At 42.1% G+C, this 135,010-nt stretch overlaps 1 protein-coding gene and 1 pseudogene across 1 annotated transcript; one reads left to right on the top strand and one right to left on the bottom strand.

Moving 5' to 3' along the window:
* CLIC4 (chloride intracellular channel 4) lies at window positions 19,385-101,382 on the top strand. Its single transcript, XM_021095589.1, has 6 exons — window positions 19,385-19,763; window positions 60,438-60,547; window positions 72,144-72,269; window positions 81,069-81,175; window positions 96,745-96,926; window positions 97,857-101,382. Exons 1-6 carry the CDS (start codon window positions 19,692-19,694, stop codon window positions 98,019-98,021), a joined length of 762 nt encoding a protein of 253 aa, XP_020951248.1. The 5' UTR covers window positions 19,385-19,691; the 3' UTR covers window positions 98,022-101,382.
* Window positions 43,018-43,784, bottom strand: LOC102162829 (annotated as a pseudogene).

Below are 135,010 nucleotides of genomic sequence, written 5' to 3' on the forward strand. Positions count from 1 at the left end.
GGAGGAGGACTCTGTTGGGAAGGTGTAAGGTGGATTCAGTTTTAAATAGTTAGTGACTCTTGTTAGCTGGAGTTCCTAGGGGACCCCCAAGTTACACAAAGAATTTTAATACAGCGTACTCATCCAGTGGCTGGTGGTGCCAGATCCAGAGGAGGAAGAGGTTTATTTGGACTGAGGGTGGAGGTGTGTTTCTAGGAGGCTTCGCCTCTGAATCCTGAAATATGAGAAAGATTTCCTTAGCCAGGAAAGCCTGGGAAGAGGGTCAAAGGGTATGGCATACGAACAAAAATCTTTGGGCTTTGGAAAAGCTGGGGCTCGTGGCCAGAGCAGCCTGAAGGGAGGGAGGGGGAATGTGAGATAGAGCCCACAGGGCACAAAACTCACTCCTCACCTCACCTCTGGGCTGAGAGGACCAGAATAACAGCTGACGTTATCCAGCTTGCCGTGTGTGCGTCCTTCCTGTGCATTTAATCCTCAGGACAGCTCTAGTAGGACGTACTGTTTACTACCCCACTTCACAGATGGGGAAAGTGAGACACAGAGTAAGTAATTTACCTAAGATCACACAGCTGGCCAGGGCAGACCTGGGCTACAGATCGAGGCCGTAGATCCCCAAGCCTGTGCTTTGAACGTGCCCTATACCTCCCCGACCAGGTCCCCGTCCCGGCAGGAGGAGAGCAGCAGCGAGAGACATTCCATCAGGCCAGTGCGTCATGCCATGAGTCACTGCGGCTGGCGGTGGCCCAAACAGGGGGACCCACATGTGGGAGACAAAGGCTTGGGGAGGTTTTGTCTCTGGCAGGCAAGGAGCTGGCCCCCCTCCTGAGTCCTGAAAGACAGAGAGAAGATGGGGGAACTGATGTGAAAGGGGCTGAGAGCCAGGAGATCTTCCTTCCTAGGACCTGAGTTCTCCAAGTCTCCGTTCTCGCTTTTGAAATAATAAGAATAGTCATGATTTCAAATATCATGCCATTAGGAGGAGGCAGATGGAACCCGGTAAAGAATACAAAGCTGCTTTTTACCACGTCATTCAAAGGTTATTTGTGTTTCTTGTTAAAGCAGAGATCCTGGATTGGAAATGTTAGCAGGGATCGCCTTTGCAGCTTCGCTCTTTGTTCTGCGTTTCTACTCCCCACGCCCAACCTTCTCTACACTGAACGTATTTTACTTTATAATGGACTCCTCCCCCTGCCCCAAGAACATTAAAATTCATTATTAAAATTCCCCTATGGCATGTATCTATGCAAACCCATGCACATGTGCCTAGAATGTCTTTGGAAAGCAACCCGGGAAAATGATTGTGTGCAGCCTGGGGGAGGGGAAATGAGCGATGGAGGAGGGGGACGGGCTGCCTTTGTGCTCTAGCCTCCTCGGGACTGCTTGTATTATTATTTATTTATCTTACCAAACGCTTGCATAACCTCTCAAAAAAGTTTTGTGGATTTTTTTTTTTTTTTTTTTTTTTTTTGAGGCCAGAGAAACAACCAGACACAAGCCCCATATCCCCATAGGGTCCTATGGTATCATATGTGGGATCCTTCTCTGGGTTCCTCGCTCCCCTATTCTGTTCTGGCTCCTTTAAGAGACACCCCTTTGGGAGATACTCTGGGTCCCACTGGAAGGCTGACTTGCCTTGTCTCCCAGCCAAGTGGCTGCATCTACGGATGCGGGTGCCAGGCAGCTCGGGGAGCAGAACCACGGGGATGGCCCCCTGCCTGCCCCACTTTGCACTCCTTCCCCAGGGTTGGTATTAATGAGCTGTCTTCCCCCACTCAACCCAGACACCCCGGCCCAGCTGCTGCCTTCACTGTCTCCTCACTGGACGTCCACACCAAGGAGAAGACCTCGTTCTTAGGGCAGTACAAGGTCCTCCCCGATGGGCCCTACCCTCCTGTCCAGTTTCAGCCTCTTCATTCCCTGATCACAGACTGACGGCTGTGTATCCGAAGGGCCTCCCTTCTCTCACCCCAGGCCATGGATTGGCTGTTCCCTCCACCTCCCCAGTCCTTCTCCCTCATCGGCCCAGCTAGTTTCTATTGATCATGCAAACCTCATCTTAGATGAGACCTCCTCCAAGAAGCCCTCCTTGAACTGTTCCGTCAGGGCCCTCCTCTGGGCTCCCATAAAACACTGGGATTCTATCCTGCAGAATTCTAGCTGTGTCACTTTTACACTGACTGTGTTGGCCTTCCCATTGTGGCTCAGCGGGTTAAGAATCTGACTAGTGTCCATGAGGATGTGGGTTCGATCCCTGGCCTTGCTCAATGGGTCAAGGATCAGGTGTTGCCACAAGCTCTAGATGCCACTCAAATCCGGCGTGGCTGTGGCTGTGGCTGTGGCCGGCAGCTGCAACTCCAATTCAACTCCTAACTCAGGAACTTCCATATGCCAAGGGTGCAGCCCTAAAAAGAAAAATAAAATATGCGGACTGTGTCATTCTGGGCTAAAGACCTAACCTCTCTGTGCCTCAGTTTCTTCATTTGTGAAACAGTGCTTAGCTCAGAGTTCTCGTAAAGATTACATGACTTCATATAGATAAACTACCCAGAATAGCGCCTGGTACATAGTGAACGCTGGATAACTTGTGGTTTTTATCACTTGATATTTGGAATGGCCTGTTTAACTGTCTCCCCCACTGGACTGCTATAAGCTTCTTGAACTCTGTGGGTGGCTCACATTATCCTGATGTTCACCCAGGGCTTGGTACATGCATCCTCAAAAAATTCTTGTGAAATAAATAATCCACTCAGATCCATAAACATTTCTTGAGCATTTGCACAGCATGTGCAGTAGCTAACACTCCTTATCAGACACAGAGCAACTAAGTACCTTCTATGCAATATTTCATTCAATCCTGGTCACGAGGGTTTGAGTTAGGTGCTTGTAGGATTCCCACTTCACTGATGGGTAAACTTTTTGTCTTCTTAACCTGTTTCATTTGTTCATCACGTCACCTCCTGACATATTATGCATCTGCCTGTTTGTGAGAGAGCCTGCCTCCCCCTAGAACGGACGTTCTGTGAGAGCACACGCTACTTTCTGTTCCAGGTTGCGACGTTCACAGAGCCTAAAAGAATGTCTGGCTCAGAGCTGGTGCTCAGTTTCTGTCTGCGTAGACATCATTGCCTCCTGAAAAACCTTCCTTGACTGTCTTCCTCTCCAGGCAAAGACAGATGCCCCTCTTCTGTGCTTTCACAGCACATGGAAAGCCCGAGTACCTCCCCTCAACTAGCAGTAATCAGGCTTTGCTGCTATTGCTTCTTTTAAAAAATTATTTTTTCTTTTTTGCTTTTAAGGGTTGCACCTGCAGTCCACGGAAGTTCCCAGGCTAGGGTGGCATCCGAGCTGCGGCTGCCGGCCTACACCACAGTCACAGCATCCTGGGGTCTGAGCTGCATCTGTGACCTACACCACAGCTCACGGCAACGCTGGATCCTTAATCCATGAGTGAGGCTAGGGATGGAACCCACGTCCTCGTGGATACTAATCATGTTCGTTACCACTGAGCCACGACGGGAACTCCCACTTCTTCAATTTGTATTATTTCCTGGCCAGCCGGCAAACTCTGGGAGGGCAGAACCTGTGGTTAATGATAATAATAACAGACATTTGTTGAGTACTTCGCATGGGCCAGCTCTTGACTTGGTGAAATCAATTCATTCCATTGTTTCAAGGAGCCGACTACGTAGCATGTGGCTCCCATTTTATGGAGGAGGAAAACTGAGGCTCATGGAGTAGAAGAGGTTTGCTTCGGGGGAGGTGACTCATGAGTCACTTGCTAGCTGTGCCTAGCCCAGGCAGTGCAAATGTAGCGTTGGGATTCTCAACAATTGTACACATTGCCTCTTCAGAAAAGACAACCGTCATTTATGCCACAAACTGAGCGGGGAACACTTGGCAAATATCTTCCGCATGCCTGTGACAAGCAGGAAGCAGAAAGGTGGTTCCCAGGTCTTGTGCTGCTTCCTGGCCCACTGGGACAACGGGGAGTGGGGTGCTGGGCCATTCTTGGCGGAGGGAGGAATCATACCAGGCTTTTTGGAAAGGGCATCACAGTGCTTCTTCCTCCTCACTCTCCGACACGGTCTGAGGCTCAGAATCCCTGCAAAGACCCGTGTGTGAGCTGGTGCAACCGTGTTTCCTGCCTGGCCCAGCCCCGACAGCCAGACTGGGGCGTTGATCTAAGAGGGCTGGTGTATTTTCCTGGCTATTAGCAAAAGGGAAACCAACCAACCCACAAAAAGTCCTTCAAAAGAGAGAAGTCATCGAGCGAGTTTTGCCATCTCAGTCACTCCCAGAGGAGGTGAAAGAAATTCCCTAGATTTCACTCAGGGATCCAGCTTTTCCTCTCTCTGGACCCCCATGATGTTTATTTTATTTATTTATTTTTTGGCTGTGCCCACGGCATAATGAAGTTCCTGGGCCAAGGACAGAAGCCGCCCCACAGCAATAACAATGCCGCGTCCTTAACCCACTGAGCCACCAGGGAACTCTGATGTTTATCTTAATTTAAAATAATTTCAACCTAACAGAAAAGTTGTAAGAATACAAAAGCGGAGTTCTTGTTGTGACTCAGCTGGTTAAGAACCCGACATAGTGTCCGTGAGGATTCAAGTTTGATCTCTGGCCTCAATCAGTGGGTTAAGGATCTGGAGTTGCTGTGGCTGTGGCGTAGGCTGGCAGCTGTAGCTTTGATTCAATCCCTAGCTGGGGAACATATGCTGCAAGTGAAACCCTAAAAAGACAAAAAGATATGTATATGCATATACAAAACTATTAAATACCTTTCGCCTAGAATCACAATTTTTTTTTTGCATTTTACCACATTATTTTCTCTCACCAGAGATAAATTGATATTAGATATAGATAGATACATAGGTACATAGATACATAGAAAGATATGGATACATATATGTACTTTTAGGATCACACTACAGTATCTGAACCATCTGAGGATAGATTGCAAACATCACAGCCCTGTACCCCTTAACACTTCAGTATGTATTTCCTAAGAACAGGGATTTTTTTTGTTTGTTTTTGTTTTTTGTCTTTTTAGGGACACACCCGTGGCATATGGAGGTTCCCAGGCTAGGGGTCCAATCGGAGTTGTAGCCAACCGGCCTACACCACAGCCACAGCAACACCAGATCCGAGCTGCATCTGCGAACTACACCACAGCTCACGGCAACGCCGGATCCTTAACCCACTGAGCAAGGCCAGGGATCGAACCTGCAACCTCATGTTTCCCAGTAGGATTTGTTTCTGCTGCACCAGGATGGGAACTCCAGAACGAGGATATTTTACACAACCACAGTACAGCAATGAAATTCAGGAAATTTAACATTGATACAATAACACCGTAATTACTACCCGTATTGCAATTTTGTCAGTTGACGCAGTAATGCATATTACGGTATTCTTTTCGCTTTAGTACCAGCTCCAGGCAGAGGCTGTGTGCTGTGTTTGGCTGTCACATCCTTTTACTATCCTGTAATCTGGAACCGCACCCTACCTTCCTTTCCTTTCCCGACACTAGAACCTTGAAGAATACTGAGCAGTTACTTTACAGAATGTTGCTCAGTTTGGGAGTGTCTGATGTCTCCTTCTGATTAGCTTTGGGTCGTGCATTCTCAGCTGGAATATTATAAAAGTGGCACCGCGTGCTTCTCAGGGTGTCACTTCCAGAAGCCCCTGATGTCTGTCTGCCTGGAGAGTGATCATTTTGCTCACCCGGTTAAGAAGTGGTCTGGTTTCTCTACTGTATAACGATTTTCCCCCTTGCCAGGAAGAAGCAATCTGTTGAGGACACTTTAAGGTCATGTAAATATCCTGTTCCTGCTGATTCTTGTAATGTTTATTTCTGATCAGCAGGAAGAGGTGCCCTGTCCCCTTTCACCTTCTTTGTCCCTGTCATCCTCCCCCACTGTGGAGCTGAGATGCAACCTCTCCCAGCACACGATTATGCAAATCTTGGACATGTTTATGCCACATGGGAGCCCTGCTGGTTGCACCCAGGGACTCCGGTCCCTGCCTTGACAGGGTGGATACAGCAGCCGAAGGGTATGGGCAGGTTCAGGAAAAGAAAAGTCTATATTATTTTATTTTATTTTTATTTTTTGCTTTTTAGGGCCGCACCCATGGCATGTGGAAGTTCCCAGGCTAGGGGTGGAATCAGAGCTACTGCTGCTGGCCACAGCCACGGCCACAGCCACGCCAGATCCGAGCCAAGTCTGCAAACTACACCACAGCGCATGGCAAGGCAGGATCCTTAACCCACTGATCAAGGCCAGGGATCAAAGCCGCGTCCTCATGGATATGGGTTGGGTTCTTCACCTGCTGAGCCACAATGGGAACTCCCTGAAAAGTCTCCTTTTAGAGCCTCACCTGAAAATGAAGAAGCAAACCAGGCAGGAAAGTGTGGGGCTCAAACTTCGGGACTCTGGGGCGCATCTGTGATCAGCTCAGAAAAGGTTATTGTCTCGTTAGGGACTGTCCCCTGTGTATACACAAATTCTGGCAGTCCTGGTCCAAATACGGACATCGCCACAAGAAAGGTAGCACTATGTGAGGAGATTAGCAACTGTTTCATATGGGATGCCAACCGACCAACCACGCCTGGGCCTCCAAGTACCACCAAGCCAGTAACGAGTGAGGGAGGTGGACCTCGGGGCGTGGGATGCAGCTGGGAAAATGGACCTGCTGTTTTTCTGTTTCCCTGGCTTGTGGGTCTCCTCTGGCTGCTGAGACTCGGCACAGCTCGGAGCTGGGGGACTTGTTTGTTCTTTGGAAGCATGAAGGACACTTCTCAGCTTTGAAAAAATACAGTTGCCTGCTTGAATTTCAGATAGTTTAACGCCCCCTCCGCTATCTAGCTGTGATCTAAAGAACTGATTGTTCAGGTCTGCGAGTACCTAATAAATGAGCTGGGATCGCGCAAGGATGGAGAAGAAATGTCTCTATTTAACTCAAACTTTAAGGCTGGAAGGAATTGTTGATTTTTTGGTCCCTGATGTTGCAGGGAAGCACTGGGTGGTGGAGACCCCCCCTCTTCTGGCATTCTCCTGGGGCAACAGCTGACTGTCGCTGCACCCTCAGGCGGTAGGAAATGGGCACCTCATCTGCGTCAAGGCCACAGCCTCCAATGGTAAGAGCTATTTCTCTCTGTTGAAGGACATACTCATGGTCTTGGGTCAAGGAGCAAGGGGCAGAGCAGGCCTCTGGGGGTAGTCTGCTGAAGGCAGGGCACTGCCCACAGGGTGGCTATAGGTGATGGGAGGGGGCAGTTGTAAAGTGCACTGTCCCAAGAATAGACTTGGGTTCAAATCCCAGCTCCACCTCTTACTTACCAGCTCTTCGACTTGGACAAGTGATTGAATTTCCCTAAGCCTCAGTTTCCTCCTCTGCAAAATGGGTGCAGTAATAATAGTGGACGTGGGCTGTAGGTGTTAAATGAGATTGCAGATGCAGAGCACTCCATCAGGCACAGATTAAGTGCTCGATGCACCTCTAACCATAGTGTAAGCACCAATAATAATAATAGTGGTGATGATAATCATCATTATTATTATTATTTCTGAGCTGTCGGGCTCTGTTAGGCTTAGCTAGGAGGTTGAAACTGGGGCAGAGGTGGGAGTGAGATGTGGGCCAAGGGAGGAGCGAGTGGCCCTGAAGTGAGGTCACCGGGTACAGAATGCTATCATCTTGGTGGCCAGCTCCACTAGTTCCTACTCCCATCAGCAGCTCCATTCTCAGCAGCCTTGAACATGACTGTGTATTATTCCATATTCTATATTATTATTATCTTCCATTATTCTATATTATCCATTTATATAGATGAACTATATTTTATTCGAGTAATTCTGGGGGGGGACATGCCTGTGGCATGTGGAAGTTCCTGGGTCAGGGATTGAACCTATACCACAGCAGCGACCTGAGCTGCAGCAGTGACAACCCCAGATTCTTAACCCACGGCACCATAAGACAATTCCTAATTGAGTAATTTTTAACAGCTGCAGAATATTCCAGTGATTGGATGGATCATATTTTGATAGAGGAGCAAAGTGGTGTCTTAGAATCAGAATAGGCTTTATTTGTAGCGACACAGGTGGACCTAGAGTTTATCACACTAAGTATGTCAGAAAGAGAAAGACAAAACCATATAATATCACTTATATGTGGAATCTAAAATATGCCAAGGGGAGGAGTGGGGGGGGGGAAGGATTAGAAGTTTGGGATTAGCTAGTGTAATCTCTTATGAACAGGAAGGATAAACATCAAGGTTCTACTGTAGAGCACAGGGAACCATATTAAAAATCCTGTGATTAAACCATAACGGAAAAGAATCTGAAAAAGAATATGGAAAGTTCTTCAACCCATTTGGCACAGTGGGTCAAGGATCCAGCATTGGTGCAGCTGTGGCATAGGTCACGGTTGTAGGGCAGGTTTGATCCCTGGCCTGGGAACTTCCACATGCCACTGGTCTTGCCGAAAAAAAAATAATAATAATTAAAAAAATAATTTAAAAAAGAATATATATGTGCGTATAACTGAGTCACTTTATAGTACAGCAGGAATTAACCCAATATTGTAAATCAACTATACTTCAATACAATTTGAAAAAAAAAGAATCAGAACAGGATTTGAAGATAGAGGTCTTCGATCGTTTGTTTAGTCGATATTTTTTGAGCATCACATTTGGGCCAGGTCTTGTGCTATGTGCCGGTCATAAAGGGTAGAGAAGATAGACTTGGACCTGCCCTTACAATGCTTATTATAGAGGGGTGACAAGCATACCACTGGACCTAGGTAGAAACCTTGGCTGTGTCATCCTTTTTTTTGGTCTTTTTAGGGGTGCACTTGCGGCATATGGAGATTCCCAGGCTAGGGGTCAAATCGGACCTATAGGTGCTGACCTACATCAGAGCCACAGCAACTCAGAATCTGTGTCAGGTCTTCGACTGGCACCACAGCTCACCGCAATGCCAGATCCTTAACCCAATGAGAAAGGCCAGGGATCTAACCCACACCCTCACGGTTCCTAGTCGGATTGGTTTCCACTGCACCATAACGGGAACTCCTTGGCTGTGTCATATTAAAAAAGTCACATGCCTTTCTGGAGCTATAGTTTCCATGTATGGAAAGGCTAAATGTCTAGTGTTACAAGCACGATATTCAGCCAAGAAACGTTAGTTCTCTCTTTTAATGATTAGTGTTTTATATATAAAGAATATAAAAATATATGATTATATATTATAATTAATATATAAAATTCTTTTGCCTTTATGGGTAATATAGCTATAGATAGCTTCCAAAAATGTCACCTTTTTTGGGGAGGGGGGATGTGTTATTCATCACATGGGATGATTCCCGTTATCCAGTTAAAGAAATTTTTCTAGACCCTCTGCTACTCTTCAGTGTTCACGAGACAAAGTGGACAAGAGTCATTGAATTGGCGGGAGTTCTCAGCAAACATGTCACTAAACTAGCCAGACCTTTTGTTTTTTTCTGCCTATTTAGCATTCCTCCAACACACCGTGGAAATTCTCGCCTCAGTGCCTTTGCACTTGCTGTTTTCTCTGCTCAGAGCACTGTTGACCCAGGCATTGCCTTCACTGCTTTCAGGTCCTTACTTAAATATCATCTTATCAGAGAGGCTCTTCCTAGTCCATCCTTTTCCTCTGCTTTATTCTTCCTCGTAACTCTTATTACCTCCTGACAGAGGCACCTGGGCCTGGGTATTGGTTTATTAGCTGTCTTCCTAACCAGAATATCATCTTTATAAAAGCCAACGTGTTGTCTGTCCCGGACCTGAAACAGTGCCTGGCACGTAGGGAGGCCCTCAATAAAAATGTGTGGCAGGCATAAATAAAGAGATCAAGTGGGACTACTCACAATACTTGTGGTATATGCTAGTGTCTGCAAACAGTAAAAAGCCCTTCGAATGGGAGGAAGAGTAATAATTGGAAACTCGATACAGTACCTTATTTGGGTGTAAGCCATTGCAGATCTTGGCTGGGGTGTATGTGAATGGGGGTTGGGGTCGGGGAGGCAGTATTTCCTCGCTGCCAAGCTGCAGCAAGAGGCTAATGGCCTCATGGGGATCCAATCCAATTAAGGTCCTGGCTCCAAGTCAACTCGGGTTCCCTTCCTAGCTGCAGTAGCTTCCAAGTGACAAAATGAAACCTGTAACTTTCCCAAGATGAGACAGTCTCCAGGCGAGCCGGGCAGAAAGGGGCTGAGGGTAGGGTTTCTGCTCCCAGGGGAACAGATGTGCATTGCACCCAGATGGTTCTAATACCGTGTGTGTGTGTGTGTGTGTGTGTGTGTAAATCAGGCACAGAGGCTGGTCTCCACTCTAAAGACCAGTGCACACAGAGAGGCAGCTGGATGCAGTGGAAAAGAGTCTGAGGCAAAGTGATGGGTTCTGCTCCCACCCAGTTGTGTGACAGGGCAGGAAACCAAGAAGACAGGGAGGGTGAACCCTGCCCCAGGTCACATAGCTCCTACTGCAGAACTGGAAAGGCAGGAGTTCCCATTGTGCCTCAGTGGTAATGGACCCTACTAGCATCCATGAGGACTAGGGTTCCATCCCTGGCCTCACTCTGTGGGTAAAGGGTCTGGCGTTGCCATGAACTGTGGTGTGGGTCACAGATGAAGCTTGGATCTGGTGTTGCTGTGGCTGTGGAATATGCCAGCAACTGCAGTTCCGATTCAACCCCTAGCCTGGAAGTTCCATGTGTCACGGGTGTGGTCCTAAAAACACACACACACGAAAGAACTGGAAAGACAACTGTCCATAAATTTAGGCTTAATTGCACTCAGAATACTCTTTAAACTGTTTTTTAAAGCCAATTTTTGGAGAGGTAATACATACACAAAAGATAGAAATTTAAATTAATGTAAAAAACAGTATATAGTAAACAAAAGTACATCTCTGTTCCCGTTGACCTAGTTTTCCTCTCTGGGGTAAACACTTATGTCCAATGTCTTGTGCTTCCTTCCAGAGAGAAATTCACATGTGATACACAGTTATGAAAAGATGATTATGGCATGTGTCTGTGAAATACAGACATGCGAAGATGATATGTGAGTATTACATTAAATTTTAGACTAAGATAGAAAGACCTAATATCACAATGATTTTGAATCTTTCTATCCAAGAAGAGGTTACGCTTCTCCATTTATGCAGGCATTTTCAAGATTTTCTTGTGAATAGGAGTTCCCATCATGGCTCAACGGTAACAAACCCAACCAGTATCCGTGAAGACATGGGTTGAATCCCCGGCCTCACTCAGTGGGTTAAGGATCCGGCATTGCCATAAGCTGTGGTGTAGGTCACAGACGCCACTTGAATCCTGCATTGCTGTGACTGTGATGTAGACTGGTAGCTATAGCTCTGATTCGACCCCTAGCCTGGGAACTTCCGTACGCCATGGGTGTGGCCCTAAAAAGACCAAAAAAAAAAAAAAAAAGATTTTTTTTTTGTGACTATGTATATTAAGTCACATGTATGTGTTCTCAAAAGCTTTGTCATTTTTAAAAATAGAACTCCATGTTATTATTGAGATACTTTCCTGTTTACCAGATATGTTTATGTTTTTGGTTGCTTTAATAATTGAGACATTTTCTTCCATTATAATGTCTAACTGGTGGAGCTTTGAATATAGGAAGGCATTACTTTTTTTTTTTTAAATGAACTTTATATCTTATGACTTTCATGAGGTTGCTTATTATTGGTAAGTGATTTCCAGTTGTTTTTCTTCAGAACTGACATTGAAGACAGCCCAGGAGATGCTGTGCTCTGGTGCTTTGTTAATAAACTCTTTTTGATGCAGATCTTACATCTGTGTACACTTCCCCTTCTCTCTCTGACTCAACATTAGTTTCTGTTATAGGCATTATTTTCACACTTGACAGAAGAAAATGAGGTTTGGTAAAGTGAAATGATTTGCCTAAGCTAGTGAGTGGCGGAGTTGGAAATTGAACTGAGGCCCTTTATGCAAAGTCTTTTGATCTTAGAACGCTGAAACAAAGGAGAGAAGGAGTTGGAGAGGGGTTTGGGCAGAAGAAGCAGAAGGCAACTTTTGTTGTTGTTGCTGTTGTTCTCTTTATGGCCGCACCTGTGGCATATGGATGTTCCCAGGCCAGGGATTGAATCAGAGCTGCAGCTGCCGGCCTACACCACAGCCACAGCAACACCAGCTCCTAGCCGCATCTGTGCCCTACACTGCAGCTGGTGGCCATGCTGGATCCTTAACTCACTGAGCAAGGCCAGGGATTGAACCTGCATCCTCATGGACACCATGTCAGGTTCTTAACCTGCTGAGCTGCAATGGGAACTCCATGGTGACATTTTTTGAAGGACCACACCGTGCCAAAAATTTATGTACTATCTTTTTGAATGCTCATGAGAACCCTTTGAGGCTAGCATTATAAACAGATGGTTGGCCAGGACCTGAGTGACAAGGGCAAAGAGATCTGGGTTTGATTATTGGCTCTGCCACTTTCCAGCTCTATGACCCTAGGCACACTACTTGACTTTGAGCCTCAGTTTCTTCACTGCATCCTTGTTACGGATAGTACCTGAATGCACCTCCTCTCAATGAGGGTCCATGTGCTGGAGTGTGTGGCCAGGAAGAACCCCTCAGTCTGTGCACTCACACACTGGAACGCTGTTTCTAGACATTAGAAAAGCTGAACTGGAGTTCCCGTCGTGGCGCAATGGTTAACGAATCCGACTAGGAACCATGAGGTTTCGGGTTCGGTCCCTGCCCTTGCTCAGTGGGTTAAGGATCCGGCATTGCCGTGAGCTGTGGTGTAGGTTGCAGATGCGGCTCGGATCCCGCGTTGCTGTGGCTCTGGCGTAGGCCAGTGGCTACAGCTCTGATTTGACCCCTAGCCTGGGAACCTCCGTATGCTGCGGGAGCGGCCCAAGAAATAGCAAAAAGAAAAAAAAAAAAAAGAAAGAAAAGCTGAACTGAAATCTGTCTCCAACTCCTTTTTTTTTTCTCTCCTGTCTTATTGCCTTTTCTAGGGCTGCTCCCACAGCATATGGAGGTTCCCAGGCTAGGGGTCTAATTGGAGCTGTAGCCGCCGGCCTACACCAGAGCCGCAGCAACGTGGGATCCGAGCCTCGTCTGCAACCTGCACCACAGCTCACGGCAACGCTGGATCCTTAACCCACTGAGCGAGGCCAGGGATTGAACCCACAACCTCATGGTTCCTAGTCGGATTTCTTTCTGCGGTACGATGAGGGGAACTCCAGATATTGCATTTTTTACAAATTGAAGGTTTTTAGCAACCCTGTGTTGAACAAGTCTATTGGCACTATTTCCCCAACAGCATTATTTTTATTTTTAATTAATTAATTATTATTATTTCTTTTTAGGGCATATGGAAGTTACCAGGCTAGGGGTCGAATCGGAGCCTCAGCTGCCGGCCTACACCACAGCCACAGCCACTTTAGATCCCAGCTGCATGTGCGACCCATGCTGAAGCTCACAGCAATGCCAAATTGTTAACCCACTGAGTGGGGCCAGGGATCGAACCTTCATCCTCATGGATACTAGTCAGGTTCATTACCACTGAGCCACAATGGGAATGCCTAATTTATGTATTTTTAAAATGTACACATCTATAATGTGCCAAGCACTCTAAGTCCTTTACATGCATCATCTCAGTTAATCCTTACAATTATCCTGTAAAATTGTATTATTATTATCCTTATCTTAGAATCGAAGGCTTAGAGACTAATTTACTATTTGACTCATTGTCACTTAGCTAGCTGAGAACCCGTATTTGCAAACAGGTCTAGTGCACCAATAGAATTATCTTAAAATTAAGGTATGGAATAACTTGCCCAAAATCACACAGCTGAGAAACATTTTGCTCAAATAAAGATGGCTAGAGGTGTTCCCTTGTGGTGCGGCAGATTAAGGATCCAGCATTGTCACTGCAGTGGCTTGAGTTGCTGCTGTGCTGTGGGTTCAATCCCTAGCCGGGGAACTTCCACATGCGGTGAGTGAGAGTGCTCCACCCCCCAAAAAGAGAGACAATGGATATAAAGTTCCTTTCACTCCAAGAATCTCACAGTATACCAAGGAAGAAGACACTGGTATGATTAGCAATGATAGCTTTTATCAAATGTTTTATCAAACATTTTATCAAATGTTTATTTTTAAACGCTTTACATTGATTATTTCATTTAATCCTCACAGTGACTTTATTAGTAAGTCTATCAGTTATAATAAAGTTTATTATAGTCTGTCGTAGTGAGGAGGAAACTCGCTCGAGCTATGTAACTCATCTATCTGAGATTCAAAATCAGGCAGTTTGCTAAGAAATCTGCACCACCACCTCCTTGATGGTGATATAGAATCCAGACCAGTGCACTGGTGCAAGGAAACTCCTTGGAGCAGGGGGATGTTTGAGTTGGGCCTTGAAGAATGGGTAGAAGCTTACCTTTCCCCACATCCACTTAGCATACAGTGTGGTGAAGAGACCGTTGTGGGTTCAAATCTCGTGTCTGTCATCTTCCCAGCTGAATGACTTTGTGTTTATGTCCTCCATTCCCCAGTCTCCTTAGTTGTTAAATGGGGACAATGAAAACTATTCATCTGAAACATCATGAGGGGTAACTGTCATTGGATGTAGAAGCCAATCACCGCTAGGTGTTGGGCATGCAGCATGGGAGCTCAGTGGCTGAGATGATGGACAGATGAGTGTGAGACCAACAGCTAATCCCTATGGAGAGCTTACCATGTGCCAGGCATTGCACATGAATTTATTTATCAATGATCCTATTTACTTATTGACAGTCATAACTATTATTAGGTACTATTTTTAGGCCCTTTCTTTTTTTCTGTTTAGGGCCACACTTGAGGCATATGGCAGTTCCCAGGCTAGGGATTCAATCAGAGCTGCAGCTGCTGGCCTACACCACAGCCACAGCAACACAGGATCGGAGCTGCTTCTGCGACCTACACCACAGCTCATGACAACGCTGAATCATTAACCCACGAGCAAGGCAAGGGATCGAACCCACATCCTCATGGATAGTAGTTGAGTTAGTAACCCACTGAGCCACAACGGGAACTCCTTTAGACCCATTTTACAGAGAAGAAAAGTTACCACAATGAGGTTAAATAAGTTATCCTGAGCTAAAAATGAGAGTGGCATGACTGGAACCCAGGGAGTCTGGCCCAGAGTCCACACATAGCACTTGACTGCCTAAACTGTAGATAGTGGGGTTGAGACAATTGGCCGGCAGCACCACAGCATCAGGAGTGGAAAAAAGGGGGACGTGTGTCACCAGGGGAGGCTTTTTGGACGTGCCACCCTGTCCTTTGGAAAACCTGACTTCTTGTTTAGCGGCAATCATAAACAAACACAAACCATCTGGCTTTTCAGGTGGGGCAAACAAGACCTGCCAAAGGGCTTGTTAGGGGTACAGGAAACCACAGCTTAAACATGGCAATTCACCCATTCTGTAAGTTTTTATTGTGTACCATGAGCTGGGACTATTAGCTTTAATCAAACAAAAATCCCTGCCTCTCATGGAGTTTGTGTTTGGGGCAGGAGATAGATGATATGCAAATAAATAAGTAAAATATATGTCAGAGAATGATAAGTGTTTTGGAGAGGCAAAGTGGAGGATAGAGTGAGATGGAGCCGCTTACAGTACTCAGTAGGATGGTATTTGGGGAGATTTCTCTGGGTAGGTGGTATTTGTGCAAAGACCTGAAGGAAGCAGGGAATGAGATTTGCAGATATCCGGGGTGTGTGTGGGGGAGGAAAATGTTCCACAGAGGGAAGAGAGCAAGTGCAAAGGCCCTGAGGCATGAGTGTGTTTGGCACATTCAAGAATAATAGCAAGAGGCAGGTGTGGCTGGGGTGGAGCGCAAAGGGGAGAGAAGAGACAAGGTCAGAAGGTGGTGGGGGTGGAGGAGGGAGGAGAACCCATCCCCTATCTTCAAGATTTGTGTGCGTGTTATGAAAACAAAGGAGTATAGAATGGAAAACATGCATGCATTTCAAAATTGGAATATGAGACCTGAATGCAGTGTGTTTGCCGACCCTCCTCCACATAAGCATCCTGTTTCTCTCCCTTTCTCCCTTTCCCCAGACTGGCTCCGCTCAACCATGTGAACCACATGGGGGTGGAAGTTGGGAAATGTAGGTAGGAGGGACTGTGATCAGGTTTCTAAGCACGGGCTCTGGGGCTGAGCCTCAGAGAGCATCACGACCTCAGGGCTCTGTGGAGGAGAGTGTCCCTGGCTTCCTCTCAGTTAAGATCTGAGTCAATAAGGCCCCCAAACCCTGGTCTGCTCATCCTTCCAGGCCTTGGTCATCTCCATTTGGTGGTGCTATGAGGCCAGCATGGGGCCGTCAACACACATTCACTACAGGTAATATTCGTTGATTTGAACTCAGTTTGATAAATCCCCGAAAACAGGACTGCCCTGAAATACTCCTTTGCCTCAGGGCCCGTCTGGGGCCTTTTTTGAGGTTCCACTTAATCGTTTTACACTTGGATCTGCTTTGAACTGGTTCACCATTTTGGTTTCTTTTCGGTCAGGGAGAGGCTGGAAGGGAACTTTGGTCTAATTTCCTGATTCAGTGAAAAACTAATACTGGCTTCAGTTCAGAGTCCAGCCAGACACTTCAGTCTTCCTTCCTTTCTTTCCTTTTTTTTTTTTTTTTTTTTTTTTTTTCCTTTTTAGAGCTACACCTGTGGCATATGAAGGTTCCCAGGCTAGGGGTTGAATCAGAGCTGCAGCTGCCGGCCTACACCACAGCCATAGCAACTTGGGATCAGAGCCACATGTAGAACCTACACTGCAGCTTGTGGCAACGCCAGGATCCTTAACCCAGTGATCGAAGCCAGGGATCAAATCAACATCCTCACAGATACCAGTGGGTTTCTTAACCTGCTGATTCACAACGGGGACACCCCCTTCAGTTTGTTTTTGGTTTCAGTTTCCACCTAGGGGACAGCCTCCTGGCATTTACTTTTCAACCAACAAGCTGGTCTCAGAGAAAGTTGAACATGATGCCATTCTAGCCTGCAGGGGTCGACAGGGACAGTAGAAGGCCTGATGCAGTGAAAAAAGCCATCACTGACTGAGCAGGACGTGTGGTAAGAAGGACCAGTAACAGCTCCACCCCGGTTTAGAGAATAAAACTGAGGCTTAGGAGCTTCATGAACTTGTCCTTTCAGACTTAGTCTGACTCTAAAGCATCTGCTCCTAACCTCTGGGGTTATGTTTCTCTCTCTCTCTCTTTTTTTTTTCCTTTTTAGAGCCGCCGGAATACGGACGTTCCCAGGCTAGGGGTCGAATTGGAGCTCTGGCTGCTGGCCTATGCCACAGTCACAGCAACGTGGGATCCTTAAACTACTTTTTTTTTTTTTTTTTTTTTTTTGTCTTTTTGCTATTTCTTGGGCTGCTCCCACGGCATATGGAGGTTCCCACGCTAGGGGTCGAATTGGAGCTGTAGCCACTGGCCTATGCCAGAGCCACAGCAACGCGGGATCCGAGCCGCATCTGCAACCTACACCACAGCTCACGGCAACGCTGTTGCTGTGCCCTTGCTCAGTGGGTTAACGCTGGATCGTTAACCCACTGAGCAAGGGCAGGGACTGAACCCGCAACCTCATGGTTCTTCGTTGGATTCGTTAACCACTGCGCCACGACGGGAACTCCTTTTTTTTTTTTTTTTGGTCTTTTGTCTTTTTTTTTGTTGTTGTTGTTGTTGTTGTTGTTGCTATTTCTTGGGCCGCTCCCGCGGCAGGGAACTCCTTAAACTACTTTTTAAACTTCGAACCCACAACCTCACGGTTGTTTGTTGAATTCGTTTCCGCTGTGCCACAATGGGAACTCCAGGGGGTTAGGTTTCTTTAACAGAGTGTCCCTGCAAGAATATTTGAGCACCTGGTTATGGACTGGGGGGGGAAGAAGCTGCAGGTTTCACTGTATTTTCACACACATGTTGTTTGTTCAAACATTCTGACAAGTGCTATGCCTCGAGGATGTGGGAGATAAACCTAATGTCTGGCCATCTCAGGACTCGGCATTCAACTTAAACCTGGGAAGTGGGCGTGGGGGGGTGAGGGTGGGGTGGGGTAGTAGCTGGGTCATGTTTGAGGGAAATTCAGAAGAGGGAACAAACAAATAACTTTTCAGAGGGGGTGACATTTGCCTCAGGCATTCAAGGGTAGCAAACCCAGAGCCAGCGCCTACCTCCTACCTGGCTCAAGGTATCACAGCCCTTGCCCTCGGGGGCTTCAAACCCTAGTATGGTTTTTCCAGTTTGAGGACGACCTACATCAAAATGTCCCAGGGCTTTCTTTCTTTTTTTTTTTCCTTGTCTTTTTGAGGGCGGCCCCCATCGCATATGGAGGTTCCGGGGCTAGTGGTCTAATTGCAACTGTGGCTGCCGACCCACACCACATCCACAGCAACACCAGATCTCAACTGCGTCTGCAATCTGCATCGCAGCTCACGGCAATGCCGGATCCTTAACGTGCTGAGCAAGGCCAGGGATTGAACCCTCAACCTCATGGTTCCTGGTTTTCCTGGTCAGATTCATTTCCGCTGCCCCACAACGGCAACTCCTCCCAGGGCTTGTTAAAATGTGAATTCCTCTCTTCCCCATAGGAGGAGACTCAGAGAACTGGGTAAAGCAGGGTTGGATGTAGCACCAGGTGATCCTGATGCACATTCAAGTTTGCCACGTGAATACGGAAAGAAATTACGCCAGGAAAGGAGAACCTCATGGACCATGGCTTGGGAATCCTTCGAAACATTCAGCCACTGGAGGATGCAGTTCCAGACTGTAGGCTTTCGGAAGAAGAGGGGGATCCCCGCCGCGCTTATAACCGGGGGCCTGGAACACTGTAAGGCCTCATATATATTTGCTCGTACGCTGGCTCCCAAGACAGAAGTGACAGGAGAGTCAAAGGGAAAAAACAAGTAAGAAGAGAGAGAGAGAAAAAAAAGGTGTTTCTAAGGGGATGACAACTTTCCGAAAAGGGAAAAGGGAGCTCCGCCTAACGGAGTTGAGGAGGCGACCGCTGCGGTCAAGGGCGATGAGTCCTGGGGGCTGCTGCAGGGGGAGGGCGGGAGGCGCCTTCTCGCTTCCCCAGGCCGGCCGAAGGCTGAGGTCACCTGGCAAAGCGCCAGCAGCAGCTGCAAGGACTCGCCAGCGCTTCGGCGGGAGGCGGTGTCAGGCGCTGGTCCCCAGGGGACTTTCCCTCCCGCCCCCTCGGGAGGCGTGGCTCGGAGTCCTGCCCGCCACCCGCCTGAGACTTGGCAATTTTAGGAGCCCTCCAAGGCCACGCCCTCCAGCCTAGGTCCAGCCCCCTAAAGCTGTCGGTCTGCCTCCCCAGCCTAAAGCCAAGCACTCGAGCCCCGGCAGCCCCCTTTCCTCCGAAGAGTCCGGAGAGGCTGGGCTTTTGGCCCCGCCCCAACCGAAGCCCCTCCCCGGGCCACGCCCCACGACTTGAAGAGGCTTGGGCTGCCGCCGCCTCAGAGTCGCGCGCGGGGCGTGGGGCGGTGCGGAGGAGCCGATCCTAAGGCAAGGTTGACGCCGGGACTGTCCAGGGAGGCGCAGCGTGGCGGGAGCCCGAGCCAGAGCAGCCCCAGAGCTGAAGCAGCCGTCGTCGCCGTCCGCGGAGCCCAGCCGAACCGGCCATGGCGTTGTCGATGCCGCTGAACGGATTGAAGGAGGAGGACAAAGAGCCCATCATCGAGCTCTTCGTCAAGGTGAGCGCTCGCCGCCGTCCCGCCCCGCCGAGTGCTCGGCGCCCGCCTGGCCGCGGGGGGCGGCGTCCCCTGCCGCTCCTCAGCCCCGGCGCCCCCGCAGCGCCCCCGCGCGGCGCTCCTCACCGGGAGGGAGGGAATCTCTGCCCCCGCGCCCCCGGCCCATTGTCTTGGGCCCACCCGCCCCTTCCCGCCACGGAGGCCGTCGAGGGAGCCGGGGTGGGACGGGGACCCCAGAAAGCCAGCGCTCCCGGCCGCCGGCAGCGCCTCCAGCGGCGCGGGCCCCGGCGGACGCAGCACCGTCGTCCCGCGTCCGGGTGGGACTAGCTGCCCCCCTCGGCCCCTGGGACCCTGGCGGGGTTGGGCCCTGTCACCACCACCCTCCCTCCGCCACCGCCCGGGCCCGACCCCACCCCACCCCTGAGCTCTCCAAGTTCACCCCCGGCCAGGGGGGCGAAGCCTGGAGCCCGTGGTGAGCTGATGAACTGAACTTTGAACGCTTTCTAGAAGAGCGTTTCACTCTCGGCTGGTAGGAAACCGTAACTTTAATTTTCGGTTCCATCTGAAAAATTTTTTTCTAAAAAGAGCAGGCAGTCCTGCGCCTACGGAAAAGACCGAGATTCCCAACTGAGGTTTTCCTGCCTTAGGTATTTTACCACCATCTGGTTTTCTTGTTTCTCAAGCGCGAAGTGTTTTGTATGATGCAATATTTTGGCTGCTCCCCTCGGTGTTGTTGCCTCGGGAAAGATCGTGTGTGCCCTTTTGTTTTGAAAGAAAAGCTGGTGAGGGAAAGAATTCCGAACTTGCTTGGACTTTAAAGGGTTGATTTTTTTTTTCCCCCTTTGTCTCTTCAGTTTTTATATCCTGGAACTACCATATTTGCTGATAATTACCACCCTTAGCCCTTTCCTATTTTTCTTCAACATTTTTCATTTTACCAAAGGAGAGAGAAGTTATGAACATCTGGATCCAACTGGCTCCCTCAAAACTTCTTTAAAATCCTCGAGATTTTTCTTTCTTGGTCCCTTACTTAAGCAGACTCATGCAGAACTAGGCTCTGAATTGGAGAGTTAAGAGAAATCCAGAACAATTTTTTTTTTCCTTGAATTTTTAAAGGAAAAAAACAAAACATTGAAGGGTGTGTTTGAGACATGGAAAGAAGAAATGGGCTGCAAGTGATGAAAACAGTTTGTTGTAGGATTTTTTTTTTTTTTTCCTTTTCAGTTATCAGTTTTAGAAACACTTTAGTTCAGGGAACTGAAACAGCAGACAGGTTTAGAACCCCCAGAATATCTTTGAAGAGTCTCAGTTACTTGGAGTGGCAGAGTCCTTTGACATGCAGAGAATGTAGGAAGGAACCTGAAATAAGAGAAAGGAATAGGAGTGGGAGGCTGCTAGGAGAAGGATGAAGGGTGGGTCAGGGATTAATGTTCAAAAATTTTCACTGAGCCAGTAGTAGGAAGAAGTTTCCATAAATTCAAAACCAGTGTATCTACTAAAACCCTAAAAAACATGATACTTAAAGATGAAACTTTAGAAATATCATTAAATTTGTGGTCATATAAGGGTACTGTCAGTAATGGCTTCTTTTCAGCATTGTGCTGGAGGTCTGGCCAATATAATAAGACAAGAAAAAAAAAATGAAGTATGTGAATTAGAGAGGAAGAGGTCAGTGCTTAATGCCCTGCTTGCTATTAGTTTAACTTTTCCCTTGTGGAACAGTTGGTTAAGGATCTCACATTGTCACTGCAGTGGCTCTGGTCTCTGCTGTGGTGCAGGATCAGTCCCTGACTCAGGAACTTCCGCATGCTGGGGGCATGGCCACAAAAAAAAAAAAAAATTTACTTTTCAATTAGAAGGAGATGGGTGTGGTGCATTGTTTCGAAAAATTGAGTTACTTGCATACCCATTCTCAGTTTTCCATGTGCTGCAGATACTGCTCTAAAAAGAAAAAAGAAAAAACATAAATACATTGCCCTAAGCAATAATACCTTGAGACTATGGATTATATATCTTATCTGCATAAGTATTAAAATAAGAAATGTTTGTGAGCCACTTAAAAGTGTCCTGTTTATCACTTGTAAGCATTTGTCACTGGGCTTGGTGGCAGAGAACCAGGGTCACAGTTCTGTACTCACTGGCTGGCTTAACCTGGGCAAGTGGTTTTCCTTCTCTGAGACTTGTTTTCTTCATTTATAAAATGTTTTCTGCTGCCCTTTGGTTCAGCATAAGCAAAACTTTGTACTGATACAAATCCGGATAGCTGTTTCAGAGGGGTAAAGGGGCCAGGTAAATTGTGGTAAAGAGTATTATTGATTTCCAGAATCTGTGTGGGGAATGCAAATGGGGAAAAATACCCTTGTAAATATAATTATTTTGAAAGCAATGAAGGGGCAAAGACTGCGGTTGTCCAGTGTGGTGTCTTAAACAGTGTTAATTATTCTGCCAAGAGGTATCTGATCTGTAGCAGAAAACTATTATCTACACTTAAAGGGAGTGTGTGTAAGGTGCTGCCTGTTAAGACAGCATTAAATTTCAGAGAGATGAGCTTAGACCTTCCCAGCTAGTGTGATTCGACTCACAGCTACATTTCTTTTCTTGTGAGTATTGTTTTTGGAGTTGTCTGCCCATGAGCCTAGTAACTGCTCATCACCTGTGTAGCAGTAGATCTCCATTTTTGTTTGTTTTCGTACCTATGGGGATAGGGCACCCTCCCAATGGTAAAAGAAGCTTACAAAGGTAGTCATACTCAAGAGTGAGGATGCCCTCTTCCCCCACCCTGAGGGGCCTGGTAGATGTACATTTTGATAGACCAGCCCCACTTGGGGACCACTGATTAATAGGGTGAAGTTTAAAACTGCTAGCAGGGTCATAAGGTCTCTTATCTGCTGCCTGAGTTTCTAATCCAATTTGTTCATTTACTAATTGTGCCACACAATAAATCTCTCTGTACCTCATCTGCATAGGTGGGATATTAATAGACCAGTCTCATGGGATTAAATTAGTTAATATATGTGGTGTGTGATAAGTTAGAACAGTATCTAGTACACGTAAGTAAATAAAGGCTAGTTGTGTGTTATTTTGCATGTACATATTTGTATGCACATCTCCCCTACCAGATAAACAGTAAGTTCCTTTTGGTAAGAACTATATTGTTCTGAGTGTCTGGAATATAAGAAAGTACCAAAAGTTGAAATGAGATTGTTTCCCTTCTGAGCATTCTGGTGTCAATGTATGTGTCTGTCATGCTTCGAAATGGAGAATTACTTGCTAGATCCTGATGGTCTGAGTCTCAAGCCTTGGTCCTTCTTTCATTCAACTGCGCCTAGCCTCCAGCCTCCAAAATACCATGTGGTTTTATCTTTCCCCCCACCTCCATTATTTGGTGCTTCTAGTCTTTGCATGAATCTGCCGTATTTTCCACCAATATTTTTTCTTGGTTATGTTCAGAATTTGCAAACCAAGATTTCCGTATTGGTTAAAAGTAAGTGTTGAACAACAAAATGAGAGAAGTTGAAAAAGACACTGGATTTTGGATTTTTCTTTTGCTTGTATATGTCTGACTACTATTGATGGTGCTGCCATTCCACCCACACTAGAATCTTTGGTATAGTTAGTATTTCTGATCTTGGTTTAGAAGGAGTAACTTTTCAGAGTTTAGTTTTATTGGCTGGAATTTCAACATATTGATGTGCCATTTTGAATTGGGGCACTCGCTGTTGGTAGTTGTCACTAAACTTGCTGGAATTGGGGGGGCATAAAAAGTTAATCTGGTGCCGAGTGGCTCAACACATAAGAGTAACTGTTTCTTTGAGATATTTGGCGGGGGTTCTGATGTTTGTGGATACTGGAGCCAGACTGCTTGGCTTGATTCTGGCTTCTAGTAGTGTGTCAGGCAAATTTCTTAAATTCTCAGTACCTTAGTTTCTTAGTCTCTAATATCAAGAAAATGATAAAAACAATTTTATAGGGTTGCTGGGGGATTAACTGGTGATCTATGTTTATTAATTAGTGTAGCGTAAGCTTCTGTAATAAATAATCTGCCCCAGAGAGTGGTTCAAACAAGATGGAAGTTTAGGAGTTCCCGTTGTGGTGCAGTGGTTAACGAATCTGACTAGGAGCCATGAGGTTGCAGGTTCGATCCCTGGCCTCGCTCAGTGGGTTAAAGATCCGGGGTTGCTGTGAGCTGTGGCGTAGGTCACAGACTCGGCTCGGATCCCGCATTGTTGTGGCTGTGGCATAGGCGGCGGCTACAGCTCTGATTAGACCCCTAGCCTGAACCTCCACATGCTGCGGGAGCTTGTTGTGGCTGTGGCATAGGCCGGCGGCTACAGCTCTGATTAGACCCCTAGCCTGAACCTCCACATGCTGCGGGAGCTGCCCTAGAAAAAGCAAAAAAAAAAAAAAGATGGAAGTTTATTTTCTTTCTCACCAAGCAATCCAGGGAGAGTGTTCTAAATATTGGTGGCTTTCCTCCTTAGAGTCATTTAGGGACTAAGGCTCTTTCCAGCTTGTTTTTACACCATCCTCCATAACATTGTCCCCCTCTAAGTTGGCAAAGCTGGTAGCTAAGAAATCCTGGTTGCAGCTGTGGTAGCTGAAGAGTATGAGGGAGGCTCATTGCTCTTAAGGGCCCCAGCCTGGAAGTTTTATCTGTCACTTCCTTTCATAGTCTGCTGGGGAGAACTTAATCATGTGACTTCATCTAATTGGCAGGAATGCTGGGAGATGCGATCTGGCTATATACTACCCTATGTAAAGCCTTAGGAGTAGTGCTTGGCACATAGTAGAGGTTTTTTTTTTTTTTTTTCTTTTTTTCATTTTAGGGTTGCACCTGCGGCATATGGAAGTTCCCAGGCTAGGGGTTGAATTGGATCTACAGCTGCCAGCCACAGCTGCCAGCCACAGCCACAGCAACAGCAACATGGGATCTGAGCTGTGTCTGTGATCTACATCACAACTCTCAGAAACACCGGATCCTCAACCCACTGGAGCGAGGCCAGGGGTTGAACCTGCATCTGCATGGATACTAGTTGTATTCATTTCTGCTGTGCTGCAACTGAAACTCCTGACATCTATTTTTGTTGTTGATGATAGTATATTATTCTTAAATGTGGACTTCATTAACAGAAATGATAATAATTCTGTAAATCCTTGAAATTACATTAAAAATTCTGTATGAGTCTTTTTTTTTGTGATTCTTAAGAAACCATTGTAATAAAATAGTAAATGGTGGTATTCTGATTGTCAAGCATAATTCATATAAGCAAGGTTTAGAAGAAGGGTTTGGGCTAGATGATCATAAAGTCACTTGCATCTAATTATCTATGACTTAAAGCATGCATCGGGATGAACTCAGTGTCTAATACTGAGTTTAGGTACTATGGGAGATAAAAGAAATTATTCAACATTTTCTGTCTTTAGGTTTATAAGTTTTATTGGAAAGACAGTAAGGAAACAACAATACAGAATGGTACATGCTTGAGGAGTCAAGTGTGGTTCACATTAAGTTGGGTCAGGAGGTATGGGGAAAGATGGAAGTAAGTTTTAACTTGACCTTGAAAAGGTGGGTGGACTAAGATTGGAATAGCCTTCAAATGGGAATGTTAAGTTTTGGCATCAATTGTAAACTCATGCACAAAACAGTAGATTGTTACTTTTGAAAGAAGAAGGGACCAGGAATCATTCAAACTCATAGTGCCAAGGAGGCAAGTTGTTTAAAAGATGAGAATGAGACTTTTAAAACCTCACTTTGTTTTCCTTATTTTTTGAATTGTTGTCTATCCAAGAGCTTCCCATTGGCATTTGGAAAGGTGCATATGGATTATACAGAATGGGAAAACTCTCAGCTCTTTGGTCATTATAAAGTGGGAGTTCTTGGAGTTCCCTTGTGGTGGGGCGGGTTAAGGATCCAGAATTGTTACTGCAACGGCTCAGATTGTGGCATGGGTTTGATCCCTTGCCTGGAAACTTCTGCATGCTGTGGGTGCAGCCAAAAAAAAAAAAAAAAAAAAAAGTGGGAGTTCTTTATTTTATTTTATTTTTTTGGTTGAGCTTCTGGCCTGCAGAAGTTCCAGGGTCATGGATCGAAAATGGACCACAGCAGTGACAACACCAGATCCCTAACTGCTAGGCCACCAGAGAACTCCTTTTTTTTTTGTCTTTTCTAGGGCTGCACCCGTGGCATATGGAGGTTCCCAGGCTAGGGGTCGAATCGGAGCTGTAGCCGCTGGTCTATGCCAGAGCCACAGCAATGCCAGATCCGAGCAGTGTCTGCAGCCTACACCACAGCTCACAGCAACACCAGATCCTTAACCCACTGAGCAGGGACAGGGATCGAACCTGCAACCTCATGGTTCCTAGTTGGATTCATTAACCACTGTGCCATGACAGGAACTCCTATGTTGTTTTGAGGGCAGGAGTCAGCCTTCTTTTTAAAAATTTTTATTTTAATTATTTTTTTTCTTCTTTGGACTCCCTGAGGCATATGGAGATCATATCTGAGCTGAACTTGTGATCTATGCCAAAACTGTGGCAACCCCAGATCCTTAACCCACTGTGCTGGGTTGGGGATCAAACTTGCATCCCCACACTCCAGAGATGCCACAGCAGGAACTCCTTTTTAAAAATTGTTTTTATTTTTTATTTTTTTAATTATTTTTATTTTTTTGCTCTTTAGGAATACATCTGTGGCATATGGAAGTTTCCAGGCTAGGGGTTGAATTGGAGCTGCAGCTGCTGGTCTACGCCACAGCCACAGCAACTCGGGATCCAAGCCACGTCTGTGACCTACACCACAGCTCATGGCAATGCCAGATCCTTAACCTTAACCCACTGAGCGAGGCCAGGAATTGAACCTGCCTCCTCATGGATCCTAGTCAGGTTTGTTAACTGCTGAGCCACGAAGGGAACTCTTTTTTTTTTAAACAGACATAGGAAATAAACTTTCTATAGGAAATGATGCTGAGAACTTTGTTCTAATAATTGAGCAAAAACTAACTCAACATTGAGACAGTTACATTGGATGTAATTGGTTTGATGTTTCCAGAGGGGAAATTTCAGGAATTAGAAATGAATGTAAAAATGTGAAGTTAATGGAAAGTCTGTTCTTGATGTGTTTCGTCTAAGCTGATCCTGAATACCTAACAGTGCTACTCTTGGCAAAGGCCAACGTGATAATTTTGGTTAAATGTAAAATTCTGGGAGAAAGAGACCCCAAATGGGAAAGAGACAGGAGGAGGTTTCTGAGACAAGGGAACTGAACACATGAAAAGCCTAACAGTACGGACAATAATAGGAAAGAGGCAATGCGGTGGACCTGGCTATCATTAAAAGTCACAATTGGCTTGGAAGGATGCTTACAGAGATGCCTAGAGGCCAGTAAAAGGATGGTGAGCAAGACTTTCCCACATCCTGTTTCATTGGCTCTGTGGAGTTCTAATGTCTCAGTGTTCTAATGTCTCCTGAATAGGGAATTAGTGAGTCCATAAAAGGGAAATTTGTTAGCCAGGATGGGAAGTGTGATTAAGGCATGGATTAAAACTTTGATCAAGTAGGGGAGTGAGTTAGGATGGGTTTGCCCATTGTAGAGGTTCTTATAGAGAATGGAAAGGGAGTTTCTGAAGGAAAATAACATTAAGGTCATGATTATAAAATGTCCAAGTATGATTTAACAGAACTCTAAATTTAATTCAGGGCATCAGTTTGTGAATTCTCTTGGAAGTTTTAATCCTTTTGTCTTTTTGGAGACTTGACTTTTATCCCTCAGTGCTCAGTACCAAGGAATGGTATAAGGAATATCAAATAGCCTTATTTGGTTTCTTTTGTTTTCCTTTATTTAAAGTATAAATCCGGGAAGCTCTATTAGTCTAACTTTATGAAAGTAACAACTTAATGCAGCTAAATAAGACTGTATTTGAAAGTTGTGCCAAAGATGGACTAGGAATGTTTTATATTTTAACATCAATATTTTGAAGAAGTATAAAATGCTCAACATCACTAATTATTAGAGAAATGCAAATCAGAACTACGATGAGGTACCACCTCACACCAGTCAGAACAGCTGTTATTAATACATCTACAAATAAAAAATGCTGCAGAGGGTGTGGAGAAAAGGCAATCCTCCTACACTGTTGGTGGGAATGTAAATGGTACAACTGCTATGGAAAATAGCATGGAGGCACCTCAGAAAACTAAATAAAGAAGTACCATATGATTTAGCAGTCCAACTCCTGGGCATATATCTGGAGAAAACTTTCATTTAAAAAGATACATGCACCCCTATGTTCATTGCAGCACTGTTCACAGTAGCCAGGACGTGGAAACAACCTAAAGCCCGTTGACAGATGAATGGATTAAGAAGATGTGGTACATATACACAATAGAATACTACTCAGCCATAAAAAAGAACAAAATAATGCCATTTGCAGCAACATGGATGGAACTAGATATTCTCAAACTAAGTGAAGTAAGTTAGACAAATACCATATGATGTCACTTATATGTGGAATCTAATATATGGCACAAGTGAACTTATGCACAGAAAAGAAACTCATGAACATGGAGGACAGACTTGTGCTTGCTAAGATGGAGGAGTAGGGAATGGGATGGACTGGGAGTTTGGGGTTAGTAGATGCAAACTGCATGTGCAAACTGCATATTGCATTTGGGGTGGATAAGCAGTGAGGTCCTGCTATATATATAGCACAGGGAACTATATCTGATCACTTGTGATGGAACATGATGGAAGATAATATGAGAAAAAGAATGTATATATGTGTATAACTGGATCACTTTGCTGTACAGCAGAAATTGACAGAACATTGTAAATCAACTATAATAAAAATTAAAAAATATTTTGAAGAAGTAGCAGTATTAGAACTAGGGCCAGGTATTGATCTCAGAGCATATATTTTGCTTTAAAGATTTTTTGCTTTGCCTAAAACTGAAATAGTGTGGTGACTCTAAGAAATAAGTTTTTTTTTCCTTATTTAATATATAAAACTATTATTCCAACTTGTGAAATAATTCATTTTTATGAAAAGGATTAAATTTTCATTATGGAGTTCCCCTCGTGGCGCAGTGGTTAACGAATCCGACTGGGAACCATGAGGTTGCGGGTTCGGTCCCTGCCCTTGCTTAGTGGGTTAACGATCTGGCGTTGTCATGAACTGTGGTGTAGGTTGCAGACGCGGCTCGGATACCGCATTGCTGTGGTTCTGGCAAAGGCCCGTGGCTACAGCTCCGATTCGACCCCTAGCCTGGGAACCTCCATATGCCTCAAGAGCGGCCCAAGAAATGGCAAAAAGACAAAAAAAAAAAAAAAAAAAAAATTCATTATGATAGCATTGTAAAAATGTCAATCATCTATAATAATTTGTGTTGAATTTTACCACCCCAAAGCATAGCTGTTTATTTGTACCTGTGAGAGAAGATAAAAGGTGAATCTGAACAAACATTGGAGAATACAAAAACAATTAGGTAAAAGATGAGGTAATTAGGAACTTTTAAGAATATGTGAGTTCTATGCATGTTTTCCTCAGTTAACAACCAGTTAGTTGCTTTATTATGGAGGTGGGGACCAGCTGGTAGATCGCTGGAGGGAAACTTCATTAAAAGCTGAAGACAGCCAAATTAGGCTGTTGTGCTAAGCAGGAAAATGGAAGAGTGGTAGCTATGACACTGGACCACGTAGACTAATTGAGAGAAGAAGAAGGTGGTTAGACATAAGAAATGAAATTTTGACCTTGAATGTATTATGCCCAAGACTTAACTGAAAAATTTGCAGATATAAATGTCTGAAGAGTGTGAAATTTTATGTTTGATCTTAGAGGTTACAAAATATTTTAGTTAACACAGGAATTGAAAATTTTAGTTTAAAAATGTTGAAGGCTGGAAGTTCCCATTGTAGCTCAGCGGGAATGAACCTGATTAGTATCCATGAGGGTGTGGGTTCAACCCCTGGCCTCATTCAGTGGGGTAAGGATCCGCCGTTGCCGTGAGCTGTGGTGTAGGTCGCAGACGTGGCTCGGATCTGGCGCTGCTGTGGCTATGACATAGGCAGGCAGCTGTAGCTCTGATTAGACCCCTAGCCTGGGAACCTCCATATTCCACAGGTGTGGCCCTAAAAAGACAGACAAAAAAAGAAACAAAGAAAAAAGAAATGAGTGAAATGTTTATGTTCTATTCTAACAGATGAAAGGTGGTTAGTGTTACCTAATCTGCCATATATGGTATATTATCAATGTGAAGAAACTTATGTCCTCTCCCTCAATAATTAGTTGTGAGTTATATTCTATCATTTTGTTTAAAATAAAACTGATACATCTTAACATGAATCTTAAACGGATCCTACTTTCTCTAGTTGTTTATTGAATTAAATTAATTATGAATCCCTTGATCTAGCATTCATAGTCTCTCAGATCATGATCACAACTTGAATTTTTATTTTATTTATTAATTAAATGAATTGGCTGCACCTGCAGCATGTAGCCGTTCCCTGGCCAGGTATTGAACCTGTGCTACAGAAATAATCCCAGCCACTGCAGTGACCATGCCAGATCCTTAACCTGCTGTGCTACAAGGGAACTCCCTGTCTTGTATTTTTAATCTTATCCACTACGTAAGCTGCAAATATACCTCATGTTCTACTAGATTGGTCCTCAATATACCATGTTCTTCTGTGCCTTCACGGAAGAATTTTGCTTTTGTTTCTTTCATTTGAAATATCTTTGGTTTTCCAAGCCTCTCCCCCAGTTCCAGTTTCTGCTTGACAGAATAATATTTGTGCTTTTTTCATTCAATCTAACAAATATTGAGGCACTATTCTAGGAACTTGGATACATCGAAGAACATTGTGGCATTCGAATTCAGTTGGGGCAGGCAAACGATAAACATATGTCTAGTCGTGATAAGTGTTATGAAGATAAATGAAGAGAATGATAGGAAGTGCTATTTTCTTTTCCTTTTTCTTTTTGGTTGCTCCTGTGCCTGCGGAAGTTTTTCAGCCAGGGATTGAACCGATGCCATGGCAGCAACCCAAGCCACAGTAGCGACAATGCTGGATCCTTAACTCTGTGAGCCATCAGGGAACTCCAGAGGTGCTATTTTCAATTTAACATCACATTCTGTTAAATCTGTAGCCTTGCAGAAAGTGGCATATAGGGAGGCCAGGGCAGAAGTAGGGAGACTAAATAGTAGGCTGTTCATTCATGTAAGAAATGATGGTGGCTTGGACTAAGGTGAGAAGTAGTCTAATTCTGGATATATTTTTAAGGTGGAGATTGTAAAATTTCCTGATGGGTTGGCTGTGGAATGTGAGAGAAAGAAAAATCAAAGATGATTCTGAGATTTTTGTTCTGAACAACTAGAATGATCCATTAACTGAGATCCATTAACTAGTCCTTGTAAGGGCTAGCTCCGATGGTGAGATCAGGAATTTAGTTCTTGACATGTTAAATTGGAATATTTTAAGACCCACATGCAACCTATTGTTTAGTGAGAGAGGCTTATGTTAAAGAAATACACAAATACAGTATATAATTACATTAAGGACAAGAACAGGGTGTCTTGAGAAAGAATGACAGGAAGCCCATTAGATGGAAGCTTAATAGGATATTTTCTGAGAAAATGACTAGTAATTAGAAGAATGAGAGGAAGAGCATTCCAGGCTGGAGGAATTGGCACATATAAAGGCTAGAAGTCTTTAACAAATCTAGAGTGTGTGGCTGGAACCGAGGGAATAAGAATGAGGTGTAGAGTGAGGAGTAGACAGGCCGCATCATGGAGGTTTTTGTCATGTGAGTTTTATCCTTAGTAAAAGGCAGTTTTCAAAGGGAGTGCCAGGAGTTGATTCGCATTTTAGGATGAGTTGTGAAGAGTGGAAACAAGGAACGCCACTTGTAGGGTGTTGTGATGGGATGATGGTGGTGGCTTGGATTAGGATGACGGTGAAGAGAAGAGAATGGGTTTAAGATAAATTTTGGAAGTGGAGTCCACAGGAAGATATGGAGAGAGTTCGGTGTGAGAGAGAAGTGTGAGAAATGATTTGGGTATCTTATTAGAATCATTTGTTGATAGAAGTTATCTTTTATGGAGATGGAGGAAGAGCAGACAGTGTTTAGTTTTTGACTTGTTAAGTTTGGGATGACTGAGCTATCAAGTGGAGAAGTCTAGTAGAAAGTTGGATGTACAGAGCTGATACTTAGAAGTCTAGGCGGGGTAGGGAAATTGGAGATGTGTGTGTGTGTACATTGTTTATGTAGTATTTGAAGTATGTGAGATCATTCTGTGGATGAGTGAGGGGTAGGAAAAATGCTCAGGACCAAGTTCTGAGGAACTCACAACACTAAGAGGTTGAGTAGAAAAGGAGAACAAGGAGGAGTTGCCGTCGAGCAGTAGCGGGAAGAGGAAAACTATGCGAGTGAGGTACTGAGGAAGCTCGGAGAAGTTTTTAAGGGGAGAGGGACCAGTTGTGTCAAGTTAGATGCGTGTTTACTTTATCAGGCTAGAAGTCATTGGTCACCCTCACGGTAACAGCTTTGGTGGAGTGGCGGTGTGGGGAAGCCGTAATAGAGTAAGTGGAAGAGCGAATAGGAAGTAAGAGAGTAGAGTCAATGTGTAGAGCCAACTGTGACAGGAAGCTTGGCTACGCAGAAGAGACAGGTTGGTAGCTAGAAGGGGTTATGTGTCAAGAGAAGGCTTAAAAAAATTACCAGCTATCAGAGCTAAAATATAGGAAGGAATTCTTATACCATCATCTTAGAGGGGAAAATATTTCCCATAGAATCATCATAATTCGTAACACAACATTGTAAATCAACTACAATAAAATTAAAAAAAAAACCCAAAGAATCATCATAATTTGCCGACTGGAAGACCTTTTTTACTGCAAGGAAAATCTAGTTTATATATGTTTAGAATAGATGCTTAATCTCACTGACTTATTTTTCCGTTGTATTTTCCAAATGCAAGAGAGAGAAATATAAGAGTATTTCATCCTTAATTAAACTAATATTTATGGGTGCTTTCTGTGTGCCAGGCATTGTATTAACTGTATTACATGCATTGACTCATTTGATTTTTCTTCAAGAAAATATTTGCTGAAGGAATATAGAGAACCTTATTTTTTTCCTTCCCTTGAACAGGGTTGATGCCAGAGGAGACTTGCGGGGTGGGGGGCAGGGACGGGGAGGAAAAATAAAAGATCATATGATTGGGGAAAAGCAGACGCCTATTAAACTTGCAGAAATCTTTGTATGGAGAAGCCAGAGAAATAGGCGTATGGAGAAGCCAGAGAAATAGGCTGAGAGTGTGATGCAAATCACTGGTCTCAGTTCATATTTGTGGTTTAGATTTTTTAGTGCCTCAAAATTATTATTATTATTATTTTGTCTTTTTGCCTTTTCTAGGGCTGCTCCTGAAGCATATGGAGGTTCCCAGGCTAGGGGTCAAATCAGAGCTGTAGCCCTGGCCTACCACAGCCACAGCAACGCCGGATCCTTTAACCCACTGAGCAAGGCCAGGGATCGAACCCGCAACCTCATGGTTCCTAGTCGGATTCGTTAACCACTGCGCCACGATGGGAACTCTTCAAAATTATTTTTACTTTAGATTGAAATGAACAGATTTGCTTTTTTTATTTCTTTGCAAAATAAAAAGAGTTGAAGGGAGAGTCCACAACTGTGTTCTGGCCCCAAGTATGTGGTTTGACAGCTGCTGGGATGAAGAGTTGCAGTCATGATCCCGAGGACTCAGCAGGGACCCCTGTGCTAGGTTATAGTACTGGCTCACTGTTGCTGGTAAAGGTTCTTTCTATCCTTCGTAATATTTGAGATTTGAGATCCCAAACTCAGAGCCAGAGGATGATTATTGACTTGCGGTATCATTTGTAGTCTTTATGTAGGCACTGAAAGAGTCTATTTCAGAGTTGAAGAGCATTAGGATTAATATTTCAAGTAGGCAGTTGAGGTGTCATTTGGAAGACTGTTATCTTTGTGTTATGTTGTTTTGTAGTGTAGTGTTTAAAAGCATAGGCTCTGGAGCCATGTAGACTGTTTTTTGTTTTTTGGCCACAGTGTGTATGTGGTATCACAGCTCCAAAGCAGGAATTGAACCTGGGCCGAAGCTGTAAAAGCACCGAATCTAACCGCTAGACCACCAGGAAACTCCCCATGTAGCCTGTTTTAACCCTAGTTCTACCTTTCTACCTTAGTATCTCCACTGCAGTAATAGTATCAGCCTTTTCGGGTTCTTGTGAAGATTTTTAAAAGAGTTAATATAAGAAAAGCACTTAGTGTCTGATGCAATAATCTTAATTGCTTATTATTCCATGAGCCTTTGGGGAGTCTGAGTTAAGACTGCATTGACCCATGGTTAGTTTATATGTTCCATATATATAATTTCAACCTTTAGGATGTTACTAAGAGAAGCATTGCCAGGCTGCCATTTCAAATAGGTGGGGAAACTTTCCATTCTTTATCAGAAGGGCAGGTTTATTACCAAAAAAGTCCAAATTAGACCTGAATTTATTCCTGAATTAACTTCAGTGACTCATGATCTTGTTGACACTTATTAGGTAACTAAAGGACAGTCAGATTGGACTCTGCCATCTTAGAACATCTGCCTCAGCAGCTCTTTCTGGACTTGTAGCTAAAGCTGCAAGAGTTATTAATCAGAGAGTCCGTTATTCATAAGGGTGCTTTTCTTGTTTTTTCTTTTTCTTTTTCCTCTTCTTTTCCTCCTTCCCTCCATCTCTTTTTCTTCTTCCTTCCTTCCTTTCTTTTTCTTTCTTTTCTTTCTTCTCTCTCTCCCTCCCTCCGGCTTTCTTTTCTTTCAGACCACAAAAGCAGTAAAAGGGGATGATCTGCAACACATAGGGTCTAGTGGTTCTTCAGAAGTACTTTTGAATTATGGATCTTGGCATATATATGTATTTCACTTAGTTCCCTTTGCTACTATATGTCACTTGATTTTTATGGTAAACTTTGGCATGGTTGTAATTAATAGATGTTGGGAGGATCATAAAGTGACTTTAAACTCCTTCATTTTATAGTGTTATAAGAGTCTCAGAACTACTTATTCATATGCAAAATAGAGTACACTGATAAATGAAAATGAATGGTAAGTTTTTGTCAGAATAATAGTCGTAAGGTAATAGGTAGCATTGAGTGCTTACTATGGTTCAGGCACAGTGTGCCAAGCCCTTTACATATGTGAGGTAATTTAATTCTCATATAAACTCTGAAATAGGTATTATCAATACTGTTTTACACATGCGTTTAGGTCATTTCTTGTAGGTAAGTAGTAATACTGGGATTTGTACCAAAGTCTTCAGAGACTCTTAACCACCAAGAGTGGTTTGTTTTGTTTTTGTTTTGTTTATATTCTTTTTCTCTACTTGAAACTTAAATTTTTACTAGCAGAATTTGTTTTCACTCTTTGCTGTTTTCAGTCACAGTAAAAAAGAGAAAAGAAAACATTCAGAGAATGTTTAAGGATTTTTCTAAAACACTAACAACCAGTGATCCTAGCTGGTTGTTATATGAATTTGGTGCTTCCAGCTCTCTTGGTAAATGTGAAAGGAAACTAAATTTTCCATTACCTCACCTCTTTGCATTTTGGGGGGCCTGGTTAATTAGTATTTTTAAAAGTACTTTGAGGGTTTATTTATAAACTTGCTAAGGAACTTGAACATCACATATTTAGGGTTGTTTTCCACTTTAGAAGTGTCAGAGCAGTCCCAAGTTTAACAAAAATCACATACTAAATTGTTAATGTTTTTCTCTGTTCCTTTTTTTTTTTTAAACCTCTCCCTTCAGAGGAGTCTACACTAATCTTTGCATTGTTGATAGAAAAAAAAAAAAAAAAAGGCAAGGAAGTTTCTTTTTGTGGAGAGAGGAAATGGCTGTTAGTTCAGGACTTTATCCATATTAGGTATAAACTAAATATAGCTGTGTAATCCAGGAGTGAAGTCACATCTATAAAGTTTCTTAAGCAGAGCTAATGAGATCAACCAGTGCTTTTGGATCTGGGGTCTTCTTTCTTTTTTTAACTTATGGCTCACTTAAAAAGTTACTAAACTGATTAGGCCCATGGTCTGCCTTCTATTGTCCCTTAAAAATGGTCTTAATAAGGAATCTTTTTTTTAAACAAACACAAATTAAAAAAAAATTCGCCTTTGTGTAAAAAGAATAGTTTCTTATTTCTCTTTTTGAGGGGAGGTAATAAACATGTTAGTTTCCTTAGTTTCTTGACCCCATTGTTATTTTCCTATTACTGTTTTTTTTTTTTTTAAGTTAATTTTACCCTGAAGTATTTTTCACACATGTCTTTACTGTGAGGCTAGACTCTTATTGTCTTATGTAAGAAATATGTTTTAGTTAGCATTTTCTTGGTTTATTTGATATTTAACCATTATGTCAAATCTCAGTGTGGACAAATGGTAATAGGAGTCCTCTGATTGGTTGGTTATTGTAGATATTTTAGGAGAACAGAATGAAGGAATAAATCTCCTGTTTCTGGCCAAAGCAGAGGTTGTTCTCAAATGAGGATTTAAAAAAAAAACAAAACCCAAGGAGTTCTTACTCACAATAAACATTTTCAGCTCTTGTGCTCCTTCTCAGAGCTCTTTGCAAGCATGCCAGAACATGTAGACACTTAGCAATGTACTATGCTGCTGAAGAGAAGAATGATACACCTTTATGGCATATCTTTATTAGAAATATTTTAAAATACAACTAACTCTGTAAAAAAATTTATCTTTTTTCAAAATGATTTTTACTTTTTTCCATTATAGCTGGTTTACAGTGTTCTGTCAGTTTTTTACTGTACAGCAGAGTGACCCAGTCACACATATTCTTCTTTCTCACATTATCATGCTTCACCATAGGTGCCTAGATGTAGTTCCCAGTGCTAAAGAGCAGGATTTTAAAATTTATCTTAACATATTTCAGGGTTTTGGTTCATGAAACAAGTGCCCTCCAAAGTTCAGTTCAATATCTTCTGAATCCTTTAACTTTATTGCTCCCTCAGCAGAGCTAATCCTTCCTACTATCTGGGTAGAGCACTCTGCATATTCTGCTACTCTTCTGAACCATTTCTCATCATATCTTTGTTCCAGGCTAGAATGTGAATTCCAAGAGATTAAGGATCAGGGACTATTTTCTTCATCTTTTATATCTCACTTGTAACTCATTAATTCAGTAACTATTAATGTTTTGGGGCAAATTGGTATGTATAGTCTGGGGATAGAAGCATGTAAGAGGGTCAAGTCCATTTCTGGTGTTGTATTCTGTATTACCTCACAGCAAAAAACCAGAAATAAAAAATAGCATTCAATTATTGAACTGGAGACTTGTAATTTGGGTTTTATGACTAAGCTGCTCACTAGATAGATAGTCATTGATCTAAACTTAATAATAGATTGGCTTGGAGGTCTAGAATCTTCAAATTATATAACTGGAAGATCGGGTTTAAGTTGTTCTCATCTGTAAAGCAGGCGTGTTTCTTAGAAGTGATGTCCACGCTAGTTGCAATTCATGTTGTGCACTCACAGTAGCCTTAGTCTTGGGTGTTTAGGCCCATACAGAAAGTTGAGACCTGAGATTTCAAAGCTGGATAAATAAATTTTCATAATTAAGAATTCCTGGCATTCCCATTGTGGCACAGTGGTTAACAAATCCGACTAGGAACCATGAAGTTGCGTGTTTGATCCCTGGCCTTGCTCAGTGGGTTAAGGATCCGGCGTTGCTATGAGCTGTGGTATAGGTCACAGACGCGGCTCGGATCCCACGTTGCTGTGGCTGTGGTGTAGGCCGGCGGCTACAGCTCTGATTAGACCCCTAGCCTGGGAAACTCCATATGCCGCGGGAGTGGCCCTAGAAATGGCAAAAAGAAAAAAAAAAAGAATTCCTGCTGTGGCATGGTAGGTTAAGCATCTGGTGTTGTCATTGCTGAGGCGTGGGTTTGATCCCTGACCTGGGAACTTCCATAGGCTGTGAATGTGGCCAAATTTTTTTTTTCTATAATTAGAAGCAGTTTATTAGAAAACAAATATAAATAGAGCCAATAAAGTTCTCAGTGATAATGAGGGCAGTTTGCTGGAGAAATGAAAAATATTTCAAGAGTAAATTCTTTGACTGGAAAGAATATGTTGTATTTTCCAGATGAACTACCCGAAAGATAAAGGGGAGATTTCGTTGTGTCTAAAATAAAACAGGGAGTTTCCATTGTGGCTTAGTGGAAACGAATCTGACTAGCAATCATGAGGACTCAGGTTCGATCCCTGGCCTTGCTCAGTGTGTTAAGTAGCCTAAGTAGCCGGCATCTCTATGAGCTGTGGTATAGGTCACAGATGCAGCTCAGATCTGGCATTGCTGTGGCTCTGGTGTAGGCTGGCAGCTACAGCTCTGATTTGACCCCTAGACTGGGAACCTCTATGTAACGCAAGTACGGCCCCAAAAAGACAAAAAAAAAAAAAAAAAAAAAAAAAATCAAGAAATATTGGGCTTTTCTAGAATGTTCTCTAGCCTCCACAGGAGCGATTGAATATATTTCGTGTGTGTGTGTGTGTAAAATGAAAGTTGAATAAAAATTATATGTTTAAAAAATAAAATAAAACAGATACAGAACTGTTCTAAGTTATAATTGTATTGAAGGTAACTGTGCATCAAAATGGTAAGTAAATGATTTCAATAATAAACTTTCGGAGTTCCCCTAGTGGCTCAGGAGAAACAAATCCGATGAGGAACCATGAGGTTGCAGGTTCGATCCCTGGCCTCACTCGGTGGGTTAAGGATCCGGCGTTGCTGTGAGCTGTGGTGTAGGTTGCAGACATGGCTCGAATCTGGCATTGCTGTGGCTCTGGTATAGGCCGGCAGCAGCAGCTCTAATTAGACCCTTAGCTTGGGAACCTCCATATGCTGGGGTTGTGGCCCTCAAAAGACAAAAACAATACAAACAAAAAAACCTTGCTATTTTGTACTATTCAGATATTTGAAATTTATATTTGGCCAGATAAGAATTCTGAATGTTAATTTTTCACAGCTGCAATAGTTGTTGAGTATATAATTTTAAAAGAAACTTATTTTATAATATATTTTAATGAAAAATTTTAAGAGATAATTCAAAATAAAATACCAGAAAAATATTCATTCATTCATATTTGTTCTGTGTTAATATTTGATATTAAAATATTCTGTAGCATTTTTATGACTAGTGTTTTACATTGTTTGTTGTCATTATTAATCCTCTGTTCTTAGTCATTTAGAAGTCCAAAATTTAGCAATTAAACAATACTACAGTGTAGTGATGCATGAAAAGTTGCTCAACATCACTAATTTTAGAGAAATGCAAATCAAAACCACAAGGAGGTATCAATCACCTCATGCTGGTCATAATGGTGATCATCAAAAAGTCTGCTAATAATAACTCTGGAGGGGGTGTAGAGAAAAAGGGACCCTCCTACACTGTTGGCGGGAGTGTAAATTGGTGGCAGCCACTGTGGAAAACAGTATGGAGGGTCCTTAAAAAATTGAAATTAGAGCTACCATATGATCCAGCAATCCCATTCCTGGGCATATATCTGAAAAAGATGAAAACTAATTCGCAAAGACATGCACCCCAATGTTCATATCAGCACTGTTTATAATAGCCAAGACATGGAAACAAACCAAGTGCCCATCAACAGACAATTGGTTTACGAAGATAGGATGGATATATACATACAGTGGACTGTTATTACTCAGCCACAAAGAATGAAGTTTTGCCATTTGCAGCAACATGAATGGACCTAGAGATTATCATACTAAGTGAAGTAAGTTAGGCAGAGAAAGTCAAATACTATATCACTTTATGAGGAATCTAAAAAATAGTACAAATGAATATATATATGAAACAGAAACAGATTCCCAGAATAGAAGACAAATTTATAGTTACCAAAGGTGAAAAAGAGAAAAGTATAAATTAGGAGTGTGAGATTAGCAGTTACAAACTACTGTACTTAAAATAGATAAGAAGGATTTACTTTATATCACAGGGAACTATATTCAGTATCTTGTAGTAACCTGTAATGTAAAATAATCTGAACAGAGATATGTAACTGAGTCACCTTGTTGTATACCTGAAACCAACACGATATTGTAAATCAGTTATACTTCAGTTAAAAAATACTGCAAAAAATAAATAGCTTAAGATAAAACCCCCAGTGCTGTAATGTATATCTTTATAGCCAGTTTTCTGTGCATAACCATATCACGTAATTGTTTCGAAAGTCCCTCACATATTTCATTTATGTTCTGAATTCTTCATTTTGCTTTTGTTTACCTAAAATGTAATCTCTTAAAAAAAAAAAAAAACTTTCTAGAGAATTTAGATTCTTTCCAAAGGGAGAAAGTTTTGACTCTACTCCCAAACTCTTGATGGAATTTCTAGTTAAAATAGCTTGGTCTGGGAACTTGATAAAAATAGCTTTCACCCACTAAAGTTAGGTAGTTGCCATAAGCATAGATTCAGGAGGTCGGGAGGAAGAGTATTGTTTTTGAACACTTAATTGTTTCCTTTCTCTCCTAGGACTCTTTCTGAATTTAGTTTATACCTCAGCCTGTATATTTTTAAATTGCCCTTTGGGGAAGTGGGCTGCTGAATTTTTGACTTGCATAAGAATTTCACTCATCCCTCTAACATATTTGTCTTCAGCTGATAAGCAAGGGAACACTCTGGCAGTTAGTGAATTTATCTTTGGTTAGAAGGTGTTAAAAAAAGAATGAGGCTTAGTGTGAAAAAGTTTGAGATACTTTTTTTTTTTTTTTTGACCATTTTGGCAACACATAGAAGTTCCTGGGCAAGGGGATCGAACCCATGCCACAGCAGCGACCCAAGCTGCTACAGTGACAGTGCTGGAACCTTAGCTTGCTGAGCCACAAGAAAACTCCCTGAGAAACACTTTTCTGTATGTGACCAAAAGTGAGAATAACTGGAGTTCCTGCTGTGGCACAATAGGATTGGCAGTGTCTTGGGAGTGCTGGGATGTAAGTTCTATCTTCCACCCAGCACGATGGGTTGAGGATCCCACATTGCAGCAGCAGCTGTGCGTGGTTTAGGTCACAGCTGTGGATCTGATTCCTGGCCTGGGAACTCCATATGCCAAAAAAAAAAAGCGAAAAAGAAAAGCAAAAACTTAATTTTAAAGGGCACCTGTGTGTTGTTGTTTTTTGTCTTTTTGTCCTTTTAGGGCTGCACCTTCGGCGTATGGAGGTTCCCAGGCTAGGAGTTGAATGGGAGCTGTAGCCACCGGCCTACATCAGAGCCACAGCAATGCAGGATCCGAGCAGCGTTTGTGTCCTACACCACAGTTCACGGCACCGCTGGATCTTTAACCCACTGAGGCTAGGGATCTAACCCGTGTCCTCATGGATACTAGTTGGGTTTGTTAACCACTGAGCCACGACGGGAACTCCTTTTTTAAAAATAATATAATCATGCATCAATATTAATAAATATTAGTGTTCTCTGTTCTTAAAAATAACTCATCTAAATGTTAAACATTCAAATTATACAGTTTTATCTGAGAATGTCTTTTTTTTTTAAGGGCTGCTCCCAAGGCATGTGGAAGTTCCCAGGCTAGGTGTCTAATCAGAACTACAACTGCTGGCCTACACTGCAGCTGCAGCAATGCAGGATCCAAGCCTCATTTGCGACCTACACCACAGTTCACAGCAACACCATATCCTTAACCCACTGAGTGAGGCCAGGGCTTGAACCTTCATCCTCATGGATGCTAGTCAGATTTGTTTTTGCTGAGCCACAACAGGAATTCCTGAAAATGTCTTGATTTCACTTTTAAAGATATTTTTGCTCGATATAAGATTTTGATGTGATTTTTATTGTTTTTGCTATTGCTTTTATTTCAGTAATTTAAAAGTGTTGTTCCATGTTTGCTGGCCTCCATTATTTCTGAGAATTCAACTGTCATTTAAATCATCATGCCTTTGTATGCTGTGTGTTGTTTTAGGATTTTCTTTTTCCTTGCTTTTGATATACCCAGGTGTGACTTTCTTTGTATTACTCCTACTTGATGTTAATGAAACTTAATGAATCTGTAAATTTGTCTTAATTTGGGAAAAGTTCAGCTGTTATTTCTTGAAAATCTGTCATTCTCTCCTTCTGAGACTCTAAATATAATAGATCTTTTAATATTCTTACAGGTCTTGGAGGCTCTGTTGATTTTTTTTTTTTCACTTTTTTTTCCTACCAATTGTAATTTCTTGTGTTTGTCTTCACATTCATAGACTCTTTATTCCACTGTTAAGCCCATTTTGTGGTTTAAAGAAATTTCAGATATTGCATTGTTTAGTTCTGGAATTTACTTTTTGTACTTCTTGTGTCTCTTTCTCTACTGAGGTTTCCTATCTTTATCATGAGCATATTTTCCTTAGTATCCTTGAACATGTTATAATAACTACTTTAAAAATCCTTGCCTACAAATTGCAGCATCTGGGTCAGTTTAGTGTCTCCTTGATTGCTTTTCTCGAGAATGGGTCATGTTTTTCTCTTTTGTTTTGTTTTGTTTTTGGCTGCCTGAGTGGAATATAGAGTTCCTGGGCCAGGGATCAGATCTGAGCCACAGTTGTGGCCTGTGCCACATCTGCAGCAATGCCGGATCCCTTAATTCACTGTGCCGGGTTGGGGCTCGAATCTTGCGTCCTAGCACTGCCGAGATGCCGCTGATCCTGTTGTGCCACAGCAGGAACTCCACGTTTTCCTGTATTTCATTTTATTTTGTTTTTCTTTTGAGTTTTTATATTGGAGTTTATTCTGCATTTAACTTTTTTTTTTTTTTTTTTTTTTTTTTTTTTTTTTTTTTGGTCTTTTTGCCTTTTTCTAGGGCCACTCCTGTGGCATCTGGAGGTTCCCAGTTTAGGGGTCTGATCGGAGCTACAACTGCTGGCCTACACCAGGGCCACAGCAATGCTGGATCCAAGCTGTGTCTGTGATTTACACCACAGCTCCTGGCAATGCCAGATCTTTAACCCGCTGAACAAGGCCAGGGATCGAACTTGCAACCTCGTGGTTCCTAGGCGGATTTGTTAACCACTGAGCCACGACGGGAACTTCCTTCATTTAACTTTTAAAACACTACTGTAGCTGAATATTAAATCAAAACAATAGCAAGTAGTGAGCATATTATGATTATAATCCTTTACTCAATCACTATTGCTGCAAATAAAATGCCAGCAGTGAGTGTTATTCACTGGCCCCCTTAAGAGGTCTGACACTGAACATCACCCGAAGATGATGTTCATTATCCTCTTAGGCTTCTCTGTTGTGATGGCCGTCTTTCCTGATTTGGCTCAAAGTCCACTAGTTCTACCTTGTCCATTTCATCAGTCTCTTCTACTTCCTTCCTCTCAGGTAGGAGTATTTCCAGCAAAGAGTTTATCAGGGGAGAGAAAGCCATTCTCAGGAAAGTTCACCTTAAATTCAGTGGTGAGGCGGCCCGTGATAAATTGGCATGCCTTCATTTAGCACACACTTGGTATCTGCATGCTTGACAGTCTGACCTGGATGAGGAGTGATGACCGTGGTTAGGTTGTCAAGAGTAGATACTGGCTTTTGGAAGCCACACAGTGCCTCAAACAGCTGTATACACAGGAAAAGGTCTTCTCCTTGTTGAGTGAAAACAACATGGTCCTTCTAATCTAAAATGATGATAGTATGTCCTGGCTCCAGTCCTGGTTCTTGGTCTCCCTCACCATGGGATGTTATCTTCTGACCATCTTTCATACCTTTTGTCAGTTTGAACTTCTGGAATTTTATTCTCTCCTGAATGATCTTCCTTCCATTGTAGGAAGGGACTATCTGTCTCCCCATGGTCCTGGCACTCCATGCATGCAGATTGAATTTTCTGAACTATTCCAGGTCCTACTTGCTGAAATCTTATTTGCATTCCAGTAATTCTTTTTTTTTTTTTTTTTTTTCTTTTTAAGGCCACACTCGGGGCCTATGGAGGTTCTCAGGCTAGGGGTCATATCGGAGCTGTAGTTGCTGGCCTACATCACAGCCACAGCAATGCCAGATCTAAGCCGTGTCTGTGGCCTATACCACAGCTCACAGCAAACAGGATCCTTAACCCAGTGAGTGAGTCCAGGGATTGAACCTGCATCCTCATGGATACTAGTCAGATTCGTTAACCACTGAGCCACAACAGGAACTCCAATTCCAGTAATTCTTATTTGCATTTGGCAATTAGGGCCACACCTACAGCATATGGAAGTTCCCAGGCTAGGGGTTGGATCAGAGCCCCAGCTGCCGGCCTACACACACTACAGCCAAGGCAGTGCCAGATCCAAACGCATCTGTGACCTACACTACAGCTCATGGCTGAATCCTCAACCCACTGAACGAGGCCAGGGATCAAACCCTAATCCTCGTGGATACTAGTTGGGTTCTTAACCCGCTGAGCCACAACAGGAATTCCTTCCTGTTTTTATAGGGAATAATTTGAATTGTATTCTGGATATTGTGAATGATAAATTGTAGAAACTTTTAGATTTTGTTATGCTCTTATGAAATTGAATTTGTTTCTTTTTTTAAAACTTTAGTTGATTTACAGTGTTCTGTTAGCTTCAGGTATACAGCTGCAGCACAGTGATTCAGTTACACACACACATTCTTTTTCAGATTCTGTTCCCTTATAGGTTATTACAAAATAATGACTTCAGTTCCCTGTGCTTGTTAATCCCAACTTCCTAATTCCCCACCCCCCATGCTGTTTGTTGTTGTTGTTGTTTTCTTAGGCAGGTAGTTTATTCAGCTGAACCTCAGTGAAAAATCATCTCTCCTATGGTGGGTGGCAGCTCAAATTTCAGTTCAGTTCTTTTAGCTGGCCTATCCGTGCATGTGTATGTCAGGACTATGAATTGGTCATTGGAATTTTAGCTGCCCTGCACATAGTTGAAAGATTAAAAATGGGGGAAATTTGTTCAGTGTATTTCCCTTCCAGGTGTCAGCTCCCACCATCATCTGTCTGCTTTTGTTCATTCTTCAATGTAGTCAAGTGATTGTTTTTGTCTAGATGTTATCGTTGTTATGGAGTCAGAGGGTTGATCTTATGGAAACTGCTTGGCCACACTAAAAGCTTTAAATTGCTTCAAAAAATTAACTTTTATAATTTAAGAATTATAAAATTATTTTTATAGAATTTAGCTTTAGCTTTGTAGAAAAATTGCAAAAATAGTACAGAGTTCTCAATTTTAAATGAAAATATTTCAAAAATATAGTAATGCTTCCTTGACTTCTTAAAATGCTGAATTTAACTGTCAGTTAATGTCGTATTCTGAGTACAAATTTAGTAATGCAGTTATAGCCTCAGGAACTGTTGAGTGTTGAGGTATGTAAGACTATTTTTGCCTTTCTGCTAAATGGCCTCAGTCGTTATTACGCTTTTTGAATCTCCAGTGTGTGTGCATGCATGAATGCCTGTGTGTTGTTGTGTGTGTGTGTTCTATTTCTTCCTTTGTCAACTTAGCTCTACTGATGCATTTCCTTTAATTTTCTATTGCAATGTGTGGCTTGGTAAGCCAGATAAACAAACTTGTTAAAGTTTGTTTGAAATAAGAGTAAATAATTTCTGAGAGAATGTTGAGTTGATGAGTCAGGTTCATGACCTTTAGTAGATGGTCTTAGTGACATATATTAGTGTTGGTTGTTCAGAGGGTTTTTCTCTCGTCAAGTGCTGTCCATTATGATAGCCACTAGCTATATGAGGCCACTGAGGGCTTGTTTGAATTGAGATGTACTCGAAGTATAAAATATACAGCATATTCAAAGATATAAAGAATCTAACAAATGACTTTTTAAAATTACAGTTGATTTACAGTGTTGTGCCAATTTCTATTAAAGTGATTCAGTCATACATAGATGTATGTGTGTGTGTGTGTGTATACATGTACTTTTTTTTTTAATGGCCACACCCATTGCATATGGAAGTTCTCAAGGCCAGGGATTGAATCTGAGTGGGAGATGTGACCTGTGCTGCAGCTGTGGCAACACTGGAGCCTTTAAGTAACTGTGCTGGACCAGGGATCAAACCTGCATCCTGCCTGCTGCCGCCAATCCCATTTCACCACAGTGGGAGCTCCAGGTAGTAGCTTTTGAGTGACTACTTTCTATTCAGAATTTCTTTGGAATTACTCATATTACTTGAAAAAAATCCTGTTTTTTTGTGTGGGTTTTTATTTTATTTTTTTGCTTTTTAGGGCCACACCTGCAGCATATGGAAATTCCCCAGCTAGGGGTCAAATCAGAGCTACAGCTGCCAGCCTACACCATAGCCACAGCAACATAGGATCTGAACCTCATCTGGGACCTACACCACAGCTCATGGCAACACTGGATCCTTAACCCACTGATCAAGGCCAGGGATCGAACCTGCGTCGTGGGTACTAGTCGGATTCGTTTCTGCTGTACCACAGCAGGAACTCCTATTGTATTTAAATAGTTTAATATTTTGGCAGTGATTAGGGACAAGAATAGGATTATCATGTATAAACATTTGGAACCTTTTCTTTAAAATTTTCTTATATCTAAAAAAACAGAACTGTATGGAGGTGTATAAAATTAATACCCCTATTTCTCCCTTCCCCCAAGTCTGTCCTGAGGTGTAAACAATGATATTTTGGTTTGTAGCCTTCTATACCTGAGGAATATTTTCAAGTTGAGATTACAGGTTTGTGGTTATCTCTTGAAGACATTTTTTTCTTTCTCTCTAGCAAAATATAGGCAGGCACTCCTTCACCTCCATCTTTTTTTATTTTTATTTTTGTCTTTTTAGGGCTGCACCTGCAGCATTTGGAGGTTCCCAGGCTAGGGGTTGAACTGGAGCTATAGCTGCTGGCCTACACCATAGCCACAGCAATGCTGGATGCCTGCCCCACAGCTCATGGCAATGCCAGATCCTTAACCCACTGAGTGAGGCCAGAGATCCAACCCTAGTCCTCATGGATACTAGTTGGGTTCATTAACTGCTGAGCCACGATGGGAACTCCTCTCACCTCCATCTTGAGGCTTTTCTCTACTCAGTCGCTCAAACTGAAAATCTAGGAGCTACTTAATTTCTTTCTTTCTCTGACTTCCCACATCCAAACCATCCACAAGTTTTTTTTTTTTTTTTTTTTTTTTGCTTTTTAGGGCCATACCTGCAGCATATGGAGGTTCCCCAGGCTAGGGGTCGAATCAGAGCTGTAGCTGCCAGCCTACGCCACAGCCACAGCAACACCAGATCTGAGCTGTGTCTGCGACCTACACCACAGCTCACAGCAGTGCTGGATCCTTATCCTATTGAGTGAGGCCAGGGATTGAACCTGTGTCCTCTTGGATCCTAGTCAGATTCGTTTCTGCTGTGCCATAACGGGAACTTCATTCACAAGTCTTCAGGATTGTATCCTCCCCATTTCAATTTAATTTATGCATTTCTTCCCATCTTCATTGCCTCTACCTAATCCAAGCCACGTTCTACTGGGACTACTGCAGTAGGTCTCCCAGCTTCCATTCTTCATCAGTTCTATGCCCCCAGCCTGTTTTCCATATGGTAGCAAATGTTATTTATTGTCTTAAAATTGAAATTGGAGGAGTTCCTATTTGGGCTCAGTGGGTTAAGACCCCACTGAGGATGTGGGTTTGATCCCTGGCCTTGCTCAGTGGGTTAAGGATCTGGTGTTGCTGCAGCTTTTCACAGATGGGGCTTGGATTCAGTGTTGCTGTGGCTATGGTGTAGGCCTGCAGCTACAGCTCCAACTCAACCCCTAGCCCAAGAACTTCCATATGCCACAGGTGCGGCCATAAAAAAAGAAAAAAGATTGAAATTGAATTTTACCTTCATATACCCCAACCCACCAAACCCCTTCAGTGGTATCCCATTACCCCATTTATCTGGCATCTCCTCCCCTGTCAGTGTATGTGCACAGGCACACAAGCTCTGTGAAGTCTGGAATACATTCTCTCTTTGGCACATATGTTGTTACTAACAGTTACCACATGCTTTGCAATATTTTGAAAGATTTTCATGTATTAACTCATTTAACCTCATAATAACTCTATGAAGTAGGTATTATTCCTATTTTCTATATAAGGAAACTGAGTTCCAGGGATGTTAAGTGCCCAATATCATGCAGGTGGTTAAGTAGAAGAACCCATATATCAAAGCAGGCTCTCTGCTTTCAGAGTTCTTGCTATTAATCTTTGTGTTAAATGATTTTTTCTCTACACAGTAAGTACTTGGTAAACATTAATTAAGCAAATGAAAAATCCTTCCCTCTGTAAGAATAAGCTTCTTAATTTGGTCAAGAAAGTCTTTCATGATCTGACCCCTGCCAGGACCACTTTCTCTGGTACTGACAGTAATCTAGTCACAGTGGCTTATTGCAAGATTGGCTTCTCATTCTTTAGGTCTTGGAGATATTTTATGACCATCTTATATAAAGTAGGTGCTCCTTGTCCTCTCTCTTAGTACTTTGCTTCCCTTTAGGCACTTAGTGCAGTTTATAATTTTTAACTTGATATATTTATTATCTGTTTCTTCCTCAAAAATCAAAATTTCATGAGGTCTTATTTGTCTCATTCACAGTTTTGTTTCTCCAGTGCCAACTTTCAGCACTCGGGAGATAGTAGGTCCTCAGTAAATATGTATTGAATGTTGAGTAAATAAATATTTTTAGATTCTAGGCAAGGACCTGTATATATATGGTGGTCTGTGAATGAGGGAAAAGAGCCCATAGCTTGAACTAGTGGCAACTGCTACACAGACTACTGAAATCCTAGAGCAAAGTCTAAATAGCAGCCTATGAAAATAGAATTAATTGTAAACAAACCAGAGCCCTGGTTGTTATATCTCCATTAACTTATATCAAAAGTTTTCTTTTTTCATTCCTTACCACACCTTGGTATTTTCATTCTTCCTGCTAGGCTTAATTGGAGACAAATGGAGATAATTGGCTTGGATTCTTATGATTGTGAATAATAAAAAACTTCACAAATTGTTTTGAACCACTAAGGCAACATATCTAAGGAAACAAGTCTAGTAGGGGGACTGGCTTCCTTGTAATTCTCCTGGCTCTGTCCTCTTTTGGTGTTGGTTGCAGCCTTAGGCTACTGTCAAGTTGGCCACAGCAGCCACAGGTTTCACATTGAAGAGTTTCCTCTTCTGGTGTCTTTGTCTTAAGAGTGAGAAACTTTTCTCAGGTGACTGTCTTGCTGATTAGAACTGGGTCACGTGATTACACTAAGTCACTAGCAAGAGGACTGGAACTATCATGGCTTAGACTCAGTCAGAATTTACCCCTACACTCAGAATAATCATCTTCTGTGTCACTTAGAGGAGGAGGAATGGATTTCTGATCAAAAATACAAATTCTATCAGCAAAACAAGTGGGAGAATGGATCTTGGGCAAACAACTATCAGATTTTGCTATAGTGGCTTTTGTAGTTTGTTAACTCTAGCTCAAGGTGATTTGGAGACCTAATTAAACTTTTTGAGAAAACTTTTTAATCAGACAGGTTTGACCTAATAGTTTTTTTTCTCTACACTGATAACCTTTCCATGTTAACTCAGAAGCTTTCATTGTTAGCAGTAGTAGAAAGCAAATAAATAGTAAGGCATCTGCAAATGAAGTTCTATAGAAAGATTTTTTAAAAAGTATGGCTTCTCAGTGAGTTTATAGTCTAGTTCAAGAGCTACAATGCATACATGGGAATATTTAATAATATAGAGTCATGATTTAAGAAGGCACAAGGCGAGTCATGATTAATTTTTTAAAAATGACATAGAGTTGCTATTCCTTGAGAGTTTGTGAGAGATGAAGAATCTTGGGCCTCACCCCAGATCTGCCAAGTAAGAATCTGCATTTTAACAAGATCCTCTGGTGATACGTGCAAGGTTTGAAAAGCCAGAATAGAAGTTGAGAGGACAGGTAACTGGTTTGGGCTAGAGTGATCTAGAAAGTTCTCTTGGAGGTGAGGTTTGAGCTTGACCTGAGATGCAGCAGGGCATTTCAGATGGAGAGTGATTTTAGTCATGAAAGTGTCCAGATTTATGTTGCCTATTGTACAGGATGAATGGAGGAAATGATGGAACAGTAGTTTGGATCCTCAGGAATATTGGTGGGGAAATCATCCCAGGAGAGGAGGAGAGAGAACTTTTGCAAGACCTCATTTTGAAAGTCTACTGTACATGTTTGAAATTAAAAAATTTAAACTATTAGCTACATTATATAGTTGAATCATTTGATCACTCACTAAAAGAAACAGAAACAGCCTTTGAAACTACTGGAATTAAATTAATTGCTCCCATTTGACAGGTTTAACTGTGGAGAGTTGTAGGAGAGCTATTTGACTGAACCTCGACATTTAGCTAAAACAATTGGCTAAATTGTGCATCTTAGCTATTTCTTCCAGCAGCATTCACGTAACTTTGAATCTTAATGACTTTAATAATAACTATAGATTTTAGTAGGTTATTTTAGATAGGTAGGCATGATAAACTTTGGCTATACTTTGTTTCCCCTTTTTTTAAAATTTAAAAATAAAGCGAAGAGATCTGTCTTTGTATAGTTTTAAATGATTTCTCAGTTCACAGTGATTGGGGCTAAAGCAGGAGAACATCAAGTCTCCCGTTATAAGGTGAATCACCAACTCAGAGAAGCCATGGCAAACCCATAAAATTGAAACTCATAAAATCATGATTTATTGAGAGATGTTTATGACACCTTTGAGAAAATGGTAAACAAGCATTATTTCAGTTGTGATAAAGTTGGGTATATTTTTAGTTTCATTGCGCCCTATACTAAAAATTTCACTTTGTGTGTTCTCAAATTCTTATATTACTCATATTAAACTTCGTAGACTGTGAGTGGTACAAAGGCAGGTACCATATCTTCTCTTGTTCATCATTGGATCTTCACTGTTTAGTGAAGGCCCTCACTTGATGGATGAATGACTAAAAAATAAAAATTTTAATTAAAAATTTTTAATCTGCATAAATGATACAATAAAAGTGATTGAATATAATTAGAAACTGTTTAGAATGGAAAACTAGAGTAAATAACTCGAAAAACTTTATTTGCAAATAACTTCACAAGTATAGACACTTATAAGAATAAGAACAATACAAAGATACCCCTTACCCCAGGTTTGTCTGTTAACATTTTACCCCCTTTACTTTGTTATTTGCTCTTCCTCTGTAAGTTGCATACATTATAGCCCTTTACCACTAAATACTTAAGTGTGCATCCCCTAAGAGTAAGGATATGTCATGTATAACATTATGGTTATCCTCTTCTGTAAGTCATTCTCTACCACATCCCTCAACTTCAGCTTTCCAGAATAGAAAACTGAGACCCAAATAGGTAAGTGACTTAGCCATGGTTATATAGCCTCTCAGTAGAAACTCCAGCCTATTTCGCAAGTCAGGCATTGGTTCTCATCCTTAAATCACAGCAGAGTCTTTTTTTTTTTTTTTTTTTTTTTTCCTTCTGACAAGTCAAATCATTTAGGAGTGTAATATACTAATTACAATTTGTAATTGTTCTTCTAAATCAGGTATAACCATCCTACAATATGTAGGACTTGATCTGTAAAGGACTGTGGGTCACCATAATTGTCCTTGACATTGTATTTGGTGTTAAGATAAGCTTTTAGGAGTTTCTGCTGTGCAATAGGCTCGGCAGGCAGTGTCTTGGGAGCCTGGGACGCAGGTTCAATACCTGGCCCAGCACAGTGGGTTAAGGATCCAGCGTTGCTGGAGCTGTGGCTTCAGTTGTGACCGCAGCTTGGATCTGATCCCTGGCCTGGGAACGCCATATGCTTCGCGGTAGCCAAAAAAGGAAAAAAGATAAGCTTTTAGAAACATTAATATTGTACTGTTTTGCACGAAAAGGCACTTGCCTCTGCTTCTTAGTTTGTGTGGAATAAGAATGTTTTTGAATTTGAATGTCTAGGTTTTAAAGGGTTTTAGGCTAGTTTGGTTTAAGTAACTTGGGTTTTGCTGAGTTTGAGGCAAGATAGTGTGGCATTCCTTTGAAGTGGGAGGAGGCTGCTATTTGTCAAATCTGACCCTAACAAATGGTGACTAGGTCGCTGGCATACAAAGAGCAGAGTCCAAAAGGCATCATGAGGAATTCAAAGTTTAACCATGAGTAAACTTCTTTCCAGTCTTTAATTTTTTATTTTTTGGCATGTTTTTCCTCCCTGTCAGTGTTTCCCAAAATAGGATCTGCCACCAAATGCATGAGACCTAGAATTTCTGTTTGATGTGCTTGTAAGAAATTGCAGATTCCTGCACCCTACCACACACATACTAAATCAGTATCTGTAGGTGAGAACTGGTAATCTGTGTTTTAAAACACTGCCTTATGGATTTTTATGTATCCTAAGATTTTGAGAATCCTGCTCTTATGTAGATACATTTAATTTTTGGAGCTTTTCCACACTCATTCTATAACTTGTATTTCACTTAATTTTTTTATATGTTTAGGTTTGAAAAGTTTTTTTTTTATTTTAAAATTTCCTTTTTAGGGCCATACCTGAGGCATATGGAAGTTCCCAGGCTAGGGGATGAATCAGAGTTGTAGCTGCCGGCCTACGCCACAGCCACAGCAACTTGGGATACAAGCAGCATCTGCGACCTATGCTGCAGCTTGTGGCACTGCCAGATCCTTAACCCCTGAGTGAGGCCAGGGATTGAACCCACATCCTCAAGGATACTAGTCTTAACACACTGAGCCACTGTGGGAACTCCTGAAAGGTTTTTGATTGCTTGCCTTTTTTTTTTGTTGTTGTTGTTGTTAAATGGAAGATTCATGTGTATGGTACAAATATCAAAAAGTATGAAAGGGTATTCAGTGAACAGTTCCCTCCTCATCCCCCTGTTTTAGAGCATTGTGCAATTCTGAGCCCTTTAGTATATTAATTAATTCAGCTTTCTTCCAAACAATCAAGTGAGGTAGGTCATGTTATTGTCCTCATTTTGTAGAAGACATAAACAGGCCCAGAAAGGTTAAATCACTTTTTCAAAGTCACACAGCTAGTAAGTGCTGGAGTAGTCTGGGAGTCTGGTGCTTAATCACCATCCTCTGCTGAGTGAGAGGATATTAGCTAGATTAACACATGTGAAGAGTTTGTTTTGGGAGAGTTTAGAGTTCATCTTCAATATGGTAAATGTTTCATATGAACTCTAACAGCTTACCCTGCAGTTTCATGTTAGCTGGATGTCAAATCCTCATGTAATTTCAAATTAATCAGTTCTCTAAATTGAACAGGCTCTCATTTAGAGAGTAGACTTCCTGAATTGGTGATACTGAACAAGGGAATGGTAGCAACTGAGGTCTTTTCAATGTCCTTTGGCTGTTTTATTTATAGGGACAGAGCTTGGGATGGGGTAATTCTTCCACTGTATATCCTTTGACTTTATTTGTAGAATTATTTCTGTGATATGGTTTTGGCCAGGAAACAATGACATATTCTTTGCATGGCCAGGATTTTTGACATCTTCTTAAACAAAAGACATTTTTTGGGAGTTATCTTGTGGTACTGTGGGTTTAGATCTGGCATGGTCAGTGCTGTGGCACGAGTTCAGTCCCTGGCCTGGCAACTTCCACATGCTGCAGGCATGCCTGGAAAAAAAAAAAAAAAAGAAAAGAAAAGAAAAGAAAAGATATCTTTGCTTCACTCCATTTAGTGGACCATTTAAACTTTACATAGACCATATTTCTTAAAGCGTTAGGGCATATATATGTCATTTGGAAGAACTTAGTTTGGAAGTTACTTAGATTCTTTCCTCACTCCTATTTTCTGAAGTAATTAAGTAATCTAGGGATTTTAATAACTGAGTGCAGGAACTGAAGAATTGTTGTTAGGCCTTAAATTCTGTCCATGAAGTATCTTTAAAGCCAGGTAACAGTTATTAAACTCTTACCATGTGCCAGGAACTGTGTGCACCCTAACTGATTTGATCCTCATAATATCATGGTGGTAGGAAGTTAAGTTTCAGAGATGTTAAGTAATTTACTGAAGATCACACAGCTAATAAGTAGTGAAGTCAGGATTCAAATCCAGGTATGTCTGATTCTCAATCTTGTTATTTCCTTATTTCTTCTGTACTCTGCAGACCCCATAGAAAGATAACAGCTTATAAACCTTTAGGGCTCTAAACTTTAGTTCCAGCATGTGTTTAGTAAAAACTCTGAGGAAGTAGATAATAGAAGCCCGGTGACTTTGCCCATTTAGTGTGTGTTTTTTGGTGACTTTTAAGTTAATCTAAATCAGAGGAAGCTATTTTGTGAATTTAGACAGCTAATGCAGATAGAATCCCTGCTAAAGGTAAGTGAGGTCTTAAACTTTTGAAGTCCATTCTTTTGGCTGTACATGTTCTCATACATTCCCTAGAAAACGGGTCAAGGAAAGTAAGTTAATGGTCAGGAGCCTATTCTTACCTTCAGATCCCAGCTTCTCTTTCTCTAGCCCTAGTCATAATAACCCCTCACCCCCTGTGCCGTAAACACAAGAAAATAGAGGGGAACCAAGTTAAAACTCTCTTTCTAGAGTGTTTTAAAATCTGACTATTCCTAAAACTGATTAAACTGGGTTTTCTAAGTGAGCAGTTCCTTAACCTTGAATTAGTAAAACATTAAAATGTTTATGACATCTACCACTGACCCTTCTTCTGTAACATAGGAGTTAGTCCAGCAGTTTCTCATTAAATACTGGTATTAGGCAATTCAAGAATTACAACAGAGGTCCTGGGATGAGGGTGAGGGGTGGGGAGGCAGGGAGAGGAATAGTGAGTGTGTGAGAAGAAACCTAGATAGCATATTAAACAAAACCAGCCCTTTTATAAGAACAAAACCTTAATCAGTGCTGAGATTTATTGTTTATCTGGAATTGGCAGTTATTTCTGTGTTAGTGGTATTGTTCACATTTTTGCTTTGATTATTTAGGTTTTCTAATTTTTTTGGCTTTCTAATTTTAAGAAAATATTATAGATATGTTTTTGTAATGTATAATCATAATTTAAAAACTATTTATCCCAAATCAAAATTTTGTCTATTATGTATCTATTTATAGTTGTAATCTATGTGTATATATTTTTGAAATGGCTTTATTGAGGTATAATTTATATATTCACTTCACTCATTTAAAGTGTACAATTCAATGGGATTTTTGGTATATACACAGTTATGCAGTCATCACCACAGTCTAATTTTAGAACATTTTTATCACTCCCGGAAGAAACTCTGTACCCTTTAGCAGACATTCCCAACACTTCTTCCCTTCCTCCCACCGCACCCCCCCCCCCCCCCCCCCGCCCCAGCCCTGGGTAACTGCTAATCTCCTTTCTGTCTCTGTGGTTTTGCCCCCCCCCCCTTTTTTTTCTTTTTCTGCCATACCTATGGCATTAGGTCAGGGATCTAATCCGAGCCAGAGCTGAGACCTACACCACAGCTGCGGCAATACTGGATCCTTAACCCACTGTGCCACAACAGGAACTCTGTACTTGCCTATTTTGGATATTTCATGTAAATGGAGTTGTAGAATATGTGTTCTTTTATGACTGGCTCCTTCTACCTAGCATAATTTTTCAAAGTTCATCCAAGTTACAGATGGCATATGTCAGTACTTCATTGCTTTTTATTGTCAAATAATATTCCGTTATATGTATATACCACCTTTTATATATTTTTATTTTGCTTTTTAAATTTAATACTTCTACATTAAATACTTCTGAGAAACTTCCACTTCTGGGAGGATGGAACGGATGGTGTCTGAGTTTTTTTGATTTTTGCTTCATGCATCCCAGACTTGGAGTTCTAGAAGCCAGCAAGGAGTTCCTGTTGTGGTGCAGTGGAAACAAATCCAACTAGTATTCATGAGGATGCAGGTTCTATCCCTGCCCTTGCTCAGTGGGTCAGGGATCTGTTGTTGCTGTGTGCTGTGGTATAGGTTGTAGATGCGGCTCACATCCTGCATTGCTGTGGCTGTGGCGTAGGTCCACAGCTGTAGCTCCAATTGGACCCATTGCCTGGGAATTTCCATATGCTGTGGGTGTGGCCCTAAAACACACACACAAAAAGGAGCCAGCAACGTGGAAATACCAACAGTTGCAGACAACTCCCCCGCCCCCATCAACAACAAAAAACAACCAAAACCCGAAAACGACCAACCAAGACTGATCTCTAGCCAAAAAGCCAGGAAAGGGGCAGCCTAGGCAAGAGTAAAGCTTTCAGACAATAGCTGCTCTACTCCAAACACCACAGGAAAAATCTATGGTGCTACCTCCACCCATGCCAGCAAAGGCCAAATGGGTTAGCTCTGGCTTCTACCCTCTGGTGGTGTGTAGTATCATATTACAGATCCTTTACCGGCGGGCTGTGGAGCCCATCTTCTGAGCTTTTTATTTCATTTATTATATTTTTTAGTTCTTAAATTTCTGGCTCTTTATATCTTGAATTTCTTTGCTGAGGCTATTTTTTTTCCCACTTGTTTTAAGCTGTTCATATTTGCTCATTGAAGTGTTTTTATCCTGACTGCTTAAAAATCTTTGTCAGATAATTTTAACATTTCTTTCATCTTGACATTGACTTCTTCTGATTGCTTTTTTTCATTCAGTTTGATATGGTTCTTAGTATGACAAGTGTTTTCAGTTGAAACCTTAACATTTTCTTATTATTTTATGAAACTCTGGATCTTGTTTAAACCTTGTTTAAACTTCTCTGACACTCAAATTACTTCTCTGACACTGCTCTGGAGGGGAGTCAGACAGGAAAGGGGGAGTGGGAGGGGAGAAGCCAGGTGCAGGTAGAAGTCCAAGTGGAGATAGAAGCCAGGCCCTATTGGCCTTCATTGACACCCAAGGTGAGGAGGCTTCTAATTATTTTGGGGTAGGGGTGAGAGTTCTAGCTCCCCGTGTGAGCTCTACTGACACCCCAGTCAAGGTCTTTTTGGCTGGTTGATGGTGAAAGACTTGACTGCTCTATGCTAGGCCTCCGATGGCTCCCCAGTAAGGAGGGCTTCTCCTTACTGTCTGGAAGGGTTGAAAGGACTGGCTGTCTCTTTGGTCTTCTCTGATACCATCCTGGTGGGAGCATCACAGCCTCCAGAGCATTCATTACATTAGTTTGGGATAAAATCTTGTAAAAAAGTTACATAGTGTGATCACATGGTTAAAAGGACAAAGTGGCGTGTACATAGAAAATAAAAATCTAGAAGAATAAGTGAAATGTTCGAAGGTAGGGGCACTCTGACTTTCTGTAGTGTTTCCGTTTTTATTTTAAAAATAATAGAAGGGAAATTCCCTTGGGGCACAGCAGGTTGAGGATCTGGTGTTTCCGCTGCATTGGCTAGGGTCATTGCTGTAGAGTGGGTTCAGTCCCTGGCCTGGGAATTTTTACATGTTGTGAGCATAGCCAAAAAAAAAAAAAAAAAAAAAAAAAAGAAGAAGAAAGAAAGAAAAAAGAAAAGGTAAAAGACCTGTACTTGGAAAACTATAAACTACTGATGAAAGAAATTGAAGATGATACAAACAAAAATATTACTGTTCTTAGACTGAAAGAATTAATATTGTTAAACTGACCACACTACCCAAGGCAATCTACAGGTTTAATACAGTCGCTATCAAAATTCCACAGAACTATAACAAATAATTAAAAAATTTGTGTGGAGGAGTTCCTGTAGTGGCTCAGTGGTTAACGAATCTGACTAGGAACCATGAGGTTACAGGTTTGATCCCTGGCCTTGCTCAGTGGGTTAGGGTTCCGGCGTTGCCATGAGCTGTGGTGTAGGTTGCAGATGTGGCTTGGATCCCGTGTTGCTGTGGCTCTGGCGTAGGTCGGTGGCTACAGTTTGGATTCGACCCCTAGCCTGGGAACCTTCATGTGTCGCAGGAGTGGTCCAAGAAATGGCAAAAAAAAAAAAAAAAAAGTGTGGAAGCACAGAAGACCCAAATAGCCAAAACAATCTTAAAAAAGAGCAGAGTGGGAAAAATCATGCTCCCTGACTTCAGACTATGTCACAAGTAGTAATTTAGTACAAAAAGTAATTAAAACAGTATGGTACTGGCACAAAAACAGACACATAGATCAATGTAAGAGAATAGAGAGCACAAAAATAAACCCACACACTTCAAGTCAATTAATCTATGACAAAGGAGACAAAAATAAATAATGGAGAACAGTCAGTGTCTTCAATAAGAGGTGCTGGGAAAACTGGATAGCTATAGGTAAAAGAATGAAATTAGAATGTTTTCTTAATACCATATACAAAAATAAACTAAAATGGGTTAAAGACCTAAGTGTTAGATTGAGTACTGTAAATAGAGGAAAGCATAGGCAGGACACTCTTTGATATAAATCGCAGCAATATTTGTTTGGATCCATCTACTAAGCAAAGGAAATAAAAGCAAAAATAAACAAATGGGAACTTATGAAACCTAAAAGCCTTTGTACAGCAAAGCAAACCAGTGACAAAATGAAAAAACCTGCTGAATGGAAGAAGATATTTGCAGATGATATAACTAATAAGGGGTTAATATCCAAAGTATAAAAACAGCTCATACAACTGAACTCAAAAAGCAAAGTTGAAGGGGTGGACTTGAATCTTTAACATGTCTGGACCAGCTTCTTTGGGGGTACCTGGTATTATCTGTCAGTGGCTTGCTTGCGGTGCATATTTTGGGGACCTTTTGTATAAAGGTGTGAAGAGAGGTGTTGGCTACAAGGCATGGAACATGTTTTAAGGAAAGGTAGATGTTTTGTTATCCTGAAGATTTCAAAGGCACTTATGAGCAGCAGTCATGCACCTTACCAACTGACAGGCAGCTGGATGGATGCTCATGAGATGGATACTCAAGGAATGGATAGAAGAGTAAACAACTTTGAATTTTAATAATTATTTTTATTTAAAAGCAAAAAAAAACTACTTAAAAAAATGGTCAGAAGAACAGAATAGACATGTTTTTGAAGAGGAAATGCAGATGACCAACAGACACATGAAAAGATACTCAAGATCACTAATTACCAGAGAAATGTTAATGAAAACTGCAATGAGAAATCACCTCACACCAGTCAGAATGGCAATCATTAGAAAGGACACAAATAGCAAATGTTGATGAGAATGTGGAGGAAAGGGAGCCCTTGGACACTGTTGGTAGGAATGTACATTGATACATTCTCTGTGGAAAACAGTATGAAGTTTTCACTAAAAACTAAAAGTAGAACTACCATATGACCTAGCAGTTCCACTGAAAAGAAAGAAAAGGACTAATTCAAAAAGATTCATGCCCCCCAATGTTAACAGCAGCAGTATTTTCAATTGCCAAGGTATGGAAGCAGCCCGAGTATCCATCAACAGATGAATGGATAAAGAAGACATGATGTGTATATATAAATACACACACACTATATATATAAATACACACACACACACACACGTGCATGCGCACAGTGGAATACTACTCACCCATAAAAATGAATGGAATATTCCCATTTGCACCAACATGGATGGCTTGGAGGGCATTATGCTAAGTGAAATAAGTCAGAGGAAGACAAATCTGTATGATATCGTTTGTATGTGGAGTCTAAACAACAGACTAGTGAATAAAACAAGAAGCACACTCACAGAGTGGGGGAGGGGCAATATAGGAATAAGGATAAAAAAGGGTTGTTTGGGATTATATGAAATCGTGTGTTAAACTTTTGAAAATTATAAGGCACATAGAATTTAAAGAATATATATTTTTAGGAAAATTCTATCTCATCATTGAGCTCCGGGAAGTCAGTTTCTCCAGTCATTAAGGAGGATTACAAATAATTTATTATAAATATATCTTTTGTTTTTTTGTTCCCTGTAGGAATGTATAAATAAGATATGGGATTTTTATAATGAATATATATTTTTTTAATGTGGCGGAGGTTGTGATTATTTTACTTTGGAGACAGGCACAAGTTTCTGTTTTTTTGTTGCCCTATAAAGAATACTGTCTCACTGGGATTCTCTTGTGGTGCAGCAGGTTAAGGATCTGGCATTGTCACTGCAGCAGCTTGGGTTGATGCTGTGGCACAGGTTTGATCCCTGGCCTGGGAACTTCTACATGCCATGGGCATGCTCCCCTCCCAAAAAAAGAATATTGTCTGATAGAATAAGAAATGACTTACATTTCATAAAACACATGATAGGCTTTGTCTTTGCTTCGAAACAAGGATGTATGTATGTACTCCCTAAGGATTGATTAGATCTGTGCTATCCAGTATGGTAGCCATTAACCACATGTGGCTATTTAAATGTATACTAATTAAAAGTAAATAAAATAAAAAATTCAGTTCAGTTGAACTAGCTACATTTTAAGTACCCATTAGGTTTACATCACAAATGACTATCAGATTGGATGGTGGTAATACAGATAATTTCTGTCATTGCAGAATGTTCTCTTGGACAGCACTATACTAGGCTGGCCATTTTTAAGAAGAGAAAGAGGCAAATGAAAGAGCAAAATAATAAAGACCTGAATTTCCTCCCTTCCTTCCACAATGTAACTTTTTCCTATCTTCTAGTCATCTTGATTAATTAGAAAAAGGCCTATCGTTTTGAGTATCATCACTTGACCGTGTTTTTTTAATGTTTCTTTCTGTTTCCCAGGCTGGCAGTGATGGTGAGAGCATAGGAAACTGCCCCTTTTCTCAGAGGCTCTTCATGATTCTTTGGCTCAAAGGAGTTGTGTTTAGTGTAACAACTGTTGACCTGAAAAGGTAAGATTTGTTTGCATTTGGGGATCAACTTGAGTATATACTTTACTGTTTTCAGTTTGATCCTCTCCCCTTCCCTCACCTGGCTTTCGTATATTCTCTGAAGAAATGTATTGAAGTTCAGCTGATTATGGACACATTTAACTTGTGTAAGTATTGTGGATAATTCACAATGTCAGTATATTACATGTGGCCACTCAGTCTTTTAGGAACTTATTGTATGTTTACCTTATATTTCAAGACCAGCACAAGGAGCTGTTTTAGTGTGAATGAAGTGAAATCTGTGGTGTTCTAGGATAAACATGGAGCTGTGAAGAACCTCCTAAGCAGATGGCTTCTCAAATGTGCTAGTAAGGGAGTTCCCATCATGGCTCAGTGGTTAATGAATCCGACTAGGAACCATGAGATTGCGGGTTTGATCCCTGGCCTTGCTCAGTGGTTAAGGATCCAGCTTTGCCGTGAGCTGTGGTGTAGGTTGTAGACGAGGCTTGGATCCTGCGTTGCTGTGGCTCTGGCATAGGCTGGCGGCTACAACTCCTATTCGACCCTTAACCTGGGAACCTCCATATGCCATGGGAGCGGCCCAAGAAATGGCAAAAAGACCACCAAAAAAAAAAAAAAAAAAAAAAAAAAAAGTGCTAGTAAGCACCGGGCTTATGTAATCTGGATCTTTAAAGCCAAGAATGAGATTTTAGGAGGCTGACTACTACTGTGTCTATTTCACTTAACCTTCTTTTCAGGGAATAAGAGAAGCTTTCTATAATACAATTCTAACCATATTTAATTAAATATAATTATAGAATAAGAGCAGTTATCTATGGCCCTCTAATTGTTCTTGCCCATTGAAGGGTTGTTTCTAACTTTTTCTACTTAGACCAGAGTGGAGAGGGCTGAGAAGAGACTTGATAAGTAATAATCATTTTTTGTTCAGGAATTTCTGTTCTCCCTTAGCAAACATGAACATTTGTACTTAAAGAAAAAAAAAAAAGATTTAAACAAAGGCTTGAGAACATTTATACCAATAGAAAATCTAGGATTTGGCAGTGGAAAGGTTTTTCTCTTGACACAAATGCCACAACATGATTTGCTGCTTATTTTTTAAGCATATTAGCCTTGAACAATGTCCAAGAAAAAAATATTGACAGGCTATCTATCACTTTATACGTAGGAGTATTCATGTATGTTATCTCTGTGGCATCACAAAGTGAGAATTGTCTGACAGCTGTAATCCCATTCCCATTTCTAGGTTAGCATTCTCTGGGACCCCTGTCAGTTCCTTAAAATTTGTTTTTTACTTCATGGATTTGAGATTTTGTAGACTTAAAATTTATTTATTGAAAATAAGCCATAAAGTCTTCCAGGAACCCTTGTATATGTAGCGGTTAAGCCTTTGGGGGTTGTAAGAATTAAAACTATAGTCTGTTTTGAAGACATACCTAGCTCATAATTGGACAGAGCTATTGTAAGAATGAAATAATTCATGTCGTTATCCTTCTATTACTGTTTTTTTCCTACCCACGTTCACAAAGGGAGTTTCCCAATATAGCTGCTAAAAATAGACCATACTGCTAGGCACACACCCTTACTGTGTCTTAAAATACATAGATTTCTCCTATTCCATTTTTGGCTTGGAGCAAGTGAGTTGACTGCCATGCTTCGGAAAAGCCTTCTTTGAATAGCTCAATATAGTACTTGATTGTAGTACAAACCAGTAATAGCACCATAAATGATGGGAATCTGGTTCAGAAAAGGAAGTGAACTAATAACGGCTGTTTCTAAGTCATCTGTCTGTTTTACTTTTCATTTACAAACTTTTAAAGGCATCATTCCTGGGGGTTGATTGGTATTTGAGGATTTGTATGTGTTTAAGAGTAATATACACTAACTGTAAAAAGTAACACATAGGAAGTAGGATGAAAGATTCAGAGCCTCCTAAATAGAAAATATTACACTCAAAGAAGATGTGTATTTATTTTCTAAAGTTTTATAGAAAAACCAGTGGAGAACACTTGATATTGGAGCCTGTATTCTTTAGCTTTCTTTAAAAAATTTAGGTCTACTGTGTCTGAAAAAAATGCTTTTCTTTTTTTTAAAAAATATATATTTGTTTTTATTAAAGTATAGTTGATTTACAGTGTTGGGCCAATTCCTCCTGTGTAGCAAAGTTAAAAATGCTTCCTAAGATCAATTAAAAGTGTACAAGTAATGCATGTTAATGAGTTCCCTCAATTCCCAACCCTTGGTTATCAGCTTCCCCTTCACAGAGATAAAGCATTTAAGTTTGTTGTTTAGCATCCTTCCAGATTTTTCTATACGTTTACACACTTCTATATAGTCTTAAGTAAGATTTCAAAGAGAAGGTACCCCAAGAGAGTGAATATTGGCTCAAAAAAAGTGTAAAGTTGTCACAGAGGAATAAAACATCCTGTAGTAAAAAGTACCTTTCATTATATGTGTATGTGTATGTATATATATATAAAAATTCCCCCCATTTTATGGCCACACCCGTGGTATATGGAAGATATGGAAGTTCCCCAGGCCAGGGATTGAATCTGAGCCACAGTTGCAACCTACACCACAACTGCAACAATGCCAGATCCTTTAATCCATAACACCAAGCCAGGGATGCAACCCACACCTGCAGTGACTTAAGTTGCTGCAGTCGGGGTCTTAACCCATTGTGCCACAGTAGGAACTCCTCATAATATATTCTTAACTTTAAAACTTTAAATATGACTTTTTTTTTAGAAAGCTATAGGGGAGAAAATGCCTACAGTGCTTATTTTCCTGCTTTTCCTGATAATTGCTTAATTCCTTGGTGAAAAGTACTGATTCTAGAACAAACTGACAGAGAGCAATAGAGCTCAACAGAGAGCATTTAGAAGCCTACTCACTCTGCTTTGAAAAAATTACTGTTACATGACATTTCCTCCATAAGAACAAGCCAGTTTCTAGTTCTGGCACTGTGTGACACACTCGCTTTGAATCTCAATTGGTGTTAATGACTGTGCTGGTGGTATTCATGTGCCCCTGTGAGGCTTGGAACACCTCCCATTGCTAGCCTGCCAGTGCTGCTTTAATGCTTTCGTGGGAGTAATTTCTAAACCTAATTTCTGTTTATGCTACAGTTGTATTATAGAACTTTTATATTGAAAAAAAGTTCCCAAGCTTTAAGAGGAATTTAGGTTTGTATCAACTGCCATTTGAACAAAAGCTTTAGGTAGATATAACTGAAAACATTTTAATATTATCCCCTGTCATCAAAAGAGGAATAGCCATGGCATAGTAGAAAGTGTTAGGGGTTCTGTGTGGAGAGAGCCCTGTCCCTGATTTTCCTGGTATCTTGGACCAGCTGCCTCATCTTCTTAGAGGTCAGTTATCTCATTTTTAAATTCAGGAAGAAAGAAGGGAAAAATAAACTGACATTTCTTTAGTGTCTGCTATGTGCTAAACACTGTTCAGGGTACTTTTTACTACCATTTTCAAACCTGTTATTGAATAGAATTCATTATTTCATTACACTGGTGTTATAGGGTCTTTCTGGCTGGCAGGTTTGTGGCAGTAGTCAAGATCTTTTTTTGAAGACTTCCACTGTCTTCCTTATGCTCAGAAGTTCCTAAATCAGAGATTGGCAGCATTAGAGCACAGATAAGCCTGAGGGTAGGCTGGAGGAAGAGAAAGAAGAAAGCCTGAGAACAATAATGACAGAGAGAGAGGCAGGCAGGCAGACAGACAGACAGACACACACACTGATACACTAACTTGTATATAGCTTGAGTGTGGCCATATTTTGTCACACAGTTGTTAGGATAAACTTTTCTGGTTTTGAGAAATGAGAGTAGAAATTACCAAGAAATTAGCTTTTTAAGGTAAAAACAGTGATATCTGCTATACTACCAGTGAATAAAATCTCTCTTCTGTGGTATTCTCTGAGAAAATAAATCAATTGGAGATGACCACTTTATTTATTTACTTACTTATTTATTTTTGCTTTTTAGGGCCATACCTGCGGCATATGGAAGTTCCCAGACTAGGGCTCTAATCAGAGCTGCAGCTGCCGGCCTATACCACAGCCACAGCAACACTGGATCCAAGCCACATCTGCCACCTACACCACAGCTCACAGTAACACCGGATCCTTAACCCACTGAGCAAGGCCAGGGATGGAACAACATCTTCATGGATACTAGTCAGGTTCATTACTGCTGAGCCACAATGGGAACTCTGGAGATGACCACTTTTAAAAGTCTGGGCAATGTTTGCTTTCCTTTCCCATTCCCACCTTAAACATTGACACTCTCTCATTCTTTGTAGTGTCACCAATGATTTCCTTCTGTTTCAGAATACAACATAACCATTCGTAACGTATTGTGTGAGTCAGACCAGGTATAAGTTGCCATAATAATGACATAAAGCTTTGGAAGATTGATAGTTTAAATGTTAAAAATTTGGTAATAGTTTAAAATGTTACAATGGGACTATAAAACTGATGGTTCTGTATATTGTAAAAGGAGTTATAAACTCTGAACAAAATCTGATGATTTCCAAATAGATTCTTCAGATAATTTTCTTTCATTATCATGTCTCTGTGGTTCCACCCTTCTGAAAATAGTCTTCAGCAAGTTGAAAGATCAGTTTGAGTTTCAGGTACATCTTCAGTAAACAGAAGCATGAATAACACAGAATAAATGGAGTGGAACAGGCCAGCTTTTTAGAGAAATCATTCATTTCCTGCTGCCGATCAGTCAGGAAAGTACAGACTGTTCTTCCCCTTTATCAAGTTGACTTGGGCTACATGAAGCCCTGTTAAAACAGTCCTACAGTTCAAGAGTGTGTCTCATGAATGCATTCTAAATCAAATGTACATCGTGTGTGTGTGTGTGTGTGTGTGTGTGTGTGTGTGAGAGAGAGAGAGAGTGAGAGAGAGACAGAATTTCACTGCCACATGTCTCTATGTTCTTTTTCAAGATAATTTCAAACATGAAAAAGCCTCTTGAGGCCATATTTTCATGGGTGCTATTTTCTTTTAAAACAATTGCTCCAGAAGTTGACGTTAGAGTAGACAGATTAGCAGCATACCACATTTAATCAAAATAAATAAAATCCTTTAATTAGTTGAACTGGGACACACAGACAGATTAATAACTAGGATCTTGGTGTCTGGTTTGTTGTCAACAATTCAGTCATTCAATTAGTGACTTAGTCACAATATAGCAGATCTAATGAAGAATAATTAATAGGAGTAAAGTGATCTGAAACAAAAGATCTGTTAACTTTTTTTTTCTCATTTGCCATATAGTGTTCAGCATTCTCTTAATTTGTATGAATTTTATGTCTTGAAAATCAGCACCTTTATTTTTTTATTTTTTTATTTTTTTTATTTTTTTGTCTTTTGTTGTTGTTGTTGTTGTTGTTGTTATTGTTGCTATTTCTTGGGCCGCTCCCACGGCATATGGAGGTTCCCAGGCTAGGGGTTTAATCGGAGCTGTAGCCACCGGCCTATGCCAGAGCCACAGCAACTCGGGATCCGAGCCGTGTCTGCAACCTACACCACAGCTCACGGCAACGCCGGATCGTTAACCCACTGAGCAAGGGCAGGTATCGAACCCGCAACCTCATGGTTCCTAGTCGGATTCGTTAACCACTGCGCCACGACGGGAACTCCAAAAATCAGCACCTTTAAAAGAGAACTCAATTAACAGATAAGTCTACATACTTAGTATTTTTTTTTTTTCTCTTTAGTGAGTTAACTAGTTACAGTAGGTTATTTTTAAGAACCAGCTCCAGTGTCCTTTGGCTGTGCTGTGCTCATTTTATACCAAGCAGCTGGAACTGAGCCATCAGCCTCAGGGCCTCCGATTGTTTGGGCTGAATTAAATTTTAATTGAAGTTAAGCCACTTAAGTTGCTTAAAGTATTAACTCCTATAAGATGCCTCCTTTTCATTCCCTTTTTTCCCCTTTCTTTGTTCTTATTTTAGCTTTTTATATATTTCCTTTTCTTCATCTAGAAATAAAATAGGAAATAATTTTTCATCTAAGTAGAAGACTATTATATAAAAAAGACTACTCTGATAAGTAATGGTGAAAGTGAAAAAAAAAACCAAAAACCAAACATTGAAGAATATTCATGCTCTTATTTCAAGGCATCAATTCTATGCATTTTGCTTTTCCTGGGTATCACTTAAGGGAGATATTTGAATGAGTTTAAATGAATTATTGGCTGGTTATTGAAGGCTTTTTATGAAATAAACCAAAAATGCTCTGAAAATTTTAGCTATTTCCTGTTGGTTTAGTTTCATTTATCTCACACTGCAGTTCCTGAAATGTTAAGTTTCTGTTAAGCGTCTATAAAAATGAGCCTTTGTGGGTCAGACAAAACACCTGAGGCCTTAGAGTGCCAGGTGAGGACTTGAAGGATCTTAGATTCTCTCTGGTTGCTGACTTGATAATAGCTTCTGAGTGACTCATTTCAGTGCTTACAACTTGTCTGTTTATTTGAAGTTTACTAATCTGTTTAGAAGCATTAAAATTTCTTCTCAAATCTGTTATCACTTAGAGTAAGCACCTAACATGATTGTCCTTCAACAGTTAATCCTGGAAAATAGTCTCATCACCTTAACAACTACAACAACAACAACAAATCTGTATAGCCTTTTAGCAAAAACAAGATGGACTATTCCTCAATCATTAATATTAAGGAAAACTGGTAATCATATGCCTGGTTTCACTTATATGCCTCTATATTAATCAGGTTTCTTATTACTAGTTAATGCTAGATAATCAATTTTGAACCATCAGACTCGAGTTAAAAACTGTCAATTTCATCACTTGTATAAAGTTTAGTTCACTTTCACACTATTTGATATGATCTTTACAGGCAAAGCAGGTCTTATAAATCCATAGTAGAGATGAGAAAATCTAGACCCAAAGAGGTTGTGATTTACTTAGTCATGTAGCTGGTGAATGGCAGAACTATTCAGTTTGGGACTTTTTATTCAGTCTTTGGTTCTTTATTCTCTGTCATGAAGTTCCCTTGTGGCACAATGGGTTAAGAATCTGGCTACTGCAGTGGCCTGGGTTGCTGCTGTGATATGGGTTTGAGCCCTAGCCCAGGAATTTCCACATACTGAAATTGTGGGGAAAAAAAATTTATTATTCATAATTCATAATTTATTATAGAAGTAATAGCTGTTATTTATTTTGCTGCCCTCCCCTATGGAGTATTACTTATATCTTTTTTTTTTTTTTTTAAAGTGCCATACCTACTGCATATGGAAGTTCCCAAGCTAGAGGTCGAATTGGAGCTGCAACTGCCAGCCTACACCATAGCCACAGCAACGCTGGATCTGCCACCTACACTGCAGCTTGTGGCAACACTGGATCCTTAACCCACTGAGTGAGGCCAGGGATCAAACCTGCATCCTCATGGATCCTATTCAGATTCTTAACTTGCCAAACTACAATGGGAACTCCCTCCCTATGGGTTATTTTAAAGCATTGATCTCTTTCTTCTCCTTTACCTAACTCCACCCTGTTCATAAAAAAAATTATTATACTTAGGCATTAATGGACTATTTAGTAGTTATAAAAATGTTGGTGGATATGTTTTTTATAACTTTGGAATGAGAAGTGTTTTCCAGGTGACCACAATTGTGTATGACAAGATTAAGGGACATTCTTATCACTGGCATTGATGGGAGATATGTGTGTTCACTTTCCCTTATATTTTATACAATTTTTTTAGCCCTGCTTACTGTGAAGAGATACTGTTTTTCTTCCTTTGTGCTACCTTTTAAAGTGTTAGGGTTTGAAAATAAATATGTAAGCCCTAAACTATTAGGGTTTCTAGACTCTTGATTATGTACAAGGTCTTCTTGAGTTGAGGAAGAAATAAATTATAAGTGGGAACAAATGTGAGTCAGAGTGAGAATGTGAGTGGGTGACTTGAAGACATGCTAGACCATTTAGTGATCAAAGAGCAAGTAGGATGATGAGTAAGAAGGAATAAGGAAGATAAACCAATGAAATGAAAAATAGAATAGGATTAATTCTAATTTGGAGTTGAGTACTTATAAAAGAACCTTACAAGCGTACCTCACTATTTAAATAAATGTAGGTCTGGAGTTCCTGTTGTGGATCAACAGGTTAGGGACTGATGTTGTCTCTGCAAGGATGTAGGTTTGATCCCTGGCCTCAGTTAGTGGGTTAAGGATCTGGTGTTGCTACAAGCTATGGTCACAGATGAGGCTTGGATCTGGTCTTGCTGTGGTTGTGATATAGGCTGTAGCTGCAGCTCTGATTTGACCCCTGGCCTGGGAATGGGAACTTCCATGCCACAAGTGCAGCTGTAAAAAAAAAAAAGGCGGGGGGAGGGAGTCTGGAAGACTCAACTTTGGTATATTTGTGTGTGTGTGTGTCTTTTAGGGCTGCACCTAAGGCATATGGAGGTTCCCAAGCTAGGGGTTGAATCAGAGCTGCAGCTACCAGCCTACACCACAGCTCAAGGCAACGCTGGATCCTTAACCCACTGAGCAAGGCCAGGGATTGAACCTGTGTCCTCATGGATACTATTTGGGTTCGTTAACCACTGAGCCACAACAGAAACTCCAAGTTTGATGTATTATGCTCAACTTGTCTGACCAAAGAATGCTCAGTAAAAGAATCAGAGTTGGAAATCAAGTCGTATTTTGACTTTTAAAAGTTCCCTTTTGGAGCTTAGGTTAGTTTAAGCCGATAGTCTTATTTTTCTTTGGTTTGGGAAGGAGGCTCTAGAACTTGGGTAGAGGGAGGCTCCAAGAGTTAGATAATTTGGACTGATTGGATAATCAGTAAGTCTTTGTATATTTGATTGGAATGTAGTAATAGATGAGGCATTCTCCAACCTAAACTGAGAAAGGGAGGGAAGGGGAGAAGGTAGCGTAGGTAGTGTGGTGGTGGTGGCGGCAGAGAGAGTGAAGGAAAAGGAGAAAGAGAATTGATAGAATAAGACCAGGGGAAATTGATAAGCTGGGCTGAGTATAGATTTTAGGGTACACTCTATTTAAAAAATACCATTTAATGATAAAGTATTTCTCCATGGTACACTTAAAGTTATCCTTTATTTTATTCAAATTGCGGTAAGGAGGAAGGAAGGAAGGGCTGTAATGGGGGGGGGGATGTTCTTTGAAACAATATGTTATCATACTTTTTTAAGTTTAAGTTCATCTTTTTAATTATTAAAGTTTTCAAACATATACAAAAAGGAATAAATTTCCCCATAACTTCAATTCTGTTATCAAGATTTTTGTCCCTGGAGTTCCTGTTGTGGCTCAGCAGTAAATGAACCCGACTAGGATTGTTGAGGATGTGGGTTCGACCCCTGGCCTCACTCAGTGGGTTAAGGATCCGGCGTTGGTTTGAGCTGTGGTGTAGGTCTCAGACATGGCTTGGATCCCAAGTGGCTGTAGTGTAGTTTGGCAGCTGTAGCTCTGATTAGACCCTTAGCCTAGGAACTTCCATATGCTGTGGGTGTGGCCCTAAAAGACAAAAAGACCAAAAAAATAAAAATTAAAAAAAGCAAAAAAAAAAAAAAAAAAAAAGATTTTTGTCCCCATTTGCTTTGTCTCTTTTTTTCCTTTTCTTTTTCTGAAATGTTTTAATGCAAATCCCAGGAATCCTGTCATTTCACCTGTACTTACTTCTGTGTACATTCCCAAACAATAATGACATTTTCTTACTTAACCTCAATGAATAATGAGGTTAATAATTAAATTATTAATCTATTTTCCCCATTTATCTCCAAAATACCTTATCTTTGGCTGGTTTGTTCAAATTAAGATTCAAACATAATCTGCTCTATTCGGTATGTCTTTTAAATTTTTCTTAATCTACAACAATCCCTTCCAACCCACATTTGTGCCTTTTTGTCCCCATGCCACTGACTGATAGAAATGAATAAGTTGAACTGTGTATTGTCCAAAATGTTGGATTTGGCTGATTGCTTCCTTGTGGTATCATTTAATTTTGTCTTGTAACTTCTCATGTTTCCTGTAAATGAAATTTTGGTCCTAGGATCCACTTAAACTTACTGAGGACCTCAGAGAGCTTTTTATTATTAATTTTACTATATTATAAATTAAAACTGAGAAATTTAAAATATTTACTAACTCATTTATATAGAATAATTATGAACTTATGTATCACAAAATTTTCTAAAAATTGAAAATAACTGTATTTTCCAAAAAAAATTGGAAGAGTGGCATTGTTTTACATTTTAACACATCTCTAATGTCTGCCTTAATAGAAGACACTCTCCCCCATCTGCTTCTGTATACATTACCCTGTGACATCACTCACCAAGTAGCCTATAGAAAACATTATCCAGAATGAGAGAATGAGTGAAAAAGGTAAATGCTGTCTTAGTCTTATGTGAATGGTTTTGACCTTATGGGCCAGCTAATAAAAAAGTTCCCTAGATCACCCTTTGAGAGACAACTGCCCTTGGAGGCTTGATTTTAGAGTCAGGTTCAATTTTTTGGTAAGAATGCTTCAGAGGTGGTGATGTAGGCTTCATATTTTATCATTAGGGTGCACACCATATCTGGTCATGTTATTGATTCTAGGATTCATTGGTGGACTTAGGTGAACCTACGTTTTCCTTTTTAATACGGTCGCATACCAGTTTGACCATCTTTATTAGTGTTCTGTGTAGCTTCAGTTTTTCCTAATTAATAGGAAAATATCTTCATTATTTAATTTTTAATTTCTCTGATGATTGTACTTTTGGACATTTTCCCATGTGCTCACTCACCTATTGCTCATCAGTTTGTTTTGACTTATAGCTATTTGATTTTTTGATGACTTTTTAAAGGAATTTGGACAAAATCCTTATCTAGTAAGTATTTGAAATCTTTGTTATACTGTCGTATTTTGTTCATTTTATGTTGCCCTTTACCTTCGCTTATACTTTCTTTTATATATTGAAACTGAGGTAATTTTGATATTAGCCAAATCTGGTGATCTTTTTCATTAAGTCTAGACTTAGAGGAAAATGGAAAAGAGGAGCATCTGAATTTGGAATCATATGGAAAAGGACTCAGAGGCTCTTCCCCCTTTTTAGAAAAACACTTTTTTTTTTGGTTGCACCACAGCAACCAGAGCCATAGCAGTGACAATGCCAGGTCCTTAACTCGCTGAGCCACCAGGGAATCCCTTTATTTTTGTTTTTACTTTTTTAAATGAAGGCCTAGCAAAATAGAGAAATTTTAGTTTGCCCATCTTTACACAATGAGTTGGTGCCAGAGTTGAGACTAGAGATTGACTTTGCCATGTTTTCTTCCCCTCATTCTACCACTGTTTCTGATAAGTACCTCAATTAAATTTGGAATGAGAATGAAGGACTTAAAATCAAAGACTTAATTTTTGTATTATAAATTATGTGCTTTGCGGAGGTTTGCTTCTTATTAGAGTACTATTGTGGTTGTTATACTTAGTGGAAAAATACTGTTTCTTATTTATTTTTATATACTTGAAAACTTAGAACCACTTTGAAAATGTAGAGTATTGTTGCTTTCTCAGAGTAAAAAATGACCTGTTTTTGACCACTGTTTTGCCTAACAGGAAGCCTGCTGACCTGCAGAACTTGGCTCCAGGGACCCACCCACCATTTATAACTTTCAACAATGAGGTCAAAACGGATGTAAATAAGATTGAAGAATTTCTTGAAGAAGTCTTGTGCCCTCCGAAGTGAGTATCAAAGTAAATATGTGTGGAAATACTGCTCTCTCTTTAAAGCTTTGTCTTATCTAGTCCTTGGAGACATTAGTCCTGATTTTACTTAAGTTATAGTTTCATAGCGTTAAGTTGGAATGACTAGAACTTCTCTTCAGTGATTGTAATGCTACACAAATGTCAGAATTGGCCTCTGGCTAAGCTACTAAGCCACACTGAGAAAGGTAGGAATCTGATTAAGCTATGGAGTACCTGGTATAAGTAGGTTTGGGACATGTGAGATAGGTCAGGAAAGACTGGTTATTTCAAGTCCCAAAATGAGAGAGAAGTTTAGGGAGAAGAAGAGATGGGGAAAGAAAGACAGGTTCAGACTGAACCCAGCTAGGATGTCCAAGCAAGTGTGTGTGGTACAGAAGGCTGGGAGATTTCCTATTAGGCCATTTTATTTTATTTTATTTTATTTTATTTTTTTGTCTTTTTAGGGCTGCACCCACAGCACATGGAGGTTCCCAGGCTAGGCACCAAATTGGAGCTACAGCTGCCAGCCTACACCACAGCTACAGTAACCCCTATCAGGCCATTTTATTTTATTTTTTTGCTTTTTACAGCCGCACCCGCATCATATGGAGCTTCCCAGGCTAGGGGTCCAATTAGAGCTGCAGCTGCCAGCCTACAGCACATCTCATGGCAATACCAGATTCTTAACCCACTGAGTGAGGCCAGGGATTGAACCCACAACCTCATCATTTCTAGTCAGATTTGTTTCTGCTGTGCCACAACGGGAACTCCTATTAGGCCATTTTAAAGGTAACTTTCTGAAGCTACTACCGTCCAAAGAAATTAACTTTTTAGATGGTGATACTGGGATTCTGTGGGTTTTTTTGTTTTTTGTTTTGTCTTTTTTTTTGTCTTTTTGCCATCTCTAGGGCCGCTCCCTCTGCATATGGAGGTTCCCAGGCCAGGGGTCCAATCCGAGCTGTAGCCATCGGCCTACACCAGAGCCACAGCAATGCCAGATCCAAGCTGCGTCTGCAACCTACACCACAGCCTACAGCAACGCCGGATCCCCAACCCACTGAGCAAGGCCAGGAACCGAACCCGCAACCTCATGGTTCCCAGTCGGATCCGTCAACCACTGAGCCATGACGGGAACTCCTCTTTCCTTCTTTATTTTGTTTTATTTTATTTTATTTTTTATTTTATTTTATTTTATTTTTTTTTTGTCTTTTTGCTATTTCTTTGGGCCGCTCCTGCGGCATATGGAGGTTCCCAGGCTAGGGGTCGAACCGCTGCGCCACGACGGGAACTCCTTATTTTATTTTTTGGCTGCACCTGTGGCATGCAGAAGTTCCTGGGCCAGGGACTGAACCCATGCCACAGCAGTGACCTGAGCCATAGCATCGACAGCGCTAGATCCTTAACCTGCTAAGCCACCAGGGACTTCAAGATTTCGTTTTCTAAAAGTTTATTCTGTCTTTCTTCCTGTCTTTATAAGAGTGTCACATCTCTTTTAAGATAAACTGCTTCCCAAGAGTCCTAACCTTCCTTCCATCCTCAGTAAAATTTCTGTAGATGGGTATTATAAAACTACATCTTGACTTTTCCTCCAGGCTGTTAGAATACTAATAAATCAGGAGTTCCCATCGTGGTGCAGGTTAACGAATCTGACTAGGAACCATGAGGTTGCGGGTTCGGTCCCTGCCCTTGCTCAGTGGGTTAACGATCCGGCGTTGCCGTGAGCTGTGGTGTAGGTTGCAGACGTGGCTCGGATCCCGAGTTGCTGTGGCTCTGGCCTAGGCCGGTGGCTACAGCTCCGATTCGACCCCTAGCCTGGGAACCTCCATATGCTGCAGGAGCGGCCCAAAGAAATAGCAAAAAGACAAAAAAAAAAAAAGAATGCTAATAAATCAAAACTGAGGAGCTTGTAGGAGTTCTCTGATGGCCTAGGGGTTAAGGACTTGGCTTCATTACTGTTGTGGCTCAGGTTTGATCCCTGGTCCAGGAGCTTCTGCATGCCTGAGGTGTGGCCAAAAAAATTTTTTTCTTAAAAAAACCCCTGGAGATCCTTATAAAGTAAAAATTGAAGCTTTATACACTTCAGTAAGGAACTATTACAAACATGCATTCAGCTTAGAGATAACTTTTGAGAGATTGTTGCATCATAGAACCTATTGGATCTCTTTTTATTCTTTATTTATATATGTATATTTACACTTTTTGAAACCTTTCAGCTCCAAGGAAAGTTCTGTATTTGCCAGCTTATTCTCAGACACTAATGAAGGTGGTCTTCCTCTCATAAATGTAGATCATTGTATTAGTGTTGAATTGTAGAGAAACAGTTTGAGTGACATTCATTCTCTATGAAGGAAACTCTATGTTTCAGCATTGTCTGCAACGTTAATTGTGTAATTCTCCCAAAGATATTTACATTTTTGAAATCAGTGTGCTGATAACATATACCATTTCAGTAAAATGGGCATTTTCTTATATTCTGTTCTAGCTGCCTTCTTTAACAATAGCAGCAATAAGAATGACAACAAAAAATTTTTATTAGGGAGTTCCCGTTGTGGTGCATCAGAAACAAATCCTACAGTATATATGAGGATGCGGGTTCGATCCCTGGCTTCGATCAGTGGGTTAAGGATCCAGCATTGCTGTGAGCTGTGGTGTAGGTCTCAGATGCAGCTCGGATCCTGTGTGGCTGTGGCTATGGCTGTGGCAGGCAGCTGTAGCTCTGATTCGACCTCTAGCCTGGAAACCTCCATATGCCTTGAGTGCGGCCCTAAAAGGCAAAAAAAAAAAAAAAAAAAAAAAGGAAAAAAATTATTCTTCCCTGTTATTTTTCTCAGATGGAATAAACATTAAGAGAAATATAGCATTAATGTCAAAATATTCTATTTTTTTGGCATCCAGTACATTGTAAGACATTATAGATTTTTGAAGTGAACATTGAAAATATTTTCACTTTGCTTTTTATATATAGATAATTGGAATTCTTGTTGTGGCGCAGCGGTAACGAATCTGACTAGGAACCATGAGGTTGCGGGTTCGATCCCTGGCTCACTTAGTGGGTTAAGGATCCAGCATTGCCGTGAGCTGTGGTGTAGGTTGCAGACGTGGCTTGGATCTGGAGTTACTGTGGCTGTGGCCGGCAGCTGCAGCTCTGATTATACCCCTAGCCTGAAAACCTCCATATGCCGCAGATGCGGCCCTAAAAAGCAAAAAAAAAAAAAGAAGAAGAAAAGAAAAAGAAAAAAAGAAAAATTCAGCTTCATTTCAGTTTGGCATATTCATAACGATATTCTAACCAGAGATGGTCTTTTCTTTCAGTTTAAAGAATTTAATTTAAAACTTGGAGATCTTTCTGTTTATAAAGAGTTCATGGAGTTTCCATTGTGGCTCAGTGATTTAAGAACCTGACTAGTGTCCATGAGGATGCAGGTTTGATCCCTGGCCTTGCTTAGTGGGTTAAAGATCCGGCCTGTGATGTAGGTCTCAGATGTATCTCAGATTTGGTGTGACTGTGGCTGTGGCATAGTCTGGCAGCTGCAGGTCTGATTTGATCTCTAGCCAGGGAACTTCCATATGTCACAGGTGTGGCCCTAAAGAGAAAAGAAAAAAAAGTTCATTATCTGTTAAATTCTCTCTATGGTTAATATTTTTTTGCTTTTTTTAGGGCTGCACCCACGGCATATGGAAGTTCCCAGGCTAGGGGTGAATCGGAGCTGTAGCTGCAGGCCTATACATACCACAGCCACAGCAAGGCAGGATCCAAGCCACATCTGTGACCTACACCACAGCTTGCAGCAGTGCTAGATCCTTAACCCAGTGAGTGAGGCCAGGGATCGAGCCTGCATCCTCACAGACCCTATGTTAGGTTCTTAACTCTCTGAGCCACAATGGTAACTCCAGAGTATGGTTGATTTACAATGTTGTGTCAATTTCTGCTGTACCGCAAAGTGACCCAGTCATCTATATATGTATATACATACATACATATATACATGTCCTGCATACACACATACATATATACATGTCATAAATATACATGTCATATACGTACATATACATTTTTCTCATATTATGTTCTATCATGTTCTATCATAAGAGATTGGATATAGTTCCCTGTGCTATATAAGGTAGGCATTTTCCTTGTTTTTATGTTGAAGTTTATATTCTGAAGAGTTTCTAAATAAAGGTTTGAAATTTTACTTTGTTTAGAAGGGAGTATTTTTGGTGTTTCTAATGCTTCAGGCTGTTACTAATGTTCACGTGCTAATTATGTGCCATGCACTGTGCATTGTGGATTATTTTGTGGATTATCTCAATCCTCTCCAAGACTATTACAAAACTGAAGATGAGTAGTCCAAATAATTTGTCTAAGGTTTCACAGTTAATGGTGGCAGAGCTGACATACTTACTGTCAAAGTCAGCTCTAGATGATTTCAAAAACCTATATTTCCTCTATTTTTTTCCTTCTATATCTCATTCAGTCGAGTTTGACTTTTAGAAAAGGTGAAATGTGAGTCTTTAATTGGGATTGTGTTTTAGCACAAAATTGAAGGCTAGCTCAAGCTTAGCGGAAGGCTAGGAGAGGAAGCAAAGGTGGTTTGTTTTACTGTGATAACCAAGTGGTACTAAAGGTGGCTGTCCAGGTGAATTTAATGAACCTTTTTAAAAAGTAGGTGAGATTTAAATTCTGATGAGTTTTTATTTATATAAGCATGTTTGGATTGGGAGTGCCTTGTCCTTAGTGGGCTCTGTAATGTGAAATGCTGATCAAACAGCATACTTTCTCTCATGCAGAACTGCATCTGAAGGATGAGGGTGAGGAAGCAGTGTTTTTAGGGCCACCACGTGCCTTCTTTTTCCAGGGCAGTCAGAGACTATCTGCCTTTTCTCTGTAGGATAAGGAGGCCTTCAGCTCCTTAGCTATTGCTGATCCTCCTCTCACTGAGTGTAAGCCTTTTTGTTTCCAGATAGGATGAAGAGAAGAGGCAGAATAACTGTACAAGCTGGTGGACTAGAATCTAGCATTTCTACTACCCTGTTTTTGGCATTTGATAATACTGAGAACAGAGGGTTTTTTATGTGAGCATTTCCAAGGGTTTTTTAATGTGAGCATTTCTGATTTAATCACAACTAATATAAATACAGGCAACTGTCTATTCTATAATTGTTTAAAGGCAAAAGTTGAAATCAAAGAACTTTTGCTGGTTTAGGTAACTAACTATAGGTTCTAAAGAGGAAACTTTATCTTCTCTTCTGGGGTTATTTTTTTTTTTAGTTCCCTTTGCTTGAATGAAGGAGCAACTTTGCCCCCAAAAAAGCTTTCAAAAAACTTGAAAATTGGATTTTTAACTGAAGCAGGCCTGTATATTTGGCTAACTTACTGATAAAGGGATAGAAGGATAGAGGAAGCTAGGTGATTTTGAAGAAGAGCTCTATAAACTGTAATTAAGCCTTTTTTAAAAAAAGAGAAATATAGACCATGAAAGTTGAATTTACAGGGATATTTTAATAGACTCTATAAGTACCCTTTATTCTTATGTTAACGCAAGAAAGGAGAAAATGTCTGGGGTCTTTTCTAAAGGATGGAAATATTCTTAGCTAGTCTACCATTAATCATAGTCTGCAATATGATACAGAATGTAATAAAAGACTGATTTGAGTCTAAATACTCGGGGTGTGCATGTCTATTTTATTGTTGACACAGAGCCTTTTATTCATTATTTACCTTCCTTTTGTTAAATATTAAAATGAATGCTCATAATAATTGAAAAGTGTTGCTTTATCAAGCAGTTTGCTAAAACTAACAATAAGGAATGTATTATTAAAATCCAGTGTTGGGGGGAATGCAAAAAAAGTTGACAACTGATTTTGGACCTACTGTTTTAGCATTTGATTTATCTTTTAGAATCTGATCTGTAATAAAACAAAAACAAAAACAACACTGCACTCTTAGGACAAGAGATCTTAAGTTTTAGTTTGATGATACTTTTTAACCAGTCCTGTGATTTGGGGACCAAGTTATGTAAGCTTTCTAGAATATAACTTCCTTTTAGGCAAAATGAAAGATTGAGTGGTCTCTTGTAACTGTAGTATTAAATCCATTAAATTAATAGTACAAATTTAATTGTTTGTCCTGGAGAAGAGTAGGGCATGTTTAACCTGCTTTAGAGAACAGTATGTGTGTGTGTGTGTGTTCAAGAATTGTAATAGGATCTATTTCCATATGAATAAAGGATCTGCTGATTGCAAGTCCTTCATTTTTACCTGTTCATTAAAATAGATCTCTAGTAACTATGCTTCTATGTGTTCATCTTTGCAAGCTGAGCACTTAGTTCAATTCCTGACACACAATTGGTACTCAATAATTAGAGTAAATGAATATATGTATGAATAGTGGGTATATAAATGACCTGTAATTCAAGTCTACCTTCCTGTAAGTTATTTTGAAAATTATGTTTACTTCATTAGAAAAAGTAGGTAATGCTAATTATTGGTTGGGGAAACGAAGAGTAAATTTGGAAACTTGGCTAGAGGGAGTCGTAGATGTATTGAAGAGGCACTTTTGTTCCTTGCACTATTTTTTGTTTGGAGTGAGTGAATGGAGGTACTGTATTGTAAGTGGTGGAAACATTTAAACTAGAGGCTGGTTGTTTTCATAGTCAAGGGAAATTCAGGGATGTTGAAGCGCGAGTTAACTGTTTCAGCTCAGGCAGGAAAAGAGAGCAAGAGGGAGGGAGAAGATAAGGTTTTCTATAGTTAGGAAAAAATACATATTATATATGTATAAATATATATAAAATATACATATACACACAGGTGAAATTTACTACAGTCATTCACTGAAAAGTTTATTATGTAATTTCATTGATAGAGAACTTCAAGCTTAAAAATGGAGAGTGATTAAAAAGAGAAGTAATGAGTTTATATAAGTATTCAGTAGATATTACCAGTATAGTAGAAGGTATATATTTCCTTTTCTTTTTTAAAAACATTTATTTTCGTGGTCAGAAGAAAATTCAGAGCCTACCTCCTGCTATATACCCTATTGCATTTCCAGCTCCTGGGAGTTTGTTCTCTTCCTGGGTCCTCCCCTTCCCAATATATAATATTGCTGGGTCAGGAATATTTGAGAATTGGCCTGTCATGTCAACATCCAGCATTTCAGATTTCATCTCAGATTCTGTAGCTGAAAGTAGAAATATTTTCAGTTTTGAAAGCATGAGAAACCTTTGCATTTCACAGACCTATAGTTCTTGGTTTCAAAGCATTGCCTTGATATTTGCTAACTTATTATAGTGCTCAGTTTAAACTTTTACCCTTTGGGTAGCACTGCATATTCAATTAGTGTGTTGTTTGCTTTTCTTTGTCTTGTTTTATACTCCACGAAGATTCATCTCTTGAGCTAAGCACCCCCCCCCTCATCCTCTTACTTTGGGGAAGCCTCTGTCACCTTAGGGCGTGTTTCTCAAGCGAGTGTTCACTTGCCACTTTGCTTCCTCATAAGCCTTAGGATAAACTTTATGGATGAACTCTTTTCACTAGCCAACAACCCAGCCCCTGATGTATCTTTTCTTGAATTTAAAATGGAGTACATAAAACGTATGAATATAAAAAACTCACCTGAAACTATAGCTTGCAACTGAACTAAATTTTTTCTCAAAATACTTCACTTTTATTTTATTAATTTAAAGTGGCAAGACAGCATCTTAAAATGACTCAATCTAAATAACTAGTTCATTGTAACATGTCCCCAAGCCCATTTTCCATGGAAATTTTGCAGGACCTTTGAGCTGATCAGTCTTCCTCAAAAAGGTGCTGAGGGTCTGAATTCCTGTAGACCTGCCTCCCTGGAGCTGATATAAGCTCTGCTGAAAGGAAAAGTAAAGAATTGGGCTTTTTCACATAAATTTTCCAGTTGAGGAAGAAATAAACAATGAGTATGTGTGTTTGAAATTTAAGTATATAAAATACATCTTTGTATGTATTTAAAAAAGCTGTGATATGACTGCCTCTCCTCAAAGTAGAAAGACTTTGTAACAACACAGCAGAGCACATATTAGCAAAATTCCTGACATCTTGCTTTTCTGTTGCTCAGTATCACCCTTACAATATTTAATATATGGGAGGTTTTGGAAAATCTGGAGTGTAGGATTGAAGTGAATGATTGGCCTCCTGTTTTTGTCCTTAACCTACTGTGAATGATCAAGATGCTTGGCCAGCCTAGACTCTCTTCCTACTGTCAAGGTTCTGTGGTACCGGGCTGGCTTAGTGCCTGGCATACCAAAGATCTGTCTAGTTGGCATTCCTATTTTGAGAAAACTCTACAGTTGAAATGTGGCTAGTGCAACTGGGGAAGTGAATTTTTAACTTCATCATGATTAATTTAAATTCATATTAGATAGCCATAGTCATTAATGGCTACCATATTAGACAGTTCAGATATATGATATTTCCATCATCACAGGAAGTTCTTCTTAAAGTAGAGTTCTTGTAAGAGTTTATTGGCTTGGCACAAATATCTGAACCAGTAAACTATTTTCCCAGCATTCTGATTTATAAAGAGGGGGTAGAGTCAGATGGCCTTTGGTTGCCAAGAATATTAATATGTGAACAAAAACACTGTGCAGAACATTGTTTGCTAAGGAAAAAACATATCTTAAAAACATTGTAGAAAATAGATGCTGTTGTTTCTTAGAATAATAACTGTTAAAAGATGTCTAGTAACTGCTAGCACAGTGGTTTGATTGAGAGAATTTATATCTTTGGAGGAGCTGTAATCTGTTAATTGCATTTTTCTTTTAGGTACTTAAAGCTTTCACCAAAACACCCAGAGTCAAATACTGCTGGAATGGACATCTTTGCCAAATTCTCTGCATATATCAAGAACTCAAGGCCGGAGGCTAATGAAGGTAAAAAGACTGATTGAATTAGCACTGTAGAACTCCCCCCTTCCCCCCCAAAACAACCCCAAAGACAAAACAAAAATAAAGACCCAAAAAATCCTATTATGACAGTGATTATAAATGAATACTTTGGAGTCCATACATTCCCGTTAAGTATTAAAAACCAACATTCACAGTTGGTCAGAGATTGGTGATAAACCAGGGTAAGTTCTTAATTGGTTTTTTTCTATGTCTCTTGCTAGTGAGACTGTGCCTCACATATAGTGAGTGTGTTATGTTTATTGAGTGAATTTGTTCTCATATTCCTCTGAGAAGTTACCGTGGAGGGAGCTATACCAAAAATTAACAGTGCCTCAGAGACAGTGGATGGAGTGATTGTGGTGGTTTGGAATAGATTGATTGATAAAGCTTAATTTAAGCTGTTACTAAGTCTTTTTTTGTTTATTGTTGAGTGCCAGCAACTAAAATCAGCTGGGTAGATTTTTGTGCTAAATGCCCTTATGAGCAATTTTTGGAGTTGCTCTAAGAAAGTATTTAGATTCACCAGCCTTCCAAATTTCTCTGTATTTTAAAACTAGGATGTTAGTTTCAGGTCATATTTTCATGGTGAGAATTATTTAGGTAGTACAGATGCGACTTCCTTCTTTTATTTAGTAAAGGACACTATCTTATTATTTCATTTGCCAAACTTACGTAAAAAGAAGCCTCTTTGAAAGAGATCCCATTTAATGAACCCTGTCTTAACTACATCATTCAGTCATTTCCCCTTTTCTTTTCTTTGGAGTATTAAGCATTGTTCTTTCTGGGGAAACCTATAGAGAGAGCATTAATTTTTAACTAAAATAATAATAATAACCAAAGATCCAACTCCTAAAGACGCTTTAACCCATCATATCAACCCATCATAGTTTTAAACTGTTTGGTAGCTTGGGTGGAGTTCTTTCGGGTAGAGTTTATGGCAGCAAATGATGAACAAGAATACCGAAGGGGGGGAACTATCAGTGCTGGTTAAGCAGGAGTAAACATCTTTTGCAAAACTGAAACATTTGCGGATTTCTTTATTTCACTTCAGTGGGAAGATTTCTAAGCTATCCAGGCTTTTATTTTTTATTATTATTTAAAATTGCAGCACTTTGTAATTTAGTATTGAATTTCAGTGGATTCTGGAATGATATTTACTGCATGAAATAGTTTTTCTATAGTGAAGGGAAAAAGGGAAAGAACCTTAGTGCCGAGGCCTGTCTTACGTCTTTTGAATGTGTTTCAGTAGCTGCTTTGATTTAGGAGCAATTTTCCTTAGTAATTGGGTTTTTTTTTTTTTTTTTTCTTCTTAGTAATGTTTCTGTCTGAGCATTTTATACACTCAGTAAAAAAACATTTACATTGGAGCCCCTCCTATCCTCAGACACTATCTCTGCAGTACTTCCCTCCTTCATGGAGGTGACTTCTTTTTACACCCAGATACTGTTGCTGTGGTGTTCTTTGAACTCTCTTAGTTAAAGTCATAATATGTGTGTCTCTTGGAAACTATGGTTGAATTGCTTTTGCCACTTGGTAGGGAGGAGAGGGAAATAATATGTGTTTGCTTTTAAAAAAACACACAAATTTCTTCGAGGAATAGGATGAAGTGGGGGAAGAGAGGAGAAGGTGACTCATTTAAGTATAATTTGTATTCTGTTTTTTTCCTATCAGTTTGCTACTGTCTTAAGTAGCCACCTACACTTACTATCCTTAGAATGCTGTAACCAATAAGAACAAACAACATAATGGATTACATAGGCTTTATATTAAATTACCTATTTGTAAATAAGAATTCCAGTTGCCAAGCAACTTCCCCCCACAGTGGCCTGTCACTGCCTTGAGATTTTTAAAAAATTTTAAGATTTTAATTTTTTCTATTATAATTGATTTACATGCCTTGAGACTTTAGAAAATAGTATTCCAAATCACTTTGGCACTTAATGGGTCTCCCTTATGTATATTTGTTGTAGAATCTGTTTAGTGCAATTAAATGCCATAAATAATAAGCCTTAGTTTATCCACCTCCTTATTCTCTCAAACAATAAACAGCTTACGTATAGATGGATTTGTCATTTTACGTGGTAAATCAGCCTTTGATTAGTTTTACCAACCTGTTAAATATTTTACAAAGTCTAATATGCTTGGACAATTCAAAGACCTTTAAAGGCCTAATTCTAAGTAAGGGATTAGATGCCTAGATGCTACAGCGTTGGCTGGTGAAAGTGAAACAGAAGGGCAATGCTTAGTTAGATTAGGGTACAGAGTAAACAAATAAGATTTAAAGAATAAAAAAAAGGAAACACTGACATAAAATATGTAATCCTTTTGTTAACATGTCCAAGGTGATTGGGAGTACCAGTTTGTTTTCATTTGAAGCATGAAAAGAGAAATTAATGGGTAATTCCTTTTATGGGGATAGATTAGGTATAACCTCTCCCAGATCTTGTTCAAGTTTTTTTTTCAGTTGTGATTTCATTAATCTATATAATTTATTAAGTTCCCAAATGTAACTAATAGATAACTTATTAGTCTTTTAATATTCTTAAGAGATCAGTGAATTTAGCAGTGATGAAATCTGCTGCCATTATATGCTCTAAGGCACATATCATAATGTTCAAATTCCTATTTTTAAAAGAAAGCAAGGAATCTTTAGGTTCTGATTAGTTCCTTTTTATTCAGTATTTATTCTGCCTCCCTACTTGCCTCCCTCTCTCTAGCCCTCTCTACCTGTCTGGGAAAGTGTTAGAGTCAGAGGATGGTTGTTTATGTTGTAGCAATGAAACTGCTTTGAGTATTTAATCTTCTTTAAATACTCATTACCTCTCCCTGTTTTCCACTGGTATGTTACCTGGCCTTGAAAAAATTATTTGTAGGAGTTCCCTTTGTGATGCAGTGGAGACAAATCCAGCTAGGAACCATGAGGTTGCGGTTGGATCCCTAACTTCACTCATTGGGTTAAGGATCCCGCATTGCCATGGGCTGTGGTATAGGTCATAGACGTGGCTTGGATCTGATGTTGCTGTGGCTGTGGTGTAGGCCAGCAGCTGTAGTTCCAGTTGGACCCCTAGCCTGGGAACCTCCCTATGCCGAGGGTGTGACCCTAAAAAGCAAATAAATAAATAAGAATTAAAAAAATAAAAAATTGTTTGTATAAGATTACTCCTTTATTAAAACTAGCAGTAGCTGGAGTTCCCTTTGTGGCTCAGTGGTTAACAAACTGGACTAGGATCCATGAGGATGTGAGTTTGATCAGTGGGTTAAGGATCCAGCATTGCCGTGAGCTGTGGTGTAGGTTGCAAACTCAGCTTGGATCCCGAGTTGCTGTTGCAGTGGTGTAGGCCAGCAGCTGTAGCTCTGATTTAACCTCTAGCCTGGGAACTTCCATATGCCATGGGTGCAGCCCTAAAAAAACAAAATAAAACAAAACAAAAAACCCTAGCAGTAGCTTTAAAATCTACTTTTATCCATATAAATGCTCAAATTTTTTTCTTCATTATAAATTTTGTTGTTTTTCTACAATAGATATAGACTTGTTACATTTAATGCTTTCTGCCTTGAGTTTACTCATTCAAATTATATAAATAGTAATGAGTGCATATTTAAAAAGTTAAAATAATGCAGAAATAAATTTAATAAAATTTCAGTGCCCTTTCTCAGTCACATTGTATAACCTGTCCTCCAGCCGCTACTATGTATCCTTATGCTATATTTAAATATGTATTTATGTGAACGTGTGTGTATCTCTCTATCTACAGATGTATAGTTAGAGCAGGTCAGATTTCACATATTTGGTAGAAATCTTTCCATCAAAAGATCTACCTCAATTTTTAGAAATGCTGCTTGATATTCCATAATAGAGATTTTTAGTTAGCTATTCCCTGTTGATAGACATCTAGATTGTCTCATGTTTTTATGCTGCTAGTGAATGTCCTTGTGTTAGATTTCCAATAGGTCAAAGTGTTTTGTTCTCCAAAAGGTTATAGTAGTATATAGTCCTATTAATGTGAAAGAATTCATTTACTCACACTTCAGTAAGTTTGTGTGCGTGTATGTGTGTTAATCTTTTCATTTTCATATTTATGCAAAATTGATTGTATAGCCTCTATTACACTTGGAAATTTTTTTTGAAAGCTTTTGAAACACTTTCTTAGAGATAACAGTATTACCACAGCAGGGGTTTTAGAGAATAGTAGTGTTACTTTTTAATTACAGAAGACAAGGAACTTAAACAAAAAACAAAAAACAAAAAACAAAAAAAAGACCCTACTTTCTGATGGCTGCTGCTGCCTTCTAGTGGTTGATACTTTCTTTATCAAATTTTATTTTCAAATTCCTTTGTCATGGTTTCTCTTCAAAACTTTATCTTTATTAAATGATGCTCTTTAGTACTTCTTGTTACCTGTTTTTCTTTGTTTTGTTGTCCATTCCTTATGTTGATTCATAAAAATTGTATCAAATTAACTCTGCATTCTTCATTTTCATTAATACACTCTTTAGATTAGGACATTTTTAACTATGACAAGTCATTAACATTCTAATCAAGTGCAGCAATTCAGCTTCAGTTACTTTGCTAAGTCCAATATAATGGAACAGTATTGTAATGTTTTTAATTTTACTCCATGCCTTATATCTAGGATCGTAAGTGTTGTATGTTACTAAGCTTGTATATTTAGGATTTTTTATTTTTCTACTGGATACATTTGAGAATTAATTCAGGAAAAAGGAGTAATTTAGATCAGGTCAGATTTCGTAAGCTTGCTCAGACTTGTCATACCACTTAAGTATGACATCATTTCAGTGCCTGAATTCGGGCAGTGTAATCTTCCTTACAGGCCTCGATCCTGTTCATTGTAATCTGATCAAAGAACAAGTCCTTATTGAAGTATGTATTTATTCTGTATTCACTGCTTTTGACAGGAAGCATATGGAATCTTTAAAAGTTTGTTTTTCTACAGTCCTAAGATTCTCCTGTCTCTCCTTTCTCCTCTTTTTCTTTTTAAGTGCAACCATGAAAAGTTTTCCATCATGTCCTGGAATCCTTACTAACCTAGCTATTTCTCACATTGCATTTTCTTATTATAAATTTTACTTTTCAGTTGACTGTATGCATTATTAATAGTTTTTTGTATGTAGCTAATAAAAGGTTATACTTACTGCCTTTGTATTTTTGATTTTTTTACCTTTAAATGGCTTGGTTTCCTGTCACTTCTCCAGTTGTAATTGAGCCCCCCTAACAGTTCAACTTTGTTTTAGTGGGTTCCATTGCCTTGCTTCTTAACTATTTTCTCTAAGAAATAAATTAGCTTGATCTTGGCTGTGGCTAGAGGGACTTTTTATTAATAAAATAGGAAGTTCTTGGTCTTAATCTTGTTATCTATCACTTGATATAACACTTTCCAATTTCTTTGATATTTACCTAAGTGAAAAATTATTACTTTTTAATTTTTTATTTTTTTGCTTTTTAGGGCCGCACTCACGGCACATGGAGGTTCCCAGGCTAGGGGTCGAACCAGAGCCACAGCTGCCGGTCTACGCCACAGCCATAGCAATGCAGGATCCGAGTCACATCTGTGACCTACACCACAGCTCACAGCAGTGCCAGATCCCTGACCCACTGAGCAAGGCCAGGGATCAAACCTGCATCTTTATTAATACTGGTTGGATTTGTTTCCTCTACACAACGGCAACTCCTTCTTTACATGTTTTAAATGGCTATGTTCTATAGCAATGTGCCCTGCCTGCCTTACTCTCAGCTTCCCAAAAAGACATGAGTCAAGTACAAATATCCTTACTTATCTGACTTTAAAAGTGCCTGTTCTCTATTTTCACCTAATTTCCTTTTGAACTTCCTTTATAGTTTAAAGAAATTCAAAACTTTTATACTTAATTATTAGCCTTTCTCAGTCTAGGCTAGATGTTGGCCAAGAGTTCAATATGTGCTTAGATAAAGTGCCATGAATTTTAGGGGATATATAGAAGAAGCACAAGACACAGATTTTATTTACCTTCGGAGAACCTATGGTATGCTTTGGGAGCAAGAATAATGCATTCATTTAATAACAAGACTTTGAAAGAAGAATTTCATGACTTAGTAGATATTAGTTTAATATCAACCAGCCCTGAGTTTAAAAATCTAAAACTAGTCCTGTGTTCTTCAAAAAAAAAAAAAAAAATCTAATGTAATAGAAAGTGCTCATCTCAAGGACTGAACACAACTAATACATTTTATGAAAGCATTTAAAAACTACAAGGTATTCAGTTATCAGATACTTTAAAATAACTTGTATATATTAAAAAGCAAAAGAACAAAGTAAAAATTTCAGCAGAGAACTGGACATAATAAAAAATAATCAAATGGAAGTTTAGAATTTTTTTTTTTTTTTTTTAATGGCCCTACCCATAGCGCATGGAGGTTCCCAGGCTAGGGGTCAAATCGGAGCTACAGCTGCCAGCCTACACCATAGCCACAGCAACTCGGGATCTGAGCTGTGTCTGTGACCTACAACACCATAGCTCACAACACTAGATCCTTAACCCACTGAGGGAAGCCAGGGATCGAACCTGCGTCCTTATGGATGCTAGTCAGATTCGTTTCCACTGAGCGACGACGGGAACTCTTAGAATTTTAAAATGTATTATCTGAAATTAATAAACTCAATGATGAGTTTAACAGCTTAGATAATGAGAAAAAAATAGAAGACGAAGAAGGAAATATCTCATGGAAGTACACAGAGACAGAGACCAAAAAAAGGAGGAAAAAGAAACACCACAAAAAAGAGTGTAATGTGCATAGGGCACACTGAAAAAAGTTTGGCTTATGTGTAACAAGAATCCAAGAAGAAGAGGAGAATATGGAGTTGAAACTATAGTTAGATAATAGCCAGAAATTCTTCAAACTGCTGAGAGATAACAACCATGGAGTCAAGCATTACAAAACCCACAGAGGACAAATAAAACTACATCTGTATACGTCATAGTCAGATTGCTGAATACCAGAGATAGAATCTTAAATGTGGAATAATCGAAAACCCTTCAAGATAAAAGCAGTAAGACTGAGCACTGATTCCTTTACACAAACATTGGAATCCAGAAAATTAACATTATGAGATCTTCAGAGTTTAAAAGAAAATGAATTAGAATTCTGTAAGCAGCAAAATGCCTTACAAAAGTGAAAGCAAGTACATCCAAATATCTTATTTTCGCCTTAAGATGTGACATTTATATTTACAGCCCCAGATCCTTATGGCTGCTATCCAGTCAGCTTTTTCTTCCTGCCTCTTCTGTGAGCCTCTAAAATTCATCCTTCAACTTACAGTTTCAGGTAGTCATAACAGGTCACATTCTAAGAAGTCAGATCTCCTTTCTTTGATGTTGAGAATGAGACAAAATCTTTTCTCTATTTCGGTATCTATAAAATAGAATGACACCTACCCTTTCTGTGTGCAGTGGTTGCCCTGAGAATCACCATATGTTCACCAAGTTTTTTAGTTGAAGAGTACCATAAGAATGTAATGATTAATAGTTTATTTATGAATTTTAAATAGTGAAGGCAAAAAAATAGACATTTTCAAACAAAACCTGAACATTCATCTTAGGAAGCTCACACTAAACAAAATAGGAATAGTAGTTTTTCAGGCAGAAGGAAAATGATTTCAGAGGAACACCCAGAGATGTAGGAAGGAAGGAAAAGCAAAAAGTGGTATAAATATATTGTAAAATATAAATGAATATTATATGAAAAAGCAGTGCCTTGTGGAATTTAAAAATATGTCAAATTAATACATAGGACCATAATAGCATGCAAGACAATGGAGTTAGGGTGTTCTAAGGCCCTTGCATTATCCCGGAAGTGGTAAAAGTTAAACTTTAATAAAAGTCAAGGAAACAAAATATACAAAAGAATGTATAATATACCAATAGAATGGGAAATGAGTACTGAATTTTTAAAAACTTGATCTAAAAGCAAGAAAGAAGAACACAGAACAGGTGGACAAATAAAAAAAAATGTATGATGGCACATCTAAATGAAAGTTTGTTGTAATTACATTAAGTGTCAATGATTCAGATATTCCAAGTAGAAAAAAAAGTTTGCTCACTGGATTGAAAATATTTTGCTTATGTGTAAGAAGAAATATACACACACAGACCCCTACATATGAAATACACAGATAGATAGACTGATTGACCCAGGAAAGTTGAAAGTAAAATAGTGTAAATACTAACCAATGAAAGTTGGCAAAGCTACACCAATAGTGGACAAGGTAGACTTTGAGGGAAGAAGCATTACTAGAGATTATGAGGCATGTTTCAAACTGATTCAAAAGATTAACCTGCCAAGAAGATAAAATAATTGTTAATGTGTATTACTGAAAACTAGCCTCAAAATATATGAACCAAATTGATTGAACTAAAAGAGAAATAAACTAGCCTACAGTCTTGGTGAGAGAGTTTAACTTACTCCCTTGGAAACTGTTAGAATATGCCAAAAAGGAAAATTCAGTGAGAATATGGAATAACACAATGAACAGATTTAATCTCATTGACACTGTGCCTAACTGCAGAATATACATTTATTTTTCAAATGCACATGGAACACAAAATTGCCTGTAAAGGTGGGCCATAAAGCAAATCTGAAAAATTTTCCAAAAAAAATGGAAACGGAGGAGTTCCTGTTGTAGCTCAGAAGGTTAAGAACACTACTAGTATCCACGAGGATGTGGGCTCAATCCCTGGCTTCCCTCAGTGGGTTAAGGATCTAGTGCTGCCATGAGCTGTGGTATAGGGTGGTAGTCACAGCTCCAATTCAACCCCTAGCCTGGGAACTTCCTTATGCTGCAAGTGTGCTTCCCCCCCGCCCCCCGCAAAGAAATGGAAATCAGAAAATCATACGTGATATTTTCCCTGACTACAAAGAAAAATGTTAGGAGTTCCTGTTTTGGCTCATTGGTTAACGAACCTGACTTGTATTCATGAGGACGTGGGTTCCATTCCTGGCCTCGCTCAGTGAGTTAAGGGTCAGGCATTGCCGTGAGCTGTGGTGTAGGCTGGCAGCTATAGCCCTAGCCTGGGAACCTCCATATGCCTTGGATGTGGCCCTAAAATAGACAAAAAAAACAAAAAAGAAAAAAGAAAGAAAACAGGTTAGATATCAGTAACAAAAGTACAATTAGGAAATTTCCATGTGTTTAGAAATTAAGCAGTGCATTTCTTAATAAATTGTGGTTGGAGAAGTATAAGATGATTTAGACAACATGTTTAAATTTATGTGATATTGCTAAAGCTGTGTATAGAGGGAAATTTATAGGTCTAAATAAAAATATTAGGGAAAAAAAGGGGGTTAAAAATTGGTAACCTTAAAGTATCCATCTCAAGGGTTTAGTTAGAAAATGATCAGGAAATTAAACCCACGAAGGTAGAAGGAAGGAAATACAGAAGAACAGAATGTCGTGAAATACAAAATGAACATGAAGGATCAGCAAAACTAAAAGTTAGTTCTTTGAAAAGTCTGATAAAAATTGAGAAATCCTTTACAAGAAAAATCAAGAAAAATGAGAGAAGGCAGCAGTAACCAATATTGGGCATAAAAGGGGATTACTACAGATCTTACATTTAAATGATTTTTAGGAAATATTATGAAAAATTTTATGCTCCTAAGTTTGAAAATACTATTGAATAAATTTGCAGAAAGTACTTGCAACAAAATTGTTACAAGAAGGGATTTAAAATGTGAATAGTCTTCTATCTATAATTAAAAACCATTTCACAAAAACGCTCCAGATCCAGATAGCTTCACTGATGGACTCCTCTAAGCATTTGGGAATAAAATAACATCAGTCTTGCATATACCCTACCAGGGAACGGGAAAGAGGAAATACTTCCCAACTTGCTTTCTGAGGTCAAACCACACAAAAGAACATCAAAAGAAAGAACATTTTGGGCCAGTCTCTCTCAAACGTATATGTGAAACTCTAAAACAAAATATATCCAATCTAGCAATAAGAAAAAAGATAAGGAACCACAACAAAGTTGGGTTTAATTCAGGAATGAGAGATTATTGAAGTGTTTGAAATTTGGGGGGGTTGTTTGTTTTGCTTTTCAGGGCCACAGCCTTTTTAGGGCCATTTCCTGCGGCATATGGAAGTTCCCAGGCTAGGGGTCAAATTGGAACTGCAGCTGCTGGCCTACACCACAGCCATAGCAACTTGGGATCTGAGCTGTGTCTGTGGCCTACACTACAGCTCACAGCAACACCGGATACTTAACCCACTGAGCAAGGTCAGGGATCAAACTCACATCCTCAGGGATATTAGTCAGATTACTCAGATTCATTAATGCTGAGCCACAATGGGAACTCCCTGGAATTCTTTTTTTTGGCCATACTCATGGCATGGCATGAAAAAGTTTTTGGACCAAGTTTCAAACCCATGCCGCAGCTGTGACCTGAGCCACTCCAGTGACAATGCCAGATCCTTAACCCACTGAGCCACATGGGAACTTCCTTGGAAATCTGTTTATTTTTTATTTTTAGGGTCTCACCCTCAGCATTGGAGGTTCCTGGGCTGGGGTTGAATTGGAGCTGTAGCCGCCGACCTATGCCAGGGCCACAGCCACTCAGGATCGGAGCCATGTCTGTGACCTACACCACAGTTCATGGCAACACTAGATCCTTAACCCACTGAGCAAGGCCAGGGATTGAACCCAGGTCCTAACAGATGCTAGTCTGGTTCATTAGCCACTGAGCCATGATAGGACCTCCTCGAAATCTGTTTAAATGTTGCAATAATAGAATAAAGGAGAAAAATTATATGATAATTTCAATAGATATAGTAGAAAAAAGTACTTGATAAAATTCTATACTTATGATTAGAATGATGGTTATTATTTATTTATTTATTTAGTCTTTTTGCTTTTTAGGGCTGAACCTGTGGCATATGGAGCTTCCCAGGCTATGGGTCGAATTGGAGCTGTAGGTGGCCGGCCTACGCTATAGCCACAGCAACGCCATATCCGAAACATGTCTGCGACCTACACCACAGCTCATGGCTGCACTGGATCCTTTAACCTACTGAGCGAGGCCAGGGATGGAACCTGCGTCCTCATGGATACTAGTGAGATTTGTTTCTCTTGAGCCACAGTGGAAACACCAATGGTTATTATCTTTAAAAAGTTTTTACAAACTAGATAGAGGGAGGAATTTCCTTAATCTGACAGAGAATCTACCAAAAAAAGCTATAGAAAGCATCATACTTAATGGGAAGTAGTGGAACTAGAAGGATGCTCACTGTCATTACTTCTGTTTACAGGATTGTGCTGGAGGTCTTGGCCAGTACAATAGGCAAGAAAAAGAGTTGAAAGATGTGAGACTTGTAAAAGAAGGAATAAATCTGTCATTATTCTTAATATAATTTTGTAAAAAATACAAACTAATCTACAGATAAACCAGAAGGAAAAAAAGTTGACTAAGCAAGGTTGTTGCATATGAGGGTATATTAAACATCAGTTGTATTTGCTCATGCTAGCAACAAACAATAGAAGATGTGATGAAAATATTTATACCACTAAAAATGTCAGATATTTAGGAATAAATCTAACAAAAGATGGGCACAGCCTCCACAATGAAAACATAAAACACTGAAAGAAATTTTTTTTTCTTTTTTGCTTTTTAAGGCCTTACCTGGGGCATGTGGAAGTTCCCATGTGAGGGCTTGAATTGGAGCTGCAGCTGCTGGCCTACACCACAGCTCACAGCAATGCTGGATCCTTAACCCACTGAGTGAGGCCAGGGATCAAATCTGCATCCTCATGGATGCTAGGTGGGTTTGTAACCTGCTGAACCACAGTGGAACTCCAAAAGAAATTTTTAAAAAGAAATAAAAGGTATTTATAGATTGAGAGACCTGAGATCATAAAAATGCTGGTTCTCCCATTGGGATAAAGTTCAATCTGTAGATCATTTGAAAGTCTAACAGGTTTTGTTTGTGTGTGTGTAAATTAACGTGGTAAGTCTGAAATGTGTTAGGGAAATGTAAGAAGCCAAGAATAGTCCACATGATCTTGAAGAAAGACGTGTTTAAAACTTATTAGGATTTATTAAAAAGGTACAATAGTTAAAACAGTGTGGTACTTACAGAGGGATAACCAGGACAGTGAAACTGTATGGAGTCAAGAAAATATCTATCTCACACCATATACAGAAATCAATTCTAAGTGGGTAGTAGGTATAACTATGAATGGTAAATAATGTTATCTTCTAGAATATGATGGAAAATATAATTTGGGGTAGATAAGATTTCTTAAGCTGGACACAAAGTACTGATCATAAAAGAAAAAAAATTAATAAATTGGACTACATTAGGTAGTTAATTTATGTTCATCAAAAGTTACCAGTAAGGGAGTAAAAAGGAAGAAGGTATGTATAATACCCATAACCATAAGGATTTGTATCCATAGTGTGTTAAAAAACTCTTCAAATCAATAAAGAGTCCAGTAGAAAAATGAGCAAATAGCACTTTGCAAAAAGAAGATGTCCAAGTAATCAATAAATATGAAAAGATGTTATACCTAATTTGTCATCCCCCAGAAATGGTTTAAATTAGAGAAACTAACAATTCCAAGTGTTGTTGAAGATGTGCAGTAACTGGAATGTCCATACTCTGCTGTTTGTTGTGCTGATCTTGGAAAATTAATCACTTTCTACTAAACTTGAACACATGCATACCCTATTACTCACAATATCATTTAAAAAACTTGAAAAAAGAAATTTTTTTGAAAAAAAAATTTTGATTGAGGGTAAAATTGACATACATTTTAGCAGTTTCAGGTGTACAACATAATATTTGATATTTTTATATGATGCGATCACCACAGTAAATGTACTTAATCAACATAAATACAAAAATCTTTTTCTTTTTTGCTTCCTAGGGCTGCACCCATGGCATTTGGAGGTTCCCAGACTAGGGGGTTGAAATTGGAGCTGTAGCTACCGGCCTGCACCACAGCAACACAGCATCCTTAACCCACTGAGCAAGGGTAGGGATTGAACTTGCGTTCTCATGGATGCTACTCAGATTCGTTAACTGCTGAGCCATGACGGGAACTAAAAATTTTTTTCTTGTGATGAGAACTTTTAGTATTTACTCAGCAACTTTCAAATATATAATACTGTCGTATTAACTGTAGTTGTCTTGCTGTGTGTATTACATCCCCATGACTTATTTATTTTACAACTGGAATTTTATGAATTTCGACTTTATCCATTTCGCTCCCTACCCCACCCCCTGCTGCCTCTGGCAGTCACAAATTTGTTCTCTGTATCTATGAGATTTTTTTTAAAGGGTCTACATGAGATCATATGGTATTTATCTTTCTTTCTTTGACTTATTTCTCTTAGCATAATGCCCTCAAGGTCCATCCACGTTGTTGCAAATGACAAGATTCATTCTTTTTTTGGTAGCTTAATATTCCATTGTACATATGTGTTGATGTGTGTGTGTGTGTTTAACACATTTTCTTTATTCATTTGTCAATGGACACTTAGGTGGTTTCCATATTGGATGAATACTCAGAAGTAGAATTGCTGGATCATGTGGTAGTTCTATTTTTAATTTTTTTGAAGGACCTCCATACTGTTTTCCATAGTGGCTGCACCGGTTTACATCCCCATCAACAGTGGGTTACATTTTCTCCACATCCTTGCCAACACTTGTTATTTTTTGTCTTTCTGATAATGACTCTTCTAACAGGTGTGAGATATCTCGCCCATAGCTCCAGTTTTGGTTGGAATATGAATAGATGTACACCAAAAGATCTTCATAAAAATGTTGGATAATTAGTCATAAGCCCCAAAGAGCAAACAACACAAACTTCATTAGTAGTAGAATGGATACATATTATATGATCATATAATGAAATGCCAAGTAACAATGAAATTGTATCATCTGCTTCACAGACCACCAGCAGCGATGTTCCTCAGGGTTCTCTCCTGAGCCCTCTTTCTCCTTCATTTCCATGGCTTTGGCGTTTATTTAACGTTCTCAGAATTCACACATATATTGCCCCGGCCCGTCTATTCTGGACTAGAACTGATGTCCTCGGACATCTCTGCTCAGGTGTTTTACAGACACCTTGTTAAGGTGAACTCATCTCCACATCCCCTGCATCTGCCTCTCCTCCAGGGAGGTACTTGTCTCAGCATCTGGGAATCTTTTGTCGATCAGCTTCTCTATACGACTTCCATTCCCCCAAATATAAACTCTTGAGAGTAGAGACCTGTTATGTTTTATTAAATGGTGGATTTAACGATGCTTAGAACAAAACTTGGCATGTAGTAGGGCCTAAATCTATGTTTTGTTCAATAAGTCTATCCTTTTTCTATATTCAATTGGTTTCCAATTTCTGTCGGTTTTTAGCTCCTAAAATCTTCTAAAATCCTTTTTATGCCTGCAGCCGCCTACTTAGCCAAGACTCCCATCTACTGTCTGGACTGCTTTGAAGGGACCAAGGGAAGAGTGGGTGGGAGCAGTTTGGAAGAAGAGGACATTTATGTTGCTGATGAAATATCTGATATACAATATGTAAAACTTTTTTGTCTTATTCTGTAATGGATCCAGCTTTATTCAAACTGACAACTAATATGGAGTGTCACCTCATGAGATTTAACTTTCTTTTATGGCCAGGTGCTGTAATCATCAGAGTAAACTCATCTATTCTGAGAGTGGGAGGTGATGATGGATTGAGAAGATAAAGGAAGGATAAGATGGGATAAAGGAAGATCTATCTCTTATTCCATATTCCTTTCTAAGGGTACCCCCACCCCCACCCCCTTTGCTGAGGTTCACTAACCTTGACTTTCCAGATATACAAGGGTGGCTTCATCTCTGGTACTTCTTTCTGAATCAAAACAAGTACTGCATCTTAATCTATTTTGCCAAAGAGGCCTCCACTTCAGTATTTTAAATTGAGCTCTCTAATCTGAGCTCTGTGTTTCCATGTTGTTATACTTTGGCTTCTTGTGTATTATAAGGCAGTGTAGAAACTCCAGGCTTCTCTTCTTGGATCACCTGGATTGGAGTTTCTTAACACATTTCATGGTAATCCAAATATTTTTATGGGAGCAGGACTTAAAATTGAGAGTGGGAATCTCTCTGTGTCAGCAAGATTTTCTTCCCCAGGTCTGAAATAATAGGTTCGCCTTTTCTCACACATTTTTTTTTTTTTTTCAAGTTTAAACATCAGCTGTGTTGGGCCATAATATGTTCATCTATAGGGCATTTAGTTATTAACAAATTTTTTTATGGATACTGCTATTTGAAGATTGTTTTTATATTTACCTAAAATTTTATCTATAAAAGAATAAAATAAAATTTTATCTATAAATGTGTCTTACCTCTCTCCCCCATGTAAATAAGCTCAGGAGAGCAGGAACCTTTTCTGTTTTGCTCACCAGTGCTTAGTGTCAGACAAGCATTTACCGAACACTTATTGGCTGAAGGAGTAATGCTTCTACTTTGGGACTTGGGTGGTTTTCTTTATAAGTATTTACATCTTTCTTTCAGCATTGGAGAGGGGTCTCTTGAAAACACTGCAGAAGCTGGATGAATATCTGAATTCTCCCCTCCCTGATGAAATTGATGAGAATAGTATGGAGGACATTAAGTTTTCCACACGGAAATTTCTGGATGGCAATGAAATGACACTAGCTGATTGCAACCTGCTACCCAAACTTCATATCGTCAAGGTAGGCCTGCGGTGTGGGGGTCACACTGTTCTGATACCTCGTATCTCTTTATAAGATCGTACTTTCTCTGTGCATGAAACTTTGCTAATCTTCTGACACACACTGTTTAGACCTCCCACCCCCAAATAGTGTAACTTAATGCTATCTAGGCAATAGTTGCTATCTAGGTTAATTAAGTGGAAAACTGGGTCTTAAAATTGAGGCATATGAGAAATAGAAATATTATATATATATTTTTTTCTGTGACTGCATAAAAATTCAAAGATGTACCAGGGAACTTTGAATTGTTTGCTACTCTGATTTATATCATCTAACTTTGTCCTGTGCTCACTGGCTTTTTCTATTCAAGGCAGAAAATATTTATTGAGCATTTCTTGTATGAAACACTGTGCTAAATAGGATAGTTGTGCAATAGAGGTCAAGAAAAACATAGATCTAAACTAGTGTGCATGTTTTAAAGTATCCAGTGATTACACTTGGCTCCTTCTCTGGATGGCCAAGGCAGACATTTGCAGTCACTGTCACACTTCTGAATCTCTGGTGTAGTTTACAGTCCTTATTATTTAAAAGTCTCTTTAGAGAGTTCTTGCTGTGGTGCATTTGGTTAAGAATCCAGCTGCAGCAGCTGGGATTCCTGCAGAGGTGCAGGTTCTATCTCCGGTCTGGTGTGGTGGATTAAAGGATCCTGTGTTGTTGCAGCTGCAGCTTGGATTCAGTCCCTGGCCTGAGAACTTCCATATGCCACAGGTGCATAATTAAAAAAAAAAAAAAAAAAAAAAAAAGGTCTTTTTAGAATGAAGTTGACAGACTTTTTTCAAGTGGAAGCAGTTCTCAGAGATTCACAGAATTATTTTGCCTTAAAATCAGAGATTTGTCTGGCTTATAAGACATGGAATATAAATGTTAACCTTTGATCTCTTTTTATTTCAGGTGGTGGCCAAAAAATATCGCAACTTTGATATTCCAAAAGGAATGACTGGCATCTGGAGATACTTAACCAATGCTTATAGTAGGGATGAATTTACCAATACCTGCCCCAGCGATAAGGAGGTTGAAATAGCATATAGTGATGTAGCCAAAAGACTTACCAAATAAAATAGCACTTATGAGAGCAATGTCTCCACATCTTCCCCAACTAAGAAAATGCTTTTCCTAACAGACTGCTCCTCTTCTTATAAAGTAGAAATTTTATTTTGCATGAACATGCAGTTATTCCAGATTAGGCTAAGGGGGATAGACAAGGTATAGTAGCTGTCTTTAAATGTATACTCCTAAGCAGTATTATTTAAAATTCTTTTACCCTGCCTACCTCCCCTACCCTGGGTCCCCCTCTCCTCTAATTTGGGGACACTCCGTCACAAACTTTTCACTTTAAAGGTAGTTTGGCATCTCTCCAGAGCCCTCACCACTGTGTCCATTTGCTGGTATAGATGGCAGAACTTTTGGGGTGCACTGTTTAACTATTAAAATAGTAGCCATGACCTCATCAGTCAGGCCCAAACTGGTGCATAATGCACGGTACAAGAAATATTTATGTATTTTTGAAATTTTATAATATTTAGTAAGAGTATATGAAAGGATTGCTACTGTATCAAAATATTCTGTTTCAATTTTGTCTATCCTGGATATGTGCGAGGGGATGTTACCACCAGAGAGAGCATCTACAGAAAGTCACTACAGATTTTGCTATTTTTCTTTGGATAGGATTTTTACTTTTGCCTAAAAGCATTTGTCTTTCATACCAGTTAGAACATCTGACACTATGTGGAAGCTAAAAGTTTAGAAGGAGGGAAGATATTTTCAAGATCTTCCTCAAGTATTTTATCCACATAAGAGAAACCAACGGGCACCTGATATTCTCTGTCTAAATGTGTTACTGGCTAAATGTATATTGCCCAGTGCCATTCATTTGGAACATTATTGCTTTCTTCTCTTATTTTAAAAAAAGCTCCCTTTTTTAGGTAAGCATAGGCCTTGCTGTATGTAGATCTTTTGAGCAACACTACATAAAATGATATTTAGTTGACTTAGCTACAGCAGTACAGTGATTAGTAGTGTAAAAATTAATCTAAGGAATGTAGCGTGGGTTTGTCAAAATATCAAGTAGAATTTTGTTTCTAAAGCATATTTAATGTGGGTAATCTAAAGAATGCAGTATCTATCCTATATTAAAAACAAGATAAAACACAGAGTACCATTCACCCCCATTTACTATTAGACTGGGTAGACTTTAGTCCTTTTGGACTAAATTATAGTTGTTATGGTAACTACACATGTTTACTGAGTTTTGTCTAATCCCAATCATTGCACTTCCTTCAATTAAATTTTTCTACAGCCACATTGAGGAATAGCACTCTGCATGTTTATTTCTTAAATTGCAGTCCTAAACCAGGAATTGTGTTTTAACAAGGATGAACTTAGTGAAAATAAAATGAAAGTTTGCTATGTATTCATTAAAAAAAAGACTTTCTAAGTACTATTCCAAAGACTGGTTGTGGCTATAATAATGTTTTGGTGATTTTTTTGACACCTAACTCGTTTAAGAAATGCTATTTCTCATAGGCTGTTTTTGGAAATTTTAAGTTTATTGCTTTAAAATGGTAATATTTTCTTCCCTTTGATATGCTAACATTTAGTAAGCACTGGCTTTATGGGAACAGCCAGATTTTTATAAGCATTCTGCATTTTCAAGAAACCTGTCAGTAATTAGCTTGGTATAGAAAGATAAGAAAAGCTTCATATTGTATCCATTTGGCTCAGGGAGATTTCTTTGCTTTACCTTTCTTTAGAACTCCTATTGCTGATCAAAATTGGGTACCACCTTTTTGTAATAAAATATTGGGTGGTGATTTATCTGGTTTCAGGAAGAAGGATTATCCAGTTTATCTGAGAAATTCTATAGCAGTAGCTTCTGTGGATGAAAATGTCACATCTGCACCAGTACACAGCCATCCATCCTCATTTTTCACTTGTAAAATAGTGGTTAACTTGGCATTCAGATGATATTGAACCTTGCCTCATAGCTTAAAGTACGAAAAAGATTCAAGAGAAAGGGGGCTGTCTGTTCTTTCAAGTGAACAGAGAACTAAGGGGTGCAAAGTAGAGGGCTGACGAGGCAAGAGCTACAGTCCTCCAAATAGAGGGATGAAAAAACACATTCTGAAACTTGATGGTGAAGTATTTTCACTTTGGATATTTATTCTCTTTACTTTTTTTTTTTTTTTTTTTTTTAATTTATCCCATGATTACACTTGGCTGTCTCTCTGGATATCCAAGGAACATAAGGTCTATCTTTATAATTCTGACGAAGGCTGAATCTTATACATTATCAGGGAAGTTAGATGAGATTGAGATTGGCAAATGGACAAAAACTAGTAAGAAAAAGTGATCCTAGAAAATGCTTTTTTTTTTTTTACCCCATCTTATATTTGTGGAAAGATCATAGTTTAAAATCTTGGGAAATTTGAGCTATGAAAGTTTTCATGGCAGTTCATATAGTGTATGGGTTGACATAATAGAAATCATCTGATACTATTTCTGTAACTACTGAGTCATTCCCCCTTCATTAAACTTCTTTTGTTCCATTTGAATAGGGAATTAACATCTGAATGGAAGATCCTACTAATTTCCAAGGGATTCTGAGAAATTTTTGTGTTCAACAGTTGGCGAGTTCTTTACTCTTTCAGTTTAGGTAACATCTTTTTTTTTTTTAATGTAGGTGCAGATTTTCTGTTACTTCTGTGTTTTAGGGGGGGCAGGATTATTGACTTTTGTGGTAAAATTCATGTAAATTTTATTTCTTGGTGACTTTGGCTTATACAACTTATCTTTAAACCCTTGAGCAATCTGTATACAATGAAGAGGTTTTTGACATTTATTCTTATACTAAGTTGATTGACTCTAGAATTTAGACTTATTTACTTCTGTCAAGTTTTGAATCTCTGCAGAGTTGCATGTAGATAGCTTTTATTTCTGTGCATTTAAAGTATCCATTTAGAAAATATCTGCAAGCTAAAAATGAGAAGAAATAGAAATGTATTTTTTATGAACATTTTGATACACATTTCATCAAGTTTATTGGTAATGAATTTCTTACACTGGTTATAATCAGTATTTGATTCAAAGAGAGGAAGCATTCATTATTGACATACTATATGGGCTTTTTTTATTCCATCCTTTACAATTTACCAAGGTTGGGGCTGTCAAAATTGTATTTTTATCATGGAAAAAAATTTCAACTCCCAGATCATAATGTTAAACAGAATTGGAGTATTTTCTTTAGAACTACTTGAAATGGCAAATGAAAGCTTATTATAGAATGCATGTATTTTCTTTTCTCTCTCTGGAACCAGTATATTGCTGGCAGCTATTGTATTAAAAAAATAAAGTATATTTTCACTATCATAAAAGGTTCTTTTTTCCCCCCTCATGATAATAAATAACAGCTCCAGGTAAAGTGTTTTATTTGAGACTACTTTTTTTTCTCCCATGAGTGGGTGATGCAGCACATTTAATAGATTAAAGAAGAAAGACCAAATGATCATCTCAATAGGTGCATGAAATAATTTGATAAAAACTTTCATGATATCCATTCTTAGTGAAACAGAACCAGAAATTAAATTTTTTTAACCCTATAAAGACATCTGCCAATAACTTGCAGCAAATTCCATATATAAATATGAAACAGAAGCCCTGCCATTAAAGTCAGGAATAAGACAGGATTGCCTTCTATCACAGCTATTATTCAACCACTTTCCATAGCTACTTTATTAGAGGCATTGTAAGCCAATGCAATAAAATCAGAAAAAAGAAAAGGGGGGGAATGGAAAAGAACTGATGAAATAACTTCTCTTTTGCAGATGATGCACATATATAAAAGAAATCCAGAATTAGGTTGTTTTAATCTACTCTTAGAAGTAATAAAATTCAGCTGCTTATTAGATACAAGATTGAGGAACAAAAATCAATACAGTTATTATACACTAATATTAACTACATTAAAAATTAATAAGCATTGATTTCATCTGGAAGAAAACTGGGTAACTGGGAAAAATGGATGGGAAATTGTCAATGTACATGTTTTCAAACTTGCAGAAATTTATACCATAAACATATTACCTATTCTAAAAAATAAAAATGCTTTTAACAGATAAGCTCTAAGATATTTCAGATCAAATCTAATAAAGGATATTCAGTTCCTTTATGGAGAAAAGTACCAAATATCAAAAGACCTAATAGAAACCTGCTTAATGTATAGGTATACCATGTTCATGGATGGAGAACTTAAAAGCATAAGAATTTCAATTCTGTCAAGTAATTCATAAATACAATATAGTTTCCCAATAAAGTCGCAAGAGGATTTTTTGGGAACCAGAAAAATGGATTTAAAACATTTATATGGAAGAATTATGCTCCCCAAATAGTCAACATATATCTGGAGGGAGGAAGGAAAGACAGAAAACTTGCCTGACAAGATGTAAAGACTTGGAGTTCCTGTCGTGGCTCAGTGGTTAACGAATCCGATAGGAACCATGAGGTTGCAAGTTCCATCCCTGGCCTCGCAAAGTGGGTTAAGGATCCAGCGTTGCCGTGAGCTGTGGTGTAGGTCAAAGATGCAGCTTGGATCCTGCATTGCTGTGGCTGTGACGTAGACTTGTGGCTACAGGTCCAATTAAACCCCTAGCCTGGGAATCTCCATATGCCGTGGGTGCGGCCCTAAAAAGACAAATGAAGACTTAAAAGCCCATATAATTGATGGGTAGGATATGGTAGGTCACAGCAACACAACACTCCTGCAAATACTGGAAAATAAAACTGGGGTAGGACACACACACATTTTGTTTCTTTTTGGTTGCACCCACAGCTTGTGGACGTTCCCTGGCCAGAGACTGAACCTGCACTGCAGCAGTGACCCAAACCACAGCAGTGACAATGCTGAGTCTTTAACCCACTGAGCCACAGAGCAACTCCCCTGAATAATATTTTTAAACATCATAAAACTGGAAGCAATAAATAATTGAATTGGGATGTCAGAGGAGGAAGCTTTCCTGAGGTGAACTGATGGTCCTCCCATTTTCTCCCCTGGGGCATTTGCTGATTCTGGGCCTGAAACAGAACTGGATTTGGTTTATGCAGAGGGGCTCTACTGGGTAAAAGAAAATTATAAGCCTCTTGGTGAAAGGGCACATGGGAAACCTGAGACACCTGAAATAAGTGACTGGTTTTCTCACAAGGCATTTGCTGAATTCTAGAGCTCTGCATGCCATGCTAGAAGCTAAGCCCAGGGCTTTCTAAAGGCAGTGAAATCTCCCACAATGACAATGTTTAAGAGGCAAAATTTCATTAGAGGGAAGGGCTTACCTGAAATGCATAGAAAGTTGCAGCTTAGTTGCCTGTCACTGGGAGTGGGAGTGGCAGTTGATTGCAGACTGGCATGAGGGATCTTTTTGTGGTGGTGGAACTTTTTTTTTCTACCTTTTGCCTTTTTAGGGCCACACCTGAGGCATATGGAGGTTCCCAGGCTAGGGGTCTAATCAGAGCTGTAGCCGCAGGTCTACATCACAGCCACAGCAACGCGGGATCTGAGCTGCATCTGCAACCTACATCTCAGCTCACTGCAACGCCAGACCCTTAACCCACTGAACAAGGCCAGGGAACGAACCCGCAACCTCATGGTTCCTAGTCAGTCGGATTCGTTAACCACTGAGCCACGATGAGAACTCCATCATGGCATCGTAGTAACCCCAAAATGGAAACAACCCAAATACCCATCAACCAATGAATGGATAAACCAATATATCCTATAATGGAATATTATTTGGCCATTAAAAAGCATTGGCACAAGCTACAACACAAACCTTGAAAACATTACACTCAGTAAAAGAACACACAGAAGGCCACGTACTCTATGATTCCATTTATATGAAATGTCCAGCATAGAGAAATCTATAGAGACAGACAATAGTTTGATTAGTGGTTCACAAAAACGGGAGAGAGAATTGGGAGTGATTGCTGGTGGTACAGGTCTCTTTTTTTTCTTTTTTTTTTGTCTTTTCGCCATTTCTTGGGCCGCTCCCAAGGCATATGGAGGTTCCCAGGCTGGGGTCTAATCGGAGCTGTAGCCGCCGGCCTATGCCAGAGCCACCACCCACAGCAATGCGGGATCTGAGCCGTGTCTGCAAAAATCTATGCCACAGCTCACAGCAACACTGGATCCTTAACCCACTGAGCAAGGCCAGGGATCGAACCCACAACCTCATGGTTTCTAGTCAGATTTGTTAACCACTGAGCCATGACAGGAACCCTGATACAGGTTTCTTTTAGAGTGATAAAAATACTCTGGAATTAGCTAATAGTGATGATTGCACAACTTTGTGAATATACTAAGAAAAACACTAAAATGTATACTTAAAAAGGGTAAGCTTTATGATATATAAATTTTATCTCAGTTTTCAAAAATTGCAGAGTTCCTGAAGTTCCTGTCATGGTGCATCGGAAACGAATCCAACTAGGAACCATGAGGTTTCGGGTTTGATCCCTGGCCTCTCTCAGTGGGTTAAGTGGGATCCTGCGTTGCTGTGAGCTGTGGTGCAGACCACAGATGTGGCTTCCATCCGGTGTTGCTGTGACTGCAGTGTAGGCCAGCAGCTGTAGCTCTGATTAGACCCCTAGCCTGGGAACCTCTATGTGCAGCGAGTGAGGCCCTAAAAAGAAAAAAAAAAAAAATTGCAGAGTTCTCTTTTGCAGCTGGTTAAGGATTCAGCATTTTCACTGCAGTGGCTTGGGTCACAGCTGTGGTGCGTGTTTGATCCCTGGCCCAGGAACTGCATGCCACAGGTGTGGCCAAAAAAAAAAAAAAAAAAAAAGCTTATTAATAAAAACTTTAAAAAACTGCAAGGGGCAATTATGCCTGGTTGAAGTTTTGGATAATCAGTCTATTGACAGGTTGATTGGCAAAATTAGTAATGTCGATTTTCTTTATGTTTGAATAAAAGTTCAATTTAAATGTCATCTAGAGAGTTCCTTGATGGCCCAACAGGTTAAGGATTTGGCATTGTCACTGCTGTGATGCATGTTCAGTCCCTGGCCCAGGAACTTCCATATACCGTGGGTGCAGCCAAAAAAAAAGTCATCCAAAATATATTCTTAAAAGGGAAAAAGGAAAAAAGAAAAAAAAAAAAGAATTGTGCTAATAGTGGCTGCTCAACTTTATGAATTTAATAATAGTAATAAAAATTTTTCATCTAAAATGGATGAATTCTACAGTTTATAAATTATACCTCAATAAAGCTGTTTGAAAAAAAAATAAAACACAAATCTGAGGTTAAGAATTCATTGTATGGGTTTAATATCAGAGCACACAGCCAAAGACATGATCAGCACTTGAAGATAGACTGATAGAAAAAATTCAAAATTAAGCAAAGAGAGTAAAAAGAATGCACAAACAACAACAAAAACAAGAAGCGTATAAGAGACATGTGGAACACAATCTAAAGATAGACATGTAATCGAAGTCCCGGACATAAAAGGAAATGCGGCAGAAGCAATATTCGATGACATAATGGCTGAGCATTTTCCAAAATTGTTGACGACATCAACCCACAGATTCATAAAACTCAGCAAACACATTATGGAATAAGAGAGAAAAAAAAAAAACAAGCAAAAACCAGAAACACTATACCTAAGAATATTATGGTCAAATTGCTGAACACCAAGGACAAAGAAAATCCTAATGACAGGGAGGGACATCATCTTTGAAGGAGCGATGACTGCTTTTCAGCAGAAACTTTGAAAGCCAGAGTCTTTAAAGTACTGAGAAAGATTTGCCAACTTAGAATTGTCTACTTAGTGAAAACATCCTCAACAATGAAGGCAAAATAAAGGCATGTTCAGGCAGATGCAAGCTGAGAATTTGGCACCAGCAGACGTGGGTATGAGAAAACACTTAAGGAAGTGCTTTAGCCCGAAGGACTTCAGCAGATGGTAGTATGAAACCGGAAGGAAGAATGAAGGATAATGGAAAGGGTAAATAATAGGCAAAGATAAAAGAACATTGACCGTTTAAACAATATCTTGAAGACATATAATGTGGAATACATAACAGTATATATAAATGCATACACATACACGCATAGTATATAATGTATACTATATATACCATATTATATATACCGTATGCTATACACACTATATAGTATCCAGTATATACTGTATATACTGTATAGGTGGAAAGGTGGAAGGAAGGGAAGCAGAGTTCTGTACTTGTATGATCCTTATATTATTTGGCAAATGGTAAAAGTACTAGTTTCAGAAAATGATAGTAGATCTTAGATAAATATTGTAATCTGTAGGGTCACTGCTAAGCTAATTATGAGAATAACTTAAAAAATCTAAGATTCAAGGGTAAAATGGAATTTAAAAAAAATCAAATCCAAAAGAAAGGATAAGAGGACTAAAGGAACAAGGGACAGGACCAGTTGGAAAAATAGCAAAAGGTTAGCTGTAGGAGTTCCCATCGTGGCTCAGTGGTTAATGAACCCAGCTAGGATCCATGAGGATACAGGTTCAATCGCTGGCCTCACTCAGTGGGTTAAGGATTCGGCGTTGCCGTGAACTGTGGTGTAGGTCGCAGACATGGCTCAGATCTGGCATTGCTGTGGCTGTGGTGTAGGCTAGGGGCTATGGCTCTGATTCGACCCCTAGCCTGGGAACCTCCATGTGCCATGGGTGTGGCCCTAGAAAAGACAAAAAAAAAGTTAGCTATAAACCCTACACCATATTACATGAAATGTAAGTGGGCTAAACCAATTACAAGGAAGTGTTAAACTGTATTTAAAACAATTACAAGACAAACATATTTATAAGAAACAAACTTTATGAGGATAAAAAGTTGAAATTAAGGGATGAAACAGTCAAATAATTGACCACAAACAAAAGAAAGTAGGTATAACCATTTATCATACAAAGCAGGCTTCGAGGCAAGAGGTATTACTACAGACAAAGAAGGCATCTTATAGGACATTTATAATGTCCTTTTATGATGATGGAAAGTTTATTCACTAGGAAGACATAATAGTCTTAAATTTACATGAACCTAATAACAGTCTTGGATACATACAGCAAATGTTAACGAAGCTAAAAGGAGAAGAAAGTATGCCATCATAATTGGAGTTTTTAACATAGCTCTCCACTAACTGATACACGAGCAGGGACTGTCCCCTCCCCACAAACTCAGTAAGGAATAGCAGATTTCAATAACACAATTAACCACTTCGACCTAATACTGGAACACTATATCCAACAACTGCCCAACGCACATTCTTTTCAAGCATGTGGAGCTTTTAGCAAAGTAATCCAACATGTTTAACCATAAAGCAAGGCCTCCACAAAGTTCAAAGAAATGAAATTGTACTGAGTATGTTCTCTGCAGTGGAACTGAAATAGAGATTAATAATTTCTATTATTGATATAGATTGATAATATTCTATTATTGCTGAAAGACAGCAAGAAAACTCTCCAGAATAAGGAAACAGTTGTAGCAAGTGCAGCAAGCCTATACCCTACACTGAAATTTAAAATTTTAATTTAACAAACATATGTGCAGTGAGCCAGAATTATTCTAAGTACTTTGCATATGTTAACTGGGTCTTCCTAACAATCCTGTGAGATAGAGACTGCTTCCCACTTTATGGATGAGGAAACTGAGGCACAGGGATGTTAAGAAACTTGCTCAAGGCCACACAGCTAGTAAGTGACAGCCAGAATTAAGAGCCCAGAGGAGCCCGTAGCAATAAGTGGATCGTGCCCTGCAATCTTTAGAAGTGCTTCTGTCCTTTTTTCTCATTAGGATGGACTTGGCTCCTTGACCCAGGACAGCAAAGATAAATGGGTTGGTTGCCAGGTAAGCAGAGCCTAGCTAGAGTCAATCTATTCTTGTATTTCTTCCCTGGGGCAGGCCTCTTGCAAGGAACCGAAGGTAGAGGATCCAGGCCCAGACAAGGCCCGCATCTCCCAGGAGACTTACCTCCCCAGGGGCTCTACCACCTGCTGAGGAGGCAGTGGCCGCGCCAGAGTCCCTGAAGCCTTGGCCGACTTTCCTTGCCTCGCGTGGTCTTCCTAAAATGACCAGCAGGAGGCGCAGGCTCCTTTCCATTCGGCCCCGCGGCTGCAAGCAGGGACGTGACAGCTGCAGGACCTCGTCGGTTTGCGGAGCCGGCAGCTCGGTTCAGCCGCGTGGAGGGCTTCCTTCCTCTTTATCAGATCTGTCACGCCTGCCGCGCTGTGAAGGCACCTCCGGCCCCTTCCCTCCTTCCTGTGTCGAACGGACGCTCCCCGCGCCGCCGCTCACCTACAGCGCGGCGCCTGCCGCCCCGCCGGAGGCCCGGCCGGCCCTGTCGCACCCTTTGCGGGGGGCAGGGCCGTGCTTTGAGGTCGGGTCGCCGGGGGCTTTGGCTGCCCCCGGCCGGGAGCCCCGCGCCTGGTTCTTGCAGCCCTTTCGCACTTCTGCACGCGCTGGGTTCTCACTGGCCCGCGGGGCGGCTGGAGGAAGCGCCTCGGAAGCCAAACTGACAGGTCTGGTGGCGGTTGGGACGAGGAGGGAGGGGTGCCGCCGCGGTTAGCGCCCGGGCTCCTCCCCGCTTCGCCCCTGCGCCGCCGGCAGCGCGTGCCAACTACCGCGCCAGGGGTTCAGAGCCGCGGGTCGCAGCTCCCGCAGGTGCCGCACGCGGAGCCCAGCTGATTGCCGCTGGGAGAGCTGATGCAGCCCGCACACGAGACCCTCCCGCATGCCCCTCGGAGGGGGGCTCCGCGCCCAGAGCTGAATGTGACTGTCTCTAGGAGGAGGGTCCTGGTCTGCAGACTGCCCTGGAGGGAGCAGTGGCCTCAAGAGAGGCGAGCTGCCCTCAGAGCGGCCTTTGGGAGGATAAAAAAGAAATCCAGTGACACCTTTCTGATCCTATTTCTTATTTTATATATTTCAGTTTCTTCTAGTGTTCTCTCTTTCTCTCGTTTCCTCAGTCAAAGAAGAACAAAGGATCTTTGGTGTTCCCTGGTGGCCTAGTGGTTAAGCCGGCATTGTCATTTGCTGTGGCTCTGGTCACTACTGTGGCCTGGGCTGGGTTCCTGGTCTGAGAACTTCCACATGCTCCAGGTGTGGGGCCAAAAAAAAAATGCATAAATGATGTTCATTAAACACGATGTGCCAGTTACAGTACTGAGTTTATATACCTATAGGTATAAATATGTTTTTAAAATATGTAACCGTTTCAAGTCTTTCATCTTGTCAACACTCCATTGGAGTTAGAGATGGTTATTAACCCTCTTTTAAAGGTAAGGAGCTTCAAGCATAGAGAGATTCAAGCTCACACAGCTAGGAATGGATCAAGGCCATCTGGCTCCAGAGCTTAACCATCAGAGCGCTGGGTACCATGCTGTCACCTTTCCTTTGTTGGGAGGGGCTCAAACTGGGGACTCAGGAAGGCTGATTTCATGGCCCAGCTGTGAAGCAGCAGCCCGGAGCTCCCCAAGTGCACTTTTCTCGTGGGGTGGTCAGAAGTTCCTGGGCTGTACCGTGTTTCGCTCCAGCCTGCCAAGCGCCAGGCATGTCGGGACAATGCCAGTGAGCTAAAGGCTCTAATACCATGCACCAAGCATACCTGTGCTCCATTTTTGTTTGTAAGGGAGGGTCCTGTTTGGTGAGAGGGGACTCTGGGGGCCGGGGGAGCACAAGGGTCTTTTCCGCCACCTGGGCTCTGAGATGTAACTCTCTGTTGTCTGCAGAGGTCACTGTAGGCCAGTGAAATCTGACTGTGGCTGACCAGGAGGTTTCCCCACCGAGGAAGTGGCAGGAGAAGAAAAGCTCAGTGATAGCTCCCTTCCCCTTCCTTCATCAGAAACAGTGTCATTTCAACGATGTCCTCTCATTTTCTGGAATAGTTTCCCCAAATCTCTACAGGTGCTCTAGGAATCCCATGGCCCTTGCCAGAAACTTAAGGTTACCTGATTTTATTATTATTTGTCTTTTAGGGCCACACCCACGGCACATGGAGGTTCCCAGGCTAGGGGTTGAATCAGAACAGCAGCTGCCAACCTACACCACAGCCACAGCAATATAGGGTCTGAGCCTCATCTGTAGCCTACACCACAGCTCATGGCAATGCCGGATCCTTAACCCATGGAGCAAGGCCAGCTATCGAACCTGGTTCCTGATGGATACCAGTCAGATTCGTTTCCGCTGAGGCACAGCGGAACTCCCGAATTTAATTGTTTTAAAAATTGATGTTAAAGACAAAAATGTAAATGAACTGGAGCCCAACTGGTGCACGATACTGGTTTGACTATCAATAGAGGATTTTTTTTTTTCTTAAAGAAAAATTCTGCCATGTTCTAAAGATACCTTTCACCGTGGTGGTCCAAAAAAACTTTCATTATCAGAGGCTTTTTAGAAGGCCCAGTGACAGCGAGCTAGAAGTACTCCAGCACCTTTGGCTCACCAGTGAATGAACTAAGGGTGAGAGACTTGCCCAAGGTCCTGTAGGTGGTTAATTGCAGCATGGGGACCCCAGGACAGTGCTCTCAGGACGAGACAGCGGATTTGGCTGTCACGATGGCTACCATGTAGGGGCACAGTTGTTACCCCTTCTTGATCCCCTTGTCCTTGGCTTGCAGGGGGTCCTTGACGTAATAAGGCATGGGTTTAACAAATAGTCCTTGGCATCCAGAATCTTGATCTCATGTTAAAACACACTTAACTGTATGAGATGCTCCATTCATTAAAAAATAACACTCTGGAGCTCCTTCTGGGCACAAGGCACTGGCTGGATGTGAATAAATGGAGACGCGTGATTTTTGCCTTCTGGGAGCTTCCAGGATCACAAGGGAGAAGGACATAAACACGAATCACCAGGCAATAAAAGCAGAAAGTGAGAAACCATTCACAAGAGACTTCAAAGCACTATTCATTCACTTACTCACGGATGATGTTTATTAAGCCTACCTTGTGCCGATTCATAAAGGGCACAATTGCTTTTCACTTGGAAACTGACAGAGTATCAAGGAGAACAACTTTTTTTTTTTTTTTTTTTTTACAGGTTTTTAACTCTTTTTTGCTTTTTAGGGCCGCATGTGTGGCATATGGAGGTTCCCAGCCTAGGTCAAATTAGAGCTGTAGCTGCTGGCCTACACCACAAGCACAACAACGCCAGATGTGAGCCACATCTTCCACCTACACCACAGCTCATGGCAATGCCGGATCCTTAACCCACTGAACGAGGCCAGGGATCAAACCTGTGTCCTCATGGATGCTAGTCAGATTTGTGATTTGTTTTCACTGAGCCACGACGGGAACTCCTCTCTAAGAAGTTTTGAGCTTGCTTCCCATTGGGAACCTATTACAGCGTAAGCATTTCCTCACAGTCCCTCATTCTTTTTTTTTTTTTTTTGTCTTTTTAGGGCCTCACCCGAGGCATATGGAAGTTCCAAGTCTAGGGATCAAATAGAAGCTGCAGCTGCCAGCCGACACCACAGTCACAGCAACACCAGATCCTTAACCCACCGAGAGAGTCCAGGAATCGAACCTGTGTCCTCACGGGTACTAGTCGGGTTTGCGACCGCTGAGCCACAACGGGAATTCCAGGGAACACTTGACTCTCATAAGGCTCTTTGCCCAATGCCTTTGGTCACATGGATGCATTGGTAATTGACTCACCCGCTCCCCAACTATAGGGCATTTAGGTTCTTTCCAGGTTTTCATTATTACATGTTGTCATTGCAGCGAGCATCTCTGTACTTACAAATATTTTTGGCCATATTTCAACTTATATGTTTTGGAGAAAAAAATCAGACACGTGAATAATTTAGTGAATATCACTAAATAATCTGCTGAAACGTTTCAAAGAAATGGTAAACAAAAAAGACGTAAACAAAAATTAGGAGTTTTTTTTTTTTTTTAGCTTTTGATAAACATCACCAAGTGGCTGGCCAGAAATACCTCTCTATATTTCTGTCACCTGTGCACAAACGCCATCCCTCTGTGCCTCAGCTAGCAAGGAGCAGTATCCTCGACAGCATCATGTAGCTTCCTGCTGATTACATTTCTTTGCCCTTTAGAGAGATTTTCCTCCTCCCCGGTGTTTATTGGCCACTTATATTTGCTTTTTATTATGTCCTGTGCCTTCTTCTCCACGAGCATCTCTGTCTCTGTGTTAACTTGATTTGTGTGGGTTCTTTAGAAAGTAAGGGTTCTAACCATCTCTCTGTGGTATTTGTTACAAACATGTTTTTTTTTTTTTTTCCCCAGTTGTTTGTCTTTTAATTTTGCTTGAATTTTTGGATGACCTTGGAATTTTTTGTTCTTATGGAGTGTGGGTCCGTAAGATTTGAAGCTTAGAAAGCCCTTCTCCATGGAAAGATCAGTTGGTGAATGGAGTTCCCAGGTGATGGATACAGTGGGGCCTTGGCCAGGTGGCCAGAGGGGACACAGTCTCAGGTGTATGGGTTCAATTTGTCACTTGGGGCCAGATCAGGGACACCTTCGAAGGCTGTACTTGGGGTTATAGGTGGGGGATCCACTGACTGTTTTGGAGCTAGGGGATGGCCTCTGGGAGAAGCTTGCCAAACAGAGTCTGTGTCTTCGAGACGATACTTAAATATTGGAATAGGTGATTGATTGATGGATTGATTGATTGATTTTAGGGTTGCATCTTTGGCATAGGGAGGTTCCAGGCTAGGGGTCAAATCAGAGCCGCAGCTGCCGGCCACAGCCACAGCCCCACCAGATCCGAGCCACATCTGTGACCGACACCTCAGCTCTCAGCAACACCCAATCCTTAACCCACTGAACGAGGCCAGGGATCGCACACTACATCCTCATGGAGACTAGTTGGGTTCTTAACCTGCTGAGCCACAACAGGAACTCCTGGAATGGGTGATTTCTACCGAGAACCACGTGGAACCTATTCTGGGAAGCTATTATGGGAAAGCTAACATGTATAGCTCAGTGAAAACGAGCATTCTCTCCACCATCTTTGGGGGCTGCAGCCGTTTTGGGATTTGAGGGTGATGTTTCTGCTCCGATTCTGTTACTATCAGCACTGGGAGGCCTCCTCCAGACCCACGCATTTCCTTACTCCCTAGAAAATTGGTCCTTATTGCTCCGTTTGCCCGCCACAGTGCCGACACCTCCCCTCTGCTTGGCACGACTTCCTTCCCAGCCCAGCCGGCCCGCCAACTTCGAGAGCAGGCCTCCAGTCCCCTGCCTTCATGAAAATGGCAATTTCAATAACTGGTTCTGTAGAGAAACCGCATTTGAACAATTTGTGAAATCTCTGCGAAGGAGTCATTCTGGGTGGCCAAATTTTGGGGGAATCAAAAGCTTGCTCCTTAGAGAACTGTATTTTAGTTTCTGGTTAGACGCCCTGTGAAAATGCATTATGCCTCTCGGCCCTTTATTCATCTCTTTGACAAGACACCATACTACATTCCTAAATGAAATACTGAAAGATTCTTAAATTACCCAGACTCCCTGCCTCCCCACACAAACATTTTTTTCTCCATCCTGCCTTCCATGTGTGTGCATGTTACGAGGCTGCAAATCACCGTACAGGTTCTCCTGAGGTTCTGCCTTTTACATGGACCAGAGCCTGATCGTAGGTGTCTAGATTTCAAACAGTGCCTATAAAATGATCATTTTAAGACACGTCGTATTAAAATACAGCCTGCATACAGACTAGAGCACAAATCATAAGTGTAGCGCTTGCTGCATTTTTGCAAACAAAACACACCCATGCTGGAAACTATCCAGCCCCCAGATGAAGAAATAGAACGTTGGCAGCACCTGGAGGCCCCTCCTGACTGGTCCCTGTCACTAACCTCCCCCCGAAACGAGAACCGCTATGCTGGTAGGCTAGGTTAACCTTGCGTGTTTCGGGCTTTGGCGTCAATAAAATCACCGATTGTCCTCTTGGGTATCTGGCCTCTTTGCCTTGACATCGTGTTTGTGAAATTTACCCATATTGTGTTCATGGCAGTATTGCACTCACTCTCTATGTTCACTGCTGTGTGCTATTCCCTAGGGTCTATTGCTTCGGAACAAATGACCCCAGCACCTAGCGACTTCAAACCATGGCATTTATTATCTCTCAGAGTTTCTAGGGGTTAAGAACATCAGGTGCAGCTTCGCTGGGCTGTTCTGCCTCAGGGTCTGTCGTGCGGTTGCCTGTGAGATGTCCAGGACGGCCGCAGTCATCTGAAGGCTTGAGCGGGGCTGGAGGACATCCATTCCCACGATGGCACACTGGCATGGCTGTTGGCAGGGGGTCTCAGTGCCTCTCCACCGCTTAGGTTTCCTAGGTTTCCTTACACCATAGTGGCTGGTTTCCCCCAGAGTGAGTGATCGAGAGACCAAGGCAGAAGCTGCAACTTCTTCTAGGACCGCTCCTTGGAAGTCACACATGGTCACTTCTACGCACCCTGTTGGTTACCAAGCCAGCTCTGTTTGGTGATGAGAGGGAATTTCAGGAGGCGTGACTACCCAGAGATGCGGCTCATGGGGGGCCCCTTGGAGGCTATTTATCACATATGGATAAACTGTCTATCCATCGTCAAAGGTCACTTTTTTATATTTCTTTTTTTTTCTTTTTATGGCCACACCTGAGGCATATGGAAGTTCCCTGGCCAGACGCAGCCTCGGAGCTGCAGCTATAGACCTATGTCACAGCCACAGCCATAGCCACACCTGATCTGAGCTGCATCTTCCACCAAAAGCACAGGTTGTGGCAACACTGAATCTTTAACCCACTGATTAAGGCCAGGGATTGAGCCTGCATCCTCATGGACACTATGTTGTGTTTTTAACCTGCTGTACCACAACGGGAACTCCAAAAGTTCACTTTTTTAAGCATCTCCTATCACACTGTTATAAGTTATTTGCCATCACAGTTAATACTGACACAAACATCTTTACGCATGTTGCTTTCCATTTTCCTTTTCTTTCTTTCTCTCTTTCTTTCTCTCTTTCTCTCTCTCTCTCTTTCTTTCTCTTTCTCTCTCTCTCTCTCTCTTTCTTTCTTTTCCTGGTCTTTTTAGGGGCCATAGCGGCGGCATATGGAAGTTCCCAGGCAAGGGGTATAATCAGAGCTACAGCTGCCGAGTTACACCACAGCCACAGCAACGTGGGATCCGAGCCACGTCTGTGACCTACACCACAGCTCACAGCAATGCCGCATCCTTAACCCACTGCATGAGGCCAGGGATGGAACCCACATCCTCATGGATACTAGTCGGGTTTGTAACCCAATGAGCCACAACGGGAACTCCCAACTTTCTATTTTTCTGCTGAAGTAGATCTTAAAAATATACCCCTGGGAATGGAATTCTTGATGACTCTTGCTCCACTGTCACCTATTGCTTCCCAAAGGACTGTGGCGATTTCAGGGCTACAGCAGCCAGAGGGTAGACGGAGTCCACTGCAGCTTTCTCTACAGGAGGCATTAACACCACCAGACAAAACACTGAACACAGAACTAAAATGACCCTCTGTCATCAAGAAAATGGCAAACAATAGACACCAGCCACTATTCTGGGCTATGGTACAGCAGTGCCTAGAGGGGCGTCTGCATGGAAAGGAACTGATGACTCTTCCCTAAGAAGCCCCAGAATCATAGGTACTCTGGATGTTTTAAAATCAAACTGGCTTTGCAATTGCATTTTCTGCCGCCTGGTGGAGAGGCAGCACGGTGAGTAAATAGAAAGAGCAAGTTGCTTTCACCCTCAGTGTTCCCACCTGTAAAATGGGGCTCATGGCGCCAAACTCCGAGGGTCGTTTAAAGAGAAAAGAGATAATGGATGGATGTAGCATTCCTAGTGCCATGCTTGCCACAGAGCAGGCACCCAACACATGTTGGGCGTCCCTCTCTCCCTCCCCTATTTCCTCTTTCTGCTTAAACCAGGGTCATACATTTTACTCTCACTGGCTGAAAGACTTCCTGTGATAAGCCTTGGTTTCTCCTGGAGGGAAAAATAAAAAAAACCCTAAGAGTTTTTTCCCCCCTAATTATAACAGTGATGTGTGTTCACCGAATAAAGAATTGGAAACTGTGGGAAAGTACAAAGAAGGAAATAAAAATTACCCGCAATTTCACGCCCCACATCTGCCACTGTGGGTGTGTCTCCTTGGGCATGCTGGGCCACTTCTTATTCTCAGAATTCTAAGGTGTGGCTCTGGGCCAGTGTGACACCTTTGTCCAGGCGTCATGATGCTGTGATGGGGTGAGCGCTGGCACTATCGGTCCCACCGTTACAGGGTCCCCCAGGCTGCCCCACTTTTTGCTACGTGTGGGAAGCAGATAGGTTTTCAAGACTGGTCCTCACTGCCCGTGAGAGCAAAACCAGGAACCCCACGGGGGAACAGGACTGCCTCAGTCTTCCCCTTTCCCCATAAGGCCCTGATCAAACTCACCCAGACCCAAGCACTGCCTGTCTCCCAGCCTCAGCCTCATCTGTCAAATGGGCAGCTGCGCTTTGATTTGCAGGACTAACCGTGTCTGGCCCCGGAGGTGTCTTTGTAGCTTGTACACATACATACCTCTTTTATTTCTCTGGGGCCTCTCCGTCTCCTTCTTAGAAAAGAATAGGATGGGCGTTCCCATCGTGGTTCAGTGGAAATGCATCTGACTAGTATCCATGAGGATGCAGGTTCGATCCCTGGCCTCACTCAGTGGGTTAAGGATCTGGTGTTGCCGTGAGCTGTGGTGTAGGTCAGCAGCTGCAGCTCTGATTCAACCCCTAGCTTGGGGAACCTCCACATGCCGTGGGGGCGGCCCTAAAAAAAAATGAAAAGAAAAGAATACAATGACCCTTCTCCAGTCTCAGATCATGACAGTACTTGGTCTGTCTTGGTTGCTCTAAAAGTCCTCCTCTTGGGAAGAGCCCCACAGACAGCTCTGCGAGGATTAAATGAAACAACGTGTGGACAGGCCTCCTAGGGCACATAACAGAGTTGTGATGGCACCATCAGTAGAGAGGGGCTGGCCAGGTTCTAATCCCAGGTCTGCCATTAATTGGCTGAGTGACCTTGGGTAAGTTACTAGAGCTCTGTGCCTCACTCATCTCTAAACTGGGGAAGATGAGGACAATAGTGTGTGTGTGTGTGTGTGTGTGTGTGTGTGTATACCTACCATTAGATGTAATGGCTGTTGGGCCTTTGCCCAAGTCTGTCTTAGGTATCTATATTATATCTCCATCCCTCTAACTCTAGCCCTTTATTTTGGCTGGAACATTTCTTTCTTTTTTTTTTTTTCTTTTTCTTTCTTTCTTTTTTCTTCTTTCTTCTTTCTTCTTCTTTTTTTTTTTTTTTTTTTTTTTCATTTTAGGTCTACACCTGCGGCATATAGAAGTTCCCAGGCTGGGGGTCTAATTGGTGCTGTAGCTGCTGGCTACACCACAGCCACAGCAACAAGGAATCCTAGCCGCATCTGCGACCTACACCACAGCTCACAGCAACACCAGATCCTTAACCCACTGAGCGTGGCCAGGGATTGAACCCGCTTCCTCATGGATGCGAGTCAGATTGTTTCCGCTGCATCATGATGGGAACTCTGGCTGGAACATTTCAAAGTGAGTTGTAAACTTCCTGGCATAATCATCCTAAATAACGCATCTCTTAGGACGACAGACATTCTCCTGCAAAACCCAATACCTAAGGAAATTAACAAGCATTTCCTCATATCATCCAATAATAAATTGATTTTCAAATTTCCCAAGTTGTCCTTCATAGAGCTGTATGGATCCAGAGGCTCACCGTTCTCACCTCTTCCTTTCCAGGCCGGCACGGGCAACCCCACCAATGAGAGCAGCTCTGTCAGGTAGAGACACCAGGGTTTCCGCAGCCTGCGTCAGCTGTGGAGGTGGGGGCATGGGGTGGGGTTGGGACAGGCATTTTCTTGCCAGGGAACCCCTGGGAGCCAGACATTGGCCACCGCCTTCTCAGAGTGGCTGAGCTGGGGCCAGATGGCTGTCTTTGGCAAACACTGATCCTGGTCCTCGGACCCTCAGTGCCCAGGACTCCACAAACCCGTCATGGCCTGTGTGGTGCTTTTGGGGATATTAGAAAACGTGCCCCTGTGGGCACAGCTTACATGCCAGTGCACTCAGCTTAGTGGGGCCAGGCTGGATTTCAGCAATAGCACTTTGTGCAGTGCTCGGGCTAGGCAACCACCCATGGCAGCTGCCCTGGCTGGGAGGGGCAGTGTGGTCAGCAGGGCAGGGCAGAGAGAGATTCCAGCCTGATGGTGACCAAGGTAGTGGTTGACAGCGGCTCTCTGCTACACAGCCACAGCAGTGACAACAGTGGCATTTAACAAACATCCCTCTGTGCCCAGCCCTGCACTGAGTGCTGGCCTGAATGTGCTCCTGACTTCTTCATGACTGGGTGGGATGGGTGCCAGTATTATCCTCCTTTTAGGGAAGAGAACACAGGCTCAGAGAGGTCCAGTTATTTGCTCCAGGTTGCACTGCTCATAAGGGGCTGAATTGGGACTCTGCCCTGCATCCATTGGCTCCTGGGATTGTGCCTTAAGAATTATGCCCCCCTGGAGTTCCCATCATGGCGCAGCGGAAATGAATCCAACTAGGAACCATGAGGTTGTGGGTTCGATCCCTGGCCTTGCTCAGTGGGATAAGGATCCGGCGTTGCTGTGGCTGTGGTGTAGGCCAGCAGGTGTAGCTCCGATTCGACCCCTAGCCTGGGAACCTCCATATGCTGCAGGTGCGGCCCTAAAAAAAAAAAAAAAAAAAAAAAAGCCGAAAGAATTATGCCCCCTGTGGCATGTGTTAGGAGCCTGGGAGCCCAATTCAGGGTATTGGGGTTTCCCTTAAGTAGGTCTGCAGCAGAGTCTGAGCAGTCAGACTTCTGATGAGCCCCCATTCGACCGGGGGGATCTTCGTGTTCTCCCTACCCCCACCCCAAGAGCACTAGGAACCACTGGGTGGAAGAGCGTGTGGAAACTTGGGCCCCAGCCGTCTCTTGGCCACTGTCGGTGGCTGTTTGCTGACTTGTAGGTCCCCAAAGCAGAAGTCCCACCACTGGGGGCCATAAAGGGCTCAGTCTGATGGCTGACCCCTGCCCTGGGGCAGCAGACATGGGACACAGCTGGCAGGAAGGAGGTGAGGTTGGGAGTGGCCCACAAAGGCACCCACCTATCCTGATGACGCTGCCAGCAGTGTGGCCCCTGATAGCCTGGGGAACGTGGCCCCTGGGCTCCCCAGAAAATGGCATGATGTCACTGGCTCCCATCACCTTGGCCATGACACAGCTGGGGCCTGGGGAGCCCTGGTGGGACGGTGGGGGCTTGGTGTGAGTTCCAGAAGCCTCCAGCTCGCATTCTCTAGAGCAGCAGGTAGGCACGGAATGGGGGCAGGTTCTGAGACCCTGACTCCACCCCCCAGCCACGTACACAATGGACAATTTGTCGCACTCCGGCCCAGAAGTTCTTCCCTCCTGGCAGAACCCTTTGTTAACTCTGACGAAATCACGGGGCCGTTTGGACGGGTCCCCAGGCGCGCTGGGGTGCAGCCCCGAGTAACCTCACTGTGCACACACCCGTCTGCGATGGGCCAGACGACCTGTTCTCCAGAAGAAACATCTCGCTGCGGCATCAGAACCCGGTGCTGTTTCTCAATTGTCAGAGAAGGTCGTGTTTCGTGTAGTTGGGTCTAAGAGAAATCAGGCGGGGCTTAAAGGACATCAGGCAGCGGACCAGAAAGACACTTGCACTGGGACGCCTTCTGCTTTGTCTTGGAGGGAGAGACAATAGATATTCCTGGCTGTTGCCTGAGCTATGGAGGCTCTGGGCAAGGAGGGGAGGCAGGGTACGTTCTAGGCAGGGCCAGTGGGCGGTGGGCGGGCGAGCCCTAGATCTGTGGGGAGGTGGGACCCTGAGATTCCCAGAGAGGAAGCTGAGGCTTGGAGGAGTCAGGGCTGAGCCCAGGGTCACACGGTTTGAGGCAAAGCTTCTGTGCACAACTGAGCGGGCCCTGGGCATCCTTCTAGGCCACCTGCTGTCCCTCCTCCTGGTGACAGAGCCTGTTTTCCCCACCTCCCCTGGTCCACACACAGAGGCACGTGCTCAGACCCCAGCTTGGGGGACCCCGATAGTCCCTCGTCTCGTCCATCTCCAGTTTTCATCTCTGACCTGCAGTGACTCGGGCCTCACACCAGCTCCCTCAATTGTGTGACGCCTACCGTGCAGCAGGTCTTCCTCCGGCCGAGCCTGGTCTCTGCTGGGATGTGGCTTGGCAGTCGCTCCCTGACCACTCCAGCCTCGGCTTCCTGGGCCCTCTTCTTCCATCCCCCACCTCCCCACACAGGCTCTCCCAGGTCCCTGCTAATGACAACATGACAGAAAAAATAATACCTCCCTGGGGAGTTCCCACTGTGGCTCAGCGGTAACAAAGCTGACTAGTATCCACAAGGAGGCACGTTCAGACCCCTGGCCTTGCTCAGCGGGTTAAGGATCCAGCATTGTGGTGAGCTGTGGTGTAGGTCACAGACGAGGCTCGGATCTGGTGTGGCTGTGGCTGTGGCGTAGGCTGGAAGCTGTAGCTCTGATTCAACCCCTAGCCTGGGAACCTCCAAGTGGGTGCGGCCCTAAAAATAAAAAAGCAAAAAAAAGAAAAGAAAGAAAAATAATACTTCTTTTATACCAAGACCATACCAGGCCCTGCACTAAGAGCTTACAAGCCTCATCTGGCCCTCACCCAACCCCGTGTCAGGGAAAAACCCTCTCTCCCTGCAGCCGGGGTGGGCGGGGGTGGGGGCAGGCACTGGCAAGTCTAGGAGCACAAAGGACCTTTGGATGGTTTTGGATGGTTTTGATGGCTGGTCAAGATGTTTCCCCCAAGAGGAAAAGAAACCAAGGTGGGGTGTTTGTGTTAATGAATGTGCGAGTGTGAGTGAGAGACGTGCCCTGGGCCAGGCCCACCTCCTATGCCCGAGGGAAGGGCAGGGGGGACGAGGAAGTGGGACCCAGGGCACCGTGCAGGTGACCATGACCCTGAAAGGTTTTTTTTTTTTAATTATTTTATTTTATTTTATTAGGGCCGTACCCATGGCATATGGAGGTTCCCAGGCTAGGGGTCCAATCGGAGCTGTAGCTGCTGGCCTACACCACAGCCACAGCCAGATCCTTAACCCACTGAGCGAGGCCAGGGATCGAACCCACAACCTCATGGTTCCTGGTTGGATTCGGTAACCACTGAACCATGATGGGAACTCCCCTGGAAGGTTCTAAAAAAGGGACTCAGCTTGAGATGTTTCCAGAGCTCTAACCCTGCAGGTGTGTTTTCTCCCTGACCCCGTTTTTTCCTGAAGCAGATCTCTGTGTGTGTGTGTGTGTGTGTGTGTGTGTGGCACACGTGCACTTGTATCCACCTTGATCCGATTTCTTCCATCTCCCCGGACCCCCGCCAGCGCCTAGACTTTCCGGAGTCGTCCTTGTTAGCGGCTGCTCGATTCATCGTGGGAGGGGGTTTCTTGCTGCTCGTAAAACACCGCCTGACGATGTTTTCTTTCCCCCCATTTCGCTCTCTCGGCTCCTCCGTTTGGCAGCCCCGTTTCTCCCCTGCGTTTAGCCAGATCCATAAAATAAATACATCCACAGCACAAGAGGAAATGACCTTGGGGTTTGGGGCCTTTTTAATGGGGCCTGAGCGCTGCTGACAGCTCCTCGCTTCCCGGCTTTACCAGCTCAGCATCGGAGGCTTTGCCTGGAGCCCCGCATTTCGAGGCCGCCTCCAAAGCCCTCCAGCCACTCTTTCTCACCTGGCTTTACCTGCTGGACTTCTGTCGTGACTTCTGCTGGCTTTGAGTTTGCTTTATTTTTTCCTTTTTCGGGCCACCCCGGCAGCATACGGAAGTTCCCCGGCTAGGGGATCGAATCCGAGCTATAGCTGTCGCTGTTCGCCACAGCCACAGCCACTCCAGACCTGAGCTGTGTCTGTGACCTACACCACTGCTCAGGGCAATGCTGGATCTTTAATCCACTGAGAAAGGCCAGGGATCGAACCGTGACCTCATGGATACCAGTCAGGATTGTTACTGCTGAACCACAATGGGAATTTTTTTTTTTTCATTTTTAAGTGACAAAAGTAATGTGTGTTTGTCTTTAAGGCTGTAAACAGTGCAGACAGGACGGTCACCTGCTCTCCTGTCCAAATCACTGGCCCTGTCTGGAGCAGCTATAGTGTTCTCATCCCCTGTCTGGAGTGGAAGTTGCTGAGGCTCCTGTTGGCATCTCACCCAGCAGGAGGCCTCCTATGACGGGTCTCCAGCAAAGGTCGAATGACTGAATGAATGAATGGAGATGAGTGGAATGGTTTGTCCCCAGGTGGGTAGTTCATCCCAGGTGGCCCATCTTCAACCATCCTCCTTTGGACCTTGTGTGTGACCTTGGGCAGGTGCCACTTACTTTCTGGAACGTCAGCTTTTCTGCGAAATGAGGATACTGCCCATTCAGCTCCCATCACGGGCCTGTGAAGGTCAAGGTCGAAGGCAGGAGGGAAGAATTCCATGAAAGATGAAGCACGAGGACGTCTCTGAGACCAGGTATTGATGGGAAAGCCAAGTTCGGGCAGAGCCACACAGGGTGGTGATGCTCATTATGTTAACTCCCCCCTCCCATCTTTCCAGAGGAGGAGGAAAAGAAATTCTAGAAATTACTCACCAAACCAACAGTAGTTGCTAGGAGCTCTTTAGCTTTATTTGCAGTCTTTTAATATTTTTGTCATAGGAATGTCCTGAGGTTCTACTTTTATAATGAACATATTTTAATATAAGTGTATATGGGAGTTCCCGTTGTGGCGCAGTGGTTAATGAATCCAACTAGTAACCATGAGGTTGCAGGTTCGATCCCTGGCCTTGCTCAGTGGGTTAAGGATCTGGCGTTGCTGTGAGCTGTGGTGTAGGCTGGTGGCTGTAACTCCGATTGGACCCCTAGCCTGGGAACTTCCATATGCCTCGGGAGCGGCCCTAGAAATGGCAAAAAGACATATGAATAAAGAATGTTATATGAATAAAGAGTATATGAATAAAGAATGTTAACTGTAGTCTCCATTGATTAAACTCCGGCTCCGTAGTAAGCTATAGGATTATTAAGATGCCCATTTTACAGATGAGGAAACTGAAGTTCGGAGGGGTGGGCGACAAACCCAGGCTCACGAGGGCAGGAAAGGCTGACCCCTGAGGGAGACTCATTCCCTCCACGGACGGGGATCCCAGCAGCTGTGGGATGTGGGCAGGCCAGGATTCAGAGCGGGTCCTTGCACGAAGGGAGAAAGAGCCCAAAGAACGTGTTACCAGGGGCAGAATTTATGACACTGTGTCAAACAGCAAGGGGTTTGGTGTCAGAAACACAGGCTTGTGTCCCAGATCTGCCACTTCCCGATTTGGTGACCTCACTTCTTGGGGCCTCAGTTTGCCCATCTCCGAAAGGGGTGAGAAACCACATACCTGTCTGCCAGGCTTGTGCGGACGGAGCGAACTGTGGACATGAGCACGCGTGTAAACTGTAGAGGGCTGCTTATTTGTTCTTGGAACGAGCATTTGTAATGCACCTGCTCTCACAGCAGACGAGGGCCTGGTCCCCAGAGCTGATCCGCAAGGGTTGGAGCCAGACAATCAACCAGGAAACCAGGGCAAGTGTTCAGGCTGGTGACGGGGGTGACAAGTAGAGGGCTGGTGTCTGGGATGCAGCCATCTCGGAGGCCGGGCCCTGAGCCACTGACCAAAGCCACTTTGGGGAGGTGACCAGAGGCCGGAGGTCAGTGTGTGAAGCTCTTTAGGGGAAGTGTCCCAGGCAGAGGGAAGCCAAGGAAGAGCTGACGTGGCCGAGGGACGAGGAAGACCAGGGCGGTGAGAGCCGAGGAGGGTGGGAGGCAGGGCTGGAGTCGGAAGGACTCCTGAGGACAGTAGTGGCTTTCCCAGGGCAGCTGACATGACTCCTCACCCCTCTCTGGCGAGGGCTCGGCGGGTACAGCCTGTGCACAGGTCAGGAGGTGGGCATGTGTCTGAGGACAGGAGTCCTTTCCTTGAAGCAGAGAGAGGCTGCCCCACTCAGGGGGACACGGGAGGACCCTCACGGGGCCAGGGGAGGAGGGAGGAGGAGAGGCACCTGCCCGGAGCTCCTGGTCCTTGGAGCGGCTCCAAAGGGAAGATGAGAGGCCAGGCAAGATTAAAGGGCAGAAGCGGTGCCTGAGGACAAAGCAGGGATGGGGGGGAAAGGGGGGCTGGAACAAGAGGAACCTGATGTCCCTGGATGTGGGGAGAAGTGGGTAGGCCCAGAGGGAGTTCCAGAGGAGGTTCTAGGGGGTGGCCAGAGGGGACCCCAGGGAGGGGAGCCCGGAGGGGGCCCGTGAGGCTCTGGAACCCATCTCCAAGGCAGGTGTCCAGGTGCCCAAGGCAAGGTAACCGGAGGTCCCACACCCTCAAAGCCCCCAATGCCCATCCACTGACCATGATCCTTAGCAAGAAGGGTCTTTCAAGAAATGCCATTCTCTCCCCAGTGCATCTGGTTTAATCGTGGGGCTGTGGGTGGGTCGTTTCAGGAGGGTGGTTGGTGGCACCCACAACCCTGCGGGGGTGAGTCTGACAATGTCACTCCGGCTCGTTTGGAGGAGGGCAGGGCAGGAGCGCCCCGCCCCCAGCTTTGCTGTGAGGCTTGAGGCTCTAGTGTTCGTGCAGCCCACCACTCGGCACTTGGCCCCGTGGGGGCTGTCCCAGACCTGGGTCCTCCAGTCATAGGATTACTTACAGACCCTCAAGGTGGAAGGGAGGTTAAAGAATGCACCCCTCCGCCTGTGACTGATTCTGCTGGGCAGTGCCAAACTCAGCTTGATCTCCTCTGATGACAGGACGCTCACTCCCTACCCTTCAGGGCAGCTCATTCTGTCCTCGGCAGGTCTGTTGGCAGGTCTGATATGGAGCCCAGCTTTATATCCTGGGGATCTCTTCCTATGGGTTCCAGTCCTTTCTCTCAGGACTGCACGGAGCACAGGGCGCATCTAATCCTAGTACAAGGGACAGCCGTCCGGGTCTGGTCTCTGATCCCTCCAGCCATCTTCCATCGAGATACTCCACGCCCCCCACTCTTCTTACCTCCCACCTCTCACCCTCCTTGTTTGTCCAGATTCTTCTTCCATGCAGGGCTGAGCCTGAGACTCTGGGTGCAGAATGCAGAGAAGATCCAGGGGCCTCTGGCAGCCTCCTTAATATGGGGTGGGCTTACCTGATGCCATGATTTTGTGAGTGTTCTCTCTCTCTTTCTTTTGCTCTCTCACCCTTTCCTTTCTCTGGGCATTCTAAAAGAAAGGCACAGCTGTCTGAGGCCCAGAGATGGGGCTTCTAGGCCACCTTCTTTCTTAGCCAGAGGAGGGTCAGGCTGAGCCAGCCATGTGCCCAGAGGGGACTTGGAAAACCATGGGGATTTTTAACTGAAAGCACATTTTCTTCGGCTCATCTTTAAATGACAGAAAATAAAACAAGCTCACTGTAAAAATGAGAAGTCATTCAGATGTGTACGGAGTAAAAAGCAAAGCCCTTTTTCATGGCTCCCCCTCCCAGATCTTAACCTCTGTGGACAGACTGGTGAGTTTCCTTTAAGGCATTTTTCTTTCCACGTGGAAATAAATCTTTTTCCTTCCCTAAGGGAACACTACACATGGTGACTATTCATTTATCAGGGTCAGGTTTCCACATATAGTGCAGCCTCAGTCTTAGTTTTTAAGTGAATTTTTTTTTTTTTCTTTTTAGGGCTGCACCCGTGGCATATGGAGGTTCCCAGGCTAGAGGTCCAATCGGAGTTACAGCTGCTGGCCTACACCCTGGCCACAGCCATGCAGGATCCGAGGTGGGTCTGTGACCTACACCACAGCTCACGGCAACGCCAGATCCTTAACCCACTGAGCGAGGCCAGGGATCGAACCTGCGTCTTCATGGATAACTAGTCGGATTCGTTTCCGCTGCGCCATGATGGGAACTCCCTTAAAATGAAATTTGAAAAACAAATTTATTAACAGTTCCTAGAACAACGCCGTGTGGCAGCCCTGTAAACAGCATAAAGAGTTTACCGGGAAGAACAGAGAGTTATTTTCCATCGCACCTCCCACACTGACCCCTGCTCTGAGTTCTCTGTGTCCCCAAACACACAGGGGAGGGCAGGTCACACGTCACACCGCACTTGGGGCACAAGGTGTAGGCGGGCCACGCTTTGTCACCAGCCTGCTGATGTCACTTAGGTTATCTTTATTTTTTTTTCTTTTTAGGGCCACATTTCCGGCATATGGAAGTTCCCGGGCTAGGGGTCCCGTCGGAGCTGGAGACGCTGGCCTGTGCCACAGCCACAGCCACGCGGGATCCAAGCTGCATCTGTGACCTACACCACAGCTCACAGCAACTTCAGATCCTTAACCCACTGAACAAGGCCAGAGATCGAACGCGCATCCCCAGGGATATTAGTTGGGTTCTTCTTAGCCTGCTGAGCCACAACAGGAACTGCTTCATCTAAGTTATCTTTAGCTTTTCACTTTTTTTTTTCTTTTTTGGCTGCCCTGTGGCATGGTGGTGTTTCCGGGCCAGGCATTAGATCCAAGCCGCAGTTGTGACCTAAACCACAGCTGCAGCAACACTGGATCCCTAACCCACTGAGCCCGGCTGGGCATGGAACTTGAGTCCCAGCGCTGCAGAGACGCCACTGACCCATTGCCCCACAGTGAGAACTCCATAGCTTTTCACTTTTAAACCAGGCTGCAGTGACCCCTTTGCACTGATATCCTTAGGCCCACGTAGGAAAGCTTCCCAAGGGTGGCCTGGCCGGGTCACAGGAGCACGTGGTCACAGTCAAGGTGCCGGCAGAACCCAGGCCCTGATTCCTGGGAGGTGGCCAGGGACAGTATAACACAGGAGGGGAGAGGGCAGCAGGCCAGGAGCCAGGAGGCCTGGGTTCTGAGCCTGTCACTTCCCCTCTCTGGGCCTGTTTCTTCCCCCTCAAATGGACGGACTGGCCCAGAGGGCCCTGGTGGCCTTTCCAGGCTTCCGACAGCCACCAGCCCATAAAACCGGGTGAGGGCTTGTCCCCCGCGCCCCACAGCTCTTCCCCGCCGTCTGGAATGGCACTCTCTGCTCTGATGACCCTGAAAGTCTGTTTTACTCTTCAGATGTTTGGGAGATGGTTCCGTTTCTATTCTAGGACCTGTCTGGGTGGAGCTGGCCTGTCCGTTGCCGCATCAGAGGGAAGGTGGCACTGGGATGGGAGGGGACGCCTGGGTGAGAGTCCCAGGCTTACAAAGGACCTTCCTCTCAGCCTCTCTCTGTGACTTGTCAGGACAAGGCTTGTCATGTGACTTCAGGAAGGACTTGTGTCATTTCGGACCCAATTAAGAAACAGACACACTCTAGGTATTTCAGGGAGAAGAACCTAGAACAGGGAGCTGGTTACACAGGCTGTGTGTGGGAGAGCCAAGAGGCCAGAGGGGGCGTGATGAGTCAACCCAGAGATGGCCCACTGTGGGAAAGTGCCACCACCTGGGGGCGGGGGCACAGGGGAGGTGGTGGATCCCAGGCTGGCTGGTGCCAGCTGGAACCTTCCTGGGTGGGGCACAGAGGACATGCAACTGCAGCCAGTGACCCCACCTGAGGCAGAATGTTCTCTCTTCACGCCCCGCTCCTCAGTTTTCCTTGGTGCCTCCGTGGGGGCAAACTCAGCTGGAAACAGGCTGGCAATGGAGCCTGGGCAATGCAGCCCTCAGGCTTCAGCCCCTGCAACCCAGGCAGGAATGTATGTGAGGTTGGGGGCCCAGGACTGGCCCGTGACTATTTGTGCTTAAATGCTCTGGGTGTTGGGGAGCTCACCCTCTAACTCTAGAGGTGGCCATCACAGTCCATTTCACTGCCTGCTGAGTATGAGTGTTGGCTCAGAGTAAGGAAGAAAAGTTTGTCACTCCCACCCTGGAGACGAGGGTTTGTCTTGGAGCAGGAGTGGTTTGTGTAAGTCGGTTGCCTCACGCCTGCTGGCTTTTCTCATACTGTCAGAGCTGCCAGGAAAGCTCTTCCCACCCTCCGGTGCTCAGCTGACTTTCACCCAGCTGGTGAGATTCAGCTCTTCCAGGAAGCTGCCCAGCACCCACATGCTGGGGGATGGTGGCCTTGTGCCTGTCCGGGGCACCTTGCGCCTCCTTCTCTGTTGAGCCCTCATGGCATCACATCATAGGTGCATTTTCCTGTTTGTCCACCCGATCCATCCCGGGCCCAGAGCTCGAGGGACTCAACTTTGGACCCCCCCGCCTCCACTGCTAACCTACTAAACGCTTCGTATCCAGAAGGTAATTCGCCCAACAACCTGAACTGAGGTACCGTTAGGCCCGTTTCTCAGCTGGAGACTCTGAGGTTCAGAGAGGAGGGGGTCCAGACCTCCTCTGTGGGGGCAGAGCTGGGATTTGAACCCACTTCTCCGGCCGTGAAGGCCGTGTTCCGTAAGTATGGGGTTGGCCTGCCTGGCTTTGCCACAGAACAGCTGGGCAGAGGCGTGGAAATGCATGGGACGCCCCACTGGGAACACTTTCAGTTCAGCTCTGGTGCCTCGTCCCCCTCCTTCCGTCCAAGCCCTGTGACGTCAGCCCCTTGCAGACAAGGAGGCCGTTCCCATGGCCACTTCTCCATTCTGAAATGACCAAGAGGCCAGGCTGCGACGGCAGGTCTAACCACAGATTGACAGATGTTTCCATGTGTGGAAGTGGGGTTTGAGGCTTGACGTGTGTTTTCACGGTTCCCTTTTCACTCGCTCCCTTGGGTGATCTGTCTAGTCGTGGTCTTGATGCTCTGATGTGTTTCATGTCTATTGCACACACGCCTTAGGCCTTTCTTAATTATCCCTTTCCTTTGCAGAGTACTTTCTAGTTGGCATAGCACTTGTTCACGCATCAGCTCAGTGGATCTTCCCAGCGAACCTGGAACCTGGGCCCATTGGCTAGGAGGCTCAGAGATGCCAAGGAGTGACAATAACCATGACTTGCTGCCCTTGACCGAGCACTTTTAAGCCTCACTAAAGGCACAGTGGGATGTTGAACCACCCGAGCAAGCATCTCCTTTAATCTTCTGCAGCGTTATGAAGTAGAATTGACTATCGTTCCTATTTTAGAAGCAGAGCTACAGAAGCCCGAAAAGGATAATGGACTTGCCCGAGGTCACACAGCAGCAAATTTAGACCTAGAACCCACTTCTTGAATCCTGGTGCAGTGTTCTGACCAGCTCTCGGAAACTGAAAAAAAAAAAAAAAAATTGCTGTATTTCAATAGACCTACAGCATCATTGAACATAGATATACCACGACTTTCTATACCCTAGGAGATAAAAATGCCATCCGTTTAACTAAGATGTAGTCATTTATCACTTAGAATTTCAAAATTTCCTACTAAGTAAAAGAGCTCAGACTTAGATGCATATCATATAGATATACAAGCATATATGTCTATATCATGCATAGATATCACTCTTGTGCATTCATGAAAGGAAATTTATATGAAAATAAATGTATGTGAAATGAAACCAAATATATTTACATGAAAATAAACGTCTTCACATTTAAAACGGACTCTGACTCCACACACCCAAGGCCCGTGCTTTTTCACACACACTGTCCTCCGTGTGGGCCAGCTTGGGTGACACAGGCCTCATTCTCCTGTTTTTAAACATTTTATTGAACTAAAGCTTACATATAATAAACTGCACAAAGGATATGTTCACGTCTGTGATCAGTGGTGGGCTGTTGTTACATACCTAGGTATTTTGCAAAATGGTTTTTAAACTGTTAGTCACTTAAAATCAGCCCCGGTGGGAATATTTACACCATGGAAATGGGCAAATGCTACAATTCGGGGCTTCCCCCCTCCCCCGTCCTCAGAGATTGTTGTTGTTGCTTTGTCCTTTCTACGGCAGTACCTGCGGCATTTGGAAATTCCCGGGCCAAGGGTTGAATCGGAACTGAAGCTTAGGTCCACACCATAGCCACGGCCACATGAGATCTGAGTTGCATCTGTGACCTACACCACAGCTTGTGGCAGCTCTGTATCCTTAACCCACTGAGCAAGGCCAGGGATCAAACCTGCATCCTCATGGATGCTACATCAGGTTCTTAACACACTGAGCCACAGAGGGAACTCCCAGAGACTGGTTTACCAGCACCTCACTGATTGTAACCACCATCAGGATTGGGAGAGAGATTTCCAGGATGCTAGCAGGCCCCTCCTTGCTCTCCCTAACCTCCCCCAAGGAACTTCGCTGAAGCTGCAGCATTTCTTACAAGAATCCCCAGATGACTGAGAGCCCTTGCACTGGCTTTGCCTTTGGGGGCTCTTCCCACATTTGACTCCCACGTGAAGAATGCAGCTGAGCGTGTCCTTTTCACTGCCTTCCCCACCCTGTACCCACAATGGGTTGCTTCCTAGAGTTAAAAGAATACTCCTCTATTGTCTCCAGGGTTTTCTTCCAAGCCACAGAAACCCATACCAGAGTGATGCTTGGCTTGGCCAGGCACCGGCAACTCCATCCAGAGGGCTCCTGGCCAGCAGATATTGGGAGACACAGCCCGATTTTAGAGCTATTAAAATGTGGAAAATGGTGCCTCTTAGAATTGCCAAGATGCAGTGTATTATTATTCTTTTGAACCTCTTCCTTTGCTGAAGCCGTTTCCTTTGAGAAGCAGTTTCTCTTGACGATGAAGCCACATAAAGCAGATGTGCCTCCACTTCCTCGTGGCCAGCAGTCTCATTGGTCATCCTGTCTCTAGACAGGTGGTGTCTGCCCACGTCTCCAGGGCCAGCCAGGTGGCCCTGACCTGGAAAGAGAAGGAAACTGTGGCTCTGACACCAGGCTGCTTCTGGACAGTCTTTTTTGGGTGCAGATGAGGGCAGGGCTTGTGCCCTCAGGGGACGGTTCAAGGCCGTCTTTATGGGGGTCTCACCTCAGACACCGCCCTGTGATGACTGCTTCAGGGTCAGTGTTGTCTTCCCAACCTGGCTGTGACCTTCTGTAGCTTCGTGTGCCCTCAAAGCCTGGCACACCCCTGACATGGAGCAAGTGCCCGGGAAATGTTTGAATGGATGAGCACATGACAGGTGGGGCTGGAGAGATGTCATTCTGCAGCCTGCCTGACTCCCTGCCCTTGAGAAAGTCACTCATCTGTGAAATTGACAGGAGCATCTTAGGATAGCATGCAAAGTGCCTTCGCACAGGCTCTGAGGGGCTGATTGAGAGCATCGTTATGGGACCCCTTTGGGGACCTCAGGACCACTCTTTCCTTCTGCTCTACCCCAATCCTGCCTGCCGGGGCCAAGGCCTTGGGTCTCTGGCAGGTGGGGCAGGGCGTGGCAGGGAGGACCAGGCTGAGACCTGCTCTGCTCTGGGGCTGGAGTCTGGGGTGGCAGGAAGCGGCATGCAGGGTGAGGTGGATCCAGAGCAATGGGTTTAGAGACAATCTCAGAATGGCAAGGAGAGTGAAGTGAGTTTGCTGAAAATGGAGTGAGCAAGTTGGAGTGTTGGGGTCAGGAATGAACCTAGCATGTGCTTCAGGAACTGTGGGAAATTCAGAGGGAAGTGTGCTTGCTCCTAGCTGGTGAAGAGCCTTGAACCTGGACCAGAATGTCTGGGCTTGGAGTTCTCACTGTGGGTCAGTGGGTTAAGAATCCGACTAGTATTCATGAGGATGTGGGTTTGATCCCTGGCCTCACTCTGTGGGTTAAAGGACCTCGCATGGCCATGAGCTGCGGTGTAGATTGCAGACACGGCTCAGATCTGGAGTTGCTATAGCTGTGTGTGGGTTGCAGATAAAGCTGGGATCCCATGTTGCCGTGGCTGTGATGTAGGCTGGCAGCTGCAGCTCTGATTTGATCCCTAGCCTGGGAACTTCCATATGGCATGGGTACAGCCCTAAAAAAAATAAAAGATTCTATGGGTTCAAGTCCCAGCCCTGCCACCTCCAGTCCTCGTGACTCTGGGTGGTTACTGCCTTCCCCGGGTTTGTTTCCTTACCTGGAAAACCAAGATAATAACCCTGGTTCTGAAAACCTCCTAGTTGGAGTAATTAAAATGTACTTACTTGATGGAGTCCTTGCTCAGAGGCCAGACTCAGAGCACTTAATGTGAATTAATTCAGCGCTTCTCAAAGTGTGGTCCAGGGATCAGCAGCATCAGCATCACTTGGGAGCTTGTTAGAAATGCACATTCTTGGGGCCCTGCTAAATCTGCAACCATGGGAATGTGGCCAGCAGTATGTATTCTAACAACCTCTCCAGGAGATTCTGCTGAAACCTAAAATTTGAGAATCATGACATTAGCTCATTAGTCTCCTCATTGGTTCTGTGAGGTAGGGGATGTTATCATGAAAAGTAAAAGCCTAAGTCATTCTGGAAGGTCCACAGTTCTTCCAAACTCAAAAACAAGTTTTTCAAAAATAAGAAAGACATACGATTCATATATCATATAATTAACCCCTTTACAGACTGTACAAGTCATGGTTTTTAGTATACTCTCACAGTCATGCAGCCATTACTACTAATTCCAGAATATTTTCGTTGCCCCCCCCCCAAGAATGATGTACCTTTTAGCAGTCACTCCCCCTAGCCCTTGGCAGCTAGCAATCTATTCTGTTTCTATGAATTTGTCTATTCTGGATATTTCATATGAATGGAATCGTATGATATGTGCGCTTTTTGTTTCACTTAGCATGTTTTCAAGCTTCTTCTACGTCGTGCTTCATTCCTCTTTATGGCCAAATTATACTCCGTCGTGTCGATACAACACATTTGGTTTATCCTTCTATCCACCAACGGATGTTTGGATCATTTTGGGGTTTTTTTTGTTAATTTCATTGTATGCTAAACGTACAACTCAGTGGAATTTAGTTCATTGACACTGTTGTACAACTCTCACCTCTATCTAGTTCCAAAACATTTCGTCACCCCACAAGGGGACCCTCTACCCACTAAGTAGTCATGCCTCATTCCCCCCTCCCCTGAGCCCTGGCAACCCCTCATCTGCTTTCTGCCCCCATGGATTTAACCATTCTGGGTATTTCATATAAAGGAATCATATCATATGTAATTGTCTGTGTCTGACTTGTTTGACTTGGCGTGATGTTTTCAGGGCTCATCCAAGCTGTAGTGTGTATCAGTTCTTTTTTTCTTTTTATGGCTGAAAGATAGCTTGTTGCATAGATACACCACATTTTGCTTACCCTTTCACCCACTGATGGACATTTGGGTTGTTTCCACCGTTTGGCTAATGTGAATAATGCTGCTATGAATATTCATGTACGAGTGCTTTTTTGAATACCTATGTTCAGTTCTTTGGGGTATACATCTAGGAGTGGAATTGCTGGATCAGATGGTAACCCCGTGTATACCTTTTTGAGGAAATGCCACTCTGTTTTTCCAAAGTGGCTGCCCCACTCTACATTCTCACCAGCAATGTATGAGAGTTCCAGTCTCTTCATATCCTTGTCAGCATTTGCCATTTTCTTTCCTTTTTTTAAACTTCACAGCCATTCCAGTGGAGGTCAAGTGGTATTTCATCGTGGTTTTGATTTGCTTTTCTCTAAGGTTAGTGATGTTGAGCATCTTTCATTTGCTTTTTGGCCACCTAGATGTCCGCTTTGAAGGATGTCTTGTTTTCTTTCTTTCTGACCACACCTGCAGTATATGGAAGTTCCCGGGCCAGGGATCGAATGTGAGCCACAGCTGTGACCTATGCTGTAGCTGTGGCATCATGGGATCATTTAACCCATTGTGCCAGGCTGGAGATTGAACCGGCGCCTCTACAGAGGCAAGCCACATCATTAACCCACAGTGCCACGGCAGGAACTCCTTTTTTTTTTTTTTTTTTTTTTTTTTTTTTTTAAGTGAGGCAATTTTTTACTTAAAGAGAGAAGAGGGAGAAGATGGGTATGCAGGGGTGGTGGAAAGGGAAAGAGAAAGATAGAGACAGAGAGAAAGAGCAAAAGAGGAAGAGGAACTCCTCGAAGGATGTCTTTTATAGTCCTTTGTCCATTTCTTTTTTTCTTTTTTTTTCTTTTTATGGTCACATCCATGGCATATGGAGTTTTCCAGGCTAGGGGTTGAATCAGAGCTGTAGCCACTGGCCTATGCCACAGCCACAGCAATGAGGGATCCGAGCCACATCTGCAACCTATACCACAGCTCACGGCAATGCTGGATCCTTAACCCACTGAGCGAGGTTGGGGATCAAACTTGCATTCTCATGAATACCAGTCAGATTCTGAGCCACGACAGGAACTCCTCTTTGTCCTTTTCTGAAGTTGCTTGTCTGTCTTTCTGTTGTTGAGTTTTAGGAGTTCTTTATATATTCTGGCTATTACCCCCTTATCAGATAGGTGATTTGCCAATATTTACTGTCATTCTATGGGTTGCCTTTTTACTCCAATGGTAGTGTCTTTGATGTACCACATATTTTATTTTGACGAAGTCTAATTTATCTATTTTTTCTTTTGTTGCTTGTGCTTTGGTGTCCTGCATCTAAGAAGTCATTGCTAAATTCAAAGTCCTGAAGATTTAACTCCTATAAACTTCAGTGCTTACCTTTAGGTCTTTGATCCATTTGGAGTTGGGTTTTGGATATGATGTGAGGTATGGGTCCACATTTTTTTACTTATGGATAGCCAATTGTTGCAGGACCATTTGTAGAAAGAGGCAATATTTTAAAGAAAAATGTTAAGCAGAATCCTAATGTAGCTGCTATGTGCTAGATATGGCAAGAAGTGGGGAGGTAGCTCTTGAGCAAGTGAAGTTTGGGAGATGTTGTTTCCAGTGGATTTTTGCTCCTTGAAGATTTCCTCTGGCCTGGGGGATGCTCTTTTAGTAAGAGATGCCAGGACTGGGGCAATATGGCTGCTGATCTTTCACTGAGAGGGACAACCTGGCAAGATCCCAGCCGGGCTTCTCCTTTACTCTTCCTAGGCCTGTGTTCACAGACAAGTGGTTTCCAGAAGCTTGCCCACCTGGTGCCCATCTGCTTCCTCCTCACCCCCTAA

Source organism: Sus scrofa, chromosome 6 (assembly GCF_000003025.6).
Source record: "Sus scrofa isolate TJ Tabasco breed Duroc chromosome 6, Sscrofa11.1, whole genome shotgun sequence".
Taxonomy (NCBI): Eukaryota; Metazoa; Chordata; class Mammalia; order Artiodactyla; family Suidae; genus Sus; species Sus scrofa.

What these genes read in the sequence shown, in the direction of transcription:
- CLIC4 (XM_021095589.1), top strand. Translation starts at nt 19,692, where the DNA reads ATGGCGTTGTCGATGCCGCTGAACGGATTGAAGGAGGAGGACAAAGAG. An exon ending in AAGGCCGGAGGCTAATGAAG is followed by an intron (nt 81,176 to 96,744) that starts GTAAAAAGACTG and finishes TCTTTCTTTCAG; the next exon opens with CATTGGAGAGGGGTCTCTTG. An exon ending in CCAAACTTCATATCGTCAAG is followed by an intron (nt 96,927 to 97,856) that starts GTAGGCCTGCGG and finishes TTTTTATTTCAG; the next exon opens with GTGGTGGCCAAAAAATATCG.